Source organism: Cygnus olor, chromosome 16, assembly GCF_009769625.2.
Source record: "Cygnus olor isolate bCygOlo1 chromosome 16, bCygOlo1.pri.v2, whole genome shotgun sequence".
NCBI classification, from domain to species: domain Eukaryota; kingdom Metazoa; phylum Chordata; class Aves; order Anseriformes; family Anatidae; genus Cygnus; species Cygnus olor.
The window spans coordinates 5,378,132-5,502,169 of NC_049184.1; the positions used below are offsets into that span (position 1 = coordinate 5,378,132).

General features: G+C 50.1%; 1 protein-coding gene across 5 annotated transcripts; it reads left to right on the forward strand.

The window, feature by feature from the left end:
- Positions 1-358: 358 nt before the first annotated feature.
- RALY (RALY heterogeneous nuclear ribonucleoprotein) lies at positions 359-120,981 on the forward strand. 5 transcript variants are annotated; one of them, XM_040575373.1, is made up of 10 exons: positions 359-451; positions 44,872-44,962; positions 100,129-100,393; positions 104,911-104,983; positions 112,333-112,380; positions 112,572-112,732; positions 113,101-113,214; positions 114,048-114,193; positions 118,855-118,903; positions 119,161-120,972. In XM_040575373.1, exons 3-9 carry the CDS (start codon positions 100,138-100,140, stop codon positions 118,897-118,899), a joined length of 843 nt encoding a protein of 280 aa, XP_040431307.1. In that variant the 5' UTR covers positions 359-451; positions 44,872-44,962; positions 100,129-100,137; the 3' UTR covers positions 118,900-118,903; positions 119,161-120,972. The 5 variants fall into 5 exon arrangements, with proteins under 5 accessions (XP_040431307.1, XP_040431308.1, XP_040431311.1 ...); XM_040575374.1 differs by having other exon boundaries at positions 374-435; positions 119,161-120,981; XM_040575375.1 differs by lacking the exon at positions 359-451 and adding an exon at positions 1,701-1,885.
- Positions 120,982-124,038: the final 3,057 nt, after the last annotated feature.

Here is a 124,038-nt window from a genome sequence, read left to right on the forward strand (position 1 = left end):
GGAGGTGCCGCCCCTCAGCCCCGCCTCAGCCGCCGCCTCCCCTCAGCGCCGCTCCCGCCCCCTCGCGCCGGACTCTTCCATCGCGCCGGCTGCGGGGGGGGAGAGCAGGAGGGCGGAGGTGGCGGCGTGGGGCGAGCGCCGCTTTCCCTCGGCCGTGTCCCGGCGGCGCGGCTCGTCCCCGTTCGGCACAGCTCCGTGGTGGCGGAGCGGGGAGGGGCGGGGCGGGGCGGGCAGCAGAGGCTGGCGTTGCTCAGCGCCCCCCCCCCCGCCGCGCCGCTGTGGTACGGTCGGCGGGAGGGGCGGGGCGGGGGAGAAAGGAGGCGTGGCTTGGCCGAAGAGGGGCGTGGTCTGGCGGGAGGGGCGGGGCTCCGCCGCCCGCGGGTGCTGCGGGGCGCGGCGTGCCCGGGAGCGGCCGGAGCCGGCGTGGCGCTGCGCGTGAGTCGGGCTCCCGGTGGGCTTCGCTTTTTTTCTCCCCTCCTTTAAACCTTCCTCCGCGTTAATTCCGTTTGGTTTGTGGTTGTTTTTTCTTACTCTCGCGTTTGGGGGCTTTTCCCTTAATCCAGCGTTTAACGGGAATTGCTGGGAGGCGCGGCCGGAGGGAGCCGGGCGCTGGCGGGGCTCGGCCCGGGCTCCGCGCTGCCCCCCGGTGCCCCGGGGCGAAGCAGCGGGAGGAGGGAGGGAAGGAGAGAGGCAGCCTCCCGGGGCCGGCGCCTCCTGCTGCCGTCCGGAGGGGGCCGGGGGCGGGCTCGGGGGCGGCTCCGTGGCAGGAGGGGGTCCCCGGGAGTCCAGGTGCTCGCGGAGCCCCTGCTCCGGGCGGCTCGCTGGGGTCGTGCACGGAGGGGCCGAGCCCCGGCAGAGGGCGGGCTGCCCGGGGCGAGCCGCGGGACCGATCCTGCCCAAAAACCGGCCCCGAGCGCGTCCCGGCAGAGCCGCCGCCGCCCGTCCCGAGCGCTCCCGGGGGAAGCCGCGGAGCGCCCCGGGTTTGCCGTGGCCGCCCGCGGCCTCGGCGGGGGAAATCTTGGGGATGCTACAGCAGGTACCGCCGGGCTGTCCGCGTGTGGGAAGGACGGTGCTGTGCCTGGAGAGGGCTGCGGGTGTTTCTTCCCTTCCCGCTGAGTTACCGTCCTGCGCGGCTCGGGAGAGGCACGGCGGCGGCTCTGCCGGAGTTACTGGGACAAGGAGGGCTGGGGGAGAAGCGAGGAGTTAAATCTCGGGCTCCGGTTACGATTCCGTTGTTGTTCAGGTCGTGGGCTGAGGTCTGTGATGCAAAGACTAAAAATGCCTAGAGAACGTGCTAGGAGGAAACGGACCGAACGGAGGTAACTTCAGAATGGATCGTTATCAGGGACTGCTAAAAAATTCAGGAACCTGCTGGTGAACGGGGAGGGAGGGAGGAATCATTCCGGTCAATAACGAGTTGGTTTTTTTTTAAATATATATATAACTGTAGAGTTTTTATTATATCACATAAAGCACACGTTTATGTTTATTTTTTATACCTGTGTTTGTAGTCAAGGCTAAATCTGCAGAGTTCCTGCTGATGTGGGTAATCAGCATGAACTCTGATCTGAATCAAGCTGAACAGCAAAGAGGCTCTTAGGAGAATCTGAAACCCGGGAGGCATTTTTCAGACCTGAGTTATGTCACTTTTTTTTAGAGGTGCCTCAGGCAATTGCATTTTAAGAAGACAAAGCTTTTGTTTTCCAGCTGGCCTAGAAAAATGTCGGATGAATCCAAAGCAGAGGCTTTCAGAAGTTGTCATTTGTGTTTAAGTTGATTTTGCTGTTGTGCACAAGAACGCTGCTGCCTTCCTCGCAGGAGTGTGAACAGGGTCTATTTTTATTTTTGCCACCAGTCCCCGTCTACCTGTTTCAGCTCGATTCAAGTGAGTAATGTTCTCTAGCGCTTCTCCTCTGTGAGTGTGTATTTAATTAGCAGGTCAGGTGTCTGCAGCTGCATCTCAGTTATAAAATTAATTGTATGTACTTTACAAAAGGCAGAGTGGAGGTGGCATCAGGGCAGAGATTGACACAAAAGCCCTGTTCTGGGGAATTAACACCTGCATGCAAGTCTCCGGTTTTGCATCTGAAATACTGGAATTTTCAAGGCAAAGGCTTGTAACAATGAGCAAAGACTGCTTTCCTTTGCACATCCTAGGAAATCCACAGTTTGCATGGAAACAAGAAGTATGCATGCTAATAGGAGTTCTTAAGCTTTTCTTGTGGCTAGTGGTGTTTCTTGCAGCTGAAAGCAATCGCAGTTGGCATCCCACGGTTGCTGGGCTGTGGGCAAACAGCAGAAGCTACCACAGAGGATGCCCCAGCCTGGATGTGGAAAAGCATATTGCCTGCAATCTGTAGTTCTGTAAGCTCTCAGCGAGGTCCCTGTTGTTTAAGAAGCACTGGCAGTGTTGATGATGACTTATTTTTCTCAAATAAAATGAGAACAGGTTTTGTCTTTGGGAAACCTAACAACCTTAAAGAAGCAGCGTTTACCCTGTTAACGGGGTCCAAAGCTGTATCGCTGGAGGAGACACTGTGGGAATTAACCTCACCCTCCGACTTCTGTTGCCCTGCCTTGCTTTGTTCTGGATATCCAGGGAAAGGCTATACGGGCAGTGTGAGTCATCTTTTGGCTCTCGTGTGGCACTGTTCAACACAAACAGTCCTGTTTGCTCCCCTTACTGAGGGTGCTCGTATCTTCCTGCGTGGGAGGGCCCGGAGTGGGTGCACCAGCTCTGCTGGAGAGGCGGCTGCTGCTTCCACGGGAGAGGGTGGGTCCTGCTCTTGCAGCACCTAACAGGAATATATATTTTTTTAAAACAAACCTTTGCAATGCGTAGAAAGCCATGCATGAGGCAGGACTCGGCCTTGGCTTTGTGGGGAAGGTTCCCCCACTGATTTCGGGGGGCCTGTGCTAAAAGGCAGGATGCCGGGCTCCAGCAGCGTTCCCACATCTGCAGCAGAGCACTTCCTTCACTTAACGTATCCGTTTGCAGGCTCTACCAGTCATGTTGCACAACAGTCTTTTTTTGGGGGGGGGGGGAGGAGGGGGGCTCTGAAAAGTCAGTTTTTAAAATAGAAACACAGTGCCAGTTTGTTTTTAGAGAAGAGGAATGAGGTGAACGGCATGGGCGCCTCCGGGCTGCGTCCGCATGAATGCAGCGATTCCCAGGTGTAGCCTGCGGCATCGGCTGCCCTGCGGTGGGATGGCACGGAGCAGAGGGAGGTGGGACGTGGTTTATCTGGTGCTTTTGCAAGCAGATTGTATTTTGACAAACGTGGCCACGGTAGGGAAGGATATGAACTTGTCTTCTGGCTGCTGCTGCAGGCTGGGGGACGGACAGACCGGCTGGAGCCGAGTGTCCCCTGTGGTGTCCTCCCGCTGTGCCCAACACCCCCGGGGGAGGACGGCCTTCCGCGCGGGGCCTGCCTTCTGGTGGCGGCAGGGTGCAGAAATAAGGGTGGCAGTTCTGCCAAAAAGAAGGTATTTTGATGAAATGAGGGCAGTGGCCGCTTGCTCTGGAAGCTGGGAGTAGATCAGCTGTGTTATTTGTATTGGTGTGCGGATTCCTGAGCTGGGGACCAGACTGGAACAGACGCAAGGTAGGGGTAGGAAGCTGGTGATCCTCGCCTGGGCTCCCAGTGCCTTTACAAGACTGCTTAAACCTCATGCTTTTTTCCTGCCTTTAGCGAACTCTTCTGGAAAGCTGCTCTAGGAGCATTTGTGAGGGGGAAAATGCTGCTTTAGGACATGGGACCTGCCGCTTCTGCCGGCTGCCCAATGCAGGTGCCGTGGCTCATAGGCGAGGGCTCTGTTTGACTGCAGCTTGTAGACGAAGCCGAGTGCCTTGGAGAAGTGAGGGCTGTCCGGTGCCAGCATTTGGCCCTTGGCTGCGTGGGACTGCGTGGCAGCAAGCGTCCCTCCGGGTCGGGGAGAGCGCACCGCAGGTGTTGGGTGCCAGGCACGGGGCAGCTGCCCTGGGGAGCGGCGTCCCCTTGAGCCTCGGCGGCTCCCAGCTGTGCTCGGGTGCTCCAGAGCACACTGCTGCAGCCCCAGCTGTGCGTCCCAGTGCCCAGGGATGGGCACCTTGCAGGGGAAGGTGCTGCAGGGCTGCTGTCGAGGGGTGGTGAGAGCTGTAAGCACTGTGAAAATCCTTTTGAGCCTCTCCAGCAACTGAGGCTTTGTTCTCTTTGCTCTTGCTACCAGGTTTATTCTGTTGCATGATTCTTGCTCGCTCATTTCAGCAGGGCAACGAAGCTTTGCCTTGTGCATGTCCCGGCTGCATCAGGGATGTGTTGGAAGGTCCGGCGTGTTCTCGCCACCTCCCCACACCCTTGCAGTGAGTTTCCATGCAGGCACAGGAGCTCTCACTGCACATTACATCACAAGAGGAGCGAGACTGCGGAGCTGGTTTGGAAACTTCTATGCCTATAAAACTCCTGGAGAAGCTCTGGTGCAGCTCATCTTATGCAGCCAGGGTGTGTGTTTTACCTCCAGTAGTTATCTCGGCACCCACAGGGCATAGGCTGGTGAAGAGAAGCTTCTGAAGGTGAAGTCTGCTGAAGGATGCCCCGTGAAGCTAATACTGGAGAACAGCTTCACAGGCACATGGGGAATGACTGTTGCGATGGATGTACATCAAAAGTAGGCACTGGACTTCTTTGGCTCGTAATTAGGAGCAGAGTGCTTGCCTGCAGAAGGGCTCCCCAGCCGTTTTACTGCGGTATAAACAGCGTTTTCAGGGAGGGCACGTTAATAAGCCGGGGTTTGCTAATACCTCCTGTGAGCAGAACCACACCTTGTGGCAGGAGAGGGATAGGAAGTGCTTAGATGATTTTAATTAAAGTTATTGTGAGGAAGAAATTAAACATGGTCTCTTGCCCTGCTTGTGTGATGAGTGGAGAGGGCTCAGCCTCCCTGCACCGAGCTATTAGCTGCCTTCTGTTTGCACAGGAAAAAAAGCAATTTCTTTGTCAGCTTTTACCCCTGCTCCTGGGCCCTGTTTGCTTGTTTGTTTTTGGCAGCTCATCACTTTGAAGATGGACGTGAACACTGTTCACCCAAATAGTCCTTCATCTTTGTTTGTTGGCGAACGTTACAAAACCTGTCTTAAATTGCCTCTTCTCTCAGAATGAACGGGCTGCGTATGTATTCCCGGTGAACGAAGTGCTTTCAGCCCAAGTAGAAGCCAGGCAGTGCTGCTGCTCCGTGCGCTGCTCCAGCCTCTCCTGAATTCCCCTTCTAGCACAGCCTCTGAACCTGTAAATCTGAAAAGCAGCAGTGGGTGGGGGAAAGCAGAAGGGCACAGCATTTCTTTGTTTCACAGCAAAACCTGCCGGTGCTCCAGCTGGTGAGCTGGGTCCCATGTCCACATCCTTTGCTCCCCGCTTGTGGCAGTGATGGGGCTGCTGCTGCTGCTCCTTGCTGCCCCACAGTGCTGCGTGCCCGGCGCTGGCAGCGTGGGCTGCTTTGTTTATTGTCCGGAGAACTTCAGCCTCTGCCTTCCTTTCTCTCTTGAGCCCTGCCACACGTGTGGTGGGCCGGGGCTGAGATGAAATGTCCTGCCACAGCAAGGTGTTCTGTATAAAGCAGAAGATGGTAGAGGGGGCTAATTCGGTGTGGAAAAGCCCAGAAGCTACAGTTGAACAGAAACAAGATTAAATAAATCATTGCGTAGCGTGCTTCTGGTGGCTACTTTGTGCACACAGATATTTTTTTTTTCTTGTAGCATTTCACACCTGACCTCTTTCCTGAGCTCAGCTGGAGGGAGTGTGTTGCTGACTTGTCATGCAGGTGCATGCTCATCCTTGCTCCCATCCCGTGTCTCAAAATGACAGCGAGAGGAGCTTCTGGACAGCTCGGAGCAGAGGGGTGGGTTTGACAGCCTGAGCAGCCAAGGAGGGCAGCTTGTGAAGTGGTGTTTCAGGCTTTCCTCTGCATTCATTGCTTTTATTATCATTTCAATTTGCAGATATTGTATCACTCTCCAATTTTCTGTGCTTCTGGCTGATGATATATGTCTGTTCAAGTACTGATTTGCAAGAGGGAAAAACACTCATGTGCTCATGACCTGAGAATTGATAGATTTTAGCCTTATGTATAGTGTAAACATCTATCTTTTATAGCTTGTTGTGAGGGAGCGGTGCATGGGATTGTGGCTTTGCAAGTCGGAAGCTCCGGCCCATTGAGGAGTGCAGGTGATTTATAGTTTGCCCCAAGTCTTCACAGCTGGGTTGCTGGTCTTTGGCACGTGTAGGGAGTACATAGTGTGTGATTACTCAAAGCCTTTTCTCCAGAAGCCCAAAAAAAGGGGGTGGGATAAGCTTTGCATCCTACCAAGCTGCTCAGGTTGCGAACTCGTCGTGTCTTGGGATGAAATGCAGCAGCCCATGCAACATGTGATAAATACAGATGCTTTTTATTTTTTCATGGTTGTGAGAGAAGGGCGGTATTGCCAAGTGCGTATGTGACCTGGGACAGAGATGGGAATGTGCCATGATGGAAAGCAGTGTTAGATCTGGTAAATGGATGTCTGAGGAAAAAACACTTCTGGAAGCGCAGGCCCTCTGATGGTGTCCTGTCCCGCGAGAAGCAGGCTGGTGCTGGGGAGGTGCTTGTGCCTGAACACAGCGAGGACTTCTGCTTCTGGGGGCTGGTTTTTAAAATCCCAGATGGCAGGAGGCAGTAAGTCTGGGTTTTTCTGACCCTAAAATTTCTCTCTTCATTTTGCCTCCAGAGCCTCACTGTCATGAGCAAGGGAGGTCTCTAGCAAGTAGACTAAAGACCAGCTGATGAAATAGATGCAAACTGATTAATCTGCTTGTTCTTGTTTATTCCTTGAACTTTATTTCTATTTGAGGTCATCCAGTAGGAATAAAGGAGAACAGGAAGCAACTGGTAAGGTTCCCTGCCACCCTCCCCCCAAAAGAGAACCCCATGTGGTTCTTTTCCCTTCATGGGGGGGGAACTGAGCAGATACCAGCGGTCTGGAGGCCTTATGTTGGTGTCCTTCCATACAGTACAACAGTGCATGAAGATCTGTGCCTATAACCCATGAGAAGCAGCCATGGCTCCAGAATTTATGCTTTAAACGCATACAGGCGGGGGGGCACGTACATGGACGGAATGTGGCGGTGGCAGGGCTGGGAGCAGCGCCAGGCCCCTTGCTCGTGGTTCAGCCTCTCGGGGTCTGTCAGGCTCTCTCTCAGCCCTCCTTCCGCACCCCTGCCCCCAGAACCTGACTTGGAGGAGCGGTGGTGGCGTTCTGCCTGCCCCAGCCCGGCCTCCCCCCTCACCCTGTGGCTCCCTGTCCCAGTGGCTTCGCCCTGCCTTGGGCTGGCACCCTGCAGGGGGGACGGGAGTCTCAGCAATGCTTGGCGTGTGACATTTCGCTTGGCCCAGGAGCGTACAGTCATTTCTGCGAGCCTTGGCGGTGGCTGGCAAGGAGGTGACCTCTGCTATAAGCCGTCCCGGTGTAGGAATGTGGCAACTCTGTCTGGGTGGCCTTAATTTTGTTTCGTGCTGCTGCATCTGCTTATCTACTTCTTACCTCAAGATTAAACTGGTGCAGAAACAGACATCTAACGCAATGAGCCATTCGATGGGTCGTCCAGGCGCTGCCGTGGTGCGCAGCTTACTTGGAGTGAAAGCTGGCGTATGCTGGTGCTGGGGCTCTGGGTTCCCTCTGGTTCAGCAGGCCCAGTGCTCTGCTCCGGGCTTGTGCCGTGATGCCAAATGGCCGAGGCCCTCGTGGGGCTTCTGCCCTCAGTCGCTCAGCTCAGAGCAGCTCAATGTGGGGAGCCTGTGGGGTTCAGGGCGGCCCACTGGGACCTTGCCTCCTGCTGGCCTGCCTGGGGCCTCAGGGCCAGGCATGTCGCTTGGTGGGGGGAGACGTCCTCGTGCAGGGGCAGGGATGGGAGCACCAGAACAGAACCTGGGCTCTGTGTGGTGCTCGATGGCCGAAGGGGCTTTTTGAAGTGGTCTTCAGTGCAGCTGGGGGTATGCAGCGCTCCCTGCAGCTGACTTGCTCGTCAGTGCTTCCAGTCTCGGTACGACAGTTACCTTGATCTTGAAAAATATCTGCTGAAGTGTATTAAGAGGGATGTGGTGGTACCAAGCTCCAGCTTGTAACCCGGTGCAGCCTCTCTCTGCGGGGCCGCCTCTTTCTCACGTGCGTTTCCAGGCCGAGCAGGTTGCGCTTAATTTTTTTTGTGTAAAAACCCAGGCAGCGCTGTGCGTGTCTACTCGCATCTGTGTGCTCTATGTAGGTCAGGCGTGTGTTCACTGCTTTGCGAAGACCAAACCTGACAGCGCGTCCTTTCTGCGGCGAGGGGGGAGCGCTGCGCTGGCGTGCTGGCCCCAGCGGGGCTGTTCTCGAGGGCAGAGCCCCGACGGGGCCGCGGGTGAAGTGCGTGCTCTTTGGCACGTGCTGCGGGTTTGGGACAGAGCCTCGCTGCTGAAAGATTAATGCAAGCTGTGCATCGAGGGATGATGGAGCGTCGTATCAGATTAGCCTTACGGTTCAAAATACTAAATGCTTCTATGCTGCTTGTCTAGCAGATGCCTCTTGCTTTGCTCTGAATAAAGAGCCTGTTTCCCAACCTCTGAAGCCTGTGTTTCTACAGCAGGAGTTATTAAAACATAAATCACTCTCCTTCCTCCTCCCTCTCTCCCCAGCCAATCTCGTTCTGGTATTTCTTGACCTTTTCTCACTCAGGTTGTGTTGGTGGAGGATAAAGCGAGTTGAAAACAAGCAGCTTTCCTAACAGAAGCATGTGAGGAACCCAGTCTAGCACCCTTTAAAACAGCTGAGTCTCCTTTTTGCTTCGATGGACACAGGTCAGAGACAGATGTGTGTGGTCCCATGGAAGATGCTGTCCTGGGGCTAAATCAACGGGCATCAAAGCTATGGCTGCTGCTGATCTCCCAGCTGGACCTTTGTCCTCTGATCGTAGTTTGACTCAGGTCTGTGCAGTAGGTGACCTAAACCCACCTGGTTGTTTTTTGCATGGTTGGCAATTTTTGTCTTGAAGGCATGTCAAGATGCAAGAACTTTGTTTCTCACAGAAGGGAACTCCTACCTTTGTGGAAGGAGAACCTGGAGGTGTGACACCACAGGACTCCTAGCATCCATTAAAAACAGATACGTAGGGGACCTAGTGTTTATTTTACAGCTGAAGAGGGAACTTTGGGAGGCTCTCTCTGGGAGCCTTCATGTGGAGACTCTGCTCCCTGAATTACGTTTCCCACATGAGATGAGCCTGTGAGCAATCACAATTGAAATAGTAGCAGACAAGGATCAGAGTAGATGAAGGTGGATATATGAATGTCCTTGCAATCCAGTGCAGCGTGGAAGATATTTCTAGTGTTAAAGCTGATCTGCTTGCTCTACTATACTATCAAGAAACACTTGAAATGGAAGAAGGGCTGCACCTGTTGTTCCTTCCTTCAGCAGATGACAAGCGCATACAAGCACTGCAGGCTCCTGAGAGTCTCAAAACTGAGTATGAAGTTCTGCACTCTGAAGCAGCTGGATGAGTAGCCAGCACTTGGAGGCCTCTCAGCAGTGAGCAGATCCTTGCGACTGAACAGTAAATATCAGGAGGTGGGGAGCCCTTGGCGGACTTGACTGTCGTTGAGTTATGGATTTAGGAGTATTGGTCTTAGAGGCTGGGTAGGGGTTGTACCAGGCCACCAGTGCGGGAGATGAGCTCTGGAATACATGGAATTGTTTAAAGTTGCTTGGAAAAGGGGAATTATGGAGCATTTAAAGGGAAATTGGAGCAAAACTTCTGTATGTCCTGTGCAGGAATTCTGGCTGGAATCCTATTCTCGGTGTGTAAGTACGTGAACTGAGCGTGTGGAGATGTCTCGGGACTGACGTCTCTGCTGGAGAGACCGCTTTGCTAAGTGCTCTCTTGCTGTGCTCAGCTGTCAGTCAAGGGGTGAGATGTATCCTACAACTGCTCTTTCCCTTCATCCTAAATAATATGAACTGTGCATTGTTGTGGAAGCTCCCGAGTGCAACCAATTTTTGCTTAAGTCCCTGCTGACCAACAGAAACTAAGAGGAAACTAATGAAATCCCTATTGTCACTACGTATTTTTTTGACCTTTAAAAGGAAAATGCGCTGGTGAGTCAGGAGACCCTCTGGGAAATCTGTTCAATTTGTTTCGGGCAGAAGGTGAACTGAGATGCAGTTGTGACAGTGCCAGTTTAAAAATAAAGGCAGGGATCAGAGCTGTGCGGAAATCTTGCCATGCTGTTGTCTCTGGTTTATGCATGAGCACAGAAGTGGAGTCCCCAGAGCTGTCAGGTGTCTCTCAGCTATTCTGGTTACAAAGCAAATAGAGATGTTGAAGCGTTTTGCAATTTTCACCTGACTTGGTTCTAAACACAGGGTGTAAAATCCTTGTTTTCTGAGTGTAAGAAAGAGAGTAAAGAAGGCTGTTTCCTGCTCTGCATCTACGTAAGAAATGAAATGGTGGTTTTGGCTGAAACCAGTGAACTTGAACAGTTTTGTGGCAATAAATGCCATTTGAGAGTAGTTTGGATGAAGCTTGCCCATGAAGGGGAATGACCTTGGCTGAGCCTTCCAGCAGCTCAAAAAAGCCTTTATTATCTTTGTGTAAATTCAGAGTTAGATTGGAGATGATTGGGGTAAGGCTGAGTTCTGATGCTGCTAATTGTCCCAGAGTTTGGAGGAGAGCAGATTTTCTTAGTCCTGTTCGTTCATCAGGACTTCTAGTCGTGGATGAGTGACCGTTGCTTTGCCTACAGATCTTAAGGTTGGTTTTCCCTAGCAAATACTCTTGGCTTGAAGGTCTCAACTGCTAAAAGTGCTGAAGTTCAAGTGTTGGAAAATGTAGCTTTTGGTGTACCGACACTTCCAAGAAATCTGTCCCTTGCTGCTGTCACGCTCACAGCTGCTCGGGCAGGCAGCTCTGCATCAGGTGTGCTTGTAGCTGCTGCGTTGGTTGGACTTTGGGCCCGTTTGTGCTCTCCCTCCTTATAATTAAAAGGAAATTGCAGTCCTGGGCTGGTACAGTAGTCTCCCTGGCAACCAAGAGTGACATCTCATGTAGCGGGCAAGGACCACCGAAGTCCTGGGGTGTCGCAGGCCTGCAGAGCTCTGCTCCTGCTCCCTGGGGTGACCGATGCCGCCAGCCTCACAGCGTGCCCCTGGCTGCTGTGCAAGGACTTTGCAAACCTCCTGCAGTTATTTTCTGTCCGGTCCCTCCCTGCTCGAAGCAGCTGGGGCAGCATGAGACCCTTGGCTGGTTGCACAGGGATGGGTGGGAAATGCCCTGCCCTGGGGGCCGGGTGTCCTGTACCATGCCCGACCATACAGCCTTGCCAAACCCGGCTTCCTGGTGGGAGCCAAATGCCTCCCTGCCGCTGAGGTGGGAGAGAGTCAGAGCTGTCATGGTCGGTCCGGGAGGTGCTTGTGTGGTTCCAGTGCTTCAGTGAGCTTGTCCCTGTTGGCCCGTGGCACTCAGGTAACCAGCAGTATGAGTTCAAGTGGTGTGCTGGGCCAGAGGGTCTAGCCCGTCCTGCTGTTGCTCTCCCTGTCGGTACGCCAGTCCACAGCCAGGGGTGTGCTTTGATTTGGCTCTGAACATGTGGATTGCTTTGACCTAAATCATATGAATGCTATTAGAGCTGGAAGTCCTGTGTTCCCTGCTGGCTCCAGTTTATTAAAATAACAAATTCATAAACAATAACTCTTCAAAGCAGTGTGCTAGAGACACTGCAGTACTGGATCATGTATAAAACATGACCCTGCAGAAACCAGCCTGTTCCTCCGTGGGCAACTTGTAGTTCTGACCACCCTTGAAATAATGTTTAAAGCAAGGTATCTCCTGCTCCTTTAGCATAGCCTGAGACTTCATAAGATAAGAATATGATGCTGGATGCAGTCTGTGGGGTCTTATTTGTCCCTTGGAATAGGAATCATACCTTTACAGATGTCAGCAGTGTCTCCTATAATTGTGTGATTTGGCAGCAAATTAGCATGAGTTATTTGGTTTAAAGGTATTAAAATATGCCGACCAAGCAATTTGGCAAAACTTTACTTTTATCTGCACTGCAGTGTACCCCAGCTCGCCAGTGGTGGTGGTTGTGTGTGCATCCACATCCAGGTTCCCCCTTGGGAAAGGTTTCTGGAGATGAGAAAAGCGGCTTCTCCTGTCTCGTACAGGTGGGGGAATGAAATGGTTTCACCAGGCTGTGTTGGTCCTGGTGGGGCTGAGCTGGGGCCACCCCAGTGTCAGCTCAGGGGCTTCTCAAGCTCCCCTGTGCCCCATCCTTGGAGGAAAACATGAGCTGTGATTTCAGGAGGGATGGGAATCCCCACCTGGGGACAGCATCTCATCTTCCTGCAGGCCAGCTGGCAGGACTGGGTCCCTAAGGAGGATGCAAAATGGGAGCTCAAAGCCCTGTATGAAACTTCAGCCAGAACCCTGCACGTCTGTGCTGTCCCCTTGCAATTGCACCATTCCCCTTGGGGGGAATTTTATACGTGTGGAGGTAATAATTTTGCATAACCTACTAGGAAGTTGAGTCAAACAATATTTCCTACTTCACACGCTCCCAGAGTAAAAATACCTTTCATTAACCTCTTTTTCTCAGTAGAAGCCTCTTACATGCTTTTTTGTACCCTTTTTTGTTCCAAGACAACAAATTTCTCCTAAATAACAAGTGTTCTCGTGACTACTAATTCTGTGCTATTTGGGTGTTGCACTTTTCTCCTCTATCTCCCTTTTGCTGCCTGAACTTCTCCAGGGATCTTTTTTCTACAATTTATTCAAGATATATGCAAGATTTATTCTTGCAGCCATTTTAGCATGATAGCCAGCAACAGACTGAGGTAAAAACCCTCAGCACTTCACATCGCTTGACCTCAGGAGCCCCAGGTGTCAAAACCCAGCAAGAAACCCTGCTGAATCTCTGCGAAGGTGCTGGGAGCTGGTGACCCCGTGCCACGCGCGTGCATTTGGAGAGTTGCGTGGCGCTTCCAGGTCTCTGCTGTGGAGGTGCATGCTGTCTTTTCTGAAATGCAGTGCTGCACCTCTGCGTAGGATCAAGTCAAGGGGGTTTAGATTAAAACAAAAATACCAGTCTTTTCTAGGCCCCAAAAGCCAATGCTAGGTGCCTTCCTTTGCAATCCTGAGGCTCCTTGCAGCTCCTCTGTTGTGAGTGCGTTTTAACTGTTATTTTGATGTCTCTGTGAACAGCTGTAATGTAGATGACAGCAAGGATCTTGGAAAGACAGCATGGGAAAATGATTGTGGCAGATAGGAAAAAGTTTCATAAGCATAGTTTGGGGAGCTCTGGGGTATCAGGGAAGGATGTGTTATCGGCCGTGCCCTCTGTAGGAGCAGCGTGTGTCAGTGCTTCAGCGTGAAGTGTCTCCGTGCTGTAAGGGCCCCTCACAGCCCTCCTTCCCATTCAGTTTGGCAGTCTGCTGTCCGGGAGCGAACTGACGACTTCGTCGGCGCTCTCCCACGTCGTGCAGATGGAACTGGAGCCTGGCGGCTGAATTTCCCAGCTGAGCTGGTGAGCAAGCCCCTCCAGTACTGGCACTGCAAGGTGGCTTTTATGACTCCAGCGTTTTGTTCCAATTCATGGCGTTGCTTGTGTGGGTATAATAAATGACTTGAGTGACTAAAATGCTGTGGGCCTGATGTTAAGCTTTTTCCTCTGTCTCTTGCATGGATCTTCGGCAGTGCAGGAGCAGCATACGAGAAAGTGAGCGTAGCTTGGCATTAGTAACTCAGTGCTCATGTCTGGACAATGAGTAGAAGTTGCATGGGTCAGGGTGGATATGGATAGCTGCAGAACATGTTGGCTTTGATCCAGCCTCATCCACTACTCGTTATTCCCTCTCGAGTAGCAGGGTTGACCTCGTTCCTAGAAAGGCAGATGAAATGCCAAACAGAGGTGACTCTGCGTGATGGCTGTATGGGTGTCACTTTGTCCCCTTCTTAAAGAACAGGCCAGTGAGCAGCCTGATGTTCATCCTAGCTCACTCCTTAGCCGAAGGAATTGGGTGCCTGAGATTTGTCTTGCACAGCTATGGGGGTTATTTAGGATGTAGTACTTGGACTGTTCTCCTGACCTATGCCATAGATCTTCAGGATTAGGATCCTGTCTCGTGGGGATTAGCACAAAAATGGCAGAGGAAGGTACTTCTGTTTGTTGAAGATACCTGCGCTTGTTGGCTTTCTCTCTAGAACAGACCAATTTGACTTCAAAGTTTGCTGAATTCTTGGTCTTCGTGGTGGCAGTCCATTCTGCTCTGGAAGAATGGCCTCCAGGCCAAATTTGTCATTTATCTCTATCACTTATGCGCTGGAGCATGTAACTGCCTGTGCAAGCCCCATTGGTGTTCCAGGGGAAATCTTAGCTGTCTCCATCTCTCGCTGTCTGCATTGTGGACAGGCCGTGATAATCTGCCCTGCTATTTTGCTTGCTCATGGCATGTGTCAGATGTTGGACAGACTGGGAGGCCCAGCGCTCATCCTCAAAGGGCTGCGGCCGCCTACTGCGGACCGGGCTTCCAGGCAAGCCAAAATCCAGCTGATCTCAGGCTGCCTCCGGAGGCAGCATTGATATGGGGAGCCAGGTAGAGCACACAAAAAGAGCTATTTCCTTTCATCAAGAATATCTTATTCACTGTGTAACTTTTTTTCATCCCAAAACACTTTTACAGCTGACAAGCCAGATTTAGCTTTCTGATACTTTGGTATGAATTGGGTGTTATTCTTCTGATTTCACTAGAGCTGCTTTGATTTCACAATAATGTAATAGAAGAATGGAGCTCTGTGATAAATAGTGCCCTGGTGGAGCCAGAGCAGCTGCCAGTAGCCCTGGGCCACACTACTCAAAAGACACCTGACCTCCGAAGTCAGCCTGAGTATTATATTATTCATGCAGAAATGGACATCTCCTCTTCTTTGTCCTCTGGACTTTTGTCCAGAAGTCTCCCTGCTCCTTTCTGTGTGCATGAGACCTCGTGTTTCAGGGGATGGGATAGCTGCATGCTTCTGGGGTGATCCGTGTGCTCCAAGTTTGTGTCAAACCAGCTTTGTCACGTCGTTGAATGGTGAGAGGTTCATCTCAGCTCGGTGATGATCAAAGTGAGTTCCCAGAGCTGGTCAGGCAAGGTGGATGTCCCAGCCCTGAAAGCAGGGCTGCAGGAAGGCTCTTCCACAGGGTTGGTGCAGCACAGCCCTAGCAGGATGCGCACATATGTGCTGTTGCAGGAGCTTTGGTCATTGTTACAACGCTGCTTGGTCTCCGCTCCGATGGGCTCATCAAGCGTGGTATTATACCAGCAAAGGATGTCGCACTTCCCAGGCCTTTATTTCACAGTATTTCGTTAATTGCTTAATTCTTTGTTTTGAATGCGCGCTGGAAGTGTGTGAATCTGTCTGATTCGAAGCGATTGAAACCTTTGGAAAGTCTCACCAGCTTAGTGGTTCTTGGATGTGATTCTTGCTGTGTATGGCAAATGTGAGCGCGTTCTGCCAGCCAGTGGAGGCTGGCCCAGAGCCCACAAGCAGGCGTTCTCCATCCCCTCTTGTGAGCCTCTCCCCCCAGAATCTATGGAAATGGCAGGAGGAGCTGATGGGGTTGAAATGCCCTGTGCTTTCCAGGTGCCTCCTCTTCCCCCTTGGTATCTTTTTCCATAGTAAAGAGAGTCTACCCCTAGAGCCAGCAGCTTTCTGATGAGCAGAATCTCTGGAATGTGAAATTCAAGAATTAAATCCATCCGTGTTTGCAGAAGCTCCTGCCTTCCATCCAGGCCAGCTCTGGTCGCAGTAGTGTCAGTTATCTTCTTCCTAACGTGTAATGAAGAATATCCTAAGCTATTTTTGCAACTACAATTAATAAAGGGAGAATACTTGATTGTTTTTTTTTTTAATACAACATCCAGTAGCATCTTTAGAGAGGAAAGAAGTTACTGAAACTTCATTTCCTTGCATGTCTTTGTTATGTGGTTAATAATTATTTTTTAACTGACCATGATGTTGTGAGTTGGGTTGTTGTAGGTTTTTTATGCTTGTCAAAATGTCAGTTGTAATGAAAGACTTTACAGACATGCTATACCTGAGTGATTTAAGCCTCTAGGCGAATCAGGCTGCTGATAGAATTTTTGGATGAGTCAGAAAGGTTTGTTTCTCTCTTTTTATATTCCTTTTTGTTTGGTTGGAATGTCTTCATCAAAATTAGTTGTTGAAGGTTTTTTTTTTCTTTTTTTTTTCTTTTTATAGGCTAATCTGCTGCCTGTCAGCTTACCACAGAGCTATTTGGAATTCAGCATCTTACATTGCACTCACATTGGGGGAAAAGGAAGTGCCTGTGTAATAACAATAATTGAAAATTAATAGTAGATTAAATTAATACATAATTAGAAAACACTAATGCTCCTTGCGAACAAAGGCTGATTCCTATAGGAGTTTTATGAATAGAAGGGGAAAATTATGTGGCGCTTTCCCTGGGCCCTGTCTATTCCAGCCTGCAGATCATTAAAGCAATTATAATTTCACAGAGGTTTGATCTGGAATTGATTTCTTTGTGATAATTCAATTTAGAGGCTTGCTTCCTCTAGGGTAGAAAATGACAGAAGATGAAGTGTATAAATCCTTGGTACTGTCCAGAGGCATGCATGGAAGCTGGCGGCGAGCCAGTGAGGAGTCACTCCAGAGAGCAGTCTGCTTGTGACCTTATGGTTGGAGGGGTAGATGTTTTCGTGCTTAATTAGGAAATGATCAATACCATCTCAGTGCCAGGCTGTGTGGGAAGACGACCCATCAGGGTACGGACCTGAGGACAACGACACTTCGTCACACGAGGTGCGGTTAAAACTGGTCACAGACTCGTGTTGGCAGGAGGTATCTCAGGACACTGATCTTAGCAAAGCCATTGCGTCTGCCTTGCCTTCCACCAGAATTGGTGTCGTGAAAGAACGACTTCTTTGGTGAAGAACAGCAGCTGAGGTGGGGCTGCTGATCACCTTTCCATCTCTGCTGGGAGGGACAGAGAGAGAGGTCTGCTGTGGGGAGGACCTTGGTGATGCAGGACCCAAGTGATGCAGAGAGTTGAGCGCAGCCAAGACCTTGCTGGAGAGGTGTGAGGTGCTGTCTGCCCTGGTCTTGTTTCCTTTTCCTGATGCTGGAGTGCCTTTTCCACTTGTACACATGCTGATGGCCGTGCCACCTACAGCACACCTCTGCCGTGCCTGGTGCATGCATTGATGCAGATACAGATGAACAATTCATTAATTTTATGGCTTCAGCTTTTGCTTGACTCTTACCTCTGCTATCTTCAGACCATCTGCTCTTGCCATAACACAGAGGCATGTGCAGGATGCTCATTCCACATATGCAAAGCCACCTCCTCCATGGGGTTGTGCAGGGAGGAGAAGGGCTGCCTTGGACTGGCAAGCACAGCCTTCGCTTACGGATAGTCACAGCATAACTGGCCTTGGATGCAGCCTTGAAGCTGCGTTCATAAAGCAAATGGCATCCTACTACATGACGATGCTCCAACGTGCTGTCCTGCTGCTTCTCTTGGGGCTGAACAGGAGAATTTCTCCAGCCCGCTCCTATAGGGATTAGGAAGGCTTCTGGGTAGCCAGACCTGGATGTCACAGTAAAATGAGGGGAGGCGGATGAGGAAGGAGAACAGAGTGAAGAACAGTTGAGTATGCCAAGGCACAGTGAATCCAATGTAGCAGGGAAAATTGGGACCTTGTGGTATATAATGGTAAAGTTTACTAAGCAACTGCTGGGCTACCTGCCTCCCCTCCCAGTTAGACTTGCAGGAAGTAACACAGCCAGCTGAAACTGGTACCTGCAGAAAGCAATACCCTTATTAATTTGCTTTCTTCTTGGCCCAACACAACATTTCATTTTTATTTTGTAGCTTTGTGCACAAAGCCCCTCCGCTCCCCTGATCTCTAAGGCTGTGTGTCTGGGAATCCTGGAGGAACAGCTATTCAGTCAGGCTGGGGTTTTGTTCCTGCATATCAAATTGTGTTTGTTGAAGTTTTGACTTCAGTTGCTATTCCATTTCAGGGCTTTTTATTTAAAAAAAAAAAATAACAAAGATGACGAAACCTGTTCAGAAGAAGGGAAAGAAATTAAGAGTGACTTTTAGTTTTAATTGCAGTTGGTAGGCTTGGCAGTTGTTATAAGAGAATGTCAGGGGAAGATATATATATATATATATATATATATATACACACACGTATGCATGATTTCAATCAGAAGCAGGCAGGAAGGGTTCATGGCTGGGTTACGCAACTCTTCTTCACAGCAGTGAGCACCTATTCAATGAGCGTGTTTGCTTTGATCTATTTCACATCTATATTTGGTGGGGGTGTAAGCGGGGAAGCCACCCCAGCCCTGCACGAGTTGCATCGGCTCTAACTCTTGCCTTTGGGACCAGGGAGAGGTGAGACCCTGACCAGGTCCTCCCTCCGTGGTAGGTGCTGCTGATGCAAGGAGCTGGGGGCTGCTCCGCGCTGCAGGGGGGCGTGCCAGCTCTGTCAGTCCTGCGACGGTGCTGGAAGCCCTAGGAGGGGACCTCAGGCATCCAAGCCCAGGGATTTGGGGGTGCCAGATGGATGCAGGGAGGTGGAGTGACCTCCCATAGGAAGGCCGTGTGTGAGGCCCTGTTGCATGACGCCTCCTTGCTATGAGAGATGAGGCTTAGGGCTGGTTTTTAGCGAGTCAGAGGCGTAGCACCCAACAGGCTGCAGCAAGAAACACGGAGGCTGAGCTGTGTCTTTTCTAACGTGGCACAGAGAAGTTGTGGACCCAGTTGTCCCCATCCTTGGAAGTGTTCAGGGTCAGGTTGGATGGGGCTTTGGACAATCCAGCCTAGCAGAAGGTGTCCCTTCTGGACAGGAGCTGGGTGGTCTCCTGCTGTGGGCTGCAGCCCTACCCAGAGCTGCCGCTTCTGGCAGGCGGAGAGCAGCACCCCATCACCCTCTTCAGAGGTTTTCTGGAAATGGGAACTTGTCTGCAGGAGAGCCTAAAGCTTCAATATCTGACATTTTGACAAGAACACCTGAAACAGGAAAAGCAGTCATTGCAGAATAAAAATAAATTCAGAGGATCCGGTGTTTCTTGTTGCAGTGTTTTGTTTTGCAGCACCATCCTGGAACACGCTGCTGAATGCCATTAAACAGCATATCAAAATGGGGATGAGTTTGATGTTTTGAAATATTAGTTCATAAAAAAAACACAAACAGCTCTTTTCTTCTGTTGTATTTCTTATTGCAGAGAGGGGAGAGGAAAAAAAGTAACAACAACAACATAGTAGCACACATTCTCAGGAAAATGGAAACTGTTCTGTTGAAGATTTATCTTTTTTTTTTTTGCCAAAACCCCTGTTGTCCAGGATTGCTGTGAGCTTGGTGACGTGATCTGTGTCGGTCCAGCTGAAGTTGTGACTTCTCATTTGACAGCATCAGCGTTAGCATTTACCTTTGTGTCCGCTGCTCGTCCTCCAAAGATATCCTTGCTGTTCCCTCAATTTGCTCCTCGCCTGCAGATCTTCTAAGAGTTTCCTCCTTGTATGGAGAAGAGGTTCACGTGGTGTGGCTAACACACGTCCCTTAGGTGCCTAAATATTTGTGGCTGCTGCTGGTGACTGATGTTAGCGCCTCTGGGATGTGGAGGGGAGCGGTGTGGTCTACTGCGCCAGCCCCAGGTGCTGTCACCTCCCAGCAGCTGCCCCTTGGTACTGAGAAACCTCTTCAGCTCTCTGGAGTTTTCTTAGGGCCAGCTGCTGCAAGAAATGTGTTTCTCCTTCCTCCGGCTCTGAGTTTCAGTGGAAATGGAAAGAGTGCTCCCTTGAGGTGCTGCAGAGTCTGGGTAGTGGTGGCTGTGGGGCTGCCCCCCTCACCCAAGGGACGACAAGGCGCCCAAGGGTCAGCAAGGCACACGTGGAAAGGCTGCTCTGAGATGGATCACTTTTCTACTTGGGGTAGAGGTGAATTTGCATGATAACGAGCTCCCATATATTAGAAAAATGTTGGTTAAAGCGTCTGGGTCAAATTGAGGTAATTGGATCTAACCTTGCTAATTCAATACCCCAATTAATTCCTTGTGTTCTGAGAAGTCTGCAGATGAGCTAGGACCAAAATGAGCAATGGCCTTAAAGATAGCTGTAAAGTAATTACTTTTTTTTTTTTTTTTAACATCAATTGCTGATTTATGAAAGGCTCAATATTTGGTGTTTATCTCTCGTATAAAGCTGGGGAGCCAAGGCTTCATCCTGGCTCTCAAGAGGTGTTAGCTCTGAGACTGGAACCTCCAATTTGTGGGTGGGGTGAGCACAATACCATCCCAAATGCTGTCTTGAGCTATACCAGATTTTTTTCAGCCTAGAAAGTTGCAGCAAAAGGAAATTCATTGTTCAGAGGAATGGCTCTGAATGCAGAGGAGTTCGTGTTTGTGAGGATCGGTGCCTGTACCCAGACTTCTCTTGGAAATCAAGGTGTTCGAGTGCAGAGCCTTGCTTTGAGGCCCGTGAATCTCATCCTCATCCTTGCCTGCCTGTGGGTGAGCAGTCAACAAAGAGTCTGAAACCTGCAGGTGAGAGTGCCATGAAAAAAGAAAAAGAAGAGAAGCTTGCTGGACTTGTAGCAGAGGCATTGCAAGGGGTCCAAAGAGCTGAGTTCTCATCCTGCTTCTCCTGAAGATGTTGGACAAAGCTACCTATTTCTATCTGATTATATATCTCATATCTATACAGTAAATAACACCCTCAAGGCGCCACCGTGTCCCTTGGGTTCTGCAGCTGGACCTGGAGAGCCATGTGTACCCAGGTTGGCTCCCCAGGGTCTCCCTGCAAATCATTTTTCCTTGTGATGCTTATATGGATGCTGCTATCCAGACCAAAGAGCAGTGAATTGGTAGGAATATGCCCTTTACTACTATATTTCTAAGCCTTGTTTCTCCTGCTCTGTGTGCACTTAGGGGTGGTTGTGCATGTCTGCGTTGGATCAAAGCAAGATATTGTGCTGCTGGAGACAAGGTTTGGATTTGAGTCCTTTGCTGTTTGGTAAAATTAGAGGGTGGTGGGTTCAATGAGAGATTGACAGAGGAACGTCCCACACCCAGCATCTTGGGGGAATACATGCGGTGTTCCAAGCTTTACTGACATGCTTGGCTTGCATAGGCCCCTTGATAAGGCTCCATGTGACTGCATTTGTGATTAGAAGTGCTGAGCTGCTTTTAAGACCATCTAAAGACAAGGAGGACTGAAAGATTGCAGGTTGTGTGTGAATCCTGCCTCTGGCTGGGTGCAAGGCTGAGCTTGCACTGTTTGCTGGGGTGAGTTAAGGGCAGCAGCCCCCAGGATGGTGCAGCACAGTCAGGTCTCTGCCCGTCCCGAGCGCTGAGCTAGGAGAAGAGGTGGCAGGGCCTGGATGGGTCCAGGAGCTGGGCTGTCAGCTGCTGCCTGTGCTCTCATAAGGGGAACAGAAAGTCGACACTGATTCCCTTTTCCATGCAGGTCCAGCTGCTTGGACCCGTCTGTGACCTTCTGAAGTGTGTGCTTCAGAGGGATGCTCATGCTGAACAGCCCTGTGGGTGCAGTGCGTGCCCTGCCTCTGCAGCACGAGGAGCTTCGGGATGCGAGTAGCAAGCGAGTGCTTGCATTTGCTCTGCTTCCAGCTGCCTTCTCTGAACCGTTCTCCTCTGCCTCTCCCTACCAGCCTTTTCTGTACACCACCCCACCCCCCAAAATCTTCCATTTCTTGGTGAATTAGCGCTGTCTTCATGCTTTATGGTGAGCATTTTTATTTTGCTGCCTTGCTCTGAAGTATTGCTGTGTCACGCTCCAGCCTGCCAGCAACAGGCAGAGGTATTGAGTAGAGGAGGGTTGCATCGGTTTGCAACCACCTGGGTGTCGCTGTGGCTCTTGTCTCCCTACCTCAGGCTGGATGTGGCCAAACTATCCTTGCTGCCATCTCTGCCTTTGGTGCTGCTAGTTGGAGATGGCCAGGTCACCATCTGTCCAGCGGAGACATCTCCAGACGCAGGAGCCAAAGGCAGGGAATTGTCTCTAGTTGCGATAGAGAGAAGCCCAGTAAAAAGCAGCTGCGGAGAGATGGCTTTGCAAGTCACAGGTGTTCATAGCTTAAAATGTGGGTGTGAATTGATCCACACAGTTCAGCAAGCTATTGCCTGATTATCTGGCCGTGATCAGTCTGAGCCCCGGAGAAGCCCTTTTCTGGTGTCACAGAAGATTTCCGGGCTCCGGGTGTAAGCAAAATGCTTTGTTGCTGCTCATCTGTGCAACTTGCTTTCATGGTGGAAAAATGCACATTTGAGACTGCTGAGATAATAGACTGGAGTGACAGCGATACAGATAAGTCTGGCATCTCTGTAGCATTTCTGCATCAGTGATGAGGCAGAGACAAAAGATCGCAGGGAGGTTTGAGGTGGACCAGCACAAAAATCCCAAGGAAGTGCTCAGTTCTTGCAGTTTTAAGGAGGCACTATGGCCAGAGTTTAGGTGAAAATAATGGATGGACTTTAGGGTCCAGGGTAATTTTAGCACCATCCACACTATTAAAAAGAGATGAGGTTAAAAGCATCTTTCCTATGAATGGGAAGAAATAAAAAAAATAATTTTCAGGTGCCTGGCAGCTAGTAGGGTCTCTGTGGACCTCTCTGGTTCTCTGCGGAGACACGGTGCAGTCAGAGAAACGTCTCAAGCCGGTGTCTGATCTTTCCTTCTCCAGTGAGCCCTGGATTCCTAATGCTTGTCCGTGCAGTGTCAATCCATGCAACACTTTTTAATCTGTGTAGCAGAAAAGTACATTAAAAAAAAATCTATATATCTGTAATTGTTATTCCTCCTGTCCATAGACCCCAAGAAGAAAGTCAGCCTTGAACTTCAGTGGTGATTGTATGTAGAAGAGCCTTTATGCCCTGTAAGCAGATGGGCTGAGAAACTTGGCTGAGCATAATTTCTCATGGAAAATTTTTTTCGTTGAAAGACTGTTTTTTTTTTTTGGTTGTTTTGTTTTGTTTTTTTTGCAAGAGGAGGAGCAGCAGCCTGGCAGACAGGAGGAGGCCAGGGGGCGCCTGGGATGCTGCCCTGCTGATGGCTAATCAGTGGCTCTGGGGAAGGTCAGTTCTGCACTGTCACGGGGGACGTTGAGTAGCAGCCTGACTGCAGTCCAGGTGTGCCTCAACAGGTGAAGATCAGGCAGTGTATGTCGTGTTTGCAAAGTGTTTGGGGCTCCCTTGCAATGCAAGGCATAATATGAAGGCAAGATTGAATTTAATATACCGTGTTTAACAGCAGGACTTTCAGTAGAGCCCAAGTATCTACTGACTTGCATCTTAGTGACTTCCAAGGGTATTTAGTAGTCCCATCTACCTTCCCTGGGCCCTTTTGAAAAGCCAAGCCTAACAACAGATGGAGGGAAGGCAGAAAGACAAGCTGTGTGTAATGCCAGCAATAAAGTTAGGTACTGAACCTTGTATGTAGACATTTGTCATATAAAGATAGGTGGCTTCCTCTCTAATGTATTCTGCCATACGTTTCATATGATCTAGCCTTAGTACCAATAAAATTTGTTTAAATTGGATTCTGGGAGAATGGGCAGAAACGCAAACAGAGCAACAGGCTGCCCTTTGCTAAATCACAGTCTCTTGGGCTGGCTGGGAGCAGGCACTGGCTCCTATTAGTGCAGGGTCGTGGTCCTGCCTTTCTCCCGAAAGCATGGGGACACCAGGGAAAAGACTGAGCTGTGTTGTCTGTATGCAGAAGTAGAAATCCCAGCTTGATATCCCTGCCTTGCATCTTCAGAACAAAACAAGACCTCTGTGTTTTCTGAACTGCACACATCTGCTTAGCTCCAACCTGTTTTCTTCTTCCCTTAAGCCAATGAGAAATCAATTTTGAACAAATTTGGGCTAAATTTGGGAGTTAGAAGAGTACCCATCTCTGAAATCAACCAGGGATGATGCTTTTTGACATTGGCGAAAATGCTTATTTAAGCCAGGCTGCTGAGGATGCCTGTCAGATTGGGCCAGTGTGTGCTGGGGGTGTTGCTCAGCACCACGGTGATGCCAGATCTGCCCGTGCCTCTGCCTCCAATGCCTCCCCAGTCCGTGAGCAGGGCAGCCAGCAGGCGTTAATGTTTTTGTAGGCATCTCCAGCAGTACCCAGGTGGGACCAGCTGTGCTGGTCTCTTTCTCTTTGTCTCCATCTATGTGCTCTCTCTTTTTATGGTGCTTGTTGCTGCTCTGAGGATAAGTGGTGGCTGGTATGAAAATGCACGTTGCCATGCTGGAGAAAGGTAGGTCTTCAGCGGCTGTGCACCACCTGCCATGCTAACAGAAGAGTGTATCTGGAGGAAACAGGTTTTCTCAGATGTTCTTTACTTGCCAGATATAACTGGAAATTATAGGACTGCAGACATCATGGGGTGGCTGGGCATAAGGCAAGAGCAGCAGTGTAAATGTAGCTGGTTGGTGTCCCTGGAGGAAGGTCCTGCTGCAGGGACAGTGTTACAGGCCCTGTTCAGACTGACGTGGCTCTGAAAGATCCATGGATATCAATCACTTGTGTGCCTGTGTCCGGACTTTCATTGTTAAATCTTGGAGGAGTGCTGCCGTGGCCTTTCTTCCTCTTGCCTAGCCCCAACAGCCCTCCATCCATCAATCACTGGGAGAAAAACTGAGAGCAAATAGAAGCTTACGACTGCTTTTCCCTGTTCTTTTACTCAGCTGAGAGTCTCAGTCCATATCAGCAGATCCTTGTATCTGATACTGCATTATTTTTCTTGGCTATTTTTCCCTTTGTTTTGCTCCAGAGACCCTCATTCAAGAAGTGCTCTCACTGGACCAAGTGCTCCTAGTTCGTACATTGATCTGGCAAGTAAATAATGATTTGGAAGGAGTGAAAGTCCCTGTTATGGTGGCTTGAATTTTGTATTATTTTTATTTTCTTGTTGGCAGCTAAAACCCACCTTTCTTGCACAGAAGTGCAATTCCCATATGGGACTAAGACCCTAACTAAGATTTTGTCAAGGAATCGTATGTCCTACAGCTGCTTTCACATGCCTCATGCACATGGGTCTGGAAGTCTGCACTGTTTGTATTTAGAGCAGAAGTGATGGGGAAAGCTGCTTGTCCCACAGGGGACTCCTGGGTTTGTGGAGACCAGTCCTCACCCTTGGGGGGTTTCTGGGCTGTTGGCTGCATGAATGATCTTGATCTTTTATTTCTCAGCATTCTAGCTCTGTGTTGAACAGACAGTGGCATGTGAAGGGCCAGCTCCTCACATCTCCATGCCCAGAGCTGCTCACTGAGCTGCTGAGCTGGGCATCTGTGGACTGGTGCCATGTGTGCTGAGCTCTTTCTGGAGGATGCCAGAAGTCCCACTGAAGTTTGGGGGAGCTGCAAGCACTTACTTCTTGTGTTTGAAGAGGGACGTGATCCTAAGAAACAGACATCAGCGTGTTTTCTCTCCTGGGACAAGGCTGCCTGGGAGAATGGCGTGACTGTAGTCCATGAAAGGCACAGGTTTGTGACCATAGAAAGCAGGGCAGATTTTGGGTGGCAGCAACCACTACAGTTATTAGCCATGTTCTCTCCTGCAAGCTCATTACGACATCGTTACACCTCCCCATCTTGCTGTGACTGTTCCATTTGGCTATGCAGACACATACTTAGCATCCTTCTGTCTTCCTAAAGACACAACAGTGATGGGCAGTCAGTCTGCCCAGGAGAGAACGGAGGGGTGTTGGGGCAATGTGTCAGGACCCCTGCAGAGCTGGGCTGTCACATCTGCTGGGTGCAGAAACAGAAGGCAGCAGTTGGTGACAAACTCCCATTAATCCGTGGCAGCTCCACCCTCACTGAAGGGCACAGCAGGACTGTCATCGTGGAGATGGCAGCGGGGGCTGCCTCTCCCACTCTCTGAGATAGTGTTCCCAGGATCCCAGCTCGTGTCCGTGCATGGGGTCGCGTAGCCTGGTGTGAACTGTAATGGCTCGCCCCTGCTGTGTGCTGAGGCATCTGGAAAGCAGGGGCCCAACAGCTGGGGGTCTGGGGGAGCCAGTGTTGGCAGAGGGAGGAGACGAGTGCTGCGGCTGTTGCAGGAGCTCGGCTGGCATCAGAAACTGCTCAGGTGAAGGAAGGAGCTCAGGACTTGGGTTAGCTCTTTCAAAGTCATGGTAGGTATTTCCTATGGGAAAGAAACTCATGTTGGGGTGCTCCTTAAGCAAGACCCTTTCCAAAATGTTGGATGTCTGCTTGAGGATGTTGCCTCTGTGCACAGCTGCTTCTGTCTGTCCTGGCAGGGTTTAAACCGTTTGTGTCAGTAAAGTGAGCCAGGAGAACCCAGCTGAAAGCTGCTGAGCAAGCAGGGGACGGTTGCGGTTGCCTCATTGCTTTGACCTCAGCTGAACCGCCGGGGCTCTCCAGACCCCGCTGTCTCGCAGGGGAGAGCGCCTCGCCTCACCTGCAGGAGTTTTCCAACTGCTGGAGCCGCTCCTGCTGTGACCATGAGCTGGAGGATTCACACCAGGTCCCTGAATGTGAACCAGCTGCGAAATCTGCTATCGACTCATGGGGCTTAGCAAGCGATTTGTGTTTTGGATTTCATGGAAGTTTTGAGTTGCTTTGTAGATGATACACAATGCAGAAACCAGGGTGGGGGACAGGACTGCTCTAGTTCTTGTAGTAGGGATTGTATTACAGATGACACACGTGGTATTCTGAACAAAGGGCTGGCATTTCATTTAGGGGTCTGTCATTCCCTCTGATTTCAATAGTGTGTTCAGGTAGCCCTTTGTAGCCCTTCAGAAAAGACATTCACATTTAATTACAATTAAAAGGTTCCCTGTTGGTTTGGTTTGCCTGTTGCTCTGCAGATGAAGGACTGCTGTCCTTCAGGCATCTCAGGACCAAGAGGAAGGTCCTGACACCCCAATACGGTTCTCCTAACCTCACAGGATGGAGTAATTTAGGTAGGAGAGGGCCTGTGGCGGTCCCTGGTTGAGTGAGTCCCTTCTCAAAACAGAAACAGATTAGAACAGATTGCTCAAAATATGTCCAGCCATGGGCATGTCACCATTCCTGTGGGCCTCTGCTCCAACATTTGACAGCTGTCATGGTAAACGTGCTTGTCCATGTGCCAGCTCGCGCTAAGGGCCTCCTGTGCTGTCTGTGCGCACCGCTGAGGGGAGCCTGCCTCCGTCTTCTCCCCAGCCTCCTGCTGTGCAGCTGAGGAGGACAGTGAGATCCTCCCTGTGCCTTATCCAGGCAGACCTGATGCTGCTCTCCCCTAGCAAACCGCATTTCCTACGTATTTCCAAAGAACTCGTCCAGGTGCCAGGGTGACATTCCCAAAGACATGGTGGAGAGATCTGGGAATGGTGTTGTAGGCTGGTGCTCACTTGAAAGGCCCTGTGGTTATCAGCAGACTGCGAGGGCTGCCTCGTGCCTGACGTGGGTGGTCCCTCCTCGCTGGGCTTCCCCATCTCAGTCCCGCCGGCCCTTTCCTGCAGGCCTTGCTGCACTGCACCGAGTGCACAGCTGAGTCTCGCCTAGGTTCTGTAATTGGAAGACGGACTGGAGAGAGGTGAAGCTGTCCTGTGTCACTGGAGCGTAGTGGGCCTTCTCCCAGCAGCCGCAGGAAGCTCCAGTGACTGGTTCCAGAGTGGTTAGCAACAAAAAGAAACAAAACCCCAAAATCTTAAGAAAGCAGGAAATTCCTGAGTACACTGCAATAGCAACTGAAAGATTATTACCTTACTGGGCAAGGATTTTTGGCAAGGGCGGACCTATTCTGGTGGCCTTGTGGTGATGGTGTTATGCACCATGTGGGATGCACTGTCGTGAACATGCATTTCTCCTGAGTGTATGAAAAGCTGCCCTCTTCTAATTACCACCCACTTAGTACCTTTAGGTAAATCAATCCTTAGTCATTGCAAGATTGTTTCATGTAATCGGTCCAAAAGAGATCTTGAATGCCATCTTTTTCATAAAATAGTTTCTTTCATCAAATCTGAAATGCTTGGAAAAACATAGATGATTTCAGTGCCAGTTTCCTGCATGAAAAATGTTGAACTGAAAATAAAAAAGTCCCACCCCACTCCAAAGTCTGTTTTGTAAATTCAGCTTCTTTGTTTCAAGTTACAGCTTGTGGTAGAGGTTTTTTTCATGTTTGTATTTCTTTTATTAGGGCATCGTGGTGAATCTAAGCAATTTCAAATGTCCTCAGGTAGAAGTTTGGGGTTCTCAAATAGAATTTACCTAAACCATGCCTTCTCAGCATTTTTGGTTTGCAGGGAATTTGGAAGACACTTTTTGCTTTATCTTTTTTTTTGTAAGCATTAAATTCAAATCAGGCAGAAAAAATGGCATGCTGAGATGTGAAAAGCTTCTGTGGGTTAGGATTTCAGTCCCTCGTCTATGGAAGAGGGGCTTAGTGGTGATCGTTGGCTTCATCTCTTGAGGTCCTAAGTGTCTAGTGCAGGTGGGGAGGCCACCAGAGACATGGTGCAAGAGCCCAGCATGGGTTCAGGTTGGGACACAGTGGCTAAAATGGCCAAACTCAGCATCCTTTTTGTCATGGGGCTGGTTCCAGAGACCTCAGTGTGGCCAGCACTCTGCCCAGACCTTGGCAATTGTGGGCAATCCAGCTAGTCGTTTATGAAAATGACCCTTTGTTTTAGTCCTGATCAGAGGAAACTTTATTCCAGAGAAAAAGCACCAGAGAGTTGTAAAGTTCTGAAAGACTGAGTATTTGAATATCCAGGATTTGTTCTTGGATGTCATAGAAACAGAGGGTCAAGGTCTGTCTCAGGTGGGTCTGAGTTCTGCTGGGACTAGCTGATTACTCAGCTCTGATTTATTCTATTTATTTATTTTTGCAAGCTCATTTTCATTTTCCTCCTTTTAGAACCATTCACCTCACGCATGTTTTGTAGTGACTGTTTTGAGGGGTAGCTTTGTGCTACAGTTCAATATTTCTGCTTTTAAGTAAAGTGAAATTGCACTCTCCTAAGTTCCAGCTTACCGTACAAATACCTTTTGCACCTACGCTTTGTTTACTGTTATTGTTTTATTGTTACATTACTTTGTGAAGCATCCTGCACAAAGACGTAGGCTGTTTGGAGGAAGAGAAGCTTGGAAAAACTTGATGGCTGCCCAAGATTTTGGTACTGCACTAAAGCACTAGATTTCTGTGCTCCCATGACGCTTTCTTTGTTGTTTTTTCTTCTTTTGGGGGAGGGAGGCATGGTTTAATGTGCCTAATGCTGGGGTAAGCAGCTACACTGCATAGCCAGGAGCTTCTGTGGATACTGCTGCCTTTGCTGTACCAGCCACGGCTTCAGAGATGAGACTTCTGCCAGACTTGTCCGTCTCTTCTCCCAGACATGTTCATCAAGTGGCTTTGTTGATGAGCTCTCAGAGTTGTTCAGCTTCAAAAAATGTTTGAAATTCAAGCTGCGCTGCTTCAAGCTGGGATTGGCCTGATAAGTTAGAGGGTTTCTAAGAGTCACTCTGCCTTGTGATTGCAATGAGCAAATGAGCACTTCTCGCCTAAAAGCTTGCAGGTGGGAAGGGAGAGTCCGATCCCAGCAGACAGGGCTGGGAGATGTGGGAGCAGGGACCTGGCGGAAGGCTCTGGAAGAGGAAGAAAACAAGACTTCGCTTCATAATTTGACCCTTCCTTGGTTGTGCAAATAAACATTTTGTTTAAATTAGCTCCAAATATGACTGCAAACATCTGTTAGGGGTCCTTCAAATGTTTGTTAAGGAGTTTCTTTAAAGTGCTCCTTAATCAAATGCTGTGTATCGTTGTTGTTTGTGTAATTGGCTCCCCATTTTCCCACCCACCACAGCACTGCTCCTTGAGAGGCAATGTAATGGAAAACATCTAAGAAGAAGGCTCATGAGGAGCTTTAGGGGAGAACTCATTGCTCTCTGCAACTACCTGAAAGGAAGGTGTGGGGAGCTGGGGTCGGTCTCTTCTCACAGGTAACTAGGGATGGGACTAGAGGGAATGGCCTCAAGTTGCATCAGGGGAGGCTCAGGCTGGAAATGAGGAGACGTTTCTTCTCAGAAAGAGCAGTCAGGCATTGGGATGGGCTTCCCAGGGAGGTGGTGGAGTCACCGTCCCTGGGGGTGTTCAAGGGAAGGTTGGACATGGTGCTTAGGGACATGGTTTAGTGGGTGATGGTGGTGGTAGGGGGATGGTTGGACCAGATGATCTTGGAGGGGTTTTCCAATCTTAATGATTCTATGATTCCACAGGTTAGAGCATCCTTTTTCTGTCTTTTCCAGCGTCTTTCAAATCCTGCCTTACCTCAGCACAGACGAAGCTGAGCCAGAGTGTAGATTTCAGAGCTCTCAGGAGCTCCGGGCAATCTGGCTGGGAGATCCCCGTGGATGCCCATCCATGGCCCAAGTGCAAGAGGGCACGAGCCGTCTCCTGCGCAAACTGGAGAGGTGGCACTGGAGCACGTGGGAGAGGTGCCACGTTTGCATGGACGAGGCTGTCACCACAGAACCACAGAACGGTTTGGGTTGGAAGGGACTTTACAGACCACCCGGTTCCTACAGACAAGGACACCTTCCGCTAGACCAGGTTGTCCAAAGTCCCACCCAGCCTGACCTCGAGGGCTGTTTGGGTGGCAGGGAGGGAGCACCTGGCTATGGCTGTGTCTTGGGCTTGGAGATGCCTCTTGTTCTGGGGGCTCAGCCCCCCGGGTAGGGATTTTGGATTGTCATGAGACTTGAGACATCCAGGGGCTCTGTGAATGCTTCAAGAGAAATCAGTAACCACTGGGTTGGGTCCACTGCAAACGTATGGAGATGCAAGGTTGGTGTTGCTCGCAGCAGCACTGTTAAGAGATACACACAAAGTGAAGGAAAAAATGCTGAATTTATGCTTTCCCGTGTCCTTCAGCTGACAATTTCCCTGCTATTCCATCCTTTGTTCCCTTAGCCTGTGCGCTGCACCAGGTAAGCCCTTTGGGGAATCAGCGGGGGCGTTTTTAGTGGGCAGGCCTGCAAAGAACATTGCCAGAGGGTCCCCGCACGTGCTGATCAGACAGAGGGGACGAGCAAGGCAGTGCTTGACACCAGCTTGGACTTCCCTCCACATTTTTGGCCGAGCACAGTAATATTTAAAGTGAGACTCCATTTCTTTGGTGGCAGGACACTGAGACTGGTGCTATCCAGAGGGTGATGTGTGGTGTCAGCTGGCTTTTCTCCAGCAGTGGCACTCTGTCAATGCCTCCGTGTGAGATGTGGAGGTAAAACATGAGTTGTGCGGCATTTCCAGAAGTATGAGGCTAGATTAAGTTGATCTCAAATTTAGAAATATTCCTTCAAGAAAGAGGGGATTTAGGGGAAAGCTCTATATTAGGTATGTCCAAAGAAAGTTGATCAGATAACCTTTTTATATTGTCTTGGTTTTATGTCAATGTTTCTTTGTGGCGGGCAGGTTATCTTGAAATTAGTGAACTCCTCTGCTACAAAGCCAGTGATGCCTGGTGATCCAGGACAGAGAGAGGAGGATATTGCTCTGAAGAGAGGTGGTTGCGTCAGGAAGGGCAGTGTTGAGATGAAGGGCAGTAAGGTGTTTTTGACAGGAGGCCATGAAGGGACTCTTTCTCTCACATGCACACTTATGGGCTCCAAGCTGTATTTATATATATATATATATAGCTATTATAATGTGTATATATATTATAAATATAGCTGTTCACTCTGTATCTGGACCTTTAACAAGTATTGTGTTTGTTGGAAAAGATGTCCTCTCTCTTCTATCTTGGTGATAGGATTTGATGGACGGATGAAGGTACTTTCCTGAAAATGACCTTAGAGTAAGAAATATATTTTCAGGATTATTTTTCTGATTAGTAATGCCTGAAGACAGTAAATGAATGAATTAAAAATTTCTGGACACTAAAACAGACATGCCTGGATCAACCTCTTGCACTGGTGCACGTTGCATGTGGGCTCGAAGGACTGCAAGGCAGCACCCAACTTGGGGTGTCAGGTCTTCTGTATCACAGCTGCCCATGAGCAACCCCAAGCATGTGCTTTGGGGGCTTTTCTTAGACATCTCCGCCTCCTTACATGGGAGGGGAGCCTGTCCAGCTCTCCTGCACTGGTAGCTGCATGCTGCATTGCTCGAGTGTTCACTGCCAGCTTATGGCTGTGTGGCAAACCTTCCTTTAGCTCCAATGTGAAGGTCTGATGCCTAGCCTGTTGGAAAGCAGCTGTGTCACCTCTTAGCCTTCCTTTCGTAGGCTAAACAAGCCCAAATCAGGCAACCACTTTCTTGATATCATTGCTTTTCAGCTCTGGAACATGAAGCTGACTGCTTTCCAGCCCAGCTCCGGGACCAGTGCCCTGGCGGCTGCAGCACTGTCCAGTCTGCAGGCTGGGCTGGGCTCATTTCTTTGTGCAGTGGAGGTATCTCAGCCCCCTGGGGACGTTTTCATTCAGCCCTGTGCTCCTGCTGGCACTGGCCATTGCAGCGAGCCCAGATGGTGCTTCCCGTGCAGCTGCTGCATCAACGTCCCCAGGTGGGCAGGTGACGAGCTGAGCAGTAAACACCAGTAGGAACGGGCCGTCATATTTTCCGCTTGCTCCTGCCTGATTTCTGCCTCTTAGCCATGCAGAAGCTGCCAGAAGTTAAGAATTACGCGCACTGTATGATGGCTTCAAAATGGAAGATGTCATTTGTCGCAGGTTATCAGTCAGCCCTGAGAGCTACGGCGGGATCTGCCGCGATGTTATATAACCCCATCCAAGCAATATTTTTTCCACTCTGTGAAATAATTTGGTGAATTTCTAATTACACAAATCTAATTAAAGGCTGAATGGAACGACTATGCCTAATCATAATGATACACCCATTTCATTAAAAAAAGAAATTGCTTGTGTACAACAAACCATCCAATTTAGTGCAGAATTAATATAAGCCTCCCCAGCTGGAGCGGTGCAAGCACCAGCTTGGGCATGTGTTCCCGGGAGGCCCGCACAGCCCCACTGCTGCGTGGGGCTGGAAACTCTGCCTCTGCTGCAGGTGGGGTCCCAGGAGGTCTCTGCGTGGCGTGGGGGGATAAAAGACCCTGCCGGGTGGGCAGAGGGTGCTTGGCTTGGAGGGACCGTGCGTGGTCTGCGGTGCACGTGGGGCTGTGCACGAGCATCTGGGTGGGCACTGAGCTGGGATTTAGTGAGTTTTCTGTCCAAAGCTCAGCAGCTGTGGAGCAGTGGATGCGCCTTTGCTGAATTTCCATGTCAGCTCTCCTAGAAGCTCTGGTGAACCACCACTGACCGCAGCGGGGAGCTGGTCAGGGCTCGGCTGCCCTGTGTGCCGGGCTCTCGATTCCTACCGTCAGCTCCCAGGAGATCTGCAGCGTCCTGACCAGGAGGCAATTTTCTACAGCAAGACACGAGCCTGAATCCATGCAATCGAGTGCCAGTTGCAGGGGCAACAGATGCGCTTGTGGGCCTGAGTGGAGTTTTCTATTAATATTGCTGCAGTAGCTTCTTGCTGAAATCACTCTAGCAAAAGCGACTTGTGCTCTGTGCTTTCCTTAACGGTTGTGCAGCGTGAAGCTATCCTAGAGCATGGAGTCTGCACCCGAATTTCTGGCAGGTCTGCAAGAATTCAGCTCTCAGGTGGGGAGCCAGATATTGGGCGGAGGAAATAATATCAGGGCAATGAGGTTAAATAGATAATTGATTTTTTTTTCAGCGCTGGTCTCGGCTGTGAATCCATTGAGGTTAATGAAGTAAGGCAAATTAAATTGAATTGCCCTGTATGGAAAGCTTAGGCTGGCATGTAGCCTGTTTCAGGGGCTCCTTGTGGTGCTCCTTTGGTATTTTTGATGGCTGTTGGTGTCAGCTCTTGTTTGCACTGGCTGAAAGCAGCTGAATGCCTGCAACCATTTTAACTCCCAGCAAGGAAAACTGCAAGTCATAAGCAAGCCTCCCACTTTGTTTCCTTACTTAAATACTTGGATCTGTGTGCTCACTGGGTTTGTTTCTGATCTTGCAGTGGTTTCGTGGACCTGTGGAGCACTCAGTCTGGTGATCTTGCCAAGCCCCACAGCTAGATGTGCCCAGCCCTGAGACAGAGCCTTTCCATCCCTGCATTGCTGTGATTCCATGAGAAGCCGTGCAAGGCGTCGCTATAAGTAGCCTCTTCTGGATGAGGTGTCAAATATTTGTTGCAGAAGTACTCGTGGCATCTTGGCAAGTCTTAGCTCTGGAGCCCAGATTAAATTCTGATTTGGATTGTGATATCCAGCCCTCCCCTGGTTCAGGCTGGCCGTGTTTGTTTGACTTCCTGGTCTGAGCAGGTGGGAAGCAGACATGTGCTGGTAGCAGCTGTGTGTCTCAGGTGGCACGGGGGGTTTATCGACCCGCTTTATTAAAATGCTTTGGTAATATTTTGGTTGTGATGGGTCTGTTCACACTGGAGCTTCCCCTGGTGATGCAGCCCTCTCTGCGTCCCTGTTCATTGTAGTGAAGGATAAAATGCCAGTGAGCTCAGGGCAGCTGGGGCACGCTGTAACTAGCTCTTCTTGCAGAATTGGAGATTGGAAGGGACCTCTGGAGAGCACCTGGTCCAACCACCCTGCTCAGGTGGGGCCAGATTGTTGCCCAGGAAGGAAACTGCCTTGACGTTCATCGCTCCAGGTGGAAGAAAAAAAGCAGGAGGGAAGTGACTTAGGAGGAGGACACAGGTCCCCGCACATCTCCTGGGGACGGTTCAGGACATGTTCCCAGACTTGCCGTGTGGCTATGCTACTCCAAAGCCTCTCTGAGAGCTTTGCTCTGAGTTAACAGGTGGGATGGATTTTCAGCGTGAATGCCCCAAACTCTTGACAGGTCTGAGCACGGGCCATGCAGGGGCTTGGATTTTACGGGCTTTACCAGCAGCTCATGGGGTTGATGCACCCAGCACCTCCTGGCAAGTCCCTGATTGCTCTGGCACTGAGTCAATGCAACCCCAGGGAGCAGCAGTACCCATCCTGTGCTGTTTCACAGTGTTCCTGCACAATGTCCTGCGTGGTGCCACAGCTAGAAATAATAACAGGAATGGCTGTGAGCCTGCAGTGAGGGAAGGGGAGAGGGAAGCCCCGGGTCTGCATGAGAAATTTGACTCCTGCAGTTGGCAGGAGCCTGTCAGTCATGCAAGCAGCATGTGTGAGGAGGTTTCAGTCTCCCTTGCTGGATAGTCACTGGCTAAATAAATAAACAGGATCTGTTTTTGTCTTCAGCCACCCTACCACTGCCTCTTGCTAGCCTTGACTTTTTGACTTGTCTCTGTATTTTTAGCTGCAGGACACCCTGTCCCCAAAGCCGGCGAGGACCTGAGGTTTCTCATACCTCCCTGAACACGTGAAGCCAGCTCTCGCCCTTCACCACGTCCTACCTAGGAGAAGGGGAGGTGTCGGTCAGCACGGTGTCTTCCCCCTTACACCCTAACATGTAACTGAGCTGAGGATCTGGGGTGTGAATCTCCCTTTGGAGTTTGTCTTATTGGTGGTTGTGCTGAATAAATGTGTGGGGACGGTTTCTGTCCTCTCTGTGAGCTGTGACGGAGTAGTGGTGGAGGAGCCCTGTGTGCAGCCCAGCTTGGCAGTCGCAAGGTGGGACGTTGTGGATGTGCAGGGCCGGGTACAAGCTGCAGGGGATTGGTCCGGGGGCTGTCTCCATCACCACCCGTAGGTCTGCACGGAGCAGAGACCTTGCCGTGTGCCCACCCAGGGCTGCAGCTGCAGGCAGCGGTCCCACAGGACATCTGCCACCTGTGGCATGGGGACAGGCACCATGCAGGTGGCGTGCTCAGCCCACAGGTGGCTGGGGGACACGTCAGCTGTGTCCCTCCCAGCACTTCTACCCACGGCCAGTCCTTCCCTGGGATGGAGCTGTTCAAGCCTCGTGCTTGCACCGTGAGCCTGTCCGCGCTGCACACCTCCTCCTGGGCTGGGATTATAGAATATAATTATAGAATTATAGAATATCCCAAGTTAGAAGGGACCCATAAGGATCATTGAGTCCAACTCCTAATTATACGTTGTGCCACAACCTGCGAGATCCAGCATGTCAGAGGCCCTCTTTCCTCCCTCAAGTCTAGAACTGAGAGGGCCCAAATTGTTTTCCCTTTCTATCTTTTGTCTTATTCATATATGAAGAAATAGAGTAAAAGAGACATTTTATTACATTCGGCAAAACATGATGTTTCTTTGTGTCTTACAGAGAGTGGGAGGGGGTTGGGAGTTTATTCTCTTTTATTTAAAAGTAGAAAACAATTTAGCATAATGCAAAATTAAACATCACTGGCTAACTGATCAAATGTTTTCCATGTGGAAAGCGCTGAAGCTAGCGTGCATTTCACTGTGGTGCTTCTGGTGCTTTGCTGCTGCGGGTGGGACTTGGGAAGGAACATCCCCGGTTTTGGCAAGTTCAGCATCTGTGTTTACCCACACCTGCCTTCTGAGCTCCCCTGATCCTCAGCTCCATGGGGCTGCAGGCTCAACTCTCCACCATCCTTTCACCTGCCTTTATCTCCACTGAAGTCCTCAGACACTCACTTCAGCCTGGACTTCACTTTAAGCATCTGAGCAGTTGCCTTGATATAATTAGGGCTATCTGGGTGCCTGGGGGGAAGCAGACGCTGAAGCACTTTGGATGGAGGTATGGAAGCTCATGCATTTCAACCGAGCTGCAAAATAGGTTGTATGGGGGCACCTGGGCTGCCAGCCCCGTTGCTCATCCCAGTAGCTGTGGGTGTAAGCTGAGCCTGTGATTGTGACCTCTGCCCGCTGCTGAAGGCTGAATGTCCCACGGGCTGTTGTTTGCGCTGCGCTGACACGTGTCTGCGTGAGATTGTGTGACCACCTTGTCCCTTGGGAGAGCCATTCAAGGTCACCAGCTGCTCTCTTGCGGCACCCGAGGTGGCACATCTGCCTGCTGGGGTCCGGCTGTGCCTGGGGGCTTGGCCTCTGCGTCCCCATCCTGGCATCACGGGAAGATGCAGAGAGGGAAAAGTGAGACCAAGCAGGTGCAGGCTTAGGTTTTACTGGGCGTGAGCTGGAGGTACAAGGGGCTTCTGGAGAGAGTCCAGACGTAGGACCGCAGAGATGGGGAAGGGGCTGGGGCACCTCTCCTGGCAGAGAGCTAAGAGCGGGGACTTCTCAGCATGGAAGAGAGGAGGCTCGGGGCGATCTCACCGCTGTCTGTAACTGCCCGAAGGGAGCGTGTGGAGGGGATGGGGCCAGGATCCACTCAGCGGTGCCCGGGCCAGGCGTGGAGGCAGTGGCTGCTGCTGGATTTGCATGGGCAGTGTTACCTGACCTTCCTGTGCAGCCGGGGCGACCCAAGGTGGTAATTTACCATCCGAGTGCCAATCCGAACAGCTGAGATATTTTGCATTTTTTAATGGTTCTCTACTGTGCCTGAATTAACAGGAAAATGGACTGAAACTAAAGTGAGGCAATTGAAGGCAGAGAATGACAAATTGGCTTTAGAGCGTGGCAGCGATGCACACTGTCAGGGTTCACACACTGACCTTTATCTAAACAGAACTGTATGTAACAGATAAGAATATTTAACAATAATTAATGTCACATCATCGCAGAGAACAAAACGACTACATCAAACAGGCAAGAAATCCACTGCAAATTACTCAAAAGGGAAATGTCAGCTTCTTCATATCTGCAACCTGCCTTGTGCTGATGGTGCTGGAATGAGAAGGGAGGGCATGCGAGTAAAAAAGCTATTAAAATGATTTAAGGAGTGGATAATATATATATAAATGAGCGAGAAAGGCAGAATGGAGCAGAACAACAGCCAGCCTGCTGGACCGGACTTGTGGAAAATCAAACACTAAACTGAGCTGATAATTGGGTGCAGGGATAAATGTGTGTAAGCCAATTATCTCCACTGCTGGGGTTTTGACGGGTGGCTGAGGTTTCCCTTTCCTTTCCCCGCCGTCTCCGCGGGCTCCTGCTGCGCTGTGCTTCGGCAGCACCTCTTGCACGGGTAGGATCTAGCTGCTTGGGCTTTGTATTCGGGAGAATCACCGCTGGCAGTGGATGCTGAGATGATTTTCATTCTGTTGCCAAAGTGGGGCTGTCCCATGAGGTGTGGGGAGGGCAGCGGGGCTGGAGCATGGGCCCCACGTGCGTTGCTGGCTGCAGCAGGCAGTGCCAGTGCTGGGTGAGGGCTGGCGAGCATGGCTGGAGCTCTGGGGCTGCAGGGGTCCGTGCCACAGACCAGGGGGTGTTCTTATTTTCATTTTTAAGAAATTATAATAATATGGAGGCTTTTAAAGTTATTTTTGCTTTCCCTGGGACTGCGTGCGCTGGATGCTGTTACCGCTCCGTGCGTGCAGATGCAGCGGAGCAGCTTGGAAGCTTTCCATTCAGCCACTTGGTTCAGAGCCCGGTGCCGTCCCGGTGGTGGGGTCCCCCTGGGGACCAGCCCTGCTCGCAGAAGCAGCTCTGTGTGCCCAGCCCTGCAGCCTGGAAAAGCCTCAGGGTGGTCCTGGGGCACAGATGTGGTCCACAACAGTGGCGATGCCATCGGGTTGGTTTTCTGGGAGAAAGAGGCGGTGGAGTGCTTGCACAGAGCAGTCCCCAGCCTCACGGCAAGCGCTCTCCTTCCCACCCCGCGTCCCTCCCGCTGGACCCGATGCACCAGGCATTAGGGGAGGTGCAACGATGCAGCCTCCTGGGTGAACAAGAGCTTGCAAAGGTCAGTTGGGCAATTGCAAAAGTCTCTTTACAAGCAGGGTCCGCAGGCCTGCAGAGGAATGAGACCAAAGTTTTGTCTCTTTCGCTGACCCCAGCAGCCCCTCCAAGGGGTGGGGGGACCCCACTGCTCCACCAGCTTTCCTGCATGCCTGCAAAACCTGAGCCACTGCAGAGGTATCGGCCTCTCCTTGTGCCATGCAGCTGCTCCTCCTTGGAAATATTTATCGCCAAGAAATGATGGCAGGTGATGGGAGAAGATCCTGGAGCTGAGCCTGCACAAATCTCATAAAAATCTCAGACCTAGACATGATGTGTTACAGTCGTCCTTGGCTTCATTCCTCTAAAGCTGGTGGTGATGCAAGGGAAAAAATATCCCCCTTTATTCTAACAGGGCCCTTGTGCCCATTATAATAAACTATTTCCTAAACAAAAATTAATTTATCTGCATGACCAATTGTGGGAAGTGCTGTTAGCCTCAGTTAGTAGAGATGAGGTTGAAACACAGAGCTGGAGCCCAAGGTCAAGCAGGACAGCTGGGGAGGAGCCGGGAACTGATCCTGGGTCTCCTGGATTCCTCGCTGGTACCGTAAAGGCCAGTCCTCCCTGCAATGCCATGCCCAACCTGCAGTCCTGCTGGCCACCAGTCAGTTTTGTTGTCAGCATTTTCCTGGTGGGAGGAGGCAGCAAGGTGCCTCTGGATTAGCAAGGTTGTGAAAAATAGCTTTCCAGCTGGCCTGGTGACCTTCTGGCAGCAGGAGAGAATTTATAGGCAGAAGATGGAGATGTGATTTGAAATTAGCAGCAGTGGGGAGCTGTGCCTTTACTTCTTGAAGTGGAGCAGGAAAACTGACTTGTCCCTGATCCCATCCTGGGCTGAGAAATGGTTTTGGGCTTCATGTCTCCATTACAGAAAGCACTCAGCATCTCCCCTTGCTTTCCTGCAAAGCAGCCACGGTGCAAAGCTGGGCTCTGCTGATGCAGTCACTGAGAGCATCTGATATGCTCAGCTGCTGAGCAAACCTAGCCCAAGGCTGGGCGAGCAGATAAGTTCCAATTAGGGGATCTGAATATTGATTCACTGGGGAGAAGATATGACATTAAAGGATCACTGGAAGACTAAAACCACACCGGTGTATTGCTTAAAATGAAAGGCAGTGAATTTGCATCAGTGTGGGGCAGGACTTCAAAAATGAGGGGCAGCTACTAATTAGAGTGCATTAGTTAATATCGTTCACCCCTATTTTATCTCCCATGGCCAGAGATACAGAAATGGCACTTGTTAGAGAAATAGTATTTAGCTCCAGAGTGTTACCGATACCATCCAGAATGACACAAAGGCCTTTGAGAGATCTTGCATTTCAGTCATTCCTTTTTTCAGGAGACACGCCGTCGTGTAAAACCAACCCAGCCAACAACCCGGGAGCCTGGAAACACAGCTCCGAGCTGAACCAGGCTGCGGTGGTTTTGAAGTCAAATGGTTGAGCTCGTCCACGTTTTCTGCCTGTCTTAGCACTTGGGTGTCACTTTTTCAGTGGCAGGTATTGAAAGTACCTTGGCGGGCAGCTGGGTGCCACAAGCACCATCGTTACGGCAGAGCAGAGCTGGGGCACAGGCAGGTCCAAGCCCCCAGCCCTCATGCAAAGCCCGTGCTGGAGCACGCCTCGGAGCGGAGGGGCACATGTGGCACGTCTGACTTTGGGCATCCTCAGACTGAAAGCCTCAGTGGTGGAGGCTGTTCCGTGAAGGCTTGAGCCAAACAAGCTGCCCTAAACCCCCAGACTCTCTGTCAGTACAAGAGGTGAACTCCAGGTCTCCTTGAAGCCCCCTATAACCGTCCTGTGTTAACAGAACCCGCAGTGAGCAGCATCACCTGTCTTCCGAGCTCTCCTTATTCCTCCTTGCTTCTGCTCTCTGCACAAGGTCGACTTGTATCCTCAATAGTGACTTGACAAGAGCGTTTCATCACTTTTTTCCCTACTCCTGGAGCGTGAAGGAAGGGTTTGGGCAACCTGAGGGAAAGCAGAGCCCTCTCCCACCTGACTCGATTCCCAGGGCAGTTTCCGCGCCCTGGGGTCACTCCTGCGGCTGTGTGCTGCGGTGCAACCTGCGAGCAGGAGGGGGTGCATCAAACCCTGCCAGACACTTCATCCATCAGGGCATGGGGAAGCAAAGTGATGCCCGGCGAGGAAGAAGCAGGAGCAGCAGCTTCAGTGTTAGCACCTCGGTGTGAGGTGAAGGCTGTGCTGGGGTACCTCTGCTCGCCTGCCCTCTGTGCCATCGCTAGCCCTGCACCACGAGGTTTTGGCAAGGGCTGGTGCTGCCCGAGGGTAACGTCCTGAAGTTGGCTCCTCTTCTTTTCAAACCACTTGGGTTCACAAATTTGTCATTTCTTCTATCCCATATCAAAAGGAATTTTATCTGAGGAAAAAAAAAAAAGAAAGAAAAGAGAAAAGGAGTTTTCAGGTCACACCATCTGATTCTTGCTGCTGGTGTCAACCTTTTTATGTGCATCCAGAGCCCGTGCCATTTCACACCTGCTCCGTGCTTGTTTTTAAATGACACATAATGATGATAGGCAGTGTAAAGATGAAGCTTCATCCCCAATTAAATTGCATTTTCTGTCTTTTCATTTCCTGCCCCAGTTGAGGAGGAAACCCCTGGAGAGCAAGATCTTTAAGTTTAATGAAGTAGGAGGTGCCTGCAAAACTAAAGGTGATCTTGTTTGTAAGAAGAAGATCGGTGCTGTTATAGAATGTTTCGAGAATATTGTGCTTCTGTGTGATACCCCAGGGAGTGTTTCAGGTTATTGGAAATGCAGATGTAGGAATTTCAGGTCATCGGGTGAGAGCGTTCAGCCTGTGACAGCTGCTGCTCAGAGCTGCCAACAGCCCCCGTTCTGCGTGGGGCTGGACCTTCTTCACTGTCTCTGGAGATCCCAGTTGATCCCACTGGTGCCAGTGCAGTGGGTCATGTTTGGCACGTGGTCTTCGCATCCCTCCAGACTTCATCCGAGCATGAAGTGGGGATGCGATCGGGGTGCTGGGGTGAGGTTCTCCATGCCCTCTGATTCCAGCCCCACCGCTTCTCTCTGCAAGTTCCCTTTGCTTCTTTATCAAAATTCAGCCCACTGTGGTGAATCCCCTGCCCTGAAGATGAGTTCTTGGTTTTGTAAGGGTCTATGATATATCTTAGTCAGTATCTATGCTATTTCATCCTTTATTCCTTCCCCCAACTTCCTCTGAATGCCATCCAGTACTGGTGATTTATTACCCTTCAGCGCGTTTTGCTTTTTGTTGGAGAATTTATATTTAATTTTTATGCCCGTTATCATTCAGGGAGAGAAGGGAAATGGTTTGGGAGCCGAGAGTGAAAATAAAACAGCACATTTTGGTGCAGTTACTTAGTTTGAAAGATGTTGTTGTATGTTGGCGGGGTATTTACCTCCTTCCTCCTTTTCCATCATGGGTTGAAGTGATTCTAGAAAAATCACAGGATGCTGCACTGCACTGCACAGGTGGACTCCAGCATTGCAAAGGCTGGAGCCTGCTGCTCCTCCTGCCCGAGTTCATTAGGGCTCATGCAGTAAAGAAGGAGTTAGAATAAGAGCAGGACTGTTTGGTCTTCAAAGTAGCTGTGCATGGAGAAACGAGGAGTTACGGAGCAACAGAGGGGGACTTCCTTTTCTTAGCCCCCATGACCTTGCTAGTGGTGAGATTCTTCTGTGCCACCTCCTGTACACCTTCCATCTGAGGTTAATTTCGTAGAGCTCATCTGAGTCAAACTTCACATCCTAAGGAGCACAGAGATAAGTAATTTGGCCCTTGGTCTCACGGCAACACCAGCGCATGGTGCCAATACCACAACTAAGTGCTTCTGATGCTCTTTGCACAGTGTCCCTCTGCTCCTCATAATTCTGTAATTCCTCCCTCCAGCCCCCACTGAAAAAAACATTGTTTTTTTCTTATCAAAAGTGGAAGATTTTAGGAGCAAGATAAAACTCTTTTGCCTGAGCCAAGGGACCTGGGTGAGTTTGCGAGGAGGATGGGGGAAGGCATTTAGAAGTTCATCCAGATGTCTGGTAAAAATTCTGCTCCTTCTTCCTTATTGGGATTTGCTCCTGTAATCCTCTGTTTGCCACATCCCCAGCGTCACTGAGAGTTTTGATGTTCAGGGCTCTGCTCCCACCCAGTATGACTCCAAATTTCTCTTATTCATTCCTCTCTTCTACATCTCTCTTGCACGAATGCCCATTCTCGTGGTACCTCTGAACTCATTGAGTACTGAGAGATGCAACCAGATCTCGAGAGGTCCAATAAACCTGGTTGATGGGTCTATTGAAACGGAGGGGAACTGAGGAAACAGCACTGTCAAGTTCATCAGCTTGGACTCTTTATCGGGTTCTTGGTTGACAGCAAAAGTGGCCCCAAGGCCACTTGGTTTTAGCCTGTGTCACTGTGGTGGCTTCTTCATGCAGAGCTTTGAATCCCCGTGCACGAGGGGTTGTCCCTTCAGCTGACTGCCAGAGCGCTGAGACTTCTGCTGCGAAAGCCGCCGTTTCGTCACTGATCAACGCACTGAGTTGTCCTTGGTGGTGGTTTAAGCCCAGCGGTTCATTTCTCTGTCTCCTTGGTACTTTTTCTGTTTTAATTAAAAGCTTCACTCCAGTTTGACCTTCTGCAGCGCTGTGGCATATCTGAGGCTGAAGTGAGCCTCTAATTACGGGGGGCCGCTGGTGGTGGCTGGCTGGCTGCACTCACCGCTCACCCTGCTGTTAGCCACGGCTGGCAGATCCCTGCCTGCTGCTCCCCGTCAGAGCAGGCAGCCCAGGTGCCAAGTATTTCACAGAGCAGAGTGTAAAAGCACTGCTCCATCAGTGAGAGCCCTGGGAACTCATTCAGGAGACATTGCTGGGAATCATCACTGACTTCAGGCGGGTGGAGAAGGAGGAGCAGGAACCTCACCTTGCTCTGTTGCCTGTTTGTACATTGTCAGCTAGCCCAGGCTGATTTGAAGGAATTGGTTCCAATTACTGGACTCGTTAATGGTTTAGGACTCGGAGTATGGGGTCTGGGTCCAGTTCCTGAACGCTCGGGACTGTTTGGGCTGCGAGCTCAGAGACGCGGCCGCTGCCTGGGGGCCGGAGAGCAGGGGGATGTCTCGCTGCACCCCGGCTGTTTGACCTCAGCTCCTGGGTCCTCGCCCAGGACTTGCGGAGCTGAGGCCGTGTTTGATGGGCAGCTGGTTGCAGAGGAGGGGTGTTTTGGTGGAATCTGGATCCCACCACTGAAAAAGCAGTCAGCCCACTTTTGGGATGAGCAGTCATCTCCACTGTCTTGGCCACAGCCTTCCCAGCGAGCAGAGCCACTTGCTGGGCCGACAGTGCCGATGGTGCTGCACCAGCAGCGTGCTGAGCGGGCACTTGGTGTTGCCCAATATAACAAATGCCATGGATAATCCTGTAGCTTCCAGTTCTGAATCGTAACTCCCTGGGTTAGTTTCTGCCTCCCAGGCTTCTCAAGGTGACAAAGCAGCGCGTTGCACAGTCCAACCGGGTATCCCAGCCTGTGGGAGAAAAGGGAAGGCACACTAGCTGCAGCCCTGGAAGGTGTCCTGGCAGTTCAAATGGAACCCAGAGGAACTGGCTTAAAGGAGAGCATTTCAGTTCAATGAACAAAATGTTTGCTTTACTGTGAAATATTTAATTTTGAAGAAACCCTCTTTTCCCTTAACAAATCCCAGCCATCGTGACTGAAAATTCCCGTCCTCTATCCATCAGGTACCTCGTTCTCTGCAAGCACATACACGATGTAGCAGGTTTTGTGGGATTTCCCGAGCTTGAGCCAATCTGAAGCAAGCTATCCCAAGTATTCAGCCCTGCAAACACAACTGCCTCTGTCTCCGGCTTTGAGCCCCTTGCTAAGCAGCTCAGAGTCTTAAGTCCAAAGGTCTTGGGTCTGATCCGTGCAGACAACCAGCCAGAGGCTTATCTTTCCAATGCGGCATACCCTCCTCTGCTGTGGATTAGAAAGTACTGGATTATCTGCTTGCCACAACCGGTAGAAAACTGTGTGTCCTGCTTCTTGTAGGGCGAAGCTGAGACCATAGAGGGGTGCTGCGCCTGCTCCCAGACCTGGTGACGGGAAGGACTAACAAACACAAGTGCCCACACCATTCCCGGTGAGTAGCTGCGTCCTGCGTTACACGCGGAGGTGGTGAGCGGTACGGGAGCGCCCTGCCATTAGTTCCTGCTGCTGCTCTGCAAGGAGAGGCTCACCACAAGCCTCTATGGACACCTGGCTTCGTATGCCAGCTGGTCCAAGTGGGTTTTGCTCTGCAGTCAGGCTGAAGGCGTTCCTTTTGAGCCTGCTGGGTGCGTGCTCGTCCTGGCCTGGTGCAAGCATTCAGGGGGTCGGAGGCTGATGGCTGTGGTGAGGACCTGCTGCTCCCCCCTGTGCTACTGGCACTAGAGGCGAGAGTGCCTTCATCATGCCTGGATGCGCGGATAGTGATGGTTCGGATGTGGTGGGGTTCAGCACGTTTTAATTCCTGATTCTGCCGTGTCAGGGCTTGGGAAGATGAAAGCCGAGCCCCAGTCTGTGGTATTTCCAGGGTAAGGCAGAAGAGCGCGGCTGTGACGGACACATGGGAGGGCGTGAGGAAAGCACTGAGGTGGCACTCAAACAGCTCTGGTCCAAGGGCAGCCAGGACACAGGCTTCTGTGCCCCCCAGGCAGGCTGGGCTGAAAGCACCTCATGGAAGAAGAGGTTTTGTGGAGGGATGGAAGAGGGTTTGGGGATCAGTGATGCTGTGCCCTAAGTATTGGGAATGCTGCTCCAGGAAGCGCTGGTGTGATTAGAAACTCATTGTGCTTGCCGAGCAACTGAAGTCAGCGTAGTCCTGAGCTGGGAGATCTCTTGCTGTGTTTGTGGGAGTTCTGTTTCACTGAGCACACAGTAAAAGGGCTCCAGCTGAATAAAAACTGGAGTTTGCTTCAGCAGAGACTGAACGAAGATTTCAGGACTTACTGGAAGCAATTGTACAATGCACAATGCATGATACGAGCATGAGGTAGTGAAATGTTTTCAGCAATGGACTTTCCCCTCCAGTTCCCAGGCAGATAAAAGCAGCTCCTCAGTTTCTAGTTCTGCTGGGCTTGCAGCCATGGTGTAACACATTTGTTTTAATTGGTAGCATGGTTGAGTTTTTCTTTGGAAACTTAACATAGGAGAGAGAAAAAATAAATGTTATCAGGTGGAACCTCCTGCCATATGGGTAAGAGCTCTGCTGTTGCTTGGTGGACACCAAGGGATACCACACTCAGGTTTACACCTTTTATCTTATTTGGAAATCTGATAGATGACACTCCAAAATAACAGAGGGCTACCCCTGATTCACCTGAATGTTTTCAAACCAAAACCAGGATGTTGAAGGAGAAGGGGAATTTGGCTTTGTTTACGATTTGGCTGAAACCTCTTCTAGCTTAATATACCTCCCTTTAGTAGTAATGAAAACATCTTGTCGACTAACGAATTCTGACATGTGGATATGTTAAGCAAACAAGTGGACTAAAAGTCACCTTCTTCATGAACAAGAGAAGTACTATACCCTAATTCCAGAGACCTAGATTTAACTCAGCAAATTAAGTTATGGGATTCAGCAGCGTGGAAGAATCATAGAATCACAGAATATCCTGAGTGGGAAGAGACCCACAGGGATCAAGTCCAACTCCCAGCTCTTCAGAAATATGTCATTTTTTAACACTCAGGGCATTTTAAGAAGAGTTCTGCCAGAAGTTTTTCAAACTTTTGTTTTGGTCATTGGCATATTAAACATTACTTTCAACTATGGAGCCTTTTCCTACAGGGTATTTATTGTAGCTAGGTGCAGCTGTGCTGTCCCCTAAGCAGAAGCAAGTCTCTTTTATCTTGCATACAGAGGCTGCAGGGCTTGAGCTGCAGCACCTTCTTCAATTGGTGAGCCCTGTGCTTTCACAGGGCTTCTGAACCCTTGAATGCTGCTGGCTGATTATTTATTGCAATTATGGGGAGCTCACAGAATAAAGGTTGATTCCAGAGGGAGTTGTGAAACTGCCTATTTCTTGGGGGATATATAAAAAGCTGTGAAAATATCTGTTATTCAGGCAGCTCAAGGAGAGCATTGAGAGTAACTCTGGAGGATCAGGAGGGCTGATGAAAATGCCTATTATTTCAGCAATGCTGGGAAGATCACAGAAATACCTGTTACAGGGCTGACCCATAGAGGTTTGGAAGTGTCCCATAGCGAGAGGACACAGAGCATCCTATAAGGGTTTAGGTAGCTCAATGAAAACTGTGTGGATGAAGGTTTCTGTCTGTCGTCTCAGAAGCAGCCAGCGTCAGAGGGGTCCATCACAGTGTCTAATCACAAATAAATCCAGACTGTAATCACTTGCTCAGGTCATTTATCAGCTCCGGCAGTTCCTGTCCTCTCTGGATTAGGATGGGGCTCGGTCGCACTTTAAGCTATGATCTGGCAGTGACCTTCTTAGCACCCTGTCGGCCAAGGAAGGAAGCGATGTAACAGGTTGCTTAATTTAGAAGAGATGCTGTGGGTCGGTGGGGACTCGAAGGTGCTGGTCCCGGGTGCAGGAGACATGGGCGAGGGGCAGGCATGGCGCTGCCCTGGCTGGCGCTGCAGCACCCGCAGCGGCAGTGGCCGTGGGACATGGGGGCTGCAGTCCTAGGGGCTGTGCATGAGGCTACAAAACCCTAAACGTGGGACTGAGTTACCCTCTGTGCCTAAGATACTTCGGTCAAGGAAAAGAATAGGCTTGAGGAACTGATGTACCTCGAGTGACTATAAAGTTGTTACTCTTCCCAGAGGCTCTACAGGTGCTGTGAGCCACGAGAAGACCACCTGAGCCCATTGGGAGCAGCGATAGCGTGCAAAGCCCTGAGAGCAGGTTCAGCCACTGTCAGCTGCTGGGCCCGTTGCTTGCAGCGAGCACTTTGCAGCACTCACATTTCAGCCAGCGTGGGCAGGCGCTTCGCACCCAGCGCTGACCTGCTTTGCCCCTCGTGGGTTGTTTCCTTTTTAAAAAATTCGTATTCTTCTGCAGGCAATTAGATTACGTGATTTCTGCAGTGTGGGTTCTGAGGTGTCCTCGCATAAGGCCTTTATTTATTTTTACATTGGCAAACATGTGCAGAGGAAATTTTCGAATGCAATTGCCTTGCCAGCAGCATCCCTTTCCAACACAGGGTTACTCCAGTGGAGCCGTGCAGGTGGAGATGAAGCACGGAGTCGTTCGGAGCCGGGTCTGTTGTGCTTGGCTTCCCGAGCCCTGTTAGCGGCCCCACGTGTTTCTGACCATGGGCAGACATCTTCTGTTTGAAACCCAAGTGTCTGCAGGGATGCTGTAACCTTGGTTAGTCCACGGTGCTTTGTGTGTGTTTGGAAATCCTAAGGGAAGGGAGAAGAAACCCAAATAACTGAAAGCACCTTCAGACGATTCCCAGGAGATAAAACGAAGCATGTGGTTTGGTTTGAAAGGGAGGCAGGGATTCAGACCTGTTACCGCTGTCTCCTGCAGAGCCTGGGAGGGAGATGAGGCCCTGCTCTGCGACTGCTCTCACAGCGGGCTGGGTGAGTGTTGAGCTAGAAAAGCCGTGTTCTTGGCAGTGAAGCTATCTTTGGCTGTCATGGAAGCAGAGCTCGTCAAGAGTGGTTTTGATGGATGATTATTATTAAGGAGTTATTTCGTGGTTGCAAGCACCACGAGCACTCTCTGCAAAACGTAGATACTGCTGTTGGCCAGCACGGAATTCCCCAGGATGGAGACGTCCCCTGCCCTTGCCCCCATATCTCTTCGACCTGCGCAGAGCTGGGCTTAGCTGGCTCCGAGTAGGAACCTGAGCAGCCCTGACCACGGACTGGGTTTTCCAGCAAGACCCAAACCTGGCGTGCTGAGCTGCCAGAGGTGGGCACTGACCTTGGCTGGGGAGCTCGGTCCTCGCTTCTGCCTGCGCCAAGCTTCTGTTGCTCTGCTGGGGATGAGCAGAACATGAGAAATGCCTTCACACAGCTTAGGTGATCCGGTGCACTGCGTCTGCTGGGGGTTAAAACACCTCCCCGAGTCAGCGATTGAATGCTAGAGCTGAGGTGGTTTTCTGCGATCGACCGAAATGAGCAAGTGATCCATAGTGAGTGCTGGAGCTGAGAGCTGAGTTCTCTGCAAATCTCAAACTTATCAAAATAACACGTCAATGTAAATTATCTGATTTGGGAGGCAAGGGGGTGTTGTTTTTTAATTCTGGGATTTGCTGTTCGAAATTATCTTTGCTTCTCAGAGCTTCTTCACGCTTGAAGGTTAATTCAGACTGAGGTAGTGCATGAATCAAAAATGTAAAATCTTTTCCCGAGTAACTGCTTGTGTAAGCACCAGCTGACAGATGATGACACGAGTCACTTCTACGGCCAAGGGTAGCTCCCATGCTGAAAGTTCAGGCACAAATGCTTGCAGAATGAAACTTTAAAGGTTTCTAAGCTTTGAGTGATCGGTCACAGACGTGTCCCCCAGCTGCGGATAGGCGTTCATTGAACTTTGCAGAGCCCAAGGAAGTGCTCACAGGCTTGGCACGGGGAGGTTGTATTTACTGACACCCTGGCTTCTTAGAGAAACAAGCTGATAGCCAGAAGGACTGAGGACAGGTTCTTCTCACCTGTGTCTGAACCACCAGGTCCCAGCCATCTTGGCTTGTTTCTCCTTCACCCAGGAGGCATTTTCTCCCTCTCCTGGCAACAGCCAGTTGCCGTCCACTCAAGGATTATTATATGTTATAAGATAAGCCAGAGATAAGCCAGGGAACAGGATTTAATACCAGATGAAGACAGGTTCAAGTCTATGCCTCACAGTTCAAGTTCTCCACCGTAATTTTCCCAAGTTCCCTGCCCAGTCAGCTGTGCTTAATCCTTCAAAGGTATCCAGTAACCTTTGAGGGTCTGGGCCTGAATTTCTCAATTCTAAACCTTTACAAGGGAATATTTTTTCTGCTCCAGCTTCATCTGCTGTTGTACCTGTGAACACATTACCCCATGCAGTGCTCAGACTCTGGGCTCAGACCAGGTGCAGTTTTCTGGCTGCCCCTTTGAGTACCAGAGCTGGAAGGGGAGTCAGAAAGTAGAAGGCAAGGGGATGCCTTAAAATGAAAACCTGAAAATAAATCTCTTTTTGTACATCTTTTCTTGGCTTCCCCTTGCAAGGCTGTATCGGCGTGCGCTTGATGGGATGTGATGGCTCTGACCTTGTCAGATGCATCAAACATGACGTGAGCGTGGATTTTCTTAAAAAGAGAAATAAGAGTTAGCAAGAAATGCAGAGAAGACAAACAAACAGATGGCTGCATCCTTCATCAATAGAAATCTGGGCCTGGGATTTGCTTTCAGCGAGGTTTGAATTGGGGATTTTAGGAAATTAGCCAAAATGTCACTTATTTTACCACCCCCCTTATGTAGCATTTCATCTTCTTGCACGTTTCCCCTGTGAGGCAGTGACCTTTCGCAGGCTGCGGTGACACAGAGAAGTGGCACTGATGTGGGGGACCTCGTGCTACTGGTGCTGGGCTCCTGTCCCCTGCGTGCAGTGACAGCCAGCGAACGCTCGGTGCTGCGCGTCCCCGCGCCGATGGTCCATGTCTTGGAAAGGGCAGTTTTCTTCCACAGTTCTGGGGTGAGGGGGGAGATTTCTTCCTGGGGTTAGAAGTTGCACTAAAAAAACAGGGTCAGAGGGTCAGTGAGGGTGGCCTGTCCAGCCCTTGGGGGACAGGTCTGTGTCCTTGGTGGGTGAGCTCTGCAGCGACAAGCTCTGCCACAGGCTATTCCTGCTGACTTCAGAGCAGAGGGACAAACAGGTACCATGTCAGCTTTGGTCTTCTGCTTGCCCGTTCTTTCTGGAGCAACAGGGGAAAGCCTGGTAATCAAACCCTCGTTTGTTCTTCGGCATCTGTCCCTACAACCTTGGCTTTGCTTTCTGGCAAGGCACAGGTCTCACACACACATCCCATTGACCTCCCTTGGGTTATCTCCTCCTCCAGATGAAACAACCCCACCTGCAGACTGTGACTGATGGTTGAACACATGCCTGTGTTGCATCAAGCCCCAGACTGAATACAGTTGGGTTTTGGGGTTCCCCATGCCATGGCATGATAGCTTGCAGCAAGTATTAGGAATTGCTTAGCTGGAAGTATTAGGAATTGCTCATCTCAGCGCGTGTTCGTGGGAAGATACAGGCACTATTCTTGAATTTCTTCTAATTCAGATAGAATTGGGAAATAACACAGACTTGTGTGGATCCTCTTGAATAACATTTCTTTTTGAAAGTGCTGCAGAGGAGCAGCAGGTCAGGAGGGCAGACTCACGCCTCTGGAGCTGGATTGAACCATGCACAGTCTAAGTGGAAGGTGACACACACCACACCGCTGAACAGTGACTCCTTGTAGCTAGGAGGGTTGCTAATTACAGGAATTAGTGTTTTAAAGGGCATAAGTTTAAAACAGAGGTGTAGTCAGAGAAGTAACATTGGAAGGGGACGTTTTCCTCCTCAGATCTGCCTCCCACATGAGTTCAGGGATGTCTTGCTGCAGTACGGGTCTGGGGGAAGCACTGCAAGCGGTGTCCCCGCGTGACCTGCAGCTGCTGAGCAAGCTCCCACATCCCAGGTGAGCCGCAGGGATGCTGTGCTGGTGCCTGCCCTGCACTGTGGCGTTAATTTAAAGCACTGCGAAGTTGGGGGCCAGCTGCTGGGCTGCAAAACCTCCCCCTGCGACAACCCAGAGGCTCTCCGTCATCTGCTTGTGCCTTCATATATGAGAATAAGGCAGCTATTGTTGTTGTCAAGTGATGAAATTCCCCTGGGTCACAGTAGCAAATCCTGAAGGGGGTGTTGAAGGCGCAGGGAGAAGACTCAGAGGGTCTATGTTTGCATTCTGGATTTGTGCATTTTAAGAAATGCACACAAAAAGGGGACGGGTGGTGTCTGGTGGGGATGCTGAGTGGGGTCAGGTCCAGTGCAGGCTCCCTGGGGTATCAGCATCCCACAGTGCCCATCTCAGCCCAATGCTGGCCTGTGATTACACCACAACTATTTCCTTGATCCGAGCCTTACTGCTCTGTGTGGCTCTGCTCTGGTGTGTTAAAAGGGACTGGGAATACACCCTTTGCCTTGTCTCTCTGCACTACGACGTCCCTGAGAAGTTACCTGCTTCCTATTATCTGTCAGGTAAAACGCACCATCAATTTAGCTATTTATAATCCAGCTTAACCAGAAGCCAAAGACAAGTTTGTGAGGGTGGAGAGAGGTCAGGGAACTCACTTAGCTTTCTGCAGTGTTATTAATTATCCATGGCTTTTTGTCCTACTTCCCTTCCGAGTGCTCGCTGAGACACGTGGGGGCCTGCTGCCACCGGCTGAGCCGCGGTGCTGCTCCTTGTCCAACTTCAGCTGCCACCATCAGTGCGTTGATCTTGCTCTTTGAAAATAATCTGCCTTTTTTTTTTTTTTTTTTTTTAATTTGCCTCTCATAGCTTTGGATGTCGTTATTATTTCTTCTCCCCTCCTCTGGCACGTGTACCTTTTGCTTAAGATCTCAACCTTCCCCAGGCACCAGGCACCAGGGCAGACCATTCATTTCGAAGGAGGCTGATTTAAAGACGAGATGAGATCCAGGCTTGCCCAATTTGTTCTTTTCCTCTGTGACTTGAAGGGCCTGAAAATACCCGCACAATTATTTCCCATCTCCACACATGCCCCTAGATGCTTTTCTAAAAACTGCCCCCCTACTCCTTCTGAGAAAAGCGAGGTGCCATGTGCAGTGCGGTGGCAACTGAGAGCCCTCTGGTGAAATATTGCTTTAGGGGGCTATCTTGGCCAAAATATTCCATCTTGCAATGCCTCATCCCACGGGCAGCCCCTGTGCAGTCTCCTTTGGGAGCACAGGGGTGGATGGAGACCACTTGCAGGCAGGTGAGGGGAGTGCACAAGCCGAGGAGTGAGGCTCGGTGTACCAGCACCCCAGCACCGGCCATGCTGTCTCCTTTTGGAAGATGCTTACTTTCTTCTTCAATGGTTTTGTGCTTCTCATCCTCTTAAAAACGCATCTGCATTGTTTATCTGGCTGTTGAACGTGGTCACAGCCTTTACAGCCTCTGCCTTGGTTCTTATTACACTTTCCAAAGCCTCTTCATTCCCTGGGTTCTCTAATCTTTCCACCAACACCCATGTTTTATGCTTTGGTTATGCCTCCCTTCCTTTTAATTAATTTTTCACACTACCTTGCTCGTCCCTGTTGCCCTCTTTTGTTTAATTTATTGTTCACTAGCCATCATAACCCCTGGGCAAGCCTTTAATTTATCTCTTCCTGCGTCCCATCGCCCCCCTCTGTCCTTTCCCTTTATTGATTTCTCCAGCTTGATTTCACCCTGTGCTTGCCAGCATCATCTCCTGCTCTTCTCTCCCCCCCCAAAAAAAATTGCTCGGCTGAATTTCTCCCCCCATTAGCGACCTTGCTTCCTTGTCAGCACTATCCCAACAGGGCTGAGCCTGCTCTTTGGTAGGTCCCCACCTTGCTCACAGTTATTTTTCACCCTGTCCTCCACATGGAATTAACTAACCGTAATTTCCATCCAAATTGCCGTAAGGAAATGGTCCTTCTCCTACAAGCCTCTGCCAAACCGAGGAGCCTTGGTGGCCGCCACCCAGCACAGCATCTCTGCTGAGCACGGAGGCAGCCTGGGGGCAAAGAAGAACTCCCCGGGGGCAGATGCCACCAGGTTTCAGCTCTGGCCAAGGGCAGAGGTTGGCACTCTTAGGGGCTCTTTGTTCCTGCCATTATCACGGTGCTGACGAAGTGTTCCTTGTCGTGGAGAGGCCTGGGCTGCCCGCCGCCCAGCTGTCCCTCTGGTCTGAAGCTGTTGCCAGTCTGTATTTAAGTGGTGAGGAAGGGGAGAGGGAATAAAAGACCCTTCGCTGCTCCAGCTGCCCCCTGCCAGCCACAGCCCAGATCGCAGGAACTGGGTGTGCATGGGCTGGGACAGGGAACCTTCAACTTGGCTTTCTGTTGGGAAGAACTCATGTATGATCTTATGTATGATCTGTAACTAAATGGCCCATCTGCCTACAGACCAGCTCCTTCCATTACCACAACGGGTTTGGAAAACAGTTACTGCGGGTACACGGGTTATTTTGTCATCTGTAGCTGTGTGATCTGCAGTCAGAGCCCAGGAGCAGGAGAGGGACGGTGGCAGGAACCATGGTTTTAAGATCTAGAACAAGCATAAGATATAGGCATGCTGTGGCTCAAAACTGTGATAATGTACCCACATTTCTAGAGCTGTCCACACAAGAGAACAGTCTGTTTAGAGTCTTGCTCGCATACGTGGTGTCTGTCTGCATGAACACTGAGCTGGTCGTGTCCGATGAAGGGCCAGAGCAAAGCAAGGAGGATTTGATGCTCTGTACAAAGGATGTGTTTGGATGTACCACCTCCTGTCTCCCGGCTATGGGGTCGGTAAGAGCAGATGTCGAAGTAATGAGGTGGGTACTGAGGAGTCTGCAGGGTTGCTCTCCCGTCCCTGTGTAGTGCTGTTAAATTGCAGGGCAGCAACGCTGATGCACGGGTTATCACCTGCTTGCTTTTCGTGAAGAAGAAAGCTCAGAACAGGAATACCTGCACTGAGAGATCAGGCCAAGAAAGTAAAAACCTCTGGAGAAGGGTGGTCCTGAACACGTCTGCCCCAGGGACAGCAGAGCCTTGGCAAAGGACGGTCCCCATGAAGGTCTCTGCCCTGAGACACTAGTTGAATGCGATTGAATTGATGGGTCGGTTGTAAATACTTCTAATTCTGTGGTGAGGTGTTAGCATTGTTTGGCTAGGAAATGAAATATGGTACCTGTATAAGGTGCTGTATTCAGCAGAGGTTTGTAGATGGGGGCTGAGAAGCATGAGCTCAGCTCCAGCCCCAGGCTGGCCGTTCGTCTGCCAGCACCACCCGAAGGTGAACGCCGCAGCGCCTTGTTGCACTGTTTCCTTCTCCCCTTCTCTGTGCACAGTTATTTTGGTTCTTCCTAATTTCTGTTCTCCCTTCTTCATCTGAGTTCAACGTGATGGAGAGAATCCTTCAGATAAACTCTGAAAACAGATCATTTCCTGGTGCTTTCAGGGAAATTCAAAGGTGTCCATGAAGTGCTGGCCTTTTTTTCCAAATTAAGAATCCCTCCCTGTCTATCTCGCAACAATTTTTACCATTACACAGGAAAAGCAGCCCAGCTTCCTGCTACCTCTCCTGCATTGTGTCTGCAGATGCAGGAATATCTCTTTTTTATGCAGGCAGAGCCCTTGCCCTGCCACTAAGAGCAGTTTTACACCGATTTGTGCTGGCAGATTTTTTTCCCAACCTGCTAAAGGAAACGTAAAGCCCACTTGGGTGGTCAATGAGCGCTACCCATCTCACGTCACACACCATTAGATGAGGCTCGAGATCAAAACCTTGGTGTAATCTCAACAGCTGGGTAAATACAAAGACAATTCCTTTTTTGTTTGCAGTTTGGTCAAGTTCAAGGCTGAGGAACAGATCTAGAGCTAGAAAAAGGGGCTTTGCCGTATTTTTTGCCAACTTTGTACTGAGACAGCATCTGACAGGAAGGGATGCATAAAGGTTTGGGTAATTTATCTTACATTGTGAATTGTGGTTCTTTTGTGAAATACCCCAGGCCCCTCGGCACAGTGATTGATTCAGTACATCTGCCTTCCCCAGTAAATGACATTTCTGTTTGTCTCCATAGGTTCTCTGCAAATAAGGAGCTATAAATAAACAACAATATCTGTATTTGCAGGGGGTGGAAAGCTGCATTTAAGCTTTTCCTTTGCACATTGTAAACAAAAATGGACAATTAAGGCATACAGTAAGTCAAAGCTATGTGGAAATCAGGAATGCACACAGATGCTGCTTTATGGCACATAAAACCTACGGTACTGTAAAAACTCTTTATATTATTTTGCAGTTAGAGGAAAAAGTTTAAGGGTGTGCAGAATTTATAATGGGGAGCTGCCAAGCCTTCCAGTAAGTTTTGTGTTTCTGAGCCCACAAGCAGAGTACAGACGAAGTCCTTTGTGGTCCCGGAGGTTCAAGTCTCGACGGGCAACGCGAGGAGTGAGGATTTGGCAAAGAGCGTGGTGTCGTAGGGTCTCGGTGCTGCTAGCTGGAGTTCTTGCTGGCACCTCCTGCGCACCGAATGCAGTGAATTAGGGCTGTGCACAATGGAGCAGCATTAATGAGAGTTGCAGGAAGGTTTGATGAGCAGCATACAATTGAGTTTCGTCCCTGATTTTTGGCTTTTGGGCTCTGCAATGAGGCATTGCCTGAGGTGTCCTCGCCCTGCAGGTGCAGCCCGTAGATGCATGGTGCATCGGGAGACGAGTTTGTCCACCTGGTGCGGCTCTCAGAGTGATGAGGGCAGCATGCAGGTCTTGCAGACAGGCCCTAGTGCAGCAGTTCCCATCGGCTTTAAAAGGATTTCCCAACCTATGTGCTGAATTTTGGTTAGAAGTACTTGTTTTAACATGGAACCCGCAGCTTTTCCACTGGGATTTTTCAAATCAGGCTCAGACATTGTTAGTAAGCTACTTTACAGTTAGTTACCTGCTTGACTTTTCAAGAGTATCATTCATTTTGTGCTGCGGTCACAGATTTTGAATACAAGATGCTTGTGGCTGTGGATAAGTCAATGGTAAATATTTTAATCAGAGAAGGAGGCTGATCTTCTGCAAGTCTCGGTATCTGGTACACGGCTTTTTATTCAGATGAGTATTTGCCTAAGTAAATTCAAAAGGTCAGAGGCATGCCTGGCTGTCTAAAAGGTACAGGATTAATTTGCAGCACAAGCCACGAATGGGCCATTGCAGGCAGATGCTAGGGCCATTGCTTGCTCAGTATCATCTCAGCAGTAAAACCACGCAGCCTTGGTTTTGATCCTTTGGCGAAGTGCTTGAGAGAAAGCTCGGTCCCGCTGGCCTCAAGGCGGGTGACCAAGTCTGAGAGCCGAACCTCACGGCGTATGGGGGGGTTGTCCCGTTCTGAGCAGGGTGCTGAGTCCCTCATTCAGAGTCTGCCTGTGCTCAACAGGGCAGTGGATGTCACTTTATAGGGTATTCCAAGAGAAATGGCCATAGAAAAATGGTTCCCTCAGCTTCTCTTTACAACAGTAGCATTTCTTCCTCATAAGCATTTTTCCACAGAGCTGTCTCCTTGGCAATCTATAGGCCTGGGCCTGCATCGCAGGGCTGCGTGCAGTACAAAAATCCTTCACCATATTTTATCAGCATCTACTTAAATTGCAAGGAAAAACAAAGCCACAGGATGGGCTCTGCTGGCAGCTCATCCCGTCCTGCTTGTTCTTTGTCTCTGCTTTCACCCCTGCCTTTCACACTCCAACTGGTGGCATCCAGAGGGAGAAAACGTGGCACCAGCTGTAGGCAGGGACCTGTGTCACCTGTGCCTGCACACCTGAAAGTGTCTCCTCCAGGTGGCACAGCGCCGTAGTGGAGCCAGCCAAGCACAGTGCCTCAAGTTCAGGTTCTTTAGATGCAGTGTGGTGGGGCCTGTGTTGGAAACCTTGCATGAAGGCAAGATGGGGAGCAGCGGTGCTGTCTCTGGCCTAGAGGGTTTGTGTGTCTCCATGAGCTGCAGAGGCACTAGCTGAGCCGTGCAGGAGCAGGGAGTACTCCGATGGCTTATCCCAAATTCCTTCCCCCCTGCGAGCTTCAGCAGGGACCAATGCCACCGCAGCTCCAGGGGTGACAGGCTGGGGAGTCCATGAGGTCTGTGACCATGACCTGACATCAATCATCTCCATGCTGCAGAAACTTGATGCTCCGTGCTGCATCACAAACAAGGCTCCAGCCTGGTCAGGGAGGCCTTCTCACCTCTGCCTTCCTTTCTCTGTTCCTTGGTCCCTATAATCTGCCTAAGCTGATTCCCCTCAGTTCTGTAGTGCCTACAGTAGTGCATCAGTCCCTCAAGCATGCTTTGGGTTTCTTTGTCTTCATCTTTTGTAGTGTCTGTGTCCACTAGCACAGTGCTAGAGCTGCCTCCTTAGTGCAGTGAAGCTCGTCCACGGGGAATGGCCTGGCCAAACTGGAAGAACTGTGTGTACTCAGCTGACTCCTACTTTCTTCTTAAGCCCTGGTATTAATATCAAACTTGTAAAATTGCGAGGTATTAAGTTTTTGTGGAGATGCTGGTCTTTGTGTTTTGAGACAGCTGATGGAAGTCTTAATACTGCAGGTGGTGTGCTGCCAATCCCTGTAATGCTGCACGGTATTAGCACTCTGGTATCAGAAATATCCCTCCAACAGGGAGCTTTGGAAGGCAGAGTGCATTGCCTTTATTCCTGGGCATGTGTATGCATGCTGCTCTTCTGGGTTCGTGTTTGAATTTGCAAAGAACCTGTCACATCAGTAATGCCTCCTATGAATTTGGATATTAGTGTGGAAAAAAGAAAAACATCCCATCTCCAAAAACACTGGGTGGCAAGACAGCCGCCAAGGCGGGAGGGGAACGATGCGAAGGAGGGGACACCACCGGGGTGGCTGTTCCCTTTTTGTTGCGTCTCTAGGACTGGGGGGCTCAGGTGCAGCCCCTTCTGACAAAGATGCTCACTTTTGTGTTTTTTTTTACTCTTCTCATATTTCTTCTCTGTATCCATCTTCTCCCTTTCCTTGTGCATGTCAGGACCGTGGGGCAGTGCAGCTCCGGTCAGCCTGGGCTGCTGAGCCCACCCAGAGCTGGGACTCCTGCCCGCCTTGGGGGTCCTGCACCTAGACCCTGTGCCAGCAGGGGCAACAGAAGGGGTTGCAGGGACTTTGGCTCGGGCGGCTCTGAAGGGAGGCTGGGACTGGTAGCTAGACCAGAGGGTTTCAGCACCGAGAACTGGCCTTTATTGGTCTGCTTGTATTTTTCAGTTTTAAAAAATAACCCAGAACAGTAAGCAGAAAACACAATGTATAATTTATGAAATGAAACAATGGTGGTTATTGTGGATGAAAACATTTTTGGAAGGCTCTTCCTTTCTCACTAAAATTCTCCATAAGGAACAGGCTGTCTTTTTCCCACCTCATTGCAATCAGAAAATGCAGTTCAAGGAAAATCCTGCTCGTCCCACTGCGGTACCTCACGCCTCCTCCCTGTGCCGGATCCGTCCCTTGCCTCCTGGCACTGAAAGCAGGAGCCCGGCTGGGAGGAAGGGCTGGGGAGGGAGGTATGTGGCGCTCTGAAATCACAGCTGCAGCAGCACCTCCAGCAGTTAGGGCAAAGCATGCAAGTCAGAAAACATGCAGTATGTTCTGTGAAGTAACTTGGTGATTCTCAATCCTAACTGCCTTTAAAAAAAAAAAAAAAAAAAAAAAGGCTCCAAAATTACTAGGCTGAGTTTCATATGCTATGGAATATAAAAGTGAAGGGCTCTTATTGACATTTTGGAATTACAAATTATGTTTGTTGTGAAAAAATGAGAAACCGCCTGTTTAATTGGTTGTAGGCTGCAATTTGTGTGCACTTAAGTAAGAAAAATACAGCTATCTAGGGGCCCGTTAAAGATCACTTTCCTTTGAGTCAGCAAAGTGGAGAGTGGTGAGGGAAGCGGATCCATATTCTCCAAAAGCTAAGACTGACGAGGAGCTGTGAGAGATGCACTGCCTCAGGTGGGCTGGTGGTGGCTGGACAAAGAGAAGAAAGTGGAGCTTTGTGGGGTTTGAACCTCAGGAAGAAAAAACGAGCAGCTCCCAGCTAAGGTGGCCTGAGCTTAAACACTTGGCAAGATCCGGACTGAGCTCCCGGCACAGGAAAAGCTGTAGGTTTCTGGCTGCAAAGAGCGATTTGAGCTTCATCTCCCACAAAAAATCAATGGCAAAGGCTGACCTACTTATCCAGGAGGCCGTTCTGGTCCGTGGAGAACCAGAAACTTCTCCAAGCAGTGGTTCCTCCCATCTCACACAGGTTTCCCATGGGAAGGGAAACCTTCTGCCTACAGAGCTCTGCTTTCCTGTGCTGATGGAGGAGAGTAAAGTTTGTAAACTGGGGGACGAAACCGGGGCACCCTCTGAAGGCACAGGAGGAAGAGGAGAGCTCCAGAGTAGAACTGCCTTAGTCCAGGTGTCCCAGCACACAGCAAGGAGCAGGAGGGTCCAAGCACAGCACCGGGGGCTGCAGTGTCCTGAACAGCTTCCCCTGGTGGGGCTCAGCAGGGGCACAGCGGGGCACCTGGCACCGAGGTCTCCTTCTGACAGAGCCCTGGGAAAAAACACCACTGAGCACTTCCTAGTGCAGAAAGATTCGTCAACACCATTAATTGGAAGTGAAGCTTATATTCCAGGTGGGAAAGGCCTCTGTAGACTAAAAGACCAACGTTTAGACTAAGAAGAGGCTCAGCTCTTACTCATTTGGTGAATCACAATATTTAGCAAAGGATTTCTTTGCAGAGAAAGCAATTGGAGTGGCTCTCTGTAATCATTTTCAGTCGAGGAGGAGGAGGGAGATGCCAAAGGGATGGATGTGAGAGCCCGGCGGTGAAATAAGGCGATGTCGGGAAGGGAGCAGGAACAAAGGAAAGGCACACTGGAGTACAAACCTGGCTCTCCTGGCTGCTTTCCCCTCTCGCATATTTCTTCCTTGTGAGTCCACTGCGGTTCTGAGGGCTCATGAACTACAACGTGCATGGGGTTATTGGAGAAGGATGGGAAAAGCCAAAAGCCAGGGCCCTCCGGCCTTGCTGGCAGAGGCTGCCAGGCATGTGTTAGGGAGGCAGGTGCCATGATGGAGCGCGCCAGAACGTGGCTCCCCTGCCTTCGTGTTGCTCACCGGTGTGGTTCGTGAGCTTCCAGCTTGCTTTGCCTCTTCGGACTCCATTTTCCAGATCCTTCAGGCCAGCTCTGTATCCGTCTGGGTGGCTGGATGGGCAATCCAGGCAGGCCCAAGCCTGGGTACCTCTGCGCCCAGCTCTGGGTTGTGCATAAACACTTCTGATCATGCACCCCGAAAGTCAAGGAAGGCTTTGCTGTTAGCTTCAGAACAACACTGAGCCGCCTCTGGGGAGCGTGAAGTCCCTGCTGTCCCATGGCAACTGTCTGTTACACCGTCTAATTAATAGCAGTACCTCCTGCCTGAGGCGGAGATGTAGTTGATGAGCCACTGTAAGTTTCTCCTGTGATTCTTTTCCTCTTTGTTTTAACCAGATCTGATCAATACTATAAAGGGCAAAGTGGCAGTATTATTTACTTATCGCGGGAGCAGCGCAGCAAACAGTCTATCACTTTGCAGTTTGCTGACCGACGCTACAGATAATCTGTGCTTATCACTCCCTTTGCAGGGAAGTCCTGTAGAGCGTAATACATCAATAATGCAATGATCGTAGGCATTTGGTGGGAAATACACCTTTTTAATAGATTTCGTAACTCTCGGTAGCAGTAACATTGTCCTGTGGAAGAAAAAATAAAGAGGGTGAGTTTTAATTCAAGGAGTTTTTAAATTCAAAATGACTTTTTCAGTACAAATTGTTGTAGGAAATATTTAATTTCAAAGCCGTCATGTTTGTAGTGAGAAGAAGGAAAGCCATAGCATTTACCTGAGAAACAACAAATTGTAACTTGGGTTTTAGTCTAAGAAAAAAGATAATTGAGTAAATATGTTTTTCTGTGAGCTTTGTGATCGTATATCAGGTATTTCACGGAAAGCCCTTTCCAGTTCCTGCCAGCTGCTCTCTGCCAGGCCGTGCTAATTCTCTAACCCATGTGAGCAGACACCTCTGCAAAGCCACACGTTGTGCCGTGCTGCTCCTGACCCGGGGTAGCGTTCACGGTCTCCAGCAAGCGCCGCTTCGTTCCAGCAGACACTTGTGCATCTCATTTTGGAGGATCCCTTTTCACAGCACACACTTATTTTTCAAGGGCAAAATTTGCTTTCAAGCTCAGCCAGAAGAGTGTGAGCTGCAGAAGATAAGAGTGACAAATTGGCACACGGGGAATAAACTTGGGTCCTTCAGCTCCATCACTGTACCCCAGCCACTCCTCAGATCAACACAAGCAGGGGCACTGCGCTTTCACAGACCACAGCTTAATAAACGCCCTCCTTAAGATGCTTTGGAGACTTCTGCTTGGTTTCCCTAGTGGTGTGCTTCACCTGTGTTCAGGTTCACATACCCGCAGCCTTTCGTCTCCACCTGGTCCCTATGGACCCAGCTCCTCACGGCAGCCCACGGGTACAGGGAAGGGGCCAGATCCAGTTACTGCCAGCAGCAACCTCCGGCATCTTGTAGGGAGGGGAACAACTTGCTTTGATGGAGACTCCAAAGCCTTCTGCCCCCTGGCACCAACAACTCCGAGGAGCTTTTCCCAGGCTGTTTTATGCATCGTGCCTTTGGAAAGATTTTTAAGCTTCTCACTTTCGGCTGTTGTTTTTAGAAGGGAATTGTTGACATCCAGTTGTGCCCTGTCTGCTCAGCAATGGATTTTTGGGAAGCCCAGCAGCATCCTTGTACTGGGGACCAGCCCTACAGCAGCAAGGAGCAGCCTCGGGGCTCCCCCAGAGGTTTTCCTGAGGTGTCCCCAGGCGTGTCCCCCACCCCGCTACTGGCTTTGAGCGACAATGCCCAAATGAGTTGCTCCAGGTCATTAGTTTATTTTCCAGCCCACAGCTCCCATACCCTCAGGGGTGCAGGATAAATGCCAAGGATGTCCAAAGCAGCTGAGAAAACCAAGTTAGCAGCACATAGGAAACCTCTGAGGGTGGTTAAGGGTTTATGTATGGAAAAAGTTGCAAGGTGGTGCAATGCACAGGACATGGTGATGCTCTTTGTGGTCAGTGAGACAGTTGGGGATGTAATGCACAAATATTTGCTCTGCTGAGAAGCCAACAAGCATTATTAGAGCCATGAGTACCAGCGACTCTGCTGATGCAGCCCCGGGGATGCAGACCCATCCTCTGCCAGCACGGATGAGGCTTGGCCAAGCGGAGCAGGCCGTGGGGTTGCACTGCGGTGGGGGTAACGCTGGGGCTCGGTGTGAGTCCCTGCGGTGCCCTGTGGGTGATGGGTGCTCGGGGCAGCCCTGTGGGGTGGTGGCAGCAGGGTGGGCAGGGACTGGCGGCAGTGACAGGAGAAGCAGCGGGCAGGGGCTCGTGCACCTCTGACTCCAGCAACACAGGCGACTGCGTTTTAGCGAGTGGGTTTGCGGTGTCTGTGGCGCACAGATCAGCAACGTGCTGCGCAGCAGCTGCTGTCGGTAAAGCACATCGACGAGCCTCATTAACGCTGCCTTATGAGCGCAGTTGAGTGTAATTGTTCACTGTATTTAAAAATCAGAACGGGGAAAAATTGCCGGAATATATCCTCTGTGCGTGTGAAATGCTGGAAGTAATGGTAGGCATTCATGTTTAGAGCAGTGTGAAAAAGGCAGGACTGTGATTTTAGGAAGCAAATAAAATGTCTCACCTGGAGCTGCAGTTTTATGGGGACAGGCACGTGCTTACAGCTGCTCCTGCACACAGTGCATCCCAGCTGCCCGTCCCGCTGCTTACCGTGCACCCAGGAACCTGTGCTTGATCCAAGTATCTCTCCCCGCAAAAATCACAGTTAAGATGTCAACAAAGACTCCCCTGCCTCACCTTGTAACTTGTGTCCGTGGTTAATCATGTCCCTGTTAAAATGTGAGCCCTATATCCAGTTCGAGTTTGGCCTCAGTTTCCAGATGTTTGTTCGTGTTCCATCTTTACCCTCTTGATTAAAGAGCTCTCATGTACCCGATAGTGTCTGCACGTGGAAGTTCTCACCTCGTGTAATCAAAGCACTTTCCAATCTCCTTTGTGATAAGCTAAACAGCACAAAGTCTTTAATTTTTCTATGTCAAGCATTTCCTTCAGCCCTGGGATCATTTTTGTGGCTGCATTCTGCACTTTATTCCTTTTCTTTGATCTGTAACAGGAGATATTAAATTGTGCATTGAAGTTTTGAATTCAGAAGTGATGAGGTGTTTACCCAAACCTGCCCTGGGCATCTGCCAGGCTAGAGTGGCCGCACCAGGCTGCCCGTGCCGAGTGGTGCTCCCTTGTCGTGGGGAACAAGGGCATCTCCAGCTCTGCTTCAGCATTTTGCTTTCTGATCTCAGAAAACTCACGAGGAGAGCCAAGGAAGTGACCCAAACTTCCCTGAAACTCTCTCAGGGTTGCCACAATGGCTGTTGTGTGTTTCCTGTTCCTATGACATGATTCACCGAAGGGCAGCATTTTCCCTGCCTGTGAATATAGCTAGGGAAAGGGGGCTGCAGCAAGCAGCACACTGGTACCATGGTCCGTGCAGCAGGCGGAAATCCAGGGTATGCTCTTGAAATCAAAAAAGCTTTGGAGCTCTGCAGCCACTGAGGACCAGCCCCATGGTAAGTAACTCCCGTCGCAGTTTCAGAGCCATTCCAGGGGTGGTGCATCCTCATTTCTTTTCAGCAAACCTTACAGTGGACCCAAAGAAGGGTTATATTTGCATAATCTTGACTTTTTTTTTATCACCCTCTCATGATTTTTGAAAGCTTAGATATCTGAAGCGCTTAGTTCAGTGTTGAGTGCCTCATTAAATTTCAGAACCCTGCTTTCCTAGGCTCCGTTAATTAGGCACTTGATTGAAAGTCTGAATCTGAAGGCTTGGGTATTGACTACAGCTTTGCTAACCTAAGGTGATCTGTTCAGTGTAGTTAAAGCTTGCCCAGCCAATTTCTTTTCTTAACGTCCTTCACCCTGCTATTAAAGAGGCATCACAGATTGCTGGAAAACCCTTGTGTTTCTACTGCGGTGGCTGGAGAGCCTCAAAGATTTATTTTAGCTCTTGAGCTCCATTGTTACTTGAGTTTTCTGCTGCAGTTGTTGTTTAATAAAGACTGCCTGTCCGTTTAACAGGCAGCACTTAAAGGCTAGCCCGAATATTGTCTTGAATGCTCTTGTAGCCTGTTAGGCTTTTTTTTTTTTTTTCTTTTTAAGTACTGGAGAATCTTTTAGGTGTTTGTATAACAAGCAAGGAGCCCCTTGTCAGATGCCAGCGTGCTTTTCTTGTCTGCAATGTCGGCTTCAGTATTTCCATCTGCCAGACACGGAGCTGTTTAGAGGCAGTCTCCCCACAGACACGCAGGTTTCTAGGTGGAAGGCAGGTACCTGACGACACATGGACCTGCCCTACAGATCACATGCTGGTGCTCCTTTCCCCATGCAGTTACGGGGTGTGCAGCAAGGAGACTGGGCAGCCAAAACCAAGCAGCATGTGCTGCTCCTCTACCCCACGTCACTTTTACATTGGCCATAGGGAGAGACCTGCCAAGCTGGGAGGGCAGATGGAGGGGAGCGAAGGACGGGCAACCTGAGATGTCCCTGCTGCCAGCTGAGCCTGCACTGCCAGGAGGAGGAGGCAGGGAAATACTCCCAAAATGAGCTGTCCTGGCTGCACAGCTTGGACTGGAGACAAAGAGGTGCTGGGTTAGAAGGGGAGGGTGTGCGGAGCTCTTGGGAGAAAACAAGGTTGGGTGGTGAGAGAACCCCCAGGGCAGTGAATCGCAGTGAGATGTCTGCAGGTGTGCCACTTGTCTGGGTTTGTGTGTGCCCCCTGCTTTTTCCCATCAGCCACATGCCAGCGACACACAGAGACATCACCCAGCTTTGCTATCAGTGACCAGCTCCATGAGGATGTGGTATTGCAGGGGCAGCTGCAATTACCTCCCTAGCTTGCTGCATCCCGAGCTGGCATCTCCCCGCAGATTCCCAGGCTTTTTGTTGTTCTAGGCTCTAGTAGAGATAGTGTTGGCATTAAGATATCTCTTAGAGATATTACCTATGTCTGTCTCATAATTCCCTCCTTTAAATTGTCTCCTGTCAGTGTTATGTGGCAGCTGCTCCAGTTTCTGCTTTAGGCTGCACATCTCCTACCTCCAGTCCCTCGACACACAACCTTTTTCCTTCTCATTCTCCTCCCCTGCAGCACACACTGTCTCGATTCAATTAGTTGGCCCAGACTGGCCTTCCTTTGCGTGCCTGTTTTGTCCTGACAAAGGTGGCAGTCAAGGTAGACAGTAATTTAATTTAATTTTCTTCTGAGGCTTTAAGTGGGATAATCCTGAAGTTTAATATTGCCTCTGAGTCACAGCTATTGGCCTTGGTCACTTGTGAAAGGTTGTTTTTAGTTTCTTGGTCTGCTCAACAGCTCTCATTTGTTACTCTCTTTGCTCCTGGTAGATGTTTCTGACCTGTTTGTAGGCAGAGGACTGCTGAGACTACACAGCTCCCTCTCTGAACAGCGCTGTGGATGTGTGCCCATTGAGGAAGATGCAAAAATGGCTTTGTAGGTGAAAAAAGTTACTACTTCTTCATGCAAATGTGGCATTTTTATTTTCTGAAGGTAGTAGGCATTTCCCCCTCTTACCTACTGAACGTGACATTATGAAATAATTTAACACGTACAGTGATATGAATGTGTTACAAAGTGCAAGTCTGCAAGACCTGTGTCCAAAGCAAAAAAATAAATAAGAACAGAGCAGCACTTGATGGGGGGTTGCTGCTCACCTGTTGACCTTTGTAAAAAAGTTTTCACATTGCCATCTGAGCATCCCTGCACAAGGGACATGCAGTCATAACCAGTTACAGACACAGCAGTGTTAGCTCCATTTGTAGATGGAAATTGAGGCCCAGGAAGGGTTAAATAGCTGGCGAAAGTTGCCCATGAGGACCTGAATGCAGATCCCCTGGTTACCCTCTGGCAGCTGCCTCTCTGCTAAGAGGCTGCTGGTGTGTCGGGGATGGACACCCACCGGCAGGCAAGAAGGGACGGGCTAGTGGAGGCAAAACGGTGCAGGAAGTGCCTTGGGATGAAGGAAGAACTGGGATACAAATGAATTCACAGCAGCAAAATTTGGCGAAAGATGGCAGTGTTCACGTGCACAAGCTTGGTTTTGGGTTTAGTGCTGGTCACTTGCAGTGCGTTCAAATCGTGCAGAAGGATAAAAAAATGGCAGTCTCCTGTTCATAAAAAATAAATAAATAAAAAAAAACTATGCAACAACCAAAAACAAACACTATTGAAGTGTTGGTGGAAGCACCCAGGAGGGAGTTGCTGCCTTGCAGAAGCTGAAGTGCTGCTGGTTTCCAGCAGAGCCAAGTGCCTGTGTTGGGGCGAGGGCTGCGCATCCTTGTCCCACTGCCCCACCGACACCGGGGCAGCAGCTGGGAGGACGGAAAGCAGGGAGCTGGAATGGGGTCGGTTCTGCCCATCCAGGGTTGCAGGCTGTTGATTCATACATGGGTGGAGACTTTGGGGGTTGCTGGTTGATGGAGATAATCCCTTGGTATCATCCTGCCTACTGGGCAAATCCAACACCTTCAGGATGTGCAGCAACTCTGTCTTCAACGAAGCCTCCACATGTGCGGAGTCTTCCCCACGCGCTGTGCTTAGCCCCAGGTGAGGCTGGCGGCAGAGGTGGAGGTGGCCGTGCTCCGCAGGACGTGCTCTTGGTGGTCTTCAGGGCTCGCTCCTCCAGACCAGTTTTCTGCAGGCGTGTGCGTGCCCTTGGGGGCATCCAAAATCAGTCAGGAAGCTTTGGTTACACGCTTTCATCTCTTTTTTGGTGAAGCATGAGCCTTCAGATTTTTCTTTTCCGCAGAAAAGACGAGACAAGGTTGATTCCTCTTTAGATTTCATGTCAGTGCCGCATGGTGGGCAGAGAGGGAGGGATGCCATGGGCAATGCAGATCCCTTCTTTTTGTAGTTAATATGATAGCTTGCAGCTTTTTGGAAGATAAATTGTAAACTGAGGAGGGTGTTGAATAAAGGCTACGCTTCTCCCTGCCTCCTACCCATCAGAAGAATTTAATCAAAAGCCTTCTGTATTCTGCACAGAGCCCCTGGCTTTATTCATTTTATATCAGGGACCTGGTCCAGCAAAACACTTAGGCAGAAGGGGTATCCTGCTGCATATAATTAGGCTGCTCATCTGCATGGATTTAAACAAATAACTGATTTTCTGAATCAGCATCAGGGTACTGAGCACCTTGTAAAGTGCCCTTTGTTCATGTTTTGGAGCAGAGCATTGTCTATGAATTGAGCTGGACCGTACGGCTTCTGGTCTATGCATGCAGACCTACCAGGGTGTAGGACTCCTGTAATTTCCTTCCTGCAGACAGGTTCGTGCCAGCCCCTCTCTCTGGAGACAGCAAAAGGGAGCAAGCCCAGCGAAGGAGAACTCATTGAAAAGTCCATAGTCACACTCAGAGGAAATGTGTAAGTGTTTTGCTTTGCTCAGCCAGCTGCTGTCCCAGCTCACGCCATTACTCTGCAGAACACGGTGTCTGTCTGTCAGAGCTGCCAGCCTGGCTCCATCCGCAGTACCCAGCCCAGGGCAGCCATGGGAGGCATAGTTTCCATCCAGCCTGGGGCAGAGGGGCTTGAATTTTATTGCTAGCAAGTGGCAGATTTTCAGTGACCTGTGGTAAGTGAATGGCATAGTTGCAATAAAATTGTGAATGCTCATTGATCCATATTTATAGGATGAGGTAGTTTATATACTCGGTTTACAGGTTTGATGAGATTTTCCCTCTTTGAGAGAGACGGAACATGCAGTAACACAGTGTCTTCATTTCAGTGATGGCTTTGAGGGAATGTTTTCAAAAAACACTTTGGATAACAAGGCAGTTGAGCGGTGTTTTCTGGGTGCAAAGCCTTGGAAAAAGTGCTGGGAAATGACATGTGGAATGAGCATGCGTGGGGCACAGCTGAGCAGTGCAGATGAGGCCAGGCCACCAGCAAGATTCAAGGGGACCATCAGGATTATTCTGTGGATATGAGCTTGTAACAAAGAATTAGGTGGAGTTAGGATCCTATCCTATATATTTTTTGCACTGAAGGAACAAGGAGGGGTAATAGGCCCTGGATCTGGGAATGTAATTAATCACAGTCTAATCTGAGGCCAGAATTAAGATGTAGCCTGGTCTGAAGGCTGTGTCCACCGTGCTGTGCTAATGGAAGTGGAAATCGATGGCAATTTATCTGAACACTGCAGTCTGTGAACAGTGGCTGCTGAGGCATAGGTTGTGTTTGGTCTCCACTGTGGAGGTGGCAGCCTCCAGCCTTCAGCAGGGAGCAGGGCAGGGCTGTGAGGGCAGCAGACGAAGGTGCTGAGGATCCAGAAATTTGGGAACTCACTCCTCCAGGAAGGGCTTCAGACCATCATCACTCAAGCCCACATCTCCCGTTCATGGAGCAGAGGGACTTTTGTTTTGTCCCCGAGTCTGGCGCTGTGTTCTCTTGTAGGGTTTGCAGTAGGTGATATGCTGGGAAGATGTTGAAGAATGGATCTACTTAGCAAGGTGTGGATTTAGTAGAAACGATGCAGTATTATTTTTCATTATTAGATCTGATTTGTTATATGCCAGAGTGGCGCCTGGCCCTGTAGATGGCCAAAGCAATGGTCCATGGTCGAGAGGCAGTGCAGTTTGATGGCCCACGGGATGTTGGTTGCCATCAGGTGCCAGGCTTTCCCCACCTCTCTGTGGATGACAGGCTGACAGTTCAGGAAAAATAGCAGAAAGGGGAGGACAGGGAGGGAAGAGTCTGCAACAGCTCTACTTTCCTGTCCCGTGAGTGGAAAAAGGTGGCCTTCTTGTGGGACAAGCATGTTGTTACAGTGTCCAGGTTGTGCTTGTTAGGTGCCGCGACCAGATTTGCAAGGACAAATTGGTGAGGGTTCAGTTACCTGCAGCAGAACCTCTCCTGTGTCACTGCTGTGGCCACCTCTGAAGGACTGCAGTCACACATCCTACCTTCTCTGCCACGTTTCTTCAGTTTCTCCATTAAATAAATCGATATACTCAATGCCACCCTGCGCATGTGATATCTCATATCCTCTTCTCCAAACCTTGGATACATGGACAGATCTTTGGCCACAGTTTAGCAGTCTGGATGTTCCTGTGGTTGGTGGTGCTAGCAGGAGATGTCAAGTTTCTCTAAGTGGTTTTGAAGCTGGCTGATGTCTTTGTGCTGTGATCTGGGGTCTGAAGGCTGTCTCACAACAGGCATCCAACAGTAACTTCAAGGTCCCATTGAAAGACAGTGAAATGGATGTACGCATGGACTCTTTCACTGACCACCTTCTCTGATCGCCCTTACTGTGAATATTAGGCTTACACATATTTCTGGGACTAAAACTTGGGCATATTCTGCTTTATGCTTCGGGTTCAGAGCTTTCTTCATGCAGTGCATCACACCACATCACACCAGGAAAGGCAGGCTTTGTGACCTGTGTCAGAAAGACCTGCCTGTGGGTATTCCAGCAACGATCCCCTGCCTTCCTTGTCTGAGGAAGATTTCTTTTTACTCAGATGACACTGAAGGGCTTTGTCTATGTGTGACTGCAAAAATCTCTGGATAGGTTCAGCAATCAGTGAGAAGTATTCATTGTGCAGGACATTTATCATTTTTCTTTTGTAGGTTATACACCAAAATATGTATTATAAGCCAGAAAAAGAAAGCTGCTCCCCAGAGCTTTCTGCTGGGGCATTCAGCATCTTATCTGAGTAAGCGAAATCACAGCAAAGCAAACACAGGCAGGGTCAGGCAGCGTATAGAGCAGCTGGGAACTGCAGAACAAAAGCCTCTTTGCACTCCCAATAAATTGGTCCCATAGGAATTTTGCTTTGAAATTATAATTGACCCAGCGAAGAAAACTATTTCATAGACTTTGAACTCATTAAAAAACTCCATCATTCATCTGCAGTTTATTCTAGACACTTATTCAAAAGAAATTTAATGATCTTTCTAAGGAACTTAACTTAATGTTGCTTGGAATGTATCTTAACCAAAGTGCACAGCACTGATTGTAGGAGTGGAAGGTGTTATTAGCTCTGTCAGTTGCAGCCACTAAGAACCTCTCAGGAATTTCAGAAGCTTCCACAATTAGGAACAACAATTTTGGCATCTTTTTTTTTAACCACAGATTCATGTGGAATTTCGTATCTTTAAAACCTTCTTTTTAAAAAAGTGAAAAATAACAGTATCAAGGTAAACCCCAGATTAAGGAATATTTAGAAGAGATTTTTTAAAACAAACTTTGAGTGGACTTGCATTATATTACAGGATATTCACAGCGCAGTAGGATTTGCCTTCAGCCATCAAACCTTCTAATATGGCCCCCGTGTAGGAAAACATCCCTATTCAGGAAATCATTTCTGTGTGCAGCCGTTTTATAGGTGCCGACCCTTTTCTCCTAGGGAACTGCTGCAATTGCATTGACTTCAGGCTATGAAAACATCGCGTGTCCTGCCCCAACAGAGTGTATCGAGGCACAGGCTCAGCCACGTGGCTGGGTTTGTGGGACACACCAACCCGCTGCCCAGGACCTCAGGACAGGCAAGGGCTGGGTGAAAGTGTGCAGCCAGGCACTGTGCTTCCCATTTTTCCTCCTCGTGTTAAATCTCGTTGATGTTCAGACTGTGGCCGCTGTCTGAGCGGGTTTGTTTCCTGGGTGCCTTGGGAGCCCCGAGGACCAGCAGGCCTGTGTGCTCAGCCCCGGCCCTTCCACGGCCCCGGCCCAGCTGCGTGTGCATGAGGAGCCCCCACCGCCTGCTCCTTCTGGCTGTGCTTTACCATCACTGCTGTGCCTGCGCTTCTGGGTCTGTTTTCTGTTGTCTTTGGATCAGGTTCAATGCTTTTTCACCCCCGGTGAAAATCAAAAATTCAGTAAAGAATAAGGTACGAACAGCTGGTTGAGCTACTGGCATTGAGGGGCCCATTCCTTAAGTGAGGTTTACTCTCAGTTTATTTTTCCTGGCATTTAGCTTAAGACACTTCAGTGAGAGAAGATGTTTTCACTTTGGACAATCCTCAAGGATATCCAATTTCAGGGGAAAAAAAAATTACACTTCTTTCTCAAACTAGCTCTTGAAATACTCAGAAGGCCTCTTTTGCAGCTGCCTTTAGGTGGTGGGGTGTCCTCCTGAACAAGCGCTGTCTGTACACGGCTGTGACACTTGCTCAGTTGTACAGTCCCCCTGGCTTTTGGGAACCATTATCACTAGTCAAACTTTCTGAATGTCACAGTAGGCAGTGTTTCACCCAAACAGTGCTGCTGTGCTAACCCTGGGATGGCAAGAGGTTCTGGAGAAGGTGGTTAACGTACCTCGAGTGGATGGGCTGTAAATGCAGGTTGGCAATGATTCTGTAGTAATTTCTTAACTGAGCATTGTCACCTGGCAGGATTTTCCAGAGGTGAATGACACCAAACAAAATCTTTTTGGTCTTTCATTAAGGACTAATTGTGCACTGCTGATGTTAATGGTATAGTTAATTGACTTCTGTGAGCACTGGGCAGAATCAGAAGTTTCATGAGCAGTTGGTGCCACTGAAGGTCATGCAGAGTAGCTTTTGGTCTCAGTTAATCGACTTTTTGACTGAATTGTACCAAGGTATCAGCACAAACTGAACTTCTTGTAGAAACTGGGGGATCTAAGTGAGTATTCTCTGATGTCTAAAGAGGGTTGTACTCATGTTAGAGTCTTACCCAGGAGAGTCTCTGAGACCTTCTTAGCAGTCTTCTCTTCCCACCACTGGTAGGAACTCAGGTCTAAGATGAAGTAGCATGAGCAGCCAGCAGGTTTTCTATGAGCAGGTTCAGAATACACACGCTGCCCCAGTCTGATGCTTTTCTCTTGGATTTCATCCCTGACATGTGCTTTTCCCCATGACCATCTTCTGAAGGTCCAGAGAACCACCGTATTGTACACACCTGGGAGAGATGAGAAGAGAGGCGGTGCAGGGAAACCACCCAGCCCTTTAAGAGAGGTGGCCCTGTCCCACCCCAGCTTTTGGCCACCTCCAGCACACGTGTGGGTTAACCCTGGCACTGAGCATCTCCTTGGGCACCCAGTGAGAAACAGAGCCTAAAGCCTCCCCCAAGGTGCCTCCTGCATCCTGGAGCTCCTTCTGGAGCTGCAGCTCCTAAGTGCACCTGCACAAATCCCTGTGATGCCTCTGGCCCTGTGTACTGTGGGGACCCTGCCAGGTGCGTTTCATTGGGGTGCACAGGAGTGGGGCCTGCTTGTACGCTTAATACTTTTAAAAAATTAAAAGCGCTCAGCCTGCTTGCTGTTAATCCACAAGCTGGGTGTCTCTAAGAGCACGTGCAGATGTGAGGCTGGAAACCAGGTCAGTAAATACAAAATGACACTTTTTGAAGTAAAAATGTTTAAATTTCCCAAGGTTTCTTTCCCCAGCTCCTGCCTGTGCCTAAATCTTGCCAGTGCTGGGAAGCAGCAGGGCTCCCCTCCGCTTTCAGAGCTTCTCAAAATGACAAAAATCCCTCAGTGGCAAATCCTGGCATTAGGGGGGACAGCTACTCAGATTTGCATCATCACATGCAGAATCAGGAGGCACTGGGGATTTATTGTGGCCAGCGGGGGGGACGTTGAGCAGGATTTCTGCTCATTGCAGAAAGGGAAGGGGACAAATCATGTGCCAGCCATAAAGTGCCCAAGAGTAATGTCTTTGGAGGAGTCATTTGCTCTCCCTTGGAAAGGTGATGCCTGATTTTGTTTTGATTCCTCATCTGGACGTCTCTACCCAGAGCAATTTACTCATTTTTTTCTGTGTTGCAAGACTGATTTAGCAGAGGAGCCGTGGAAGATAACAGAGCACAGATGAAGATCACGTCAGATTCAGGCTGTTGTTAATTGTCCTCAGCAGCTAAAAGCATTCTGGGCTCTGCTTCACTGGGAGGAAGATTGTCCAAGATAACCAAAGAGGTCCCCTTCATAAACCCCATTGCCTGATCCCACTCATCCTGTAGAAACAGACCTACATTTTCTCTAACAGAGGTATTTCTCATATGCATTTCTCTCGCAACAAAGAAGGATAATTATTGTTGTGTAGCTTCTGCACAAAACTCTCCTATGTGTTTTAAGCATGTGACGTTTTTCCAAGAATAAACAATAGGATGGCTCTGAAATGTTCACAAACCTTTCCTTTCCACTTTCTAACCTCTAGAGAGCAAGTAGAAAATATACAGTGCTTTCAAATGTTAATGAAATTTTGTATTTTGAAAGAAAAGAAAACAAACAGAAAAATATTCCCCAAATAATGCTGTGACTCTGTCCCTGCATTCTGCCATCTCCAGTCACTTAGTTCCCTTCATCTCATTGAGAAGTTCATCCTTGTGTCACACGTTACTCTTTCTGCTGGCAGGTTGAGTAGCTGAGCTTCTTTAAACAAAGGGTAATAATGTTTATTCCAGTCCATGCAGGACAGAGTCAGTCTGCAGTGGCGGTGCACAGGGGAGGAGTGTTGAGGAGCGAGGAACACTGGTCTGAGTTGGACTGGGAACTACTCAGCCCTGTAGGACAGGACCTGTCATCTCCTATGTCCTTGAGCATCATAGGCCATTTTGCAGTCACATCCTTTTTTCTAGCTCTCAAGAGCAAAAGCACCATAAAGAATAACCAAAAGAAAACTGGAATGTGGTACTTTTAATTAAACTTCAAAATAAAACAAGCAACAGCAACAACAACAACAAAAAACTGCTGGACACATCAATCTGCCTCCTTCTCAGTGTTGAACTCTGTTTAGCCAAAAGAAGACTATTTTTTACCATAGCTAGATTCATGTCCCCGTCCTGGTGACACGGCATTGCAGCCCTCTGCACTGGGACCCAGCAGTGCAAGCTGCACGGTCACCCCTGGGCAGGAGGAGGGCAGAGACAGGTTTCTGGCTGGGCTGATAGACCTGTGAAAAATCAGCAGAATGTTAACCTGAGGATTTGGCCCATAGCCCATGCTACAGAGAGCGGAACAAAGGTGAAGAGAGCAGAGGGAGCTGGCTCTCCACCTGTTTTCAGCCCACCAGCATGCTGGCTTTTCTCTCTTACACATGTCAAACATGAACATCTTGCATCTTTGTAAAATCCAGGCAGGTTGCTGGTACTGGTGTGGATGACAATGGTCGTGCATCCTTATTTTTAATGGTTCAATCCGGGCTGTTGCTATGGTTTCAGCACTAACACATCAGGTTGTAGGAGGCAAAGCAACCCCTGAGAGGAAATAAACCAGTGCTGCTTTGGGAAGGTATTATTAAATATTACTTTGTTGTTATTATTGCTGCTGGTTTCATTCCTTCATCTGCTGGGTGTTAGCAGGGGTGGTGATTAAAAGCACCCGCCCTTGGTGTGCCGTGTGGGTAGTTTGTGTCCTACTGCCTGCAGTGCTGCCTGCAGATCTTATAGCTGCTCTTGAGAAAACCCCAGGACTGACCAACCACAGTCTCCATGGCCAAATCCAAGCATCAATCTCACTCCTTTTCAGTCACCTACCATGAGTGTATCTGCAGGTGTTACCCCACAGGAGATCAGCCCATTTTACAGATGGGAAAAACAAAATACAGAGCATGCATAGTGACTCACCAGGGTCCCCAGAGAGAGAAGCAGAAGTCAGCTCTAAGTCTTTTCAATCTCAAATCAATGCTTTATTCGTTTCATTAAACTGAGCATCTCTCATCTCCCATGTCAGCCATTTCCCCTGGGTGCAATGCAAAGCTTTAGGCGGTTTTGGTCTTGGAAGAGCTTTGTACAACCCCTCCAAGATTGCCCGTTCTCACCTTGGCCAAGACCTTGGGATGACCTGGGTCAGTGTTTCTATGTGGAAGCCTTTGATTTAGCAGTAAATGGTGCACCCCTGCTGCAGCCTGTCACTAACCCGTTATAAAAGCACCCTTTTGCTGCTTGCTTACCTCTGAGTGTGCTAGTGAAAGAAAAATAAGTGCTGGGGGATTGCTCTGCTAATGAATAGACCTGTGTGTGCATGCATGTAGCGCAGCATCTTACAAGTCCATCTCAGTGCTTTTTAGGTCTAAGAATGAAAGTTATAATGAGTAAAATATTGATTTCCCATAAAAGGGTTTTAATCAAATGCCCTGACACCCCAAGGGGGACGGAACTCTGCTACAACACCAAATTGCACTTCATATGCCATCTATTTTTCAACCACTGTACAAATGAGCCTGCCCACCGGATATTTTAGCGTTCCCAGATGTCATGCATCACGGGAAGCAGGGAGAGCTGAGGGTTAGCCAGTGCTGCCTGACTCTGGAAGAGTAAGGTCTGACAAACCTGCTAGGGGGATATGGAGAAAGCAAGACAGGAGAAGAGATCCGTGGCACAGACCAAGGCCAAGAGGGTTGCCTTTAATTGCTGCCATTACCAATATATTCAGCTGACCTTTGGCATCAACTCAGGAATGAATTGTTACACCTGTTCCTTGTCCCCCGTCATCCATTGCCTAAGTGAGGCTGGCTGCTGACATCCCCTTTGAGCTCCCCTCTCCAGAAGGTGCCCAGAGATCTCCTGCAAACTTTGGGCAGAGAGCGTGTGCTCATGGAGACAGTTCCTGCCTGCTGAGAGCAGTGCCAGCTTGTCACAGGTTATTCCCTTACGCTTCAGGCGAAGTGTGAGCCTTGAACAAGGGCTGAAACAACAGAGAGCAGCAAAAAACAGCTATTAGAAAGAAAGAGAGAGAGGATTAAGTGAGCAGCCCAGTGTCTCCTGGGAGTAGCACCAGATAGGAGAGCCTTCTGGGCTTGCAGAGCTTGGTAATGAAGAAGCTCTGCTTGGACCTGGGGACCAGGATTTGGAGACCCTGAGGCAGGAGGCAGAGGCTCTCCTCGTCTGTGCTGATTTGCTGCAGGGCTCTGGGTGTGCCACGGGTCTTCTGGAGGGCCTGAAGCTAGTTCGTACCACTGGAAATCTGCTTGCCAGTCCTGTCCTAATATTATACAAGTCTCCAGCCATGGCCAAACCTTCTTTTTTATCAGTAGGTTTCTATTTTTTGTATCTTCATTAACGTTTTCATATTTTTATTAGTATTGTAGCTATGAGAATTGTGTGTTGGGGTGTGGCAGGGTTAATAATAAAATATGACTAGAAGCAATGTTTATTTTATGAATACATAATTTCAGTTCTAGAATAAATTACCCAAAGGGGGGAAATGTGTCTTGCTGCAGTCTCCGTCTCCTGCAGGTTTGTCAACCCTTGTGGTTTTACCATGGGCCTCAAGTCTATTTTCTTAAAACTTGAGTTCCTATAGGGGTATCAGTTGCAAATTTCCTCATTTTCAAAAAAGTATATTTTTGGCCTATCATGGGGAAAAGCTTGAAAACTCAACCTCGTCTTGCAGGCTGGGAAAAAAAAAAAAAAAAAAAAACAGAAAAAAAAAACAAAGGCAAATGAAAACAACTCAAAAACTCTAAGACAAGTTTTTAAGAATATCAAGAATCTAAATTCATCACAAGATTTTGGCACGTAGCGGTTGCTGAGAGATAAGATGGGACCGGTGAGATGGTAAAACACCCACATTGCACAAATGGGATGGGAAAGGACATTCAGCTTTGTGTCATGCTTCATGGCAGACCTGATACAGGATCTACATTTTTAAATGAAAGGGGTTGTTCACATTAAGCTCTTGGCTGGATTTCAGTCCCCCCCCACCTCTGTGGCATTTGAAGGCTGGGAGCCCGGGGAGCCTGGGCTGGACCTCGTGCCCATCCAAGGAGGTGAGCTCTACTGGCTGTGGGACACCAGCAAAGACCCAGGTGAGAGACTCAGAAATCAAAAAAGTTTAGAAAATCATCATATGCTAGCATGGTCACAGAAACACAGAATGGTTGAGGTTGGAAGGGACTTCTGGAGGCCATCTGGTCCGACTCCCCTGCTCAAGCAGGGCCTCATAGAGCAGGTTGCCCAGGACCATGTGCAGATGGCTTTTGAATACACCCAGCGTGATCACCTGTGTGCACCGGGCAGGGAAGAGCGATGCCTGCCTCCTGGCTCGCTCAGGGGGTGTGTGCCAGCAAAACTACCAAACCCGATTTGCTCTTCAGAGGGGATGGTCCAGTGCTCAGCCCCAGCCTGCTGTCTGCATGATGTGCTCTCCTCATTCAAAGCTGAACTATGTGGACTTGGACAAGTCACATCAGTCAAAGATGGCAAAAAGGACATAGGGCTCAACTCCAGATTTTGTGCCTTGTCATGGGCAAAGGCAAAGAAAGCATCAAAGAGCATTGGCAATAGGAGATCGGCTGTTCCCATGAAGCGTGGTCTGCTTGCTTCTTCACTTCTCCAGGCAAAATCAAACAGCCTGAGGTCCCAGCTGATTTCTGGGATAGCTGAAAATAAACAGACTTGAAACATAAGTACAAATTTCAGCATCCAAATCACTCTGACCTTTCCAAATAGTTTGATTTAGACTCAGGTGGTGCCTGGGTCTTTGTTCCATGATCTGAATTAAGGTCTGGACTGTTCTTCAGATAGTTGCCTCCTAGATTCTGCCTCTTCTCTGAACCTGTTCCCCGATCAAACTTTATAGCAGGGGCTACTAACTGGCGTCCAAACAGGGGTTAAGGAAAATGTAGTTCAAGTTGACATGCACTACCAACATACCCTCACCTGTCCAGTCATCTCTTCCCATCATAAAAAGATAGAAACCTGTCTGGGTCTGGGATGTGGTTGTTTCTAGCAGTTGCAGAGGGCATTTCTCTGCTTCTTAGGAATCGGCTAACTTGAGAGGACCTTCACGGTATTTCTGTGGACCCCAAGGTTCACACTTCACTTGAGTAAAATAAGCAGTTCATTGGGAACCCAGATGAAAGCATTGCCCTTAGGAACCACTTCAAGCATTTCTGGGAGCCCGTCATTCTCACTGACTTGCACTACTATCTTTTGTTTTCATTGCTTTCTTATTTACTCCCCACCCTCCTCTTCTGCCTTTACAGCTGGGAAGTTCTCATTTATTTATTGTGCTTTGGTTTAACTCAAATTGCCTTGGCTTTGTATCAGAGAGCCAGAAAACATTATCACCAGGCAATCAGTATGCTGGAGTGCTCCCCTGCCTGCTTTCTTTCTGAATACTTATTTATCCATCCTGGAGGAGGTGAGGGTGTGCAGTGTCACCATCTGTGCCTTGCTGTCCTGCCAGGAGCGTCCTCCTGGTCCAATATCCCCAAATGGAGTCAGACGCCTGTGGCTGGGTTCTTCCAGGAGTTATCTGAACTGCTCTTGTTTTGATTAGAGTGGTTTGTCCTTCCCTGTCACACATAATTTCTGTTACGATGGCTCATTTTTCTTGGCTGTAAGTGGAATTGCAGAAAACAGATAAGTTGTCTTGCTCTTCCTGGCTGATGAATCATGCTGCCTTCCTTTTCACGTCGCACACTCTCTAGGTTCACTGTTGCTTCTTCTCCACAATAAATACTTTCCTACACCCGGTGCTCTGTAAATCTCACCCAAGGCCTGGAAAGCTTTAAAAGCACTCTCTTAAGTCACCCCGTGGTTGCTATGAGAGCCAGCAGAGATGGTGCCCTAAGCAGGAGCATTTCGGCCTTTTACATGGTTTTTGCAAATAAGTGGAAAAGGCAAGAGTGGGAATAAAGCAGGGGTGAGGATGACTGGTGTGAGAGCCAGCACATCTCTGGAGCTGCAGGGCAGTGGGGAAGACATGCCTGCCAGGTGTGGGTGTGCCTGCCAGCTCCTGGCGAGGATGCTGTTGCTCCCCCAGGTGCCTCTGTCCTGTCTCGCACTTTCTTGCAGGCTGGCCCTGGGATGGGAGCTGATGGTGCAGCCCCAGCAGCTGCATGGCTCAGCCAGCTCGTCACTGTTCTCCATCCCCTCTCCAGGGCTTCTTCTGCAAGGCAGATCTTCAAGTTGGTGTGGCAGCCTTGTTCCTGCAGCTCTTCTGGGCTGAACTGCTTACTGGGAAAAGCCTACTCTCTGCATTTCTCTGCTCGGGCTGGCCCTCAGCACAGAGCAGGGCTGAGTGCTGCTGGCAGTGAGTGTGGCCCTGGCCTGCTCCCAGGGAGGCATGAAAGCCACCCTAAGGCTTGGACCCTTGGAAAATAGGACTCTGTGCTCAGCCAGCGACATTTGGTCCCCTGCTCTAGCCCAGCTCTTGAGACATGGCCACCCGACTTGGTCTTAGGTGTGGTGGGGTGGAGGATGCTCTTCCTTTGGAGCCACAGCACCCGGTACCCTGGGTGGGGACCACTGCCTTCACAGTCAGGCTCCCCTGGAGCCACCACCAAGTCCCCTCTGAACGCTGGAGGCATCTGGAAAGCAGTAAGTGACAGCTCAAGAAAAAAATCAGTGGCATGTCATGGATATCAGCAAAGTTGCACCACCTCCAGAATTAAGGTAATGAGAGAATGAGACCAGGAGCAATGAGATATCTGCTGTCACTGCTAGGATGTGATTAGAATAATTGCTGTTTTTTCTGCAGGTGTGAATTGCAGGACAGATTAGGAAATAAGGCCCCTTTGTGTTTGGCATGGGGAAGTGAACGAGAGGACAATCTTGCTGCAATCCTGAGGCCCTTGGTGGGCGGTTGGGAACTGGAGACCCTGGTGAGCAGCCCTGCCTGCTGCCCGCCTCCTGGGCTTTGCAGCCAGGTCTTTGAAATTTAACCAGAACACCTGAAACCATTACATTCTATTAACAGCAGCAATCTGTCGTAATTTCTTACAGCTTTGCATGGGTTTTTGAAATATAAATAGGTTAACAGGTTTAATGCTCCAGTTCATACTCTTTGGCATGGGCCTATTTTCATTATGGTTTATGACAGTAGGCAAGACTGAACTACATAAAATTAGTAGACACAACCATAAAATCATGGAGAAATTTCTTTTTATGTCACATTTTATATGACTCTGCACTCCTGTTGCTACTTTAAAACAAAGGCTGAATTATTGGTGCGGTCACTTTAGCTCTGCTGCTGCTGTGAGCTTTGGTGCCATCCGTGCCTATCAGGGCTCCTCGGCGCGGTCACACACTGGCTACGTGTGGTTTGCACCAGGAGGAGATTTTAACAAATGCTGAGTTAGCTACGTGGGCAGAGGAAGACGGGATCAACCGGGCTGAGGATGTGGAGGTTTTCTGATGAAAATCTGACTGTATCTGCATTACAACAAAAATACTGATTCATTTAAAACGTACATCTGAACCTCTCACACTGTCGGCTGTTGAGAAGTGTCACAAGGTTGATCACAGATAGCCAGGTCTTTCTCACTTGCTAACTTTCACCACTGTCCCTTCCCTTCTGATGTCACATCAATTTTCTGTGCACCAAAGTATCTGGACTTCAGGCATTTTTTACTGGCAGAAGTAATGTGTGACTCCAGATGTATGCCGCATGTCCTCGTGAGAACACTAGGACATGAGGCAAAGGCCTCAAGTTGTGCCATGGGAAGGTTTAGAATGGATGTCAGGAAGAGTTTCTTCATGGAATGGGTGGCTAGGCATTGCAATGGGCTGCACAGGGAGCTGGTGGGGTTGCCATCCCTGGAGATATTTAAGAGACATGGAGATATGGTGCTTAGGGACACGGTTTAGCAGTGGACTTTCAGTCTTAGGCGGATGGTCGGACTTGATGTTCTTAGAAGTCTTTTCCAACCCAAATCATTCTAATGATTAGGTAAGCCTTAGGAGGACTGCTTCCAGGAGCTGGTACCAAGGCAGGGACTTTCCAGCCTCTGCAGGGGACTCCTATCCGTGACCATTCCCCTCTGCCAGATCTGGGCCTGGGGAGAATGGAAAGGGGAAAATAAGATAAGTGCACTTTATTCCTTCTGCAAGTGCTCATTTTGTAATCAGACTTCTTGCATGCTTTGGCAGTAATTGTTAGCCTACCCCGAAATCTAATTTTTAGTCAATGAACTACTCATCTGGAAACTGGTTTCCCAGCTTTACTCTAGCAGTGCTTCATTCATTGTGTTCATATAACCATACTCTCTACCCAGCCTACTAACCCTGTTCACTCTCTTCACCTAATTTGTACAAGAGCAAATGAGAGATGTCTTTGTCTCTGTACTGTATAAAATATACATTAGTACTTTCACGTGGGATGAGCAAACCACTTTATTGGTCAAATAATCTTACTTCAGAGTAAATTCTCCCACTTTCCTGTGGGAGAAAATCCTCAGTCCATTCATTTTTCAAACATCTCTTGCAAATTAAGACCTTGGTATTTTCTAAAGCCCCTCACTTTACTGCCTCATCATTTGTAAGCTTCTAATCCCTTTAATCTTTCTTGTCAGGGGATGTCCAGGCAGCAGGGAACTGTGTAAAGGTGTGGAAATCTCACCAAATTCCTGTGTAATGCCCTCCTGCTCTGTGCTCCTGGTCGCTCTGCGGTGACACATTGCCCGGCTGCTGAAGGCAGGTCAAGGAAGGGCGATGCCTAAACACCTGTTTAATATCTGCACCTATTTAATGTCTGTATTTGTCCATCTCCACTTCATTCAGCTACAGTGCGTTTCCCTGAGATTTGAACTGGTTCATTAAAGGGTAAATAGTGGAATTTCCAGAAGTGTTTTGTCACCCAAATGGGCAACTAAGCTCAAAAGGACAGAGCACTAATTTGCTGGAAGCATGAATTGCCTAGTCCATGGCTTAATGATGTGGTTACTGCATAAGACCACTCAGCCTCTCGGTCTGGCAATGGTGGATCTTTGTTTTGGCAAAGATGAGTCCCACCTTCCAGGGAATTTTGCCTGAGCAAGGATCACAAGCTCAGCAGTCCCCTTTCCCAGTAGTACTGCTGAGACTGCACCAAGCAGGTTGTCCTGGGAGACTCCCCACACCAAGCCAGTCCTGACTGCCTGTGCTGGCAGGTGGCAGGTGACAATCCCTAGGTGGGCACACAGAAGGGTTCATCAGTCAGGAAACGAGCAGTTGAAAGTACCCATATCTCTTTGCATAGGTGGCTCCCAATGTTCAACTATACAGCTCTTTGTTCCACTTGGATGAGAACTGAACCGTTAACAAAACAAGAGCATGCCTTCCCTTCCCAGTTGTAGGGATGCCAACAGCGTCATTGGTGCTGAACTGAAATTAGGATTCATCTGTAGTAATGACTGTCAGAAATTGAATGAAAATGTGGATTTAGCTTCACAGACACTTGGAAGTAGGACCTGAGCATCCTTTAAATGGGGAAGCTTGGCTTTAAAGTGTAATTTGACAGCCAAGGGCACATTCTTGTAGATACTACAGGTCCAGGTAAAGTGGTAAAACCAACATCAGCCATAGCAAGGCAACAGGATCACCTCCTGCTGGATCACCAGCATGTCCTGGTGAAGACAAAGGGAGGAGAAGTACTGGAGGGAAACAGATGCAGCATGTGCATGAGCAGTCATGTATAATAAGGTGCTAAATAAATTTATCAAGTCAAATTATCCCCTCATCTGACCACCGATAGGTCCTGGGACTGCCCTGAATTCCATACTGACCTAACCAATAAGTGGTAGCAGTTTTTTTTAGGAGAATAATCCGTCTGGCCTTAAAAACATGAAAGAAACTATCAAAACAAGTAGTCTCTCAGGCTGATTACCCGCAATGTTAAGCATTTGTACTTTAGTTTGTTATCTGGGTCTGTCTAGTTTCAACTTCAGGCTGATGGATTGTGTTGCATTTTGGGCTATTTGATGGATAAATTCTCTTTCTGTTTGTGGTCTTTGTAATGGCACTTACAGCCCCTGGTCAAGTCATCATGGAACATCCTCTTTGTCAAGCTACAGAGATTTTGTTCTGGAGATGTCAAAAAAAAAAAAAAAAGTTTTCCAATTCTGAAATAGTTCTTACATGTGAGCTGGCTCCAGTCTGTCTGTGTTTTCCTTGTCAACCCTGGATTTTGCCTAGGAATATTCTACCAGAGCCAAAAGCAGAATTATTGATGCCTCCTCAAAGCATTGCCTCGTCTGATCACCCCAGCACTTCATTAGCTCTTTGGGGTCCAGTTAATTTTCCACAATAAGTGCAAAGACTTTCCTAAGTTTCTACTTCCCAAAACAGGTCGCCTCACCACGTGTGTCCTGCCCACAAGCTGTACTCCAGGCACCGTGCATTTGGTTGTGACCCACTCTATTATTCTCCGCTTCCCCCAGTTTTGTCTCACCTGCAGACAGCAGCAGTGATGGTTTAATGTCTTCCTGCAAATCATTAATAAAGACAGAAAACCTCTTGGGTGCAAAACCCACTTCTGGTGAGATACCAGGAGCTGCTGCGTGCTGTTGGTTTCCTCTCGGAGTTCTACATGGAGACATCACAGTTTAGCTGGATTTTAGTCCAAGATGATGTTATAGTGTTCAGATTTCTCAACAAAAGCATGTCCCCAAGTCAAACAACTTAAGTCTCAGTTTATCACATTGATACTATTATTGACTCTCTACAAGCAACTTAGGATCTTATTGTGGTATGATATTGCTATACTTTGACAAGATCAGTTTTCCATATGTGTATGTTGATTGACATTAATTATCTTAAAGACATTATATATAGCAGCTATCACTGTCATCATTTGCATTTACAGGTTTCTGTTCATCAAGGTAATTTGCAACCATGATCAAATCTTCATGTCTTTATATTGAACCCAAAAAAACAACCTCTTTATGCAGATGTGGGCATAGGGGGGTTAAAAATGAGAGTGAAAGAAAGAGGATTTCTCCCAGCTTTCCCGTGTGAGGTGTTCTCATGGGTGCTTCAAAGGCCAAGGTTCTGACCTCCTCACATTAAGGATGATCAGCACCTGTAATGCAGAGCCCTGATGGCATGTATGTCCACCTTCCAGTTTCAGTTGGCCTCCTGGATTGGCAGCCAGCTGCAGAGACAAAGTGTATCTAAGCCATATGGACCAAGCTAAGAAATCCTAACTTTGGGAAAACAGTGCAGTGATATTTAGTCCTCCATGCTCAGGAGCAAGAGGTCAGCTGGCCATGAAAAAAGACACTGCAAAACCAGAAAGATAGACATCCCTGCTTGTGAATTCCTACTCTGAGGGGAAAAAATGTTTTAAATAGCCTGATGTGATAAAAGCTGAAGCTGCAGGTATCAGAAAGCAAGCCATCTTTTTTACCATCACATCTCTAGTCCAGCTGTGCTCACAATGAGTCCCTCCCAAAGGCTCCCATGGGGTGCTGGTCTCGTGGAGCTGCAGAATGTACCCGGGGCTGGGACGTCCTCAGCCAGTTATGCAAAGCACGAACTCCCACCAGCATGGGACCAATTCCCTTGGGGCAGCCTAGTGCAGACCCCCAAGGGCCGATGCATTCAGTAGGTGACCTTGGTGAAGCCTCCTGAGCCCACCCCGCCTCTTCCAGAAACACAGAGAGAGTTCTTCCAAGCTTACGGAGATCACCCGCCTTGCACCAGCTGATGAGGAGAGTTCTTGCCAACCTCGTGGGCTCAGGAGTTGGTCTTGCCCTCCTCACCTCCTTATTTTGGCTTTAAAAAGAGATATTTTTTTTAAGTGAACTTTCTTTTATTTTTATTCCTGCCAAAGTATTTAGGGTGCATTTGCTGTTCTCCACTGCAAATGCACAGCGGGAGTTACCTTTAGCAAAATCAAATCAGAAGGTCTCACAATATCACTGGGTGCCAGGAGAAAATGCAGTGGGTTCCCAATACAGTCATGAAATGTGAATGCCAAGCGCTTCCCTTTTTCCATTACACACTCCAGCTGCAAAGAATAAAACAGCTTTCACTTCAGCCTATCAAAATTAAAGTCTTGGGGTGGATGAGAGGTTGGAAAACACTTAAAAATGAATTATCCTTGATTTCTCCATCTCTATTGAAATTACTGATGGTGTTCTGCAGTAGTGAGTTCCAAGCAGTAACCGGTGATGTAGAGAGATGTTGGCATGTTTCAGACTCTTCTATGAAATATAAATGCATAAAATTACAAAACCTTCCCCTTGCCGTTCCCAGAGACAGACAAAGGCACTTTGTGTATCACAAGGGTTTGGCGGTCTCTTGGCTCTGGGCAGGTACGTCAGTGCGTGCACAACCAGCACCCTTGAAAAGTGGAAAAGGAGGGACTGGCTGACACCCCGCCACGCTCAGCCATAGAGTTTTCATAAACCAGCCTGAATTCCCGATTTAACTTCATGAGCTTTTAGCTCATCCAAAAACGGGGCAGCACAGGGCTGAACAGGGTGAACTCCCTTGCTGTGGTGCAACGCCCGGCCTAACAGGGCAGCACGCCTCACACCCAGCTCAGCCAGCACTTCCACAGGAGCACTGACTGGAGGATGCAGGTTGGCCATCCAGGGGTTATCTGTTAGGGCCATTAGCAGTTTTCCTGGGGGCTTTCGTCAACTGTTAGACTGGAACAAGCCCTGGGCATCCAAGAACTAAGACCAAACCTTTGGCATCTGAGGGATGCCTGGTATGCGCTGCTGTAGGAGCAGCACGGTGTCTGAGTTCCTGGGAGGTGAGAGTGATGCAGACAAACTTGTCCAAGCAGGGCAGGGGGAACTCAAGGTTATGAAAATGAAATTATTCTTCTTTTGCTTTTCCAAAGACTGCTACTGTTAAAATGAGTAGTTGTGGAGCAGCCATGTCCAGACGGGTGTGTTCCTGCTCACAGTTCTTGGTGATAGTCAGAGATGCCCTGCATGGTGAGGAAAGCAAACAGCATGTTTGAGTCATGCTGGCTCAAGTAAGCCTCCAAAGATCTGTGGGTCAGGGTTGGTAGAGCCCCCGGCAGTTGGTTAGCTCACAGGAGGTGAGATTGGATAGGGTGTTACCCAGGGCAGGATAAATTCTTGCCTGTTATTGTGCATGGGCAGCGAGGGTGCATGGAAGGTCATCAACCCTCGTGGATGTCAGCCAGTCACTCCAGGGGACACCAAGGCAGCTCGTTGCCCAGACCAGGAGGAACATCGGTCCTCTCTACCGGCATTGCGGGAGGTGGTTAGGTGTTGGCCACTGCCAGATGCAGGACACAGAGTTCCTGACACAGCGGCCTGGTCCTTCATGACATCCCCGTGACCAAGTCAACTGCAGTACCGCAACCCTGCTCTGGTGTCACTCCTCCAGGACACCTCCAATGGGCTCAGATAGGGAAAAGCTTGGGAAGAATCTTAGATCTTACTGGATTGACCAAGTGATGTCAGGGTGGAGGATCTTGCTACCCCATACTTCCCTTATTGATGACAGGGACCAACCTGCCTGGTCACCATCCTCGTGTTCCCTCACCTACCCCTGCCCTGGGCCACCAACCACCTCCTTGATGATGTGGAGGGAGCTGTGAGGGACAGCTGGGCCTTAACCCAGGAGTCAGGCATCCATACCTGCCTGCTAGCACGGTGTCCAAGTGGTACTCCCCCTCTTCTCAAGGCCAGGAAGAGGCTTTGTTGCCTGGGAAAGCAAGCTCAGCCATTGCGATGCTCCTTCCACCGTGCCCAACAAATTAAAGCCAAATAGGCAGTAAACTGCCACGGACCATTACCCCTCTCACAGAGGAGGTTAAGTTTGATGAGGACCAAATTGGCATGTAATGTGATCTAATTGATTTTATAAGCTGTTGTGTTAACAAGAGGCTTGATGTCATTCCCCCTGCATCACCCAGGTATTTCGGTGACATCTGCCGCGTGGCCTTCCCAGCGGTGGGCTCGGATCTCGATCCAAGACCCGCTCTCATCCTAGTAGGTCCCAGCTTGGCATGTAAACCACACGCCAGGCCTGGTCCCCAGGGGAGGGCTAGAGGGAGGACACTCGTGAGGCCCAGGGAGCTTCTCCCACCCTACGTGGTCAGGGACCAGGATCTTGGCCCTGACTTCTCCAGAGTATTTGGGAGCTCTGCATGGTGGGGGCAGAAAGAGTGCTCGTCTGGTGCAGGAAAGCTGTTCAGCATCCCGTGAGAAGGGCAAGGTGAGCAGCCCATGTTGTAAAGGAGCTACAGCATTCCCGTGGAGCTGGTGAGGGCTGGCTGCCAGCCTTGGTCCCTGCCCCTGCAGGGCGCTATGGCCTGGGCTGGCTGCCTCCATCAGGGCGGGCTGTGGGGAGCGGTGCCCCCATCCCAAAGCAGAGACACGGGGCCATGCCAGGACAGGAAAAGTGGCCCAGTGTCCTGCACCCAAAACACATCTCCTATACTGTGCACAACAGGGTTGCTGCTCTCCCAGCAAGCACAGACTCCGTGCTTCACGTTCCTCCCCCCTGATGCTGTCCTGACGCGCAAGTGGGCTTTATGTGGACTTGTGCTCCAGGTCCCCCAGCAGGGCCATAACTCAGTTATGTCCTCAGTCAGGTCCCAGTGCTACAGGCCAGTGTTTCTGTGGACAGGTGCAAGCAAAGCCAGGTGCTCCGTTATGTAAGTGAAACAGGGCAAAGTGGACATGGGAAGCAGGAACAGCCTCCCAGGCGCCCCAGAAGGCTGGTGGAGCAGCTTCCCGAGGCAGGGTGTGAGGCAAGCCAGGCTCCGCTGCCCGCTGGGGTTGCTGGCACCCAGGGCACAGCACTGAGCCCCTCATAGCTTCAGTGGTTGCTCCAGGGCAAAATGCTTTGTCGCAAGTGGCAGACAAGGCTGGGCACTGGCTGTACCCATTGCTGCTGTGCTGCAAGCAAAAAAAAAAAAAAAAAAAAAGGCTGTTAATTTTTTATTTCGTTTTGGCTGGGCTATCATGCTTCTGCTCCTGACTTGCCATCTGATGCTGGTCATTTCCCAGGGGCCCAAGATCCTGCAGCCCATCAACCCTGTCTTCTGCTTGGGAAACCAGGAATTACCCAGCTCCCCAGAAGCAGGCACAAGGCATAATTAACATTGATAAACGCACGTGCGGTAGCCAGCGATGCCCTGCACACATGCAAAGTGTTATTTATTGCTAACTCCCTCTCAGCCTGACGCTGAGCTGTGGAACCCGCCAGCTCTGACTAATGGTCCCAGCAGCTGCGTAGGATATTTGAGTTGCTTTTCGTTTACAGATTCAGTGGGTCCCTGGTAATTGGAACACAGCAACTTCAAACACATAACAGATGATACAGCGGTGGAGGGCATTTGTCATTGCTTCACTCCCCTGCAGCAAGAAGGGCTCATAAGTCACAGCTGACAAATCTTTTAATGACTTTTAAACTTCATTTATAGGAAAGGATGACCGTAATCAACAAACAATGATGGGTTACTAATCTTCCTGTATTACTAAAGAAGAGGCCTGTGTTTTTAACCCCCCTTAAGAAGCATAATGCTGCAAAGGGGAAGGTGATGGTGCCTGGAGAAGGGCTGGCAGTGCGAAGGGGCGAGAACAGCACCGGCGGGGAGCTGAGAGTCCCTGCAGTCCTGAGCCATCACCCATAAGCACAGTGTACAAGAGGGAATCTGTCACTGGCAGGATGTTACTGATGTTATTGATGGAGAATTAGAGCAGCAAATGACATGCCTTCATCTCCAGCTCTGGCCCAGACCCGCTGACACCAGTGGGAAGGTGGCCAGACCATCACTGCCCGTGGGCATCAGGCAGATGCAGAGGGCAGCGTGGCACATGGCAGCGGGTGTCCCCATCACAAAGCCGGGCTTTCTTTGAATCTGTGCATCTGTGTAGAACCAGAGAGGCAAAGACGAGTAGACAGGGAGCAGGATTTATTATTTTTAAGGAGAAAGGGTAATGGTAGCCAACATAGGTCTTACCGCAGCATTCACCCCAAACAGCTCAGTTGCTTTTCAGGTCTCTCTGTCCTATCACCGCTGGCTGCAGGATACCACTCATCCCTCCCATCTGAGACGCTTTTCTTCGGCTGAGGGTGCCACTGCCTCCCCAGTCTCTTCAGAGCCTTTGATGTAGCGTTCAGGCAAACGGACTTGAGCAAATCTCACTGCCAGTGAAGTAGGAGTCCACGTCCCATTGACTGTACGGAGATATGTATCTTAATCATTGGTGTCATTCGGAGTATTTAGAGTGTCTGAAATAATTTTCAAAGGCAGTCAGCTGATAATTGACTCTGAGAGAGGAAAAGAATATGTCAAAAACCTCAGCTGCTGAAAAATAGAGGGTTAGTGTGCCAAGGACCCGTATCATGCTCTTGCTCTAAGCTCCTAAGGCTTCCCATCCCAGGCTCTGCTCCCCCCACTGCAAGCACTTGGCCTCAATGGTGCTAATGGTGTTAATTCCCGTGGCAGTCCCGGGAGAGCAGGACCCATCTCACCGGGCGTTTGCTCACTGGAGGAGCCATCGCACGCAGCAGCTGTGCATGGTGGTGAATGACGACAACTGCATCAGCGAAGCCCCACCTTTGGGAACTCCTTTTCAGGAGCTGTGTGGCCCTGATGGGTGATTAAATTATCATTACAGGGTCGCACCTGCAGCCCAGATTTCCCCCCTAGTTCAGCATTGTCCTGGGGTAAGGGTCCACATGTGCCCCACGTAGGAGCCAGCAGCGAAGGGGGTGCTGCAGCATCCTGCCCCATGTAGGGGGTCCATGCTGGAGTCAGAGGGTGCTCTGGGTCTCTGCCAGAGGGGGCTGAGCTGAGGACCTGAGCACCCGGCTCCTGGTTTGGGTTAGGCAGCTCTTCTGCAGCCAAAGCGTCCTGCTCCCTGCGGAGAAAACCTCTCTGCTGCCGTCAGAGAGCCACAAAATGCAGTAGCGATGGTGCCAGTTCATTAAGCTAAGGAAGTTCCCAGAAAGTTCGCTGGCTGAAGATCCCACTTTCCTCATGAATAAATCATTTGCTGTTAAAACAACATTTGGGCTGGTGTGGGGGGCTGTTCATTAAGGAACATCAAGTCAATAGGCGGCTGATGGGAACCTGTCTGCAACGCGTGCAGGTGGAGGAGAGGGGGATGGAAACATTGTGTTTTCCCATTAGGCTGTGAATGATAAAGAATTAAAGTATAATTCTCAAGAAATTAGTCATGGCCAGCCATTAATGAGCATCTCGGTAACACACTAATGAGCTGGCTTCAGATGCCTGTAAAAAAGGGCTTTAATTAGATTAATACATGTACTGTTGTCCATAGCCCGGTAGGTAATCATCAGGTTTTGCACCAGTGGGACTACAGATGACATTCTATTTAATTGCTGTTTCCTTTTCATTTTCTTCTTCTTTTTTTTTCTTTTAAAATTTCTTTCCTCCAAAGAATTTTGTTTCTGTTCTTGAACATAACGTAAATGTTATCCATGGAATTCTGCATCTGCAAGTGCTGCCAGACTGGGCTTATCTGATTCAATTGACCTTTAAAATTTATTTTGCTGCTGTCAAAAAGAATGTGAGTCTGTTCACAAGAGATTCCCAAGACGATTAGAAGCAGAGACTCCTGAAAAGTGTACTTGTTGCATACTCTGCAATCAAAGGATGGTATGAACTCTTTTTTTTTAGGAGAAAAATGCCTTCATTTAAAAAATATATCCATGGAAGAAGCAGAGACCAGAAAAGTTTGGTGTGAGTGGGGAGCCCACGTTCAGGGAGACAAAGAGCTGCTGAGGAGCTGCGTCTCACAGGTTGAAATCCGTAGGTTGGTCTGCGTAGGCTCCAGAACATGCCCAAATTTTTGCTTCTAGCACAGCACTGATAGTGTTTTAGGGTGTTTTTTTTTGGTTGTTTGGGTTTGTGTGTGCTTTTTTGTTTGTTTGTTTTGGGGTGGGGGGAGTGGGATGTTATGCTGTCAGGACTCTGCTCATGTTTTAAATGCAATGTTATTAGCTTGGGAGTGGAAACCCAAATTTAACCTCATGAGGCTTATACCTGCCAGCCTCCGGCCTTGATTCTGCTTTTGTGACAATCCTGCTCGGTGCCCAGCAGACAGCTTTATCTTCAGAGAACTTGAGCTCAGACCTGAGGGGCTGGACTGAGGGGCAGGGAGCTGTTGGACGCCCCTCGCTGTCACCCTGTGCTGTGCGGGACAGCGCTGGCATGTCGGGGAGTCCTCCTCCAAGGAGAGACCGTGGTTTGCCAAGCAGGTGGGCAACAGCACTGCTTCCAAAGCCGGCACAGATCAGCAGCCTTGGTGTAAAGGCCGAGCATCGTGAGCCCAAGATGAGGAGCAGGTCCATGTGCTCAGCTTCTGGGCTTACGTAGGGTTAGGTGCTTGCCTGGGGGAGCCGTGCCCTGCCCGCAGGAGCCCACCAGCTCCAGCACGGCCACGCTCACCTGCACTGGGCTGGGCAGTGCTTGGCTTCAGCGAGGGGATGGGCAGACACGTGGGCAGGGCTGGTGCTGCTGCACTTGAATTTATCTCAGGTTTTCAAGCCACAGGTCATGACTTTTTCATGCTTACTGGGATTTAAGTCCCTGACAAATAGATTTTTAAGCTTTCCATAGGCATGAATTCTATGTAGGACAGATGGTTACGAGCCACAGCTATAAACTGCATGCTGACCTGATAGACTTCGTAACCATTGTAGTTTAACAACTCATTAAATACTTATTAAAACAGCTACTGATTATTTATTGCTCCTTTATGAGGGATTTGCCAGTTGCACTGAAATTTAAATCAGGGCCATGTTTTCAAAGGATTGGCAGTATTTCTCCAGTTCAAAATGGCTTGTTGTTTTAATTAAAAATTTAAAAAGAAGGCTCTTTGCGTAGCAAGACTGATAGCTGAAGGAAGATTATAAAGCAGCTAATTCTGTCCACGCTGCTATGCACGCAGCATCCGCCCGTCTGGGCAGGAGCACCCTGTGTCAACTGCCGTGGGCGCCAAATTTGTGGAGACACCACACAAAACCAGAGAGGTTAAGGAAACTGATTCAGTGGAGTAAATGCTGACCATTTGGAGCAAGCTCCATCTCTGGTTGATTTGGGGTCAGATGGAGTCTTCAGACATCCCCTTGCTGACCATCCTCCATGCTTTGTTAAGAGGAGACGTGAACACACATGTAATTACTGCAGAGTGCTGCAGGCATGCCAACCCCAGGGCAGCTCCAGGAGAGGATGCACCAATGTAAAAGTTCCCAGTGCACCTACAGCGAGGTGGGACAGTGGGACAGAGTCACCCCCTCCTGGCAGAGCCCTGCAGAACTCGGGATCTTCTACAAAATCATGGTGTCGCTCTTGATGATTTTTTCTACATCCTGCAGCAGATGTGCTTTAATGAACCAGACTGAGCTGATGTTTTGGCTCTCTCCTGCTCAGTAGCTTCCTGTCTCCCTCTGTACCACCCAGGTTGGATGCACCCTCCATCTAAGCAGGGGTGAAGGAGATGGAGGGCAGGCAACAGCCCCTCGCCCACCCCATCAGTTCAGTCCTGAGAGCTTGGTGGAGAGCAAGCAGCGATTCACTGCTGACGTCCTCCAGCTAAAACACCTCGAGTGCCAGAGGACAGGGAGGATGTACGGTGGGCTCCTTCGTCTTCAGTGCCTTCTCCATCTCCGGACTTGCCAAGGGTACCTGCAGCTTCCCAGCACACCAGTCCGTAACCCAACCCGCTGAGCTGATCACCAGCTTTTCGCCCTCCCAGCTCGCTCGGAATAGCAGAGATTTCCCCAAAGGCAGCAACCCTGGTCCAGAAGAACTAGTGCAATAACTTGACATCTTTGTTTACCCCCTTCTTTTAATAACCTTCTGGTCCCATAACAATCACATGTGGGAGAATCAAAACCATTTTCCCCAGAAAATCCGAGGACTGGTATATTTCCAGTTTATTGAACCACACGACGGTACGAAGGGGAACTCCACTCTCCAGGAGAAAGGCTGAGACCCTCTGGATCTCCATGGAGGAGCTGCTGGGGACTCAGAAGCTATTAAAAAGATTGTAGGGCTTGTGATGGTTATTAAACCAGTGCTTCGGAGCTCGGCTCCGGTGTGTGGGGACTCACCAGCAAATTACTCCCAGGTCTCGGGGGAGGAATGATTGGCACCAGGGGTAGCAGCAAGTTTACTTTTAGATGCATCTGCATTTCTGTGCTATTGATGGGTCTGTGCCAAGGCAATCAGTGGAGTCCCCGTGTCTTGCAGCGGGCATTTCTTTTTAAAACTGCTCTTCAGATACAAGAAGGGCTGTCTGAGTCAGAAATGGCTCCATCGCTGTGCAACAGCTGCCCCAGCTTGTTGGTGCTGGGGTGGGTTAATGGCCCTGTTCTTCCCTAGAAATAATAATGCTGGGGCTCCGTGCCAGATGTATGGGTGTTAATGGTATGGGATGGAAGCAGGGAGTTAACCCCCAAAAGGTGGTGCAGAGTGGGTTTGTGTCCTGTGTGAGCGTACAGGGGATGCACAAAGACCTGAGCCAAGCTGCACAGCTGTGGCTTCCTCCAGCAAGGGAGATGGAGGATTCAGGGACATGCCACCTCCAGCCCTCAGATCTGGTGCTGGGGACCCTCTGGCTGGCCGGGGCACCCCAAAACACCAACATTTCCCGTAGCCCAGGGCTGCAGCAGCAACGCAAGGAGCAGGTTTGCCCGCGCCCCCTCCCCGAGGTCTCTGCAGGACCTTGCTCGTCACCTGCCTCCGAGCACAAAGTCACCAAGTTGAGGAAACTTGGACGGAGCCAGGGAACAGGATGAAAAAACATGTTTCCCGTTTTGTGAACAAGCATGATAAGAGGAAAATAACAGCCTGCCTGCGTGTCGCCATCACACAAATAAAGAGAGCTTTCTGCAAAGAGAGAGTGGTGGGGCTCACTTGTTTTTCTTCGCCGCCGCCTTCTCTGACAGTTCATCACTAAGATGAAGGCCTCTGGGGTTTTTAGACACCTGGCTCTCAATTAAACAGCTAATCTGTGCAGCAAGGCACTTAAAGCAGGAAGGAAAAATGGCTTATCAAGTAAACCAGCTCTGGCCTTGGGCCGCTACCGGATTGAATATCAATATCTTTAAGGGATTCTTGAACATGAGCGGCAGTGGGGACCATGACATTGCTTCCAGCTGTGCTCTTCCCTAGGACGTGAGGAGAACAGGGAGGGGATGCTGCTGGAGGCATCCATGTACCTCGAATGCAGCACTATCCAGCCCAGGGGCTCCAGGGGTGCCCCGGGCAGTCCCCGTTGCTGTGACACCCAGAAACTGCACCAGGGTTCCTGGGGCTTTGGGGGTTATATTTTATTGTATTTTATTTTACTTTATTTTATTTTATTTTATTGTATTTTATTGTATTTTATTGTATTTTACTGTATTTTACTGTTTTTATTTTTAAGGGTTATCATTTTGCTTAGCCTGGCAGCAGCCAAAAGGTTCCTTGTGCTGTGCGGAGTCGGGTGTTGAATCCATGGGGATTTTTGGTAGGGTCAGGTTGCAGGGAGGGGAAGGGAGCATGGCCAGGGACCCGCAGCCATGGGGGCAAAAAGACGCATCAGTGGGATTTCACATCATTACATGAACCTGGCAGCTGAAGCTTTAAGCAAAACAGCAAATGTCAGGGACTTCCCAGCAAAATTGCAAGATCTACCAAGACTGCCAGCGTTCCTTAGTAACTGGAAGGAAACTGTCCCTCAGTTTCCCTTCCAGAGAGCAGAGATACTCATATTAATGTTTCCTCTGTTTCCTTTGAGGTCTACAGCTGAAGGATTGATTGATTTACCTATGTCCAAGTGACAAGTATCATTGCAAGTTACTTTTTCTTTTTCTTACTCTCTTTTGTGACTCAGATCTGGCTTGTTGCAGTCCGGGGCTGGGGGAGGAAAAGTAAAATAATAGCTGTGAAAATGCATCCCCTGAAGACAGCTGTAGTTATTAGAATATTAACACATCACCAGCGGTACGTCTCTGTTGTATATATTTTTCTAATCAGAGACATTACCAAGATGCTCTGTGGGGGCTCCCGCGGGTTTTTACATGGCATTATCACAGAATCACAGAACTGTAGGGGTTGGAAGGGACCTCAGGAGATCACCGGGTCCAACTCCGCTGCCAAAGCAGGTTCCCTAGAGCAGGTTGCCCGGGTAGGCGTCCAGACGGGCCTTGAATATCTCCAGAGAAGGAGACCCCACAACCTCCCTGGGCAGCCTGTCCCAGGGCTCCGTCACCCTCACCGTGAAGAATTTCTTTCGCATGTTGGTGCGGAACTTCCTGGGCTCCATTTTGTGGCCATTGCCCCTTGTCCTGTCCCCACAGACCACTGAAAAGAGGTTGGCCAAATCCCTCTGTCTCCCACACTTCAGGTATTTGTAAACATTGGTAAGATCCCTCCTCAGTCTTCTCTTCTCAAGGCTGAACAGCCCCAGGTCTCTCAGCCTCTCCTCACAGGGGAGATGCTCCAGGCCCCGTATCATTTTTGTGGCCCTCCGCTGGGCTCTTTCCAGGAGAGACAGTATCAAAAGAGACGGTATCTCAAGGAGATAAGAGGTACCTCTTATCAAAGAGACAGTAGCTCGAGGAGACCCTGTACAGTGCTGATCTGCACGGGAGAGCTGTGATGTGTCTAATGGCACTGCTGCCATCCAGGCATGGTGTGCAGGCAGGGGGAGCGTGACATGTTAATACGTGGTGACTGGAATTTGATGCCTGTGTTTGGCGATCTCCCTTTGGTGAGCAAATGGGGATGAAATTTTGGTTGTTACAGTCAGGGGGGCAATAAATGATGCAAGGTGAATGTTGCATGCAAGAAGACACTACAAACGAATGGGACAGAAAAGGCAAAGGGGGCAGGTTTCTCCAGGAGTGCTGGTGTTGTGTGAGGACCGCAGGAGAGTGCTTGGCACCAGCCTGTTAAACTCCAGGATATCGCTGATGGGGCTCGACACCTCGGGGTTGGACCCTAGCCTTGGACACGGGCCTTGTGGCTGAGGCTGTGGCTCCATCCCTGCTGGGGCAGGGGTAGGCATCAGTGGGCAGATGGCACTCGGAGAGCACCTCATCTGCAGAGCCCTCGGGTCTGGGTTGGTTTCCTACCAAGTCCTCCCAATGATGTGGCCATCACCTGGTCTCACCTTCAGTTTGCCACCTGGTGTCCCTGTCCCCCTGTTTGTCAGATGCTGCCATGGATCCTTCTGAAATGGAAGCCCCAAGGGATGCACCTGCGGGTGGTGCAGTGACCCTGTTCACCACTGGCACCCTCTGGAGCATGGCTTGCAGGATGAGGAAGGTGCTTGAGAAATTTGGGCTGAAGACATGAAGGCCTCAGACCTGAGAGTGGGAGCACGATCTCACCTCTACACTTTAGGGTGGGCAGTGCAGAGGAGGGAGCTGGAGGCTTCGCAAGAGCTTCAGGGGTCTCTCCTCAAGTCACTGGGTTATCTGGTTCCTGCCTGTAATGGGGGGGGGTTCACGTCTCACCTTTATGAAGGAGATGTTAGGGGGTTGTTCCTGGTAATTTATCCCTCCTCAAAGTGAAGATACATATGACACCTGAGTGCCCACTTGAGAAACATCCTCATCCAGCTCCTTTGTTTTTAGAGAAAACAAAGAGTGTGACCAGATTCACCGGCAGCAGCAGAGCCGAGTCATGTTGCCCCCATTGAGAGGAGGCAGCCCTCTACATCTGAGAGGAAAACCCCTGATTTACCCTGATTTACCCTGATTTACCTCCCGCCAGACTTTTCTGTTCTGCGCACTCTTTGCATGGAGGCAGCTTAACCCACATCCCTCCCACGCCGACTTAAGGAGCTCAGCACTGATGTAATTGGTGTTTACAGCTGCAAACAGCTGGTCAGAGATCAGACGGATGCAAATAACCCACTTCTGGGCTCGCCACAACTGGGGAAGTGTTTGGGCTTACCACAGCTTTAGGGGTTTCCCTAAAGGGGTAGCAGCCTTTAGGGAAACCCTACCTTAAGCTGCTACCTTTAGGGGTAGCAGCTTAAAATTGGTCGGGGTGTGGAAAGGAGGTGTTGAGAGCTGGGGTTATATTTTGGGTTGTTTAGCGCTGAAGCTGGAAGATGCAAATGCCCATTTTTGCCATCGCAGCCCATTCAAGGGCAGCTTCAGAGACACTATTGCAGGGAGATCACACAGGAGACCGAGAGACAGGCTTTAACAGCAGGTCCTAAAGGCACCCAGAATTTCTTGCAGTTTCTCACATGGGAGCCCTGGGTGCCACAACAAGCTGCATCAGGGCAGGGGCGTTCCAGCGCAGTGCTGCTGGCTCTGCAGGGCTCGGATGTAGCTTCAGCACATAGGGTCGTGGGCAGCTATCGGAAGGGGTTGGGGACTTGCATAATCTCTGCCAGACAAGCAAGGATGGTGTGAGGTCAAGAGCTCTGGAGACCACACACCAGGGCAGAGCTGCTCTGAGGTAGAAATATGGGGACATCAACAAAGGGAGTCACCGAGAGTAAAGTTACACGAGGAAGCCAGTGCCCTGTGACATTGCTGACACCACGGGGCAGGGAGAGCCAGGGATGCTCAGCAGGTTGGGCACATTCTTGGGAAGCAAGAACATCCGGGGCTACCAGGGCATGGGCACCCTCTGCGTGTGCAGGCTCCTGAAGGTCCCTCACAGCCTCAGCTGTCCCAGGGGGTTAGTATGGCAATTTCCTAGGGAAAAAAAAAACAAACAAAACTGTTCTTAGTTATTATTTCCAGGGATTTTAGGAGCAGTGTTTCTGCTAGGAATTGTTTTAAAAATAATACAATAAAAGTCTCTGGCTATTGTAATCTGTAAGGGTGAAAAGGAAAATGTAATGAGCCAGGCTCAAAGTCCACCTTTTTTATTTTTTCAATTGGATTTAGCAGGGAGATCATTTCCAGCTTCAATGGCAGGTTAATAGAATCACGGGGGTGAGAGCTGGGTAAGATTTATTGCACGGTCACATCCTCCCCTGCTCCGCGTGGAGCATCTGCCCTGCCAGCCGTCCCCAGTGCTCTGTTGGGTCTGGCTTTAAACGATGAGAGGAACTGAGTGCCTGGTCCTTTGTGCTCTGAGAATCCAAAAGGCAGAGGTCTGGCAGCCCCAGCGTGTCCGGATAGAGCTAGTGACTGCAGTCAGCGTTAACCATCTCCCTGTCTGCCTGGGTCTGGCTGCAGGCACCTTCTGGGTCAGGCAACTCTCCTCGGTTGTCTCATTGAAGCTGCAGATCCTGGATATAGAGAGCTAGCGGTGACAAGCCCTAAAACACTGATGCTTGTCTGTCTGCATAGAAAAGCCATCAGGCAGAATGGACTATAGGAAGAAGCAGCCCATCTGGGTGTCCCAAGGGGCCGGTAGCTGAACAGCCTCCTTCAGAAGGACATCCGTCACCTGAGGAGCCAAAATGGGGCACACCTGGTGAAGGGGTGGCATGGATAGTGACCCCCTGCCCTCCTCCTGCAGGTTTAGGGGAAGAGAGGAGCAACCGGAGAGTTTGTGTCCTATGGGAGAAGTTCTTCGCAGGAGAAGAAGGGGAAGGAGGACTTTGGTTGTTTGAAAGTCCTGGTGCAACTCCAAAGCACATGTCAGGAAGTGCCTCTGTGCCCAGTGAGGACTGGGGGACAGACACCGGCCCTGCCTTGGGGCAGGCAGCCCAGACAAACCCACTTCTTCAGCCTGGAGAGCCAAAGGCCCACATCAGACCAGATGCTGGGGTCCCTGGGAGGGGATAGGATGGCTCTGTGAGAGCTGGGTGGACCTGGGGGAGAGCAGCACCACGGTGTGCCTCATAAAGTAAGTACCTTCCCAGTTCTGCGCTGCCTTTTCCCAGGTGAATATCACGCCATATGTGTGCAGTGCTCAATAGCGATCCCAAAACAGCCCCTCTGTTTCTGAGAGATGAAAATCAAACTGATATCTCTGGACAGCTGTAATTTTGGCTGCTGCAATAATAGCAAGGCGCCTGATAGGCAGCAAGACTAGATTTGATTTACTACAGTTCCCAGCCCTGTCCCTTCCTCCTCTTTGTCCTGAGAATAGACGAGGTGAAGCCTTTCCTCGGGGGCTGCCCGTGAAACACCCTGGGCAAGGAACATGGAGGGTATTGCCTTGCAGCTGTGCGAAGCGGGTTGCAGCAGCCGCAAGCAGGCAGCTTGCAATTCCCAGGCTAACAGTGACACCTCCTGTTTGCACAGAATTCAGCTCGAAGCCCAGCATGGCAATGCGAGAGTCCAGGTATCAGCTAGGAGCACGTGGGGTCCTTCGCCACGTAAACCTCTTCGTGTGCACCCAGGAAAATGAAGCCCTTTCGTAGCCACAGGTGCAGCCCTGCAGGGTCAGGGCTGTCCCTGTGCATGGCGAGACCCAGCCTGCTCCGGGGGGTGCTGGGCAGAGGGGAGCCACAGGAGCCGGGCATGAGCACAAGTGCTGAATGCAGACTGCTGTAAAAAGAGCAGTCCTTGAGTTGTAATTAAGTATAGCTAGATAAAAGCTTTCCTTTAATAGCATTAAAGCTTTTATTTGGATGTAAAATGTATTTAAATACTGTTTTGTCCCCCAGGAGCAACCAGCTTATGCTCAAGAGGATCAGCCTGATAAATACATTTATTTCCATTGAATTCTGTGTGTGACAGTCCCCTCCCCAACACAGAGAGGTCACCAGAGACCAGCTGAAGTTGAGGAGCTGGTTCCCTTGCTCCAGGCGTGCTGGGAGATTTATCCCCCACCTCTCTTTGTAAGACTCAGGAGATTCCCTTACGCACCTCCCTGACTCCCCATTTGTTCATTCAGGTGTTCAAGATGTCATTGAAGGTGCAGACAAGCAACATCACGAACAAAAATGACCCCAAGTCCATCAACTCCAGAGTCTTCATTGGCAATCTCAACACAGCCGTGGTCAAGAAGTCGGATGTGGAGACCATTTTCTCCAAGTACGGACGAGTGGTGGGCTGCTCTGTTCACAAGGGCTATGCCTTCGTACAGTACTCCAACGAGAGGCACGCACGTGCCGCGGTCCTGGGAGAGAACGGGCGCGTGCTTGCTGGCCAGACACTGGGTAAGTCGTTCCTTCAGATTCTGTAGGCTTCCAGACGCAACAACGACGGGCTGATCCCTGAACGATGGTCGAGGGATGGCCGGTCCAAGGCCAAGCTGGGACATTGAGCTGCAGGTCAGGCTCAGGTCCGGTGCTGGTCAGGGGGTCAGACACAACCCCCAGTGACCCAGCAGGCACAGGCGGAGCTGTGACAGAGCTGGAGACCAGCAACAAAGCTGTCCTACAGCACAGCTCAACGGGAACTTGATGAAGGTTCCTGGGCCCCGCAGGGGTGGCAGTCACTGTGAGGCTGGTCATGGCCACTGGGCACATTGGCACCCACAGGGCTGTGACTGCAGCACTGCCTGGGCTTAGAAGAGGCAGTGGGGGATCCAGATAAAAGCCCAGCCCTGAAGACACTGGTGTGGAACCCTTAATTTCAGGGTGCCTGGACTGAAATGACAGCAGCACAGCACCTGTATGGGTTCCCCTAGCATGAAAAGAGACTTCATCTCCCCTTCTTTCACCATTCTAAAGCCAGGTGTCTCGTTGTGTCCCATTACCTGGGCATCCTCTGTGGTCAGCAGTGACAGGCACCTCTGGGTTTGAGCCTGGGACACCTGGCTCAGGTTGGGATGGAGGTACAACCTTAGCCTTAGCCTGTCAAGAGAGGCAGTAGTCTTGCTTGGACTATCACAGACTAGCTTTAGCCAGCTGATGTTAAATGAGGTAACTCTCCCCCCACCAGATATGTGACAGTCTCTCCTCTGTGCTGCTGTGTGATAAGAAATAACAAACAAAACCACCCCAACTGCTCCCAGCTGCATCATTATTTTGCAGATTGCTCTGAAGGGTCACATGCTGAGAAGCCCTTGTCACCAGCTCTAAGCTGAGAATTGGAACTGAAGACAGTATTTCTAATGAAAATTTGTTATTTCCAGGCCTGCTACAGGCAGTGGTCACTGGACAATCAGGAAAACGATTTGCAGCCCATTCCCACTCTGCTTCCAGCACAGCAGTCAGAAAGAAGTTACGTGCTCAGTCTGGTCTTTAAGCCAGTGTGCTGCTTCCATCCGTGGTTTATTCAAATACCAGAAACTTTTCTTCACTTCTCTTCCCGTCAGCACAAAGCCGGGCTGAGGTGAGGGGCAGTGTGCCAGCTGTTCCAGCCCAGACGTTGCCCACGTGCACAGGGCTGGTCGACATGAGAGCAAGGCGCCAGGGAGCCAAGGAGCCCGTAGTGGCACTCCGGTCAGACACCAGTGGGACAGCGGGGAGGCAGACAGCACGTGGCCACTGTGCTGAAGAGAGAGATGACTCTGAAAGTGTACCTTGCTAGGAACCTCTTACTGTCCTCTCAGTGCTGGTTCCAGAGGCCTGGCGTGCTGCAAAAGGTCTGTGCTGTGCCTGCTGGAGCAGGGGCACATTCGTCTCCCCTTCACCTGCCTTCTCTTCGTGAACGTGTCCTGCCACAGAGGAGCTCAGCATGCTTTCCTATGATATCCATGGCCCGGTATAAACCTGGGTATGCTCCCCTTTCTGTAGAACCCAGCAGAGAGGAAGAGGTGAATATGCCATACAATGTGGTTCGAAAATATATTTACACAAAAAAAGGCACAAAAAGAGGCAGTCACGGCCACATAGGCCATGCTGATGTGGAGAGGAAGGATGGGATCAGACAGGCAGGGGGCACAATAGGCACATTGCTGAAGAGGCTGCCCCTGCCTCTTTTCGTGGTAGGACTGCCCTCCCCAGCCCACCTGCTTCCTGCCCTGGCAGGCGCTAGCATCTTCAAGCCAGAACCTGTGGATACAACCGGAACTGTCAAGCTTCAAAAGGAGGGTTCTGAATGTGCGTCTCGGGCTGTGACACTTGGTCCTCCAAGCTCCTCAACCATGGTTGTTGAAACCGATGTCCCTTTCCAGGTCCATCCAGTGCAGGCACAAACCATTGCAGCTGCATCCTGCGTGGCAGGAGGTTGTGGGGAGTCACCACACACACAGTCAGGACAGTGCCCGGTGCAGGGGCAAAGCACCCCCAGCGGGGGTACTGGGGCAGCGGCGTGCTAGTGCCTCCTGTCCCCACTGCCAGCAGGTCCCTCAGCAGGACAGCATCCCCACCCAAAGCCAGAGCCACTCCTGCACACCAGGCCCCAGCTGTGGTGTCCCAGTTCAGGTGGCACTACGTGGCACAGTTTGCGTAATCCAAGGAGCACGTATTCCACCCAGATTCCCCTTAGGGCTCTTGCAACCCCTTCAAATAGACTGTAGAAAAGCCGGGACTTGCAGAGCCCCTCAGGTGGAGGACTGCGGCTGTCAGTGGCTCCTGCTCCCTCCAGGAGCACAGCTGGCTGCGCTGCTGCAGGAATTGCACGGTGGCATGGGGTCCAGCCCTCTGTCTGCCCCCGAGCACCAGCGGCGATTTGCTCCCTGCCATCTCTGATGCCATGGCAGAACAAATGAGCAAGGCAGCAGCTCATTTTTCTAGCTGTCTGCTCCAACATAAGGTCAGCTCTCAAGCTAGGTGGTCTAGTAGTATTTATTCCATCTTTTCTTTTTGATTCTTCTTTCTTTATCAGCGGATAGGCAAACTGTCAGGCTTCCATTTTAACTGATCAGCAAGATGCATCATGAAATGGAGGTGTTTGGAAACCACGTCTGTAGCCCATCCTGGGTCACGGACTGCTTTGCCAGGCAGTTCCTGGCTACCTCTGTGGACAGCCCAGCCACTGCAGGAGGCCATCACCATTTCAGTGGGGGAGCTCTGCACTGGAATCTGGATCCACACCAGTAAGCTCACCCCAACATCTCCGCTTTAGATGTGGGCAGAGATGCCTGGTTATGAGCAGGGGGGACGTATACTGCCATGGGCTGAGCAGATGGATACAGCGATGCTGAGGAGGGAGCCAGAATGGCAATGGGTTGCAAAATCTGTCCAGGCTGGTATGCATGCTGAGCTCTTGTCTCTCCTTGTTCACTGTCAAGGGAATCCCGGGGGATCTTACTGCTCATCACCACTACAGGTTGAAAGTACAAATTTCCTGCTCTGACTGCACGCCCTGATGAAGGCTCTGTAGTGCTATTTCTAGCAGCGCGTACCAACAAATTGAGCTAATTGTCGTCATTATACACCATTGGGCTTCCGTTGTGTCTCCCTTGAAGGTTGTTGATCAGCGTGGTGCTGTCATTAGCTCTCTGTTTTGCAAGAAAAGTGACTGGCAGCTGGCAAGATGCACCCTGACAGCAGAAAGGGTTCACAGCAGGGGAACTGGAGCTGAACAGGGATGTGTTCTGGGATGCACCAAAGAAGAGTTTATTCCTCTCTTCCTTTATAGCATTGCCAAAAGCATTGCATTGCTCCAACAGGCCCACACTGGCAGCAGCTGCCCTCAGAGCTATCCTGTTTCCATGCATGTCCTTGTTCAGGCTCAACACTTTTCTGGATGAAGGATGAAGGGTGAAAGGCCGCAAAGAAAATGAGCACTTACTTCTGGTCACTTTGCCAGCTGTTTATTTTGATGGTGAGCAGCTCAGCTGGGCCCCATTGTTTCCCCATGAAGTCCCATGCTCACTTCATGCAGCGTGAAAAGGGCAGTGATTGGTAGGACTAGGATGTAAGCCTGTTGAGTTTCACAGCATATCCTGCAAGTCCTGAAGAGGTGAGAACTTAAATCCCCCAGCTGGCAATCCCAGCTCCACAAACCCTGAGCCCCACGTGTACATCTTCAAGTCCACCTGCACCTCAGAGGCTGCAGCCTGTGCAGCTGGCTCAGCACACAGACCTGCACCAGTGCTCAGTGCTATGGGGCAGCCCATGCCCAGCCCCATGCAAACGGTACTTTTGGGCTACCTGAGGACATCCAGCCTCATGTGCTTGGATCTGCCGTGCCCAGAGGCACTCATACAGAGGCTGACCTGTGGTCACCCTCAGCACCGGATTGCCAGGCTCTTTGCAGGTTCTATGAAATTGGCTCTATCTGTTTATTCTCACGTCAAAAGCACATTTGACAGTGAAGCCGAGGAGAGGAATTTCCTCTGCAGATTAGAGCAGCTCATTCTCACCTTCCCTCATTGAAGATGTGCCCGCGAGATCAACTGGGGTGACTGCAGGCATGCACCTGCACTCTGTGCACCTTTTAATGCATCCCAGTCCAAAGCGATGCCTGGGTGGCTTGTGCTTAACATTCATTTTTATTCTAGAAGGAGCAAGGGGTAAATCATAACTACCAGTTAGCAGCATGCAGCAGTTTTCTGTAGTCTGTGCCTTATCACAACAGCACTGAGTTCTCCTGGGAAGCCTGCCCTGAATTTGTGTACACAGGTTAGATCGTGTCCGGGGGCTTGATTTTGAAAATAAGTGCTTAGAAGTTTTATAAAAGAAAAGGGAGAGACTTGCTAAGTGCAGGAATGTGTGCCCAGCAGGGACCAGCTAAAGGCAGACAGGAGTGCAGTGGGTCTGTCTGACCTTGCCTTGATCCGCGGTCGGGCACGGCTCCCGGTGGGCACAGCCGTGTAATGCTGCAGCTTTGTTCATTGCAGATATCAACATGGCCGGGGAACCCAAACCCAACAGACCTAAAGGGCTGAAGAGAGCAGCCTCCGCGTTATACAGGTAGGTCTCCGCTGTGCCACCTCCCTGCAGCGAGGTCTCTGGGCAGGTATTTCCTTCTGGCCAGGGCTGATTTTCCTGAACTGCCCCCTGGGCCATTTGTGCACATTCAGATTTTCTCCTCCCGTGGCCTTTTCTGAGCCTGGCCTTTGCAACACCCCTCAGGGCTAGGCTGAAGGGAAAAGCCAGCAGGAAGCCACATGGCAGACCCAAGGTTGGCCGAGACCTGTGGTGTTGTGAGACTGCACCTGGGCATGGCCTGGCCCATGGGCAGTGCTGGGCCTGGAGCACACTGGAGGAGCGCAGGCAGTAGTGGCTCTTACCAGGTGTTGGGGACAACAGGGGTAATTTAGGGAAAGATGCTGGAGAAAAGGGCAAGAGAAGAATAACATAGAAAGGGAGACAAGAAAGGAAGAAGGTGGGAAGGCATTGGAGCAACAAGTGGAGGTGGACCAAGGAGGTGGCCGGGAGAGGCCCTGAGGGAACCTGTGCTGGCAGCAGCAGTGAAGAGGGCAGAGAACAAGGGACAGAAGGGACAATGGTACATGACATAGATCTGTGGGAGATGTAGGGTGTCACAGATGTCAGAGAGAGCCTTCAGTGCCACTGTTGCCAACTCTAGAGACTTCATCATAATTCTCACAATAATTGAAGATTTTCATTGAAGCCTCACAGCCTGGAGTCATGCAAGTGTGGGAGAAATTCATTATGTTCTTGCTCCTGAGGTTACAGAAAGGAAAACTTAAAAAGGTATTTTGAGAGCGCCTCACAGGTTTGAGAACCAAAAAACAAATAACAAGATCCCAAAATGTGTTTTATTTCTAAATTCTCATGATCTTTGTACCAGTTTCATGGTATTGAGACTGGGGCGCTGAGTCAGGATTTAGAATGTGTGATGTTGGGAACAAAATTAGTATCAGTGCTATAGGTGGGTGTTACAACAAAAGAAAATCATGAGAGAACTGTGGCTTTTTCTATAAAAAGAAAAGAAGCGAGAGGGATAAAAAGAAATGAAAAAACTGTGATCCAGACTCAGTCCAACACCAGTGTGCTAGTACATGGCAAACCTTAGTAGTAGCAATGTGCTTCTGATACAGGCAAACCCACCAGAGCTTCCGAAAACCCTCCCGTGACACCCCCAAGGCACCTGCTGAGTCCTTCCCTGGGCCTTGCAGCTGAGTTCTTTGCAGCTTTCACCAGGCAAACATTTCCTGCCATCCTGGACCAGCACTTCCTTCCCCACTTTGCCACCCACCTGGGCTCATAGGACTTCTTGACTGGCCAGACCCAGCTGAGAGGATCACATCTGCCCCCTGCATCCCGTGGTCCAGCAGCCCCAGCAAACCCAGCTTCTCTTTTTGCTAGGCTCCCAGGGTGACCGGGGCCACACCAGGCAGACTGTGGGTATCCCATGTGGCTGGCATTGGCTCAGCTGTTTTCTGTCTCCCCAGCTACAACGAGGAAAGAAATGCTGGGAGAGGGAGCAACATCACCCATTTCCCACAGGTTCCCCTTGGACAGATGGCATGGGGCACCTGGGCTGCCAGTCCAAGAGCTTCCACCTGCAAAAACACCCTGAGACAAAAGACCCCAGAAAACTGTGCCGAAATCCCGAGCTCTTCGAGCTGGGTCTCGCGTGCTTCACGCTGGCTGCAAATCACTCAGGAGGCTTATTGTGGATGTCACCCAGCTTGGCCTTTAGCCACAGTTTGGCCCTCTGGATTTACAGGGGGAAAATGTGCATCCGTGCATCAACCACAATGACGTATGGAAATGGGCATGACACAAATCCTTCTATTTATTTGCACATGCATGACTTGCGTGGTGCTGGTAGCCATACTGCAAATCAGTTCATTCCATACATCATGTGATAAAGAGCATTTCTTGTCAGCATTTACTTCTCATCCATTCCTTGACTACTAATCCTCTCCTGTTGAAATGACCAGTATTTCAGACTTCCAGGCTGCCACACAGATGAAGAGAGAGAAGTTTGCTTCCTCCCACAAATAAGGATATGCTAAAATATGGGCCAGAGAACTACACTGCTCTGAGCTTCAGCGATATTTCATCCCAGATTGGTGACAGATTTAAACTTTGCCATCTGGACTAGCAAAACTTACGATATCTCATGGAAAGCCAGGAATCCAGGTTTGCAGTGAGCTGTGGTTATAGCTTCTCCTAACAGTCATAATTTTTTCTAAATGTTAGACATCAAAAATCACAGCGCTATCATTTATAGAAGTGTTGTGTTAAACACCTAAGATTAGTTTTTCAATGGTTGCATTTTATTTTGCCTAACTCTAACTCTGCATGAGAGAATCAAGTACTACAGAAGGCAAGGCAAGGGTTATCTCATTTTGGACACAGAGGAAGCAAAAAATGGTGGCAGTATTATTTGATCCATCAGCCCCAGGATAATATTTGGGTGTTTAATGGAAATCCCTTGGGATGTAGCCTCCCATCTACCTCTAGCAGGTAAAACATACCCCAGGTTCACACCATCATGAGTTTTCTAAGATGTCTCTACAAAACCTAGACCTTCAGTCAGTGTAAAGCCTTGCTGCCATCACTGCTCTGCCTAGATCCCTTCAGGGCCACACTCCCTCAGCCTGTGCCTTTGCCCAAGCATCTCCTTGCACACAGAAAGTCCCCTCCATGACCCCGACCTGTGCCCCGGCCACCGCTGCTCAACGCGTACGTGCCTGGAAATGCTGCAAACGAGTTAGCGAGGCTGGCTGCAAAACGAGCTTGTCTTTTGACCATGTCCCCCAGGTATTCACATGCTGTGTCTCAAAACCATTTGCCTTCTGGCAGGACATTTTTCACCTGCCCAGCACACATCCAGACAGGGTTTCCTGGGGCATTCTGGGCCTCAGCCAGGTCGGTGCCAGTGCCCCTGCCATGCTGTGTTTTGGCTGCTCCTTGCTGGGGGCTGTGCAGAGAAGATGGCTCTGCACTGGGACCAGCTGCGGGGCGCTGGGGTGGGCAGTGCTGCGATTCTCCGTGGGTCCCTGCTCGTCCCAGTGGTGTTGGTGCCCATGTTGCTCTGTAGCCGAAGGACAGCCAGCTTTGGGACAACTTAAGCAAGTCTTGCAAGGGGCACCAAGTGCCCAGCAGCTCGATGGACACAAACCTCCGCAGACACCTTCACAGCCCGTGGATGCAAGTGAACAATGACCTCGCAGCCCAGCTGGCATCTGCGTCCTTTGCTGTACCCACTGCAGTCAAAAAGCTGGTGTCGAACCACCTGCAACCAACTGACCCACTCCTCCCATGTCTCAGCTGTGGTGCTCGGATCAGTGACAGCCCTGCAAGCCCTGGTGCCAAACCCACGCATAGGGCTGAGAAGCAACCCCAGAGCAGAGCAGGAGGTGAGCAATCGCACCGTCGGGTCCAGCACTGGTGAAGAGGACTGGTGCATGCTGTCCCAGCGCCTCTGCAGACCCAGCATCTTGGAATTGCCGTGTTCCCTTCCAGCATTTCTCTCCCAGCTTCCTGCTACTTCAGCTAGTTGCAGGAGAAAAGAATCTCACACCAAATGTGCAGGATTTTAAAAGCTCACTATTTAATTATGGCTAGATATTCCAAGTAGCGTTTCAGCAGATATTGTTTCTACTACTGCAGTAATTAAGACTGTGCAATCGTTAATAGGAGGATCTGAGCTGAGCACAACATGTCAATTGTGATTATCAGTGCAGGGCTGTCAGCTAGGTAATTAAAAGCACAGCCACTCAGCTTTACATTTACTGTTCAGGTACATGCTCAGAAATGGCACTACAAATGTAATGTAAATGCAGCACCTAAAAACAATTGCCCTTCAATTAGAAATGTGTGGATTTTGAACCTTGTGATTCATTTATAAATGTTGTTTAATTGCTATAGGAAAACAATGCAGAAGAAATGCATCACGAGCTGGAAGCATCATGCTACTTGACATGGCCTTATAGGCTTCTGCTGCCTCTCTCTCTGATTGTCCCTGCTCTAGTTGTAAAGGGCACGATGTCACCAGCTGACTGAAAAATGGGAGAAATTATTCCTGTACACAAAGGAGGCCCTGCCAGTTCACTGAATAATGATCCATCCGTTTCAGGAAGGTGTTTTCAGGAAGGTGTATCTTACGTGCCGGGAAATTATCAGCACACAGGTTCCAGGTAAACCACCGAAGCTAGGCACTCACTTTTTACTCATATTCTTCTGTATTCCTGTTGTAAGACCTGACTTTTGCTCTGCACCTGACTTCCAAGGATGCTGGTAAAGGCACCCAGCCACTGCCTCCCTCCTTCCACAGCCTCCTGCAGGACTGGCTTTGTCTGTTAAGCTGTGACCTGACTCATGTTATAGCAGCGTCCCACAGTCACAGACTTCAGAAAAATCCCTGACTTAAGCCCGCTGCCTTCTTCTTTGAGGGCTGTGTCATGCTTTGCAGGTGTTGAAAGAGGCTGGGGTCAGAGTTTTTGCCATCCCACGCTGCCCTGAGTCTAAGGCGGACTCATCTCACATATGTTCAGCCTTCTACACTGTAGAGGCTTTCATGCGGTCTGGTTGCCTGGGCTCCCTTTGTGCTTGCTGGGTAATAAAGTCTTTCTTCAGTGCAGTTCACCTGGCATCATGGCAGATGTCTGCCTCTGGCTGGGATAAGCCATGACCTGGAACTACCTCTTGCTCTCTGGCTTGGATTTATGTGATTACCTTCCCAGCATCTGAAGCTCAGCGAGATGAATCCCTCTGGTTTGGGGGAAGTCAGAAGTCCAGGAGTTGCCGGCCATGTGCTGAGCCCATGGTGTCCACACCCCAACTGATGGGGCCTGGAGGAAAAGCCGGCTCGGGCTGAGTCCCAGAAGCATGACAGCAATGAGGGTGTTTCAGAGGTGTGCCAAATTCCACCTAAACTTTGTGTCGCTCATCAGGAAATGATCTAAAGCTGCCTCATGGTCTCAAGTGAGCTTCTCAGCGAGAGGTGGTCTTGCTGCTTCCCACTCAGAGTCTGTGAGCTTTACGGAGAGGTTACCACTGTCTTCTGCTGCCTGTGGATACAGAGAACATTGGTGGCATTGTTAGAGCTAACCAGAACATTTCACCAGAGCCCGTCAGGTTTGACAAATATTACAGAATTGTATCAATTTCATTCTAGTTGCACCTAAAGAAAGAAAAAGAAGAGTGAGAGCCTGACATTGTAGAAGCACCCGTGTTCAGTTTTCCTTTCAAATGACATCCTATTTTGATTTGATTCTGTGTTTATTGGATTCAAACAGAATTGGAGTCAAACATACTTGGTGATTAAAATAGATTGAAGTTCTGAGGGGAGCTGCTGTGCTATAGCATTTTCTATATTTCCAAGTTTCATCCTGGGGCTGAATGAAAATCAAGTTATCAGTCTTGAAATGCCACATGAAAATACATTTCCTCTGTCCATATGAACACGCTGGTTAGATTCCAGCAAGAGTTGGCGTGGTAGGAATTGCCTTTCCCTTTCAGCTGAGGAAAGCATACCAGGGAATAAATGCAGATCACACAGCGTTTGGGTGGAAGGCTGCTGGGACAGCTGTTTCTGCTCTTTGAGGCCAGCAGGTACCATGTCCACAAGTCAGGTCAGAAGGGGAGGGTGCCGAGGCTGAAAATACACTGAAATTCATCTATGCTGAGGCTTTCAGCAAAATGGCTTTTTTTTTTTTTTTTTGGTGATGAAATTGAATTTGGAAGGTTTTTGGAGATAACAGCTCTGTAGTCACACCTTCCCTGTCCCACAGTGCTCAGCAGCAGGAACTCGCACCCAGCACCCCAGCCCAGGCGCAGAGCTGGCCATGGACGGTCAGTGGGTCAGCATCTGCTCGGAGACAAGGTTCAGCACAAAACCACTTCCAGCTGCCAAAAGAGGCAGTAGGTGCAAATGCTGCCTCATCTGTAACATGCACCAAGTCTCCTTGGCCCCCAAGGGAGCCCAGCTGTCCTCAGCCAGCCAGAGGTGTGCTTCGGGTCCCCAGAGGCAGGGGCTGTCCCTGCACGTGGCTTCAGGTGACCAGGGAACTCAGGGGCATCCAAGGAACAGGGAAAGTCCCATGCTGGAAACCAGCCGGGTTGCTGAAACCAAAATATTGGGTGGGAAGCCCAGTGCCAGTGTAGGCAGGACAGACATCCTGGGTCAACATGAGCCACACTTCCTGCCAGCCAGCCATCCTTTTTGTCACTTCTTGCCTAAGATGCAGGGCACCAACTTTACCCCCCAGGCTACATCTTGAGTGCTCATCCTTCCCTCTTCCCATCACTGTGTTCTTCTTCCCATTAGTGTTGTTTATTTATAAGCCACTAAATGGTTTCATGACACAGGACAGAGCTTTTGCTTTCAGGGGCTGTGATAGCCATTCTCTTTGTTCGGAGCAGAGCAGAGGGAACGTCATCATAACTTCCTCAAAGCAGCAGCAATTTGGGCAGCAGCACACGAGGGAACCAGACGCTGTGCCCAGCTGGGGGTACCTGCTCTGTTCAGCAGCATTGCTCTTCCCCAGCGTGCCTCTGCTGCAAGCATGCTGGGGCATCAGCCAGCACAAGAGCACTCTGAAAAGCTGTGATTGCCCTCTGCAATCACCTGTTTTCTCTTGCCTTGTGAAAAAAAATCAGATGCAGCAAGGGAGAAAACACATTACTGGGCCTCCAGGGAGTGTCAGAGGTGAAAAATGTATTGGTCTGACCTTGGGTTAAAATGCAGCTCAAGCCTAAGAAAACAGGACGTGGGCAGGGTCTTGCTGGGAGGAGGGAGATTTAAACATCCTTGATAGCAAAAATGTTAAATTAATAAATACCCCCTTCTTCCTGACTTCTCCCTCAACAATTACATACGGTATGGAAAAATCTCACCCCGGTAGAGCAGATAAAGCTACGTCCTCCTGGCACGGGTGCAGTCCCACCACACAAAATGGAAGGATATCAGCAATGCCCTGAGAACAAGTTAAACCAATGTATTACAGTGCATTACTGGCTTCCACAATTACTGGCCTCCACAATTACCAGCGCAATCCATCAGCCATTCTTTGAAGTTCTCCACAAGGTGGCCTGGAGATGGAGAGCTGGCCCCCAGGAGCTCCCCAGACTCAGCCATCACTTCGGACATCCCTCAGGGAGTTGGTGGACATTTGTCCCCAGCCCCAGTTTGTAGCTTTTAATCCATCTGCACTTTTTGTTTCTCCTCCAGATAGCCAGGTTCATGCCAACATCACACCTCCAGTGTGTTCAGCCCCCAGATCTTTCTCCAGGCTCAGACCGGCCCCGTAGCCAGTCAGGACCATGGAGGTGGGGTGGATGTGGTGGTGCGTTATCAGCGTTAATTGACATGTGCCATCCTGACTCTGTTTCTGCAGCGGCTACGACTTCGACTATGACTATTACAGAGACGACTTCTACGACAGGTGAGCTGGGGAGGCGGCAGTCAAAGGGGTTTTTCTGTGGGGCAGGCGGTGCAGAGAGGCCACAGCTCCAGCCATGGGGCACGAGGCGGGGTGGGCACAGGCCGTAGCAGTGGCATCCGACATTCGGGCTTTGCAGGGCCTGGGCTGGGGGTGCTTCAGCTCCTGCTTCACCCTCTGCATACCCCCCACAGGCTCTTCGAGTACCGGGGCCGAGTGTCTCCAGTGCCCAGGGTGGTCCCGGTGAAGCGGCCGCGGGTCACTATCCCCCTTGTCCGGCGCGTCAAGGCAACGCTCCCCGTCAAGCTCTTCTCCCGATCAGCTGCCATTGCCAACAGCTCGGCCAAGCTGAAGCGTGAGTATGTGCGTGCAGCACGGGGACTGGCCGTGCCACCCAGCACTGTCCCCAGCCTCCAGCCAGGTACCTGCAGGGCTGGGTGCTCCCAGGAAAAAAAACTTAAAAACCCCAAAACATCTGCAGCAAAAGCCCAGTGAGGGCTTTTCAGAAGCCTGTGGACTGCAAATGGGGCAGGGGAAGGTACAAGGGATCATCCTTCAATAAGCGTACGGTCACCACCGGTGCTGTAATGGGAGAATGGGAGTGACGAGCTGTCGAGGGGCTGTGGTGCAGGAGAGCTCATTGCTGGTCTCAGCAAAGTTTCTGCCCCCCTTTCAGCAAAGCCCATGCCAGCTGACACCTCTCTGTCCTTCTTTCCTTCCAAGTGAAGTGCAGCGAGCTGCAAACGATCAAAACCGAGCTGACGCAGATCAAGTCCAACATCGATGCTCTGCTGGGCCGGCTGGAGCAGATTGCTGAGGAACAGAAACTGTCCACAGGTCAGTTGGGTGTGTACAGGTCCCTGAGGGCTGGCCTGAGGCAAAGACCCCACCAGAGCTGGTCTTCAGACCCGTCACAACTTGTAACATCCTCTGGGCACCAGCACTGAAGCATCTCCCCCACGATCCAGGTGGGGGGGGGGCTCAGACACAGTACAGGAGGTTTCTGTAGCCCCAGCCCAGATAAGGGAACTTTGCTAACAAACATGAAGATAAAAGTCCCTGCCCTGAGGAGTTTACAATTCTGCTCAATGGTAAGTTCTCGGCTCCAAGCTCTCAGTTGTGTCTTGGAGAGGGAGGGTGCTGCTTTCTAAGGGTACTTCATTCTTCTCTTGTCATCGAAATTCAAAGCTGAAGCAATTGACTTCAGTGAACACACCAATCTGTTTCTCTCAGGAGAAAACATCACAGAAATACTAGGTGGTGTTGAAGCATCACTGCGAAAAAAATGGTCAAGATTCGGAAAACATCTTTGCTGACAGTTATATGGGCTGCCAAAATCACATGCCAAAATTCCCCAAATTATGGAATTGGGTTTAAAATTGTGAGATTTTTTTTTTTCTTTTGTAGTACAGTTTTTATTTTTTTAATTTGCTTTCTTGTTTGGGTCACTTCTGCCTCCCACACACACTCCAGTTGGCCTGCTCTGCCCACTCCTGGTTTTCTTTCTAGCGGCTCCTTCAAAAGCACCAAAGCTTCGCACTGTGAAATAAACCCTAGATCCATTATTTACATACCGACTCAATTCTGGGGCCTCTGGGTGAGTCTGATCAGGCTGCAGCCACCGCCTCCCCCAGCCCCTGATCCTGCTCGCTTGGCTCTTGCTCTCACAGAGGTACGGAAGAAGGCAGATGGCAGCAAAAGTGAAGTCTCGCAGGAAGACACAGCGTCAGAGGCAGAGGTCAACACGGAGGAGCCGCTGAACGGGGATGAGGGAGAGGAAGAGGGGCTCGCACGAGATGAGTGTGAAGATGAACTGGTAAGAGCAGTTGGGTGCTATGTTCCTCCAGCCAGGGGAGTTCAGTAATGGACCACAGTTTTACTGTAGTGTATTAAACCCCCAGGAAAATAGTTTTTCCTTCCTAAAAGGAAATTGTTGTATTTAATCCCATGATTGTTCACAGCTTGTTCTTCCTAACTGTTAAGCTGCTTGCAAAAGCTTTGACCTAGCAAATGGTGGAGAAACACAGTTGGCTCCTGAAATTCAGACTGTATTTATCCTTGATTTCACAACATTTAATTAATGGTTAAAATAAGTTGCTTTGCTCCAGAGGAAGTGGATCTCGAATGAATTGAAACATATGCCAAAGACAGGCCATGTTGTATTAACCACACTTTCCTAACAACGGGCATTTGCAAGGGCCTTTTGTCTGGATGGGCACCAAATTGCACAGGTGTAGTAGCACAAGTCTCAGCAAGCCGCTGTGCATGAAGCTGTACATCCGTGGCAAGGGCAGCACTTTTCTCTGAGCGTGGCTAGCCTGATTGTATCCATGTCAGCCCCATTGCCTTTTGTTCTGCCCTGAACAGGGACTGAAGAACCCAGTGAGCAGGTTTTATGGGCTGCTTCCAGATGCCACAGCACTGGTGGCAGCAGAAGTGAGGATGGAGCTCACCATCCCTTGTTCCATCCTCACCCCATCACCGCTGGGCTGACCACACAGCACTTCACACCTGCAGCACTCTGCCTATGGCCAAAGATCTCAAAACTCTTGCCAGCTGATTGCAGTCTTCCACTTCACCCCACCATAGTTATGATGGATGCAGGATCTGAAGGGCATATTTCAAGTGTTTCAGTTTGTGGGACCTCACAGCTGAAGTCCATGACCCCTGCTAAATCTGAAAAGAGTTGGTTAAGGGGAGAAATAACAGACCACTGTAAAGAAGAAAGGCAAAAGCCAGCCTCCATCTCTGTGTCAATTAAGATAAGGAAGGCCAGGTTTAAATTACGTCAAGGGAAACAGATGGTAGAAATTAGGGGAAAGCTTACTGATGCTAATGATGATAAAGCAGCTCACAGACTGTCAACAGAAAACATGGACCTTGCCATTAGTGGGATGAGAAGGCAGAATGGACAGACATCCACTGGGTGTGATTTAAGCATCACAGAATGGCTTGGTCTGGAAGGGGTCTTAACGACCATCCAGTTCCCCGTGCCCTCCCACCTTGTCCTATCACTATATGTCCTTGTAAGTAGTCCCTCTCCATCTCCTCCTCCAAGAAGAGCTGATCCTCATTAGGGATAGATGAAAATCACTATTTCAGGTCCCTACCACTTCTGATTTTCTGTAATTCTCTGGTTTTAAAGTGACATTGAGTTTGGAAATATTTTACTGCTATCATCAGGTTCAGATGTGCTCAGCATGGGGCAGGTTAATCGATGGAGCTCATCTGCAGGGGTGTTTTCTTAAAACACTGCAAGGCAAACCACAGAAGCTGTCCTTTAAATCTTGCTCCTGACCTTAGAGCACTGAGTAGCTTTGAAGTCATTCAGTTGCCTAGGGAGTGGCTCCTTCCTCCCACGTCTCTTGGGCTTACAGACATCAGCATAACCTTCACTTTCTGCTGTCCATGGACACTGTACCCACAACGGTCCCTAAAAATATCTATCCTTACTCTGCAGGGCGTTAGGAAAGACCTAGCAAGGCAGGACCAACCAAGCCTCATCAGTAACACTGAGGTCAAGTATGTACAGATGCTTTACCGTGGTGGTAGTCCCAGCTGGGTGAGCGGCTTTGTAGAGCCCAAGGAAATCAGGCACATGATATCCATTGAAGGTGATGAGAGCTGGACAGGTGCTTCTTTTCAGCCCTACTTCCAGGGTAAAGTTGGCTGCCTGGTTTTGTGCACAAATCTCTGCTTGGCCTTGGTGAAGGCTCCAGCATGGGCTGGGGAAACGACCTCCAAAACCTACACTCCAGCCCCGAGCAAGGAGGAGAAAGGGGGCCTCTCCCAAAACAAGTTTGTGCCCTTTCCAGAGAGGCTGGGCAGCAAAGGAGCTCTGAAGCTGCTGCTGTGCCCAAAGTTTACAGACTTGTAAAATAATTTAGGTTGGAAGGGCCCTGTGGAGGTCTCTTCCCTCACCATGCACCCCAGGATGTGGTAGGGTCTCTTTGGTAGGGTCTCTTTGCCCCAGGGACATTCTGCTGACTCCTGCCCAACTTGTTTGCCAGCATCTGAAGTCTTTTCTTTTTTTGCAAAGCTGCTTTCTTGCCAGCCATCCCCTATGTGTCCTGCTCCACAGCATCATTCCTATTGCATTCCCACAGACTCTAGCACTAGGCTCAGGGGGTCTGGGAGGCCAGGAGACAGACCTGACCAGGGAAAACTGGGGGGGAAAATAAGCCTTGAGTACCTTGGCCTTTTCCATCTGCTTGGTCAACAGGTCTCTGTGTCCCCTGCCCCACTGAGCAGTGTGCTTACGTTTTTGTTATCCTTCCTTTTCCTGCTGGTGTACCTACGGAAGCTCTTTCTCTTGCCCTTCGTATCCCTCACTAGTTCCAACTTCTGCCTACCTTTGGCTTTCCTAACACCACCACTGCACACTGGAATTTTGGCTTTATCTTCCTCCTTGGTGGCCCAGCCCTGCTTTCACCTTCTGGGTTCTGCTTTTTGTGTAGGAAAAAGCTCGTTTTGGAGTTTGCTGCTCATCCTCCTGCCATGGCTGCCCCACTCTCTGCACAGCAGAATGGGCTGTTCCTGTGCTCCAAGGTGTGCTGGAAGGTGGCCCCGCTGCCCTGGGCTCTGTGGGCTTCCAGAGCAGTCTCCTGTGGGATTCTGCCAAGCAGATCTCTAAACATCCCCAGATCTGTTCTCTTAAGTCCAAGGATTTGATTCTGCTATTTCTCTCGGTCACTTCTCTCAGGATACTCTTTCCACCATCACATCATTGTCCAGCTCTTCCTTGTTCATTGGTAAGAAGGTCAAGAAGCACATCTCATTGACCCTAGTCAGCTTGTCAATCAGCTGTGTCAAGAAACCTTTCTTGGTGTTTCCAGAAGTCTCCCGGCTTGCTTGCCCCCAGCCCTGTTGACTTTCCAGAAGATACCAGGTTGGATGAAGTCCCACAGGAGTACAAAGGCCTCCAACCAGGAGGCTTCCCCCAGACATCCGCAGCAGGTTTCCTATAAGGTGGTCTGTAGTAGATGCCTGCCACGATGTCGCCCACGTTGTTCTGCCCCCTGCCCTTCAACCACGTGCTCTCAGCTGACTCATCCCCGTTCCAATGCACGTCCCCATGCACCTGAGCCCTTCCTTTGCCCAGAGCAAACACCACCTCACCTGGTTTTCCTGACGAGCCTGTTCCCAGGGCACTATACCTGCTTTGTAATTGCAGCTCTGCAGACAGAGGAGCCTTTGTTCTGCTGCCAGAAGTCACAAGCCTCCACACTTGCCCATCTTGAGAGTCTCCATCCCCAGCTCCTGTGAGCAGTTTCCAGCTGTCCCTTCTGCATGCCTTGCAGTCCTCAGGCTTTTGCCCGTGCAGGATCTCTGCAAAGACCCTGCTGAGCTCCCCAGTAGCACACACCTATTTCCCTTCCCCAGTGCCCTGCTGCTAACTGGGTTGGGACTGGTCTCCCTCGCCTTTCCTTCTGGATCATCTGGTATTACCTGCAAACATCTGGCTCCATTTCCATCTGTTCATCATAAAGTGGCACCTGTGTAGGAAATTAAATATTACTGCTGAACACCTTATTTTAATGATACGTATTGCAGAATGGCTCCAGGAGGGCAACTTTCATGTGCCTTATTTTCAAACCCACTCTTGTATGGGGAGCAGTTCAGCATGGTGTGCTGTCACTGTGACCTTGGGAGTGGTGAATATTATGAGTATTATTCTGGATGATGAGCTGTGCTGCAAACTGGAACCGGTTTCTCTGTTCACCAGCAGAATCACTGCGCTGTGCATGATTTGCCACTGCAGACCAACTCCCCCTGAGCATCCTGGGCAGTTCCAGTAACCACAGGAACTGTGCTCCCAGTGTGGGTCCTTCCCAGGTCCCAAGTAAACTTCTCACAGTGCTAAAACAAGGAAGAGCTGTGAAAACACACATAATAAGGCCTACTTTATACAGATGCTGTGGCTACTTGCTAAGTATGGGGCTTCTCATTTAACCCGGCCACGTGAAAACTAGGGATCCAGTCTAAGCGTTCACCTAGCAATGATGAGTGCTTACCATTTAGCACTCAAGCCCCAGGCTTAAGACCTTCCCTGGGGACATGCAGCCTGCCCAGTGGAGGTGCTGGCTCTGTAGCAGCACAGATCAGACACCTGACTTTACACCACCAAGGGAAGGTGGGCTCGACTTCATCCCGGTCCCTTTGAGGTTCAGCCAGACGTCAAAATCAAAGGAGAAATCACACACCCCAGGTCTGTTCTGCAGAGGCTTGCTAGCATAAGGATCAGAGGAAATTTCTGGTTTTGCCTGGAATTGTCTTTTCCAATCGCTCCCCACAGTCTCCACGTTGGCGTGTTCTGCAGCTCCTCCACCATGGAGCAGTCTGACCCTGCCGCAGCGTGCAAGCTGTCCTGCCCGTGATGGACCGGGCTGGTCCCTGCTTGTGACACAGCACGATGTCTCGGGCAGGGCAGTGGGGGCACGTGGTGATTTCCTGTTTCTGTTTCCCTTCTCCCTGCAGGAGAACAGCCATTACACAGATGTGGAGGATGCCAGACTACAGTAACCAGGTACAGCTCACACACTGTTTTTTAGAGACTGATCCTGAGCAAAAGTTTTCATCCCATGCAAGATGTTGGGATCTTTTGCTGCTTCAGAAGATGCTCTTTCGCACTGATCCTCTGTGCTTTCTAGCACTGAGCCTGGCTGCTCAGCCGGGTCACTGATCAGCCCCTCACTCCCTTTCCTACGTCACACACTACCTCTCTGAGGTTCAAGGAAAATGATGTACCTTTTTTTCATCACTGCCTCTTGTCTCTCCTTGCAGCCCATTCAGAACAGCAGTGAGCAATGGTGTGAGGAAAGCACGAGACTAAACCCTGTCCTGGCACACTGAGCAAGACAAGCTAAATTGAAGTGCTGCTGTCATCTCTACCTGGCATTCGAAAGGAGAAACATGACCCGACATCTTCCATCCATCTGTAAAGCAAAGGCGACTAAAACTCATCATCCCAGTGAATCCCCACGACCCTCTGCGATGGATTCAGAGCTCTGCAGCCAGCCCAGGCAGCAGCCAAACCCTGTGCAATCCATACCCACCACTGACTGGGTAATGGGAGAGCGGTTGTGTCACCCCACGAGTCAGAGATGCTACAGGGCTTTTTCTAGGAGCGGAGGGAGAACTAAGCCCAACCCCATAAGAACTTTTTCTCATGCTAGGTGAGAGACAGAGCATTTGCTAACTGGGGAAAGTACTGTCTCAGTTTGGACAATTTGTGTTCTCACGCTCGAGGTCATGTTGAGGAAAAGGGTGTGGGTTGAGCTCTGCTCCTGGAGTGGCCACCTCCTGTTGTGGCTCTTGTCCCACGCGCCACCGCGGATACCCAATCACTTCCAGGTGGAGAGGAGCCGGTGCCTGTGCATGTGCTGTGCTGCTCCAAGAGGGGAAGGTGAGAGGAGCCTGCGGGACAGCAAGCGATCCCAGGCAGGAGGAACAAAGCCTGCATTGTCTTCAGCAGTTTGGCCTCCTTGTTCTCCACTGGAAAACCACCATGGGAAGGCTGAGCAAGTCCCTGAGGAACGAGAAGATGCAAGCTTGTGTCAAACAGGCGGATAAGACCCTTTTGGACCCGCCACTCCCTGGAAGGGCTCTGACCCACCTGCTTCCCCAGCCAGAGGAGCTAACCCCTTCCCCTGGGTGTTCGCACCCCCTGCCCCAGCTCCCCTGGGTCTCCACGCCTGCTGGAGGGCCAGGAGGCAGCATGCTGGCTCCTGCTCCTGGCAGCGAGGTCTGTCACCAGTCTGGCAGGGCTGCAGCACGCCTGGGCGCAGTGATCCCGGTGACTGCCCCGAGCACAGCGCCTGTGGGTGTGCATGCATCCCCCTCTGCTGCCCAAATTCAGCCTGCTTCTGACCCATGCCAAGTCCTGCGAGCACAAGGCTGCGACAGCCTTTTCACACCACAACACCCAAGAGGTCTCTCGGCCTTTCTCGTCTTGTTCCTTCCTCTTCCGCGGGCTTACGCAATTTTTCTGAGTTCAGAGGTATATGGGACTGAGACTCACACAGCACTTTATTCAGAGCAATTGTGTCCTGCCCATCTCCCCTGTGTCTGCCCAAAACACCCCTACCAAAACACACACACACACATACACATTGGCGCTTTGAGTCCAGAACAGTGCCCGCACCTTCTCCTTAGCCAAACTCTCCCACAAACCATGTGGCCCCCTGATTGTACAGGGTGCTCTGAAAGGGGACTCCTGCTTTCTGCTCCAGCACTCAAAGCCAGACTTCCTGTACAGCATCTCTCTTTGAAGGGTGGAGGGGAAAACAGGTCGTGGGGGCAACGCTTCCCTGCCCAGAGGACCATCCTGGAGCAAGCATGGCTCTTGAAGCACAATGTTTTATTTGCATTTCTTAGTTTTGAATAAGTCATGAAGGAATTAAGGGATAACCGTGCTTTCCCCTACCTTTTTCTGGTTCCTGTACAATTTATCCATTGTGTTGTACTGAGCCGTCGTAGAGCTGTTTTCTAGGCTTTGAGAGATGAGCTGTGGTTTTTGCTATGAACTGACTGTGATGCTGATGTCTGGGAGAAAGGTGACCTTGTACATATGATCCTGTATAATAAAAGAAAGAAGTCTAATTTGCTTTTGCTGTCTTCTCTGTCATACGCATACACGCTTTTTTTCCTGTTTCAGACAAGCAAGCCTTCTTTCCCTGTCTGAGCTTCAGCTCTGCCTGCAGGACTGCCTTTCCCTTGCACAAGGGGCATTGAGTGAAGCAGCTGGCTCGTAGTGGCTCTTCCTCTGGGTGCCTGGGAACTCTTTCAGTGCAGGAAGAGACAAATGCAGGACAAATCCAGAACTTTAATCACATTAGCTGTTTGCACTAGTCCAGCTAATAACAGGCTTGAAAAACATGATTGATGTTCCAGTTTGCACAAGCCAGCAGTAGGAATAAATGCCCCTAAAGCACAGTGACCTCTGGCCGTCTCCCCAGCCACTGCCCCAGCAGAGCAAAGCTCATGCTGCATTGCCAGCTGTGTTCATTGGGGCCAAACCCCAGCACCTGCGCTGCGTCCGAAGGCCACCAGTGACCACACAAGGAGAATTCAGCCACTACCTCACCTTCAGGCTTTAATTTCGTGGTCCCAAAAAGCCGTCTCCTGAGCCTGGCCCAAGCCATCATCCACTACTGGAGGGCGAAGCTGCCTGTCGGGTCTGTTCACGTCCATGATGATTTTGGGGATGCTTGGGCATCCATCCATCCTGCGATCAGTCCCTGGGTCAGTTCAGGATGAGGAAAGCAGCATGTTCGGACTAATTGTTGGGCGTCTGTGTGCCTGGGAAGGGGGAGAGAGGAAAAAATATTAGGAAGCAGTTTGGAGCATTCGGCACTTGGCTATTGAGATCAAAATCAGGGCAGCGTTAGGTCAAACCTGGGCCTAGAGGGTGGCCATGGCGCAGTGCCTTGGGGGCAGGATGCGTCCGTGCTCCATCCCCACAGCCCTGCCCTCGCTGGCCTGAAACCAGTCTGGGCCTGGATACCTGTACGTGGTGCTGCAAGTGGGTGCTGGGCCCTCAGAGCCTGATCACAGCCTCCTAGCACAAAACTGTTCTGGTTTTGGTAATAATTTTTTGTCAAGGCTGGGACTTGGGAGCTCATGCAGGCCCCTGTATGGCAATTATCTTTGCTATTAGCCACAGAGAGGTCCTTAACAAGATGAGTTTCTGTGTTTTTTGTGCTGAGTTCTGTATGCGGCCATGCAGCAAATCTTCCCATGAAGAGGCAAAGACAGCGCAGTGGGGTGGGGAAAGGGGACACACACACCTCCCCTTTCACCCCTTCAGGCCATAAAGCAGGTGAAAGGCATCCCGTTGGCTTTGCTGTGAAGGACCCCCAGCAGGAGAGGAGCAGAGGGAAGGAGGCCTCACCTCCTCCTCCTGAGCACTGCTTTCCACAGCCAGGGCCCCAGCCCTCCTCCCACAGCCCAGCTCTGCCCCCCAGCCCTCCCACCCCACTTCCCATGCCTGAAGGCACCCAGAGGTGTGCGGTGGGGTGCTGGGGGCTCAGGGCACAGAACAGCATCCAAATCTCCAAGCCTCCTCCCAGACTCTCTGTGGTGGCAGGGAGCGGGCTGCAGGGAAGAGCAGAGGCCCCATTGCTGGGCCCGTCCTAGTGAACAGAAGGACTCATGGTCCCCCCCCAGGCCTGCTATCCACAATGCAAAATAATCTGTCAGGTCTTGTTAGCTCTTGAATGAATGTAAAGGGGTCCCACCCAGCCTCACTGGGAACATCTTTTCCATGATGTCCCCATGCAGTCGCTCCCTGTAAATCGTCCCGGCCCTGCTGGGATGTGCCAAAACAAGGGCTGGGCGAGCCCGTTCTCCCCAGCTTTTCCCCCAGGGCAGCAGTTCATTCAACATCTGCACGTCCTGAAGAGAAGCCACCGCTGTAGGCCGAGCAACTCAGCTGAGCATACATCCAGTTTCCACCGGACGAACTGGAAGAAACTGCTTTGTTCAAGTGTCTCCCCACCACCCGCGAAGGCCAGAGCTCACTCCCCAGTTCCATGGCCCTCACTTGCCTTCTCGTAATTTCTGCTCCTCTTGTCATCATGGCTGCTTTTGATGGTGGCAGCAACATTGCCTGTGCTGGAAACAAACCCAAACACTTCAATCCCCTGTCACCATGCCCGCACCTCTGCAAGGGAAACATGGAACAACGGCGATTTAAACATGGACTTAAAAGTGCTGCTCTGGATGAAAAGAGCAGATGTGCAAGGGTTTTTGGTGCTCTGCTTTTTTGTAGAAGTAGACATTAGAGCAGTGTTAGTCTAATCCCAAATCTTCCTTTTATGAGTTTCTGGATATGGGAAGACAATCTGTCAGGCCAAAATACCTGCCATCTTGCATTCAGTTTCAGTCAGGAGATGTAAAAAAAAAAAAAAAAAAAAAAAAACACAGACTTTAATAAATCCCATTAAGTTTAATGGGCATCACATGGTTAAAGTCCATTCAGAGCTTTGGAAATATTTAGGTTACTGCCAGTGTAATGGGAACAATTCTTTAGGGAGTTCAAAAATGCTAATTGCTGCCTCTGTGAAAGTTATCACATCCCTCCTGCATTGCCTTCCCATTATCTGCAGGAGATTTAATTCCATATTTTTCCTCTCTCTTAATAAAGCTGTGTAGACATTTGGAGATGTGCTCAAGAACCCCAACAGCTCCCAGTGGGGACTGTTCATTCTCCTCCAGGACAGCACAACCCAAACCATGGATCAGATGCAACATCACAGGAGTACTTGTGAGAATTTGTGAGGACTGGGGCAGGCGCATTTGTGAGAACATGCATGTCCCCCCCAGACCCCATCCAGGTGCCACACATGGGGCTGATCAACACAGGATACACAAAGCACATGCATGAGACCCAGTCCGGTGTCAGCACCAACAGGTTCCTCTCCTTGCAGGGTCCCTCACGGCCACCCTTGTAGTGCTGCTCACATGAGGCTTGGTGCCTCTGCCCCTTGTCCCCAGCAGGACAGGGCACTGCTGCATTCCCAAGGGGCATCACGTCCTCCTGCAGGCCGGCACAGGGCTGCGCTGCGCTCCCAGCCCCACAGAGAGGCTCCAAGTGAGACCTGCACAAGCGAGGGTCTCACCCTTCGGCGGATAGGGCTTGGAGAAAACCAAGGTGAGCCA

Excerpts from the sequence above, each read along its gene's own strand:
- RALY (XM_040575373.1), top strand. The coding sequence starts at position 100,138 with ATGTCATTGAAGGTGCAGACAAGCAACATCACGAACAAAAATGACCCC. Across the intron at positions 104,984-112,332 it reads GCAGCCTCCGCGTTATACAG|CGGCTACGACTTCGACTATG; the intron begins GTAGGTCTCCGC and ends CTGTTTCTGCAG. Across the intron at positions 112,381-112,571 it reads AGAGACGACTTCTACGACAG|GCTCTTCGAGTACCGGGGCC; the intron begins GTGAGCTGGGGA and ends TACCCCCCACAG.